This window comes from Halichoerus grypus, chromosome 11 (assembly GCF_964656455.1).
Source record: "Halichoerus grypus chromosome 11, mHalGry1.hap1.1, whole genome shotgun sequence".
Taxonomy (NCBI): Eukaryota; Metazoa; Chordata; class Mammalia; order Carnivora; family Phocidae; genus Halichoerus; species Halichoerus grypus.
The window spans coordinates 3,792,661-3,932,930 of record NC_135722.1 but is presented as its reverse complement, the minus strand read 5'-3'; the positions used below and the strand labels follow the sequence as shown (position 1 = coordinate 3,932,930).

General features: G+C 54.8%; 3 protein-coding genes and 1 long non-coding RNA gene across 6 annotated transcripts; 1 reads left to right on the top strand and 3 right to left on the bottom strand.

The window, feature by feature from the left end:
* Positions 1-41,316: 41,316 nt before the first annotated feature.
* LOC118540433 (uncharacterized) lies at positions 41,317-51,891 on the bottom strand. Its single transcript, XR_004919633.2, has 3 exons — positions 51,782-51,891; positions 42,344-42,520; positions 41,317-41,457 (listed from the first exon to the last, which is right to left on the bottom strand). It is a non-coding gene; the product is annotated as an uncharacterized LOC118540433 (long non-coding RNA).
* A 3,734-nt stretch (positions 51,892-55,625) lies between these two features.
* Positions 55,626-66,365, top strand: CCND1 (cyclin D1). The gene is made up of 5 exons (XM_036099568.2): positions 55,626-56,027; positions 57,564-57,779; positions 58,289-58,448; positions 62,546-62,694; positions 65,431-66,365. Exons 1-5 carry the CDS (start codon positions 55,830-55,832, stop codon positions 65,593-65,595), a joined length of 888 nt encoding a protein of 295 aa, XP_035955461.1. The 5' UTR covers positions 55,626-55,829; the 3' UTR covers positions 65,596-66,365.
* Positions 65,972-84,518, bottom strand: LTO1 (LTO1 maturation factor of ABCE1). Of its 3 annotated transcripts, none has more exons than XM_036099570.2 (6): positions 84,267-84,505; positions 82,876-82,981; positions 81,438-81,508; positions 78,396-78,513; positions 77,975-78,087; positions 76,338-77,473 (listed from the first exon to the last, which is right to left on the bottom strand). In XM_036099570.2, exons 1-5 carry the CDS (start codon positions 84,371-84,373, stop codon positions 78,019-78,021), a joined length of 471 nt encoding a protein of 156 aa, XP_035955463.1. In that variant the 5' UTR covers positions 84,374-84,505; the 3' UTR covers positions 76,338-77,473; positions 77,975-78,018. The 3 variants fall into 3 exon arrangements, with proteins under 3 accessions (XP_077913791.1, XP_035955463.1, XP_077913790.1); XM_078057664.1 differs by having other exon boundaries at positions 84,324-84,503; XM_078057665.1 differs by lacking the exons at positions 76,338-77,473; positions 77,975-78,087; positions 78,396-78,513 and adding an exon at positions 65,972-66,907 and having other exon boundaries at positions 84,267-84,518.
* A 12,814-nt stretch (positions 84,519-97,332) lies between these two features.
* Positions 97,333-100,959, bottom strand: FGF19 (fibroblast growth factor 19). Its single transcript, XM_036099567.2, has 3 exons — positions 100,719-100,959; positions 100,246-100,349; positions 97,333-97,649 (listed from the first exon to the last, which is right to left on the bottom strand). The coding sequence occupies exons 1-3, from the start codon at positions 100,957-100,959 to the stop codon at positions 97,335-97,337; spliced, it is 660 nt and encodes a 219-aa protein (XP_035955460.1). The 3' UTR covers positions 97,333-97,334.
* Between the last annotated feature and the right edge of the window lie 39,311 nt (positions 100,960-140,270).

Sequence of the window (140,270 nt, the reverse complement as noted above, 5' to 3'; positions counted from 1 at the left end):
TGGACCCCCTATCAGTCGGCCATTGGTGTGGGCTGCCCCCTGGGAGGGGAACATAACTTCCTAGGCAGGGTGGCATCAGCCACGTTCTCACTGAGAGTGGACTGGACCACGCCTGAGGTGGATCTGGGAGGGCTTTCCGGAGGAGGTAACAGTTCAAGGGCTTCTCGGAAAGTAGAACTCAGTCCAGTCATGAAGGGGAGCAATGGAATTCAAGAGAGAAAACAGAGGCAAGGAAGCAAGGAGGTCTCGCTTATTTAGAGACCCAGAATGTGCTGGAGGTGGAGACGGGGTGAGGCTTTGGGGTTTGAGTTTTAGCTCAAGGCCAGTAAAAACCCAGGAGCTGACGTGGGTATGTTAATTATGCAGTCTGCTCTTCAGCCTAATTGTTCTCATGGACTTGCCCGTCACCACCCCTGTGGCTTTCGTGGGTGACACAGGATGTGGGGGGAACCTCAGCTTGGGACTCTGTTTTCTTATTCTTCCCATTTTCCTGTCCCAAGGCGGGGCCCTTATGTGGCCCTTATGGGCTCTACCCTCTCGCGTACAGAGACTGATTAATTCTGAGGGAGGCAGAAAGGAGCCAGGTGCTCAATTCATTCCCTGGAGTCTCCAACCTGGAGGGACCTTTGTAACAAACCCCATGTTTTCTTCTGCTTTAGGCCGGGGAGCTGCCCCACCAGATGGCTCTGACAGCAAACAACAGCTCCAATCATGTCTGCTCTCCTCCGAATGCTCTGTCTTCGTCCGGCCACGAGCCAGCTCTCTGTCCGGAGGGCCAGACTGCCAAGTTCTGGGTCCTGACTGTGCTGACCTTTGCACTTGGAGGAAAGCTTCGGAATGCAGTGTCACCTGTCCGGGTGGGGCCTGCTGGCTGGCTGAGTTCGTGGGATGGGGCCCCCCATGGCCCTGGGGGGTGTGATTGGTGAGAGGTTCTCAGGGCACCCTGGGGAGAACATGGGCACTGGAAACAAGGCCCATGGACTTAGAGGCAACATATCTTGGAAATTCGAAGACTAGAGCTAGGAAAACATGATGGGATGCTCCCGCTGACCTCGGCTCCAGACGGCGGGCACGAGCTCATTGCCTCCTCCACCAGCTCGGGGTCTTCCTTCTCCGCTGGGGCCTTTGCTGTTGGGGGCATTGCCACGGGGTGGGCTGCCATTGTCCGTGCATTGCTCTGCGTTATCTTTACGTGACCTCAGCCAGAGGGAAAGCTGGGTGAGATCAGGGACGGAGCTTGCGTGTGTCTGTATCCCCTGGGGGGGCTGGATACATGGACAGTGGAGGTATCACCTCCAAACCCACTGCCTGGTGGGGGCCAGGGTTCGGCACTTTCTCTTCCAAAGTCCTAAGACTTCGCGCTTCTTTCGCTCTCTCCGTCTCTCTGCCTCTTTGTCTCTGTGTGTCTCCCTGTCTCTCTCCGTCTCTCTCCTTCTCCAGCCGGCTTCTGCTCCATGCTCATCCCCCTCACTGCTGGAAGGTCTCTGCGGTATGTGGGATGGACTCCAGCACCGCCCCGAGGGTTCTCAGGCCAGAGGGAGAAGGAGGGAATTTATGAGGGCGCCCTAGGCGTTAGCGGGCAGGAGATACTGACTCACGGGGGGTTAGGCTCTCAGTCCCGGGCTTCAGGCACCCAGGAGGCGGAAGAGGTCACCTGCCTTTGTACATGGCAGCGTAGTTTCACCCCAGCGGGTGGCCCCAGGCCAGTGTGGGAGGCTCTGGGGGGACAGTGACCAACCGTGAGGACGGGCTGAGCCGGCTACCTCTTCTGGACGCATCACCCTGGGCAAGTCACCCGGGAGGGACCTCGTCAGCAAAGGAAGGCCTGGGCAGAAGGGCTCCAGGGCCCCCTCCAGCTACACATGCCCTCTAGCCGGCGATAAGCTGGCTGCAGGCCGGCTCGGAGCCCCAGGGGTGGGGGGTGGGGGGGTCCTGGATTTGCTTCCGCTCTGCAGGCCGGAATGGGCAGTGTGCGTGGCCCCACGCTCCAGGCAGGTGGATGCAGGGCAAGATTCAGATGCAAGGCTGAGCAGGCCTCGGACTGGGGCCTCGGGGCAGTGCGGGGGCTGGTGGCAGTGGCCCGACTCTGTCCCCTGCCAGGCCTGGGCTGCCCACCCGGGCGGGCTGGCTGGCGTTGATGCTGAGCCCGGAGCGGCCCAGATCCAGTCTCTGCCCGCAGAGCAGAGCCCGGCCCACTCCTCCCGCTGGCTGGGACAGTTGCAGAGTCTCAGAAGACAGGGGTCACTGGGAATAAGGCTCAGAGCCGCAGGAAAGACACCGCCCTGGGTCAAGTTCGCTAAAACGTCTCTGCAGAGAGGTCCCTTCAAGGCCCCTCGATGCCAGACCTGGCTCGGAGCAGTCTGAGCACCTCTCTTAGGATTGGTCAGCCCCGCTAGAAACCCCCGTGACTCTATGATCGCACCTCGTTTTCCATCAGAGTGGGGTGCCCACCCAGCCTGGCAACCGCCTCCCCCTCAGGGCTGGCAGCCTCCTTTAGATCTGTGCTCGGAGCCTCCGCAGCCCCTCGGCCGCCCAAGGTAAGGCCGGCTCACCCCGTCGAGTCCTTGCAGAGTCTCTCCCACGGTGGGCCTCTCGCCCCCTCCCCCTCCGCAGGTCCCCTGTTCCTGACATCCTGCCTCAGTGCGCTATGGTCGTCACAACTCGGGACCCTACATCGACTCGACATCTTCACCCAGAGCCCACAGTTTACCTTCGGGTCCACCTTGCTGTCGCACGTTCTGAGGTAGGACGGGTGTATAATGCCAAGCATCCAGCACCGCAGAGTATTTTCACCGCCCCCCAAAATCCTCTGTGCTCTGCCCGTTCAACCCTCCCTGCCCCTAACCTCTGGCAGTCCCTCATCTTCCTACTGTCTCCGTAGTTTTGCCTTTTCCAGAATGTCCTACACGGTTGGAATCGCTCAATACGTAGCCCTCCAGATTGGCTTCTCTCACTTAGTAAAACACATTTAAGCTTCCCCCACGTCTTTTCGTAGCTCGAGAGCTCCTTTCTTTGTAGCACTGAGCTCTAGCCCACTGTCTGGATGGACCACAGCTTGTTTATCCATCCACCTGCTGAGGGACAGCTTGGTTGCTCCCAAGTCTGGGCAGTTACGGAGAAAGCTGCTGTGAACATCTGTGCGCAGGTTGTGGGTCAACATACATTTTCAACCCCTTTGGGGAAATATCAAGGCGCACAGTTGCTAGATGGTCTGGTCAAAGTATGTTTAGTTTTGTAAGAAAGTGCCAAACCGTCTTCCAAGGTGGCTGTCCCTCATTGCCTTCCCGCCCACGTGAGTGAGAGTTCCCAGGACGGTGTGTCCTCGTGTGTTGGCCGTGTTTGGGTTTAGGCCGTTCTAATAGGTATGCAGTGGTGTCTCGTTGTTTTAGTTTGCAATTCCCTGATAACGTGTGATGTGGAGCATCTTTTCACACGTTTACTTGCCATCCGTGTATCTTCTTCGGTGAGGTTCAATCATTGTCATTATTAACTTAGCCAAGCAGCAGAGTCTGAAGAAATACCGGAGCGAAGATCTCAGTTGCCGACCCAGGTTCTATCATTTGCTAATGCTTTGGGAAGAATCACTAAGAAGGGCAGCACGGGATTCCGGGGACACTCCTGAAAGGGAGCTGGCTCAGCTGGGAGGTGTGCTCTTCCCGCCCTCCGCCCTTCCTCTCTCTGTTGCCTGGAACTCGCATGGGATGGCTGAGCTCCCGCAGCCAGTCTGGACCCCGAGGTGTCTCTGAGGCTGGAAACTGTGTGCTAGGCTGGTAGAGCAGACGGACTAAAGAAGGAACGGGGTTTCTGGTGAAGCCCCGTAGCAGCCACGGCCTGCTTACCTCCAGGCTTCTTTTAGGAGGAAGAGAAACTTCTGTGCTGCATAAGACACTATTTTGGACTTTTTAAGACATGCAGTCAGACTACTTCTTTCCTATCTGGAGAGCCACGCGAGCAAACACAACCCCAGTCTCCGGTGACTCTCCACACCTATGGTAGCCGCCGTCCAGAGAAGGCAAGGGCGTATTCAGAACTCCCCCTGGGACTGGCCTCATGCTCTAGCCCCACGAGAGGAGTGAGAAAGTGTCCATCCTGCATTGGCGTGAATGGCCCCTTGAGTGGCCCGCGGGAGCCGTCCGCCCAGACAGGGGAGGGGGACACGCTCTGGAAAACACGGGACGAGTTGCAACAAAATAAGTCATAAGATGTGAGACTAAGAAAGAGCAATGTATTTCTGCACCAAGACATTTTATGTCACATGTAATTTTAAGTATGTGTATGTGGGACGCCTGGGTGGCTCAGTTAGTTGAGCGTCTGTCTGCCCTCGGCTCAGGTCATGATCCCAGGGTCCTGGAATCGAGCCCCGCATTGGGCTCCGCACTCAGCAGGCTCTCCAGAAGCTGGAGGAGGCAGGAAGGACCCTCACCCAGAGCCTGCAGGAAGAACATAGCCCTGCCCACACCTTGATTTCAGACTTCTCCTCTCCAGAAGTGTAAGTACATTTCTGTTGGTTTGTGTCCCAGGACACCTAGACACATGGCTAAGATGTTTTGAACAACTTGAATGTGAATCTGGGGGAGACAAGTGATACAGGGATATAGTCGAATGTCCCCTCGGAATATTTCACTGCTTCACTTAATTACACGACACTCCCTTCATTTGTTTTCCTTCCCATTAAAAACAGACATTAGGCATACTTAAATCAAGGCAGCTTACCCATGTTGGAAAGCCGTGTTTCAGATAGGCACCTACGATGAAATAACACTAAGCTTTGCTACAAAATGTCTTTCGTTTTCATAATTTTTCAACGTTTTGGGGGTATAAGTAGAGAATTTAAGATAAGCACTCCTAAAAATGGCAGGTTGTAAAAGTTGGTGGTCGTTGCAAGCGGGATTGTAGAATTCACTGTATTGAAGTTCGTTTAGACTCTGGAAAGCACCGTGGGTCTTCCTGGAAGAAGATCATGAACAGTAGCTCCGTCGTCCATCCACGGGGGACCAAGCTGGTTGCTGTAATCAGTGTTGCAGTGGTTGCAAAGCAGAGGACTAACAGTCGTGTTACCTGCTGGGAGCTGGGAGGGAAAACCTTCCCCACCAGGAATAGGACCCGGCACTCACTGTGGCAGGACTAGCTCCCTGTCCCTGGGGTCAGCCTGACAGCCGGGGTGTTGACGCTCTGCTGACTGCAGGTCGTGAATCCGTGCTAGTCCGGGTGGCATCTGGCCACATGGCCATGGTTCACAGTGAGCTGGAAAGGTGCCATTGGCAGTGTGAGGACAAGACCTCAACTGGCTTAAGCCATGCTTGGTGACGAGTAAGGATAGACGGAAATCGGGAAGGGGTCACGGTGGGTGTAGGGCATGTATTGCCGTGGACATATGTTTTCCAGCAAACAGTGGCTCCATTGCATAGTGGCTTATATTTTTAGCTAACTAAAAAAAAAAAAGGGACAACTTTCTTCTTACAAGACCAATGTAAGTTGACTCTAGAACAGTTAGAGACTAGAGAGAAAACTACATCAGTTATCATCAACTCTTGCCTGTGATTGCAGGCTTATTTCTGAGCATGCACAGACATGTTTTTAATGTTTTAAAAAGGGATCATGTTGGGGGTGTCTGGGTAGCTCAGTCGGTTGAGCTTCTGATGCTTGATCTCAACTCAGGTCTTGATCTCAGGGTCGTGAGTTCAAGCCCCACATTAGGCTCCATGCTAAAAAGGGGGGGGAGAGGGGATCATGTTGTATGTACTACTTTATTAATTGAATGTCTGTATCGTGAATTGTGATTAGTTGTAATCAATTGTGATTAAGCTTACATGTTAGTTTTTTTAACTTAATAATTTAACTAAGTTTTTGTCTAGCATCTGCTGCATGCCGCCTTTGGGTGCCCCGCCTTTGTGAGGCTCCCAGTCTGCAGGGGAGGCAGCAATCACCGTTCCATGTTACACAAACCTAGTCCCTTAAACTGCCCACCACAATGAGATGAAAGATAACTACAGACTAGATCAGGAGCGCGGATCTGGACTGGGGCACGGCGAAGCGTCAGACTAAGATGACAGGAAGAGTAGCTACACGTCTCTCTGCTGAGGGCCAGACAGACGTAAGGACCGCTGTACTGTCAGTTAGGAAATGTCTCCCTCCAAGATTCCTTAACATATGCGCCTCCACTTTCCTGTATAGCTTTCACGGTTTGGGTTTTTGTTTCTTTGTTTTCTCATTTAATTATTTTTAGTCATCTGGAACTTATTTTTGAGTAGGGGAGGAGTATGGATCTACGTTTATATTTTTCCCATATACTCCCCATTGATTTGAAACACAAACTATATTCTACCTTTTGGGGGTCCGTTGCTGAATTTTCTCTTTCATCCCATTAATTTGTACGTCTGTTCCCATTACCGTACCACATGCTATCTCTACACCCGCATTGCAATAGCCTTCATTAATGCTTCCTTCACTTTTCTCGAACATTTATGTTTCTGGATAACTTTTAGATTCTCTTTGTCAGCTTCATCCTAAAATCCTACTGGGATTTTATTTGGCTTGTGTTAAACACGTAGATTCTTTGGGCAGACACTTGACATCTGTAAAGTCATAGATAGTCTGTCCATTAATAGAAAAGTGGTCTGTTACTCCAATCTTCTACGTCCCTCAGTAAAGTTTTATAGTTCTCTTCTTTTATATAAGTGTCCTTTCTGCACATTCCTTGTTTATTACTAGAGATTTTAAAAACTGGGTTGCTGTTGTGAGTAAGGTCTGCACTTGTTATGATGGTTCCTCCTGAGCATCACTGGTCTACAAGAAAGCTATTGGTTTTTGTAGAATTAGTTTCTAACTAGCCACCTTCTGAATTCTCCTACACTCATTTCTTTGTGACTACTTCAGGATTTGTAGACAGACCATCATATTATATAAAATACATGTGTGTTGTCTTCTCCATACTGAAACTATACCTCTGTGGGGACTTTTGGAACAACATTGATGAGTAATAGCAATAATGGAGCATTCTGGCCTGTCCCAGACTTAATTATCCAGATGATCATAGATTTTTCCTCCTTTTGACCTAGTAATGTGGAGAATTACGTTAGCAGATTTTCTAATATTGAGCCCCACCCTTCTCTGAATAAACCTAACAGGTTATGCTATATGCTTTTAAAAATTTGATTGAAATTGATTTGCCATTATTTTATTCGAAATCTTTATAAATCTATATTTATAACTTAGGTATATCTGTAGCTTTGCTTTGTGCAAATAGGAAGACTGTCCATCTTTATTTTTACTGGGAAGAGTAGTCTAAATTGCATAGAGATGTGGGGTTACTGGAGGGTTTGATGGAACTCAGTCTTTCTGGAGGACATTTCTTTGATAATTTTTCAGTTTCTCCTCTGGGTGATTGACTTTTCAGGTTGTCAACCTTGTCTTCATTCAATCACTGGGTCATTTCCATTTTTCTAGGCGGCAGCCGGCATCTCACGAGCACCCAGAGAACACAAGCAACTTCTCAGTAGTGAGTCCTACACAGCCTTCGCGAGAACTGTGTGAAGGATCGTAGGCTCTGCGGCCAGCCCCCACGCCCATCCTGTCGTTTCCTCTCTGTACACCTTGATAATGAAAGCATTTAGTCTGTCTCGGAAAGCAACCTTGACCTCATCCCACAAATGTCAATATGTCTGTAATTTCAGTTTTTACTTCCGCTTTGCCCTAATTTAGAAGAGTGTTCTCATTTTTATTTTTTTTTAAAGATTTTATTTATTTATTTGACAGAGAGAGACACAACGAGAGAGGGAACACAAGCAGGGGGAGTGGGAGAGGGAGAAGCAGGCCTCCCGTCGAGCAGGGAGCCCAATGCGGGGCTCGATCCCAGGACCCTGGGATCATGACCTGAGCCGAAGGCAGACGCTTAACGACTGAGCCACCCAGGCGCCCCCTCATTTTTATTTTTTAATTCTTTTTGCGAGTAAAATTAGAAGTGTGTTTTTTAAGACCACGTGCTTGGATTATAAATTTCTGGTTGTACTGCTTTGTAATCATGGCATGTGACTTATGTAAATATGACCTGAGAGCTGGGAAATGTTCCTTCTCTATGTGTAGGATATAGAATTTGCTTGCTGGTCTGTACACTCACACATATCTAAAAAATGTTTATTAATTATAATCATATTGTATGCTCTATTTTTTGCCTATTCCATACATTTCCTTACTACGGGTCCACAAACCGTATCCACTAGTAGACAATGATTCAGAATTCAGAATGTTTTAGTTTTATGAAGGGTAACATTTGGTATTTTACATAAAACTCGCACAGAAAATTGCTCTTTTTCAGTGAAATGCACAAATATTAGCACTAAGTGACATAGTGCTAGAACACCCTCCCATCAATTCAGATCCCGTTTGGCTGCTCAGCTGATGGGCATCAGGCTGATGAAGTTTTGCCTTTCAGAGCTTTGGGTGTTCCAAATATGGGAAAGAGATGCTGGGCCTTGGTGGGTTTCTGCCCTTACATTTCTAGCAATTTTGCATTATATTTTTTAGGGCATAATTACCTATCACCAAAAGGCTCGAGTCAGTATGTCTTTATTGCAATTTGTACTATTTATCAAAATAAAATTGCTTTCTTTGTTCTGCTTGTACTTTTGCTGTTGAATTTTACTTGAGGCAATATTATTATCGTGACTCCTACTTTATTTTTGTTTGCATCTTCTTTGGATATACTCACCTATTCAGTTATTATTTTTTACCTTTTGGAAAGAAATGGCACATATTTGATATTTGAATTCTTTGTTTAATTTTAGAGTCTTCCTAATAAAAGAATCTGTTTCATTTACATTTATTATTATAGGCAAGATATTCAGTCCTGTTTGTCTCCTTGTTCTATTATTGTGTGCATGTGCCTCTTATCATTCATTGTGTCTTTGTCTTGGTGTGTAGAATCTATGCTAAGTTGAATCCTATGAAATTGCCTTTGTAAGTTTGGGACTTACAAACGTGGAAATTTATTACAGTGTTCAATCTGATAGTTGGCCATTATCTCCTGCTGCTTTGTCAATGCCGATCAGTTTCCTGACTTTTCTCCCCTCTGGATTCTGTAGTAGATCATTTTCAGAAGGCTTCATCTTCTGGATACTACTCTACTTCTCCTGTCTTGTCCCACATCGGTGAGTTTATTCTTTTTTGCTTGTTTGTTTGCTTGCTTTTTAAATCCCTGAACAAAGCAAGATTTGTTCAGGTGCCATGTTTTTAAACAGTTGGGCAAATCAGTCACGCTGGTTGGGTTTCCTTTCCAAGATCCCAACAGGAAAGCAAGTTAAGTGCTTGATTCCAATCTGATCCCCAGTTTCCTTGGGCAGAGCTTTACCTAGAATCCTACTCTCTGCCCTGCTGGGGTGCAGTTTCGTCTGTTCTTTCCCAGTTTTGATATTAGGCCACCTCTCGCTGCTTTCTGTGGTGTCATACATTTTCGTGTGTCCCTGGGGGGCATTTTACTAGAAGTGGGAAGAGAATTAGCTCTGGATGTTACCTGTACCAGTTAGCTAACTCACTCCCCACCAACTCATGCTATCACATCCCATGTAAGGTTTGGTTCTTCTGAGTCACACATTAAGCACCTTGTAATTTTAACATAAACCCAAGACGTAAAATGAAGGTGGCGAATGAGGCAAACGGGAGCCATGAACCAAAGCTTACGGCAGATGGTTTTGCCTAGACACATAGAACAACATCTGCTCAGCTTAACAGTGATAAACCTTCCCTTGCAGCAATCAGGGTGATGTACTAGCAAATACTCTGATAATCATGACAGCAGATTTTAGCCTTAAAAATCATGTTCATATGCAAAAGTCCAATGTCATGAGGCAGATGAGACCCACGGTAGTGTTCCTCGTTGACAGAAGCTGGGCTACACAGCCAACCTTTGTTATCACCGTTCGCGGGAGCCTATGGGGGCCACACATGTGTAACTAGTGTGACAATTCTGCTCTAAGCCTTCTTCATTCAGCAAACGTGTACCCCCTTGGGCTAGTCAGGGTGTCACCTTGCACCAATATCTCCACCTGTCTCAGACTTTTCCAAATGGGGTCCTAGGTGGTGAGCTATGTGCAGAACACTGGGTGCCCCCTGGCTTTTCCCTCCTGGCTGTGGTCATCACGGGCTTTCGAAATCATGAATCTAATCAAGCCTTTCTCTGCTCAATTGACTGTAATGTTTCCCACGCTGAGACGCTGAAGCCAAACTCCATATAGGCTAGCCCTGCAAGACTCTTCACAGAGCAGCCCCCAGCCTCTGCACACTCTCCCCTGAGGTCAGCTTCACTGACCCTCCTCACTGGCCTTGGATGTCGTTTGTCCTCTCGATGGCTCTGCTCTTTCCCAGAGGCTGGTCCATACCCTGGAAGTCCACCCTCTTTCTACCCCCTTCCTCCTCTTCCTGCCAAAATCCAGCTCATCCTTCGGGACCCACAGTCTTCTCTGATTGAGTCTGCTTCCCATTGTCTCACAGTCTGTCCCCCATCTTGGCAGCCGCTGATTTCTATTCTCCACAGCATCACTGTGCTCAGACTTGGGAGGACGTGCCCACGGACTGGTTGTCTTGGGAGGTGGTGTGGCGTGGAATATGGGTGTGGGCTCGACCTCTCCATGCCTGCTTTACTCATCTACAAGTTGGGGTGCCCATAGCACCTGCCTCCTCCTTCAGACCGAATGAGAGTGTCTGTAACGTGCTTTTCTGCAGAGCCAGTACCAGGAAAGGAACGCTGACTTTTGTCCTCACTGTGATTGGATTCTCACCCTTCATCCCTGTGTCCCCCAGACAATGCCTGACACAGGGTCAATGCCTGAAGCATAAAAGACTGTCTGTCACAGCGGGGGACAGAGCCATGCTCCCCTGTCCTTTTGGCTCATCACTGTGTTCCTTCCTGCTGGGACACGTGGGCTGGGACTGAAGACTGAAGGCAAAAGATGTAGCTTCCAAAGGGAGGGGTCTGTAATAGGCACGGTGGGTTTGCTTCATTTTAAAAGCTGCTTATGGTGGATCCCTTATCAGATGGCTCTCTCTCCACACCTGCCCCGTGAGGTTATCAGCCAGGAGCCGGAACCCGTCAGGATTCCTGGCCACACCCTGGGGTGAGAGTCAACAGTGAATGCCATGAAACTTCTCTTGCATCTCAACTGTGTCCCTATGGTTTTCTCCAGAATCTGTAGCACTTCAGTAAACACAACCTCATAGATAACCTGGCGGAATTCTGACATTTAAAACTTGCATATGGCTCCTTTCCCTTCTTAGAGCAATGATTCAAGCACAGACTCATGCTTCTAACCTCCTCAGGAAATGCATTTTGGTGACCAGAATTACACGTATCTGTTGGTATGTTTCCGATCAATGGGAGTTCTCCAGCTGCCGGCATGTTTGTTTTTGGGTATTTTTTTTGTTTTGTTTTCCAGCACTGTAAGAGCTTGTTGGAACTGGACACAGAAGAGTTGAGTCAAGTTCCTCAAGTTAGTTCTGAATGTTCAATCAACTAGTTCAAGTTCTCTGCATGACCCAAGGCTGACTCATCCGCACTTTGGTCACTGCCCAGTAGAGTAACCTTAGATACCAGAGACTCACTACATAATATTTATAACAAAATCCATTCACCAGGAGGACTCAGGTTGGCCTAGGATAACATATTCCATGGGATGGTTAAGGATCCCTAATATATAAAGAGCTCTTAAAAATCAATGAGAAAAGAGGGAATGCCTATGGGAAAATATAGAAAAGACATGAGCAGACAATTCACACACACACACACAAAAGACCTAATTACCAGTAAAAATATGAAAAGGCACCCAACCTTATTGTTATTTAGAGCAACAAAAATTGAAATAATATAAGGGCACGTGTTTTTGTTTTGTCTATCAAATTGGCAAGGACAAAAGAAGTTGGCAGAACCTGGCGTCACTGGTTGTTGGTGGAAACATCAACCCTTCCAGCCTTCACAGGAGAGGTGGGGTCTGTGTGGCCCTATTAATCAAACTTGAAGCTGGATCCTCTTTGATAGCAATTACGCATCGAGGAATTAAAACCTAAGAACTTTCGTTAAGTGTATAAGGACAGATATAAAAGGATTTTCGCTAGGGCATTATTTTTAAAAGCAAATTATATAAACTCCTCCACTCAAAGAAAAACACCAAACCCATATGCTCTCACAGGGAACCCTCCTCCTAAACCTTTCGTCCCAATGCCGTTTAAAACTCTGTGGAGCAAAGAACGAGAAAGAAAACTTTCAAATTGTTTTCATAAAGCCAGTGTTAACATTGATACCAAAACTTGCTGAAGGGTTAGATAAATACCTTTTATAAATATCGTGGAGAAAATCCAAAATAAAATATAAACAGAATTTAGAAGCACATTAAAGACCAAGACTGGTACAATAGTAGGAAATACATTGATACAATTGATCATATTAATTGACCTAGTGGGAGAAATCAAATGACTGTTTCCATAGTTGGAAAAACATGTGACAATATCCTGATAACCCCCTCAACAAAGTAAGAATAGATGGAAGTGTCTCTAATATGACAAAATATATCCATCCCAGCCAGCCTCATGCTCAACAGGGAAACTCTAAGGCTATCCCCTGCATTGTTCCAGAATTACTAGCAAATACAATTTTAAAGGATATGAGAAGTATGAGGATCAAAAACAAGACAAAGTCTTACTCTTTGCAGATGATATGCTTTTATTCCTAGAAAATCCATTGAGAAGCTATTCTAAGCAATAAAAAATGAGCAAGGGAGCAACTATATTTTAAAAAATAGCTTCCATATATACACACACACACACGCAAAGACAGAGAGAGAGAGAGCTACACTGGAAGAGAACACTTGATTTTCAGCTAATTTTTTTAAAAAGATAAAATAGCAGGAATAAGTATAACAAGAATTTTTTAGATCTATATGGAAAACTCATTTAAAAAAACTATTGAAGGACAGAAAACAATTGGAATTGGAAAGGCAGGCCAGGTTCTAGAAGTCACTCTCCCTAAATTGATTTATGAAGTTCTCTTGACTCCAATGCAAACATGAGCAGCTCTTTTTCTCTGACCAGAGAAGGCGATGCTAAGCTCCATGCAGAAAAATGGGTAAGACAGACAGGAGAACCATGAAAAAGAAGAGGGACAAAGAGAGCCATTATCCTGGCAGGTAGTAAAACATCACAAAGCATCAGTCTCTAAAACAGTGTGGGGCCATGAGCAGATACACAGGCTGACCAGAGACACAGTCCAGGAGGCCCAGGTGGACATGGAGCACGGACGGGTCCTCAGGTCAATGGGGAGAGCATGGCCAACAGACGGTGTTAGGAGAGCTCACCACCGCCGCCATAAACCCCTGGTGAACCGAAGGGCCAGATGAGAAAAGAAAAGAAACAAATCATGAAAGACTGGAGGAAAATGGGGAAGAGCTCTTTTATAGCCACATGAGGGGAAGGCCTTTTCAGTATGACCAAAAATATGAAAAGGATAAACAAAACCCCCCATAAAATGTACTACGTGAAAGTAAACATCTCACAAAACGATGAGTGGGGAGACACACTGTGCCTACCGTCCTGTCCTGATGTCACTTCCTGCTCTGGCAGGTCAGCACAGAGTCCCTGCCCATGTCCCCCCACCCCCTTCCTCACGCAATAACACCAGCATGTCCTTTCCTCTCTGAGATACATGTTTAATTAAACCACTGATTGTCATAAGATTGTGACATGCTCTTGGGGTTGTCGAACTAGAAGAAACACTGGTGGTCATCTGGGCTGACCCCAGCAAATACCCTGATGGCAACATTCATGGGCCGCACCGTGTCCCCCCAAAATTCGTATTTTGAGGTCCTGACTCCCCACGGCCCTCAAAATGTAGCAGTATTTAGGTCTGGAAAGAGGTGATCAAGGTATAATGAGGTCACTAGGGTGGCCCTGATCCGCGAGAGAAAGAAGACCTTCTTCCAAACCACCGTCTTGTTCCCCCGGACACTGGGAAGCAAAAGGACCTGCTTCTGGGCACCGTAACGAGCCGCATTTTCCCTGAAAAATTCTCCAAAAGCAGTCATGTTCTTCACCATCATTTTCCTCCCTTGAACCATTTTAGATTCTCGAGTATTTTCAGAGAAATTTAATCCTTATGTTCCAGATTCATTTATACTGAAATCATCAAAATGCTTTTTTGTCTGTCTAAGAGGATTTGGGTATTCTTTTTATAGATCCATTGAAGCCATTTTTGCTTTGAATCACGTTCTGGCAGCTCTAAATGAATTCAGACGATCCCCCAACCCTCCCCCCACCGCATCCCGCTCTGTTCCACTGTCAGAACACTCAGAATCCAGGCAAGTGCTAAATTTGGCTAAACGATTTCCCCTCCCAGCACACACTGAGCCTGATGGTGCCAGGGGACTGCGGGGGCCCTGCCCACTCCCACCACCCGCATGCTGGAGGGGCTCAGCGGCCTCCGTGGCCTCCCAGCGTGCCGTCCCCTCATCTAGATCAGACTGTCAAGCCAGGGACCTTGGACCCTCCTCTGAGAGCACACCCCTGCCACATTCAGCGCGCGCTGTCCGGGGTCCTGGTTTAAAAAACGCTACCTGGTGTCTGGCCCAGTGCTTCTCAAACATGGCTCCATCTTAGGACCACAGGGAAGCTTTAGATAAACCGAGAGGGATGCAGCCAGAAGAGCAATGGGTGGCCTCACATCTTCCTCCAAAGCTGCCCCTGGGATGCCTACCGGGGATCCAGGTGAGGGCTGCCCACACTCTACGGGCGATGGAAATGCGGAAGGGCGGCGCACGGATGCATGGAGCGAGGGGGGAGTCCGTGGGAAAGGCAGCAGCCTCTTCTGCCCCTGTTCTCTCCCACCCCAACCCCACCTGGGGCTCCTACGTGGGGCAGGCACAAGGCTGCCGGGAGGGCAATGGGGAGCCTCCCGCTTGCTGCTGGGGTCCCCCCCAGGGCCAATGTTCCTCCCTCAGCCCTCACAGAAGGCACCGGACACCCCCTTTAAGCTTATTCTCCTGGCTCGACTTTTAAGCCTTTGAGGATGTACCACTCCCAAAGGCAGGGACGGGGTCTCCAAGCCACTGGCCCTCCTCAGGGCCGTCCTGGGGCTGCACCAGAGGACAGTGCAGGGACGCAGTGGCCGGGGCAGTCTTAGGACACAGGGCTCTGCTGCCTCCGGACACTGCCCAAAGGCAGAGAAAGGAGGGTGACGCCAACGGCAGGTGATCATGAGGGAGCGAAGGAGGATGTGCCCAAAGCTCAGCGCAGGGCCAGGTAAACCCTGCACGTTCACCAGCGACTCTTGTCATCAAAGCCGTGCTGATTGTTCAACTACTGACATGTGTGATCGATGTCAGATCTTCTGCCATCCGCAGAAACCAAGGTCTTCCCCTTCGCTGGGTCTTTATCAACGGGACATCCCTGTCCCTGCTTCCTCGGTCCCGCCGGAGGGAGTGTTGAGATGCGGTGGCCTCCATGCCTTTGTCTTCTTCCTGCAGTGCCCCCCACCCCTCCCCCAGACTCTGTCTCCTCCTCTTCCTCCTCCGAGGCACAGGGGGTCCCTTGTCCCTGGAAGCCTCTCTGGTACACGCACACACATCCGTGCACACACACACACACACACACACACACAGTTGCCTCCTTCTGGAAGATGCCATGGCCAGGCGCTAACAGGGCCAACCTGCATCTCCCCTGGGCCATCCCTGCCACCATCTCTCTGTCCCTGCAGAAGACAGTCACCACGTGGACAATGCCCACTTGCACCCGTGAGCCCACGTCCCCCTCCGAAGCGGGAGGGCAGCGTCTCCAGGCTTGAGCTCCTGAAGGGCAGCGAGGGTCTTCCTAGGGGTCAGGCCCGTGCCCAGCACCACCTGGCCCCTCTGTCCTTGCGACGGCTCAAGTCCCAGCCACCGGGGCCACAACTGCCCCCTTCCCACCTGAAACTCAGGACCTCAGCGGTCATCCCCACGTTCTGCCACCACATGGGGCCCTGGGGACCCTGGACTCGGGTCTCAATCTGCTCCGTCAGAGATGTTGTCCTTCAGCAATGTCTGGGGCGTCCAGACCCGGGGACCCTGAGGAGGCAGACCAGGGTGCTAGGCAGGGAGCGGTCAGATGGTAACCATCCCACCCCATCCAGCGACTCCCAACTCAGGGCCACGGGGCTGCGTGACACCGTGAGGCAGCCGGGCCCTGTCCAGCTCTCTCTGCTCTGTTCTCCCGAGCGGCGAGGTGCTGGCTCTGTCCAATAGTCGGGCATTCGGGTCCTCTGCCTCTGGGCTCGCTGTAGGACGCTGAGGGTCCAGGAAGCCCTGCCAGGCCTTCCCAGTGACGATGTGACAAGGGAGGGGATGATACCTGCAGGTCTCCCACAATCACCCCAAGTTCTGTTGTTGTTTTGGATTCAGCTTTGGGCAGCCTGGCCCAGCCACAGACTTCTGCATTCGATCCCAAGCATCACCTGGTTTGCGTTTTCCTCACGTGGAAACCAAAGGCACATCGTGAGCTTGCCTGGGAAGGAGCTGGTGGGTGCTTCAGCCCCCTGCCCACCTCACAGCCTCGGTCATGGGGGCAGAGGGGTGGCCCAGGAGCACGGTCCTCTGTCCCCGGGGACAGCCTCCCTCCAAAGGGCAGCTCCAGCCTCTGAGAGATCATGGTGAAGGCTCATTCACAAGACTTATCAGTCCCACAGACGGGGCTTAAACCACAGACATTCACTGTCCCCTGGTCCTGGAGGTTGGAAGCCCGAGATGCAGGTGCGGGCAAGGCGGGGTCCCCCCAAGGCCTCTCTCCTCATGTGTGGACGGCCGTGCTCTCCCTGGGTCCTCATGGGGTCGTCCCTCTGTGTGTGTGTGTGTGTGTGTGTGTCCTAATGGGTCAGGGCCCACCTTGATGACCTCATCTTAACCTGATTGTTTGCAAAGACCAAATCTCCAAATAAGGCCACACTCACAGGTACTGGGGGCAAGGGCTCCAACATGCGGGGGACCCAATTCAAGCCATAGCATAGGATAAGAGAGAAGGATGCTGCTCGTCCTTCCCTCCAGGCCAGGAGAGGTCACACCAGGGCCCGGCTCCCTCACACACTGGACTCTGCACGCTTGGGGGGAGCAAATTACATTAAATCCGTCTTTTAGCAAGCTCCAAGCAGGATGCTAAGTTTGAGAAGCTGACAACAGCATGCCGGCCTTTTCAAAGGATTGTCATTAGGTTATTACTGTTATTACCGACGCAGCCATGGTTTTATTTAGACCAAAAAAATGGCCACGAGCTCCCATCGCCACTGAGGTCTGGTGTGAGTACGGGTGTCCCACAGGTGTGAGCACCTGACGCAGCACGCACACACTCTGAGTCCTTGCGTCATCGGGAGGAAGTGGACCTCGCCAGGAGCATGACTGGGGAGACAGAAGCGCTTCCTTCCGCGCACGTCCCGCGAGTCCCACGGCCACAACAGTTACCTTTCACTACTTACCTGGTGAGCAGTTTCAGGAAGTGGGACTGTGTCCTGAACAGCACAGCCCTCCCTGCTCCTGCGTTAGGCTGTGGGGGGAGCCCCAGCCAGTGGCCCCAACCTTGAGCCTGGGAAGCTCTAGAAGGGTCGTTCCCCCAGAGGCTGTTGGGAGCCAGCGGGGTGTTCACGGGGGACATTTGCCCCCCTGGTTCAGCCCTGCCACATGGAGGGGAGAGAAGAAACTAGAGGCCACACAGGTGGGGCTTAAGAAGACACCTGCCCCCACCTGGTTAAAGCCACGCAGATGATCAGCCGCACCAAATACAGGAAGGCGTCCAGAGAGCCATGGCAGGCAGAGCCCTTGGTTAGAAGGCTGCTGTGCTCTCCCTGAGGAGGAAAAGGACCAAGGAGCTGGTCTCCTCTTGCCTGAGGAAAGAAGCAGCCTTGGTGTGGTGGAGAGGCAGGGTGACAGCCAGCCCCCAAGATGGCCCCCATGCATCTCCTTGTCACTTGTCCTTCGCGGGTCACTCTCATGCTGCCTAGGAGTGTGGCGATGCTGGTGTGTGACTTAGGGGGCCGGATCTCCCAGAGCAGTGCTCAGGAGGAAGCTGGCCACCATGTCGTGAGGACACACAAGCAGCCCCGTGGAGAGGTCCGCAGGGTGGAGAGAGGATGCCTCGCGAGGGCGCCATCTTGGAGGGGCGTCCTCCAGACCCTGTCCAACTTCCAGGCAGCCTCGCCCCACACCTCGAGTCAGGGCCACTCACCCCGAGCTGCTCCCAGACTCCTCACCCAGTGTGATAATGGCTGTTTATGCTTGCCTGAAGGCACTAACTCTGCACGGGAATTTGCTGTGTGGTGGTGGGTAACTACCTACAGGCTACAAGTTTCCAAGCTCAGGGTCGAGGGGTGAAGTATGGAGGCAGGGAGGCCTATGGCGAGTGCAGGTGCCCAGCCGGGGTCCCAGCCACGAGCGGGCAGCAATGAGCCACCAGCTTACGTGGAGGGGTCGGGAACCAGCGCCCGACGCGGGGCTTCTGGACCAGCATGGCCAGAGCAAGGCGGGGAGCAGCGTCCGGAACGTCTGGGCTCCTCTCCGCCGTCTGCTGCTCAGGCGAGGCTGGCCATCCCGAGAAGCCCTTCACGTGGGCAGCAGGGGAGGGAACGTGGGCTGCCTGAGGGCCCGTCCCGGCAGGTAACGATGCCCAGGAAGGATGAATGGGGCAGGAGACGGCAGAGGGAGGTGACGCGGGAAGGGACCAAGGCAGCCCTCCTCACAGCTGTGTCTCTGCCGGTGGCATCCTTCTCACCAGGAGCCCTGATCCAGCACCACCCGTGGGCAGGTGGGCCGGTGGCGGGTGAATGGCGGCCACCTGGAGGTTTCAGGTCTTCACTCCTGGAACCTTAAATGTTACCTTATAAGGAAAAGGGGACTTTGTGGAGGACCTTGATGTGGGAAGATCATCCTGGGTTATGCAGACCCTAAATGCAACCACAAGGGTCCTCCTGAGAATGGATGCACAGACGAGGAAGGGGTGTATGGTCGCAAAGGCAGAGTGGGGAGTGACACGGGCGGCCCAGGAAAGCAAGAGAATGGGAAATGCAGTGTCAGAGCAGAAAAGGGTTGGAGAAGAAACAGATTCTGTGAAGCGTCCCGGGCCTCCCCGTGTAGGTGAACCAGGACGAACCAGAACTCCAGGGTGGGTGGGCGGGTGCTCCCTCCCTGCGCTCTTCACAGTTTCCAAGCCTCAGGTTCACCCTCATAAGACGGGGCTGACGCGAGGCGCTGTAAGGACCCTGGGTGTCTGCTCTCGCTCCTTGCCCCCCGTCTGTGTGGTTGTGAGCAGGTGCATTCCTCCCGCACACGAGCCGGGGGGTGGCTCCGGGCCCAGGAAGAGTGGGCCAGGCAGCCCCCAGGGTCCCCGGGGCTGGCAGCCTCACACCTCACCTGTGTGTGAGCGGACCTGGGCTGCCCTCCTCCCTGATGATGAGAGAGACGGGACAGCAAGCACAAGGAGGTGGGTAAGAAGAGGAAGGCAAGAGGGCCTGCAGTGTAGACAGCTGGCTCCACATCATTTTACCTTAAGGCCAAAGGGGCCCGATCTGGTTCTTACCTCACAGAACACAAACCAACTCCATGAGGCCTGGGCAGTGTCCTCCCAAAGCTCATAGGCTGAAATGTTAAACCCGAGGGGGCTGAATTTGGAGACGGGGCTTCAGGGCGGTGGTTACGTGAGGTCATAGGGTGGGGTCCTGATCAGCTAGGACAGAGGCCTCTCCCCCTCCCCTCCTCCTCTCTCTACTTGAGGACACAGTGAGAAGGGGTCATCTGCAAGCCAGAAAGTGGGTCCTTACCAGAAACCAAACCCCGCCAGCCTCCAGACCATCAGAACCTAAATTCTGTGGCGTTTCATGGTGGCGGCCCAAGCAGACCACGCAGGTGCCCCTGTTTTAAAAACGATCATCATTTGCACGTGCACAGGGATTCGGGTGTTCAGAAAGCCTTCCTACCCTTTCCTCTTGGTGCTTACCCTCTCCGGAAGGACGGCGCCGTCCCTCGGGGTGGACGATGGGCTGTGGTGGGGCCAGGCCCAGGACCTGGTCTTGGGGCCCCGGCCCAGTGCCATTTCTTATACACCAAAGTCACATTTCATAGCCTTTTATTACCGACACGCAGGCTCACTCCACGTGGGTCCCATTTCCCAGAGCTGAAAACTGAGAACAGAAGCAGTTCAACCAAATGCCTAGAAGCCGGGCCTGCTCGGGAGCTGCGGGGGGGCAGGGAGGGGGAGCCTCCAGGTAGTCTGGGCCGTCTCGGTTTAGTGTTGGGGCAGCCAGGTGGGTGGAGACAGAGCTCCCCAGCTATACAGGGCCACGGCAGCCTCTGCTTGGCCTCAGTTTCCCTCTCCTAGGCTCCGTGACAGAGGAACCTGGTCAGTCCGAGGCAGCTCCCACCCTGCGCCTGGTTCCAAGCGTCAGCAGAGCCTGAAGGCCGCTGACAGACCGCCAAGCACGGGATTAAAGGGCAGAGGATTTCGGGTTCCAGCTCACCTTGCACCTCCCGCAGGCTCCCGAGCGGCCTTCCAGGGTTGGGGTTGGGTGGCCGCGAGGCTGACGCTACTCGCAGCGGCGGATGTCCCCCTCGGAGCTCCCAGCCCTCCGCACACGGCCGCCCCGTGAAACTGGATCCTGCAGGACGGCTAAGCCTTCGGATGCCTGCAATTCCTTGGCTAATGCCCGGCTTAATTAAGACACAGACTTTAATGGCATTCTTACCGATTACTTTAAGAAATGGCAGGTCTGTAAGATGATATTTCCTGCTGTGCAGGGATATCATGATGAAATCTCCAAGTCATCATTTCAACACGGGAAGTTATCGGCTACCTGGGGCAGTGTTGGCCCTGCCGCACAATCGGCCCGCTGTTCCGAGCGCTACTTAAGAGGCTGAGGCATCCGTGGTCCCCAGCAGTCGGTCAGGGGGAAAAAAGGATCAATTGAGTATGTTAGCTCTGCATCTAGACCTTCTCAATGTTTGGTTTGCTTTGATGCAAACGAAAAGTAAGCTCTATACATTTGAACTTGAGGCTTTATCTTTTCCAGACTTCTGTCGTGCCTTAAAGTCAGCTAAAAAAAAAAAAAACAGCTCGGGTTAAATTAGCATTTCTCCCTTTCCTTCTTTGTCTGTCTTTATGCCCTTCGGTTTTAAAAATAAACATCATCGTTTTATAAAAATTAATAGACCAGAATGTTTGCCGTTCAGCAGTCCCTCGTGGGACACGGCCACCAAGCACCTGCTCCCCCAGGTCGAGCTCGAAGCTGAGTTCTGCCTTGGATCTAAAATGTGTCGGCCGTCCATCTGGTGGTCAGGGCCATACGGGGAAGGGAAAAGGAGAACCTATTCCTATGAGGAATTGAATACAAAGTCTCTGTAACTCTCTCTCTAAGAAAATTATCCCTTTTTATAACAGGCAGCTCTGTTTCCCAAAGGAACTGTCTGATACGAGCAAAATGTGACTACTTCCCTAAGCTGTGTGCCTTTCTGGTATCCTCCCTCCCAGACACAGAATCAAAACAGGGGCACCCCTGTTTTGGTCAGCACCCCTGGCCCATTCTCTATCCTCAGGCCCTGGACAGATTCAGTGGGATGATGAGCTGATGATTCTGGCTTCCTTCATTAACACCCTCGTTCGGCCATTTGGTGTCCCGAAGAGTTTCCCAGGCCAGTGTCCACGGTGGGGAGAGGCGCTGGTGGACAGGCCCACCACACTGCATGCACATCTTACATGAAGAGGAGATCTGTGCCGGCTTTTGGCTCAGAATCCGCCCTCCCCCAGGGCCGTGGCTGTCATCTTGCTGTCTCTTTGCTGGGCAGCAGGTTCCTCTGCAGAGAAGCTTGGATCCGTTTATTTATTCAATCCATTTTGATTTATTCATCAGATTTAAACTGCCTCTTTTTGATAAAAGCCCAAAGAATGAGGGTGGAAACAGCTCTCTGGATGCAGAGGCTGGTCCGTGGCTGGTCCACACGTGCTTTCTCTTAACCCCCTTGCAGGATCCTTGCCATGCGTCGGGCCACTGGGCAAGGGTGGCAGGGCAGAGAGACCTCGGGAGACAGTGTTGCTTCGTCCCTGGCTTCCCAGGCCAGCCGGGCCAGAGGAAAGCCTGAATTGGGGGGAGCCTGCAGCTTCCTGTTCCTGACTCAGCCGGGCAGGCAGATCTCTGTGTTTATGGAGAGGACACCAGACGCAGGATGGCTGACACAGGTCAGACGGGAACTCCCCTCCTCCAGTTCAAGTCTGTCCAGATCCACTGTATGGAGTGGGACTCTGCCACGTCAGGCCCCTGTGGTCAACCCACGAGGGCAGCCGCTCTCTCAGCCCCAAGCTCACTGTGCTTCTGGAAGCCGTGGTGCTTGCCTACTTCTCCCTATGGGCTTGGCCACCAGGAGAACCCCCAGCCTTGGATGTGGGCCGCTGAGGACTCATGGGCAAGTCCTCAACTGTCCAGAGAGCTTCTTCAACTGCATGGGAGCCTCAATATCACACAGTGGTCACCCTGGCTGGGAGAACCACAGCCCAATGTCTGATTCACCCAGGGGTACAAAAGACCCCCGTGGTGGCCCTCAAGGTGGGACCAAGTCTATGGAACACTGGACACTCCAGAGCCTCCTGAGGGATCAGGCCGAGGGCAGTCTCTGCCTAGGACCCCCATCTTGGTGAGCTTTCCCCCCTGCCCCTTCCTGCTTCTTTCACTTCCTTACTCTTGAGAGCCCTCCCTCAATAAATCATGTGGATCCCAACCCTTGCCTCAGGCTCTGTGTCCAGGAAACTTCACCCTACACCCTGCCCTTTTGTATCTACGTCCTGAGGGGAAAGACCTCCTTCTCCCATGTTATGGACTAAGTTGTGTCCCCTAAATATTCGTATGTTTAAGTTCTAACTCTCAGTACCTCAGAATGTGACCTTATTTGGAGTCCTTTACAGAGGTAATTAAGGTAAAAGGAAGTCATTAAGGGAGGCACTAATGCCGTATAACTTCTCAGAAGAGGGGATCAGGACACAGAAACACACAGAGGGACAACCCCCGTTTGGACCCAGGGAGAGCATGGCCGTCCACACACGAGGAGAGAGGCCTCGGGGGGGTGGGGGTGGGGGTGCCCTGCTGACTTCCAGCCTCCGGGCCTGGGAGACAGTGAATGTTTAAGCCCCCCATCTGTGGCACTTTGGACGGCAGCCAACGCATCCAGCCTTCCCCTCACTGATGTGGACTGTTTCCTTCATAATCCAGGTAGTCTCGGGGTCTCCGAGACAGAATGAATCATTTACCTGGAACATTCTTGTGCATCTCTCAATATATATGCCCATGATGTTGCCTTACACTAGTCACAGGCATTCCTGTCTCTCCCAGCAGAGATTTTTTTTCTCCTCCCCGGTAGATGGTGTAGATGGCGTCACACCCTGTCTGGGCACCGGGGGGAGCGTGGAGGGCTCTCAGCCCTGGCTCCGTCCATCCGAGTGGCCCTGGGGACAGAGACTGGGAACTTATATTTCTTTCCACGCAGCTCAAGGCTTCCTAAGAGGTCGCTGGCGGAACACACATCACCCAAAAGATTAGAGACAAAACTGAGCACCTGAATCCATCTGGGCTCCCCACCCCAGGGGGGTTCCTAAGCTAGGGGCTGGCTCCCCCCCACCCCAGATCCCCCCTCCGGGAGCGAGGCCGCACGTCCGCGCGTCCGCTCACCCCGAGGTCAGCGGTCCAATACGGCCGAACCAAAGCTATCTGTTTAACAGACAACGGATCTCCGTGTCAGAATCCGCAACCATCATCCAAGATGCTGGGGGTTTTCTTCCTCGTTGAAATGGATCTTTTGAGAGTCAGTCAAGAGGAAAGAATGTGAAGAGACGGAGTGCGGTGGGGTACCTCGGTGAAAGAGGCCCTTGATTATGGGGAACATTAAAAACAGAGAATTCACTCTTTTACCACACACTTCCTTCGGTTACCTATAAATCTCCCTGTCAAAGAAACTACCCATTTGTTTTCCTGAAGAAGCAGGGAGAAAACATCCAGAGCATGACATATTTACTGCAAATGCTCTCCATTGTCGGGAGCAGAGTTTTTGAAGTAATCGAACAAGCCTCTGTCCCTGCCCCCCAGCCTCCATAAGAATACGGCGAGCTGCTTTGCATAAGCTGCCTGTTGGCCAGAAGGGGAAACCAATGCAAATATCACAGGATGGATTATGATCGCACAGCCCTCGCCCGATGGACAATAGCGTTCTCACCAGACCCAACGTCAGCCACAGCCAGGTTGCATTTTTAAAAGGACTTGGGTGCCTTTTTCTCCTTCTCAGTACTTAGGAGTCCCTTCAAAGGCATCCGAAGTGTTTGGTGCAGATATTCAGAATACACGAAACCTTTTCTTCCCCCTGTGTGGTTGCCTTTGTAATAACTGTCTTCTTATGTGTTGGATACGTATGTAACTCAAGATGAAAAGACATTTTATAGCCTCGCAGTAGAATGACGGGAAATTAGCGGCATACCTGCAGTTCCTGCTCCCCCGGGAGGGAGTCCGTGTCAGGCCATGGGAAAGGGGCACTTTGCACGGCTCCTGGGGACCACCCTTGCACTTTCCAATATTTCCGTACATCGGCTTGTCCGAAAGGCGTGTAAAAAATACCTCGGGTAATCCGCCGTGATGAAAGCATGATCGCGTGGACGCCCACCGAGGGCTCGCCCAAGAACTTGTCCAGCAACTGGTTTCCAAGAAGACTTCTTTTAAATGTTTATGTCTCTCTCGGATTTGGAGACATTCAGACAAACGAGGTGAGGTGGAGTTGAACATGGGAAGGTCAGCCCCGAAGGCCCTAAGCAAGTCAGCTCCTCTTAATGGGCCTCAGATGCCCCGGCTAAGAAATGGGTCTAATTATACCCACTGCCTCGGATTGTTGTGAAGCTTAATTAATGCTTGAAAATGTTTTGAGATCCTCAGATGAAAACAGACCACAAACGCAGAGTGTTATTATGGGACCCAATCGGATGCCATCCTTTCTGCAATAAAATGCTGTGGGCGTTATCTGAACTTTGTCCCTTCCGGCCATGGCGCTTCCGACGGTGTCCCTCTCTCTGACACACCTGCTTTTGAACCCTTGCAAAGCCCTTTGATTTCCACGGGCCACTTGCCACGCTCCAAGACAATAGTCATTAGGTCTGAACACACTCCTTCACGACATCATTTCCAGGAAGGAAAACGTATCTTGGCTGTCTCCCACGGATTCGTGTTCATTTCTGCATCCCCGACAGCATCGTTCTGTGATGACTGTGGTACCCACCACACCTGGCTTAGATTGCTCAAAAACACAACGGTCTTTCTTAACGAGCAGCCAAGGCGAGGTCTTGGGGGCACCGTCTTCTATTTATTCTTCTGTACCATAATAAAGGAGAAAGACTTGACTGATTTTAAGTAAATTTGGGCTCTAATGAAGGGATTTGGGTTGCACGCAGTTTTGTTTTTGCCTTTTGATCTGCCATCTTGGAAACATGGTTTTCTTGCTCCGGTTGTGTCCACTTGGCAAGAAAAACAGACGGCGGATCATGTGTGGTCGGAAGCTCCCGGGCTCACCGGTACTCGAGGTGGTTGCGTAATCCTGCTAAGCCACTTTCTCAGGAGTATTATGTGAAGTTGAGTATTTTTTAGTTCTAAACACCGAACAGGCTGGAATGAAAGTGACCCTCATCTCCCTGGTGGGGTTTCTGCTGTCCCCCCTGCACAGGACACTTTACTCCAGAAGGTCACTTGGCTCCCACCTCTGCCTGACTCAAAGCTCCACACAGATGCCCCCAGCCCCTCCAGCTTCCCCCTCACCCTCACCCACTGTCACTCTCAATCTCTTACCCGGCATTGTTTCCTTTGCATGATGATCTGTTCTTGTACATATTATTGTCCATCTCCCACCCTAGAGCACAGTGTCCATGGGGTGCACGTGGGGGCTGTCTATCTAATTCATTGCCATATCCCTAGCCCTAAAATACTACCTTGCACATAGTAAGAACTCAAGCAATACTGGTAGAGGGTTGGCCTCAGCCATCCAGTGGCACAGGATGCTATCTCCATTTTTTTTAGCTCCAAGTCCCCAGAAAGCAGAGACTGGAAAAGAGGCTTCAGTGTGAGTCCCTTATGGAGGAGCATGATCTAGGGACAGCGAGCAAGGCTGGGAAGGAGAGAGAGCCAATACAAAGAGTACTGGGACTGCTATTGCTGTGGCCCCTGGTTGCTCAACCCAAAGCATTCCCGGCGGGGCCGTGTGAAATGCATTCCGGGACCTTCATCTGGAGAAGGGAAAGCACCCATCCCACCTTTGTGTGGCAGTTCCCACCCTCCGCTGGACAGTCAGCCCACAAAATGTTGACTTCCTAGCACTTCCAGATTGTGATGTGCGAGTGCCAAGTGCCCAAAGGCCTACAGGGGTCCTCAGAGGAGCCAGGGGGCGGGAAGCAAGGAACACGTGCCGTGTGTACCTCTAACAAGGTGCACAGGCAGATGTGATGATGAGCAGTGTCCCACTCTACTCTCCTACTCTAGCCTTTGCTCTTGAACCCATGCATGCCAACTTTGGGGGACACAGCATAGAATCGCCACTGGTCAGGTGCATTCACCGCACGGGGTAAATGGAAGGAACGAAGACAGGGTCCCGGATGCCTCTGGGTGTTGCCCCCTCAGCTGAATGTTTAACAGGACACTCCAGCACTCTCTCAGGCTGTCTGCTTCTGGCTGATGGAGGTTTATCATCAGAGCAGGAGAGCCCATGATCATGTACTCACTGTTGTATGTCTCCAGCTACAAAACAAGTACTTGGTCCAAGGCATGCCATAATACCTTGTGACAGATCTGTAAAGCTCTCTGATGCTGGGAAAGCACTGTGAGCAGAGAAGGCAAATCCATATCTAGATAGTGTCAATTCCAGAGAAGACAAACAGCCCTCCCCCTCGAGATTATAAGGGGTCCGATGTAACCCACTTGCCACTCAGTGGTTAGCTGGTGCCCTCCAGGAATGGAGACTTGTTGAAGGTTTGTCATTTGTCTGTGCTACTGAAAGGGTGGACATCCAGCATGAGTACTGGAGTGGTTGGAGAAAGACTGGCAAGTCATCCTACTCACCTGGTCATCGAGAGCCTGCTTTGTGGGACAGCCCTCTGCTGGGCACTCAAGATGCACACACATTTGTCCACTCCCATAGGTCCATCTACATGCCTTTTCTCCAGACTAGCTTGTTCATCATCTTCTAATTTTGTTCCCTCCAGGCTCCTGTCCAGTCAGCCAAGCCGTCTCCCCATGTCCAGGAGTCTATGCATGCTCTTACTTCGGACATCTCTCTCTCATGCAGAGTGGATGACAAGTGTGCCGCCTACAGATTTCTCCACCCCACTCTCTTTGAGGGCTACTCCTCAGTGCGGATGTAATATAAAAGAAGTCAGCGTACATACGAGATGAATCACTATATTATACACCTGAAACCAATATTACACTCTATGTTAACTAACTGGAATTTAAATAAAAATCTGGAAAGAAAAAAAAGTGTTTTCAGCTAGCACCAAGATACTGGGCCAACCTTCTGCGAACCTGGTCTGAGCTTTCCCCTTTTCCATCAGTTTGTTGCAGAGGACATGCTCATAAGATCATAGGTGTGTGTTGAGGGAGAAATATAAGTGCATCGGGGCAGGCAACATGGGAGTCTGCATACCTGTCTGTGTCACTTACTCATGCCTTCCAGACCTACTTACATCTATCCAATGCCTGATGCGCCATGCCTATCATGTAACGTATCGCTCATGATGGATAGCTCCAGATGCACGCTCACTTGGGATCCCATGGCCAGGTGCTTGATGGCTACTGCAGCCTAATGGCATGCCCTGAGCTGTTCTTCAAATGCAAGTCATTTCTATCGTAAAAAGCATGTCTGGTCCAGAACTCTACAGGTCCACGCAGAGACTCTCTTAGAGAGGCTTTCTGCATGCTCCACCCGTGGATACAGTCGGCACCATCTGTCTGATGAATCACATGTCCCGAGTGGCAGAGAGGCTCAAACTGCAGCCTCCACCTGCTGCAGAGCTCTCTATTGCCCGGGGTCCCACAGAATGCCTTTCGGACCACTCAAGAAACTGGTTAAAACAGAATTTTGAGGTGTGATATATAGTGCACCCTTCCCCAAATCCAAAGACATTAAGTGTTGTACTCCTTTCTTAGTAGTAAGAGATGTGAGATGGGCAACAGATTGTTCTTTGCCTTGGAGGGGCTGTCCCAGCATGCCCCCAACACTGAATCCCTAATCATTTCATTGATATGTAGGCCCTTACGTTTTCATGAGTTCATCTCCCACTTCCTGGGCATGCATGGATCTTACTGGGGCTCGTAGGGTACTCGCTGTTCGTTGCCCACCAGCTCCAGTTAGCACATGTTATCAGCCTAACAGAGTGGTATTATCTACAGAATATCAAGATGACTATGGTCCCTGCGAGGTATCTTGTTTGGAGAACAGGAGATTCATCTTCTGGATTTGGAGTAAGACAGTGAATGTGTCCTGCTGTCCTTCCCATACAATGACAAGTTGCTTTTTATGCTCCTCACTGATGGAGATGGAGAAGAACACATTCACTCTATCAGTAGAGTCATTTCATCCAACTTCCATTCCTGGCTCCAAAGGTCACTACCAGAGTAACCTTCCTGCTATAAACAACTATAAAGTTGGGGGGGGGAGGGGATATGAAACAGTTGTGTTTGGGCTTTGGACAACAGGGAGCAAAGATTCTGATCCCACCAATTTCCCTAGTCCTCTGCCGATGGGAAATTTCCTGACTGTGGTGGCTGGAGCAGAGCAGAGTATGGCAATCTTACCGAGCTGAAGTGGTTGCCAAAATAACTCGAATCTGTGGTTAGGACACCAGTGGAGGGAGCTGCGCCAAGTGGGGGCACCTCAGACATTTGTGTGGTTACCTGCAAGTCCTTGGCCAAGGGTGGGGTTGTGCAGATGCAGAGAAAGATACCCAAGAATTATATGAGACCAGCTGCCCTGGGGTTAGGAGGCCAAATGGTGTTGAGACATACTGGAGTTCCAGGCCGGCCAGAAAGGAGAGATTTCCTTTAAATTCTAGACATAAGAGACATCAGAAAAGTCATGCCTTAGGAGTAAAGACCATAATGTAGAGTGAGGTTTGGTCTAAGTCTCTAAACCAAGTCTCAACAAGGGCCTTTCATGTGGCTGGAAAGCAGAATCTGGGGGATGAGTCAAGTCAACTTAGAGGGGAAACACCAGATCCAAGTCTATGCAAGTTCATGTTATCAGCCAAGAATCCAACCACCCACTAGAATAAAAACCAGCACTACTCAGAGGCAAGTATAAGAATCCCAAATATCTACAATGTGTCATAGGCAATGCCATATACAAAATGCAGCTCCATATAACAGAAAAAAATTCTAGATATGCCAAACAACAAGAAAATGTGACTCAGACTCAAGGGCAAAAGCAGTCAATTGAAAGTGATCCTGAGATGTCCCAGGTGTTAGAATTAGGAGATACAGACTTTAAAGCAATTATTATAAACATGTTCAAGGACTTAAAGGAAAGTATGGTCCTAATGAATGAATGGCTAGGAAATCTCAGCAGAGAAATCAGAACTTGAAAAGACAACTAAAGGAAATTCTTGAACTCAAAAGCACAATAATAAATGAAAAAGTAAATGGATTTACTTAAAAGAAGATTAGAAATGACAAGGAATGATCTAAAGACAGATTAATAGAAACTACCATCCAATCTAAAAAACAGATCAAAAAAATTAAAAGAAAATTAGCAGAGTCTCAAAGACCTATGCAACAAAACCAAATGGCCTGGCCTATGTGTAATTACAGTCCCAGAAAGAAAAAGCTGGACATGAGGCAGAGAAAAATGTTTGAAGAAATCAAGTAAAAAATGTCCCAAAATTGATGATTTCCATATAATAGGGAGGAAAAAGCTACTTACAGATCCAAGAAACTCACTTTTATCCCAAACAAGATAATTACAAAACAAAACCAAAAAACACACAAACCACACCTAGGTGCATTACAGGAAAATCACTGAAAGCCAAAGATTAAGAGAAAATCTTAAAAGCAGCCACCGATAAAAAAGCACATTACACACACAGAACAAATGATGGTTGGTGTCTCATCAGAAACAGTAGAGATCAGAGGACAGCGGAAAGAGATAAAAGATACTTCAAGTGTTGAAAGAAAAGACTTGTCAATTCAGAATGTTATATCCAGCGACAATTTTTTTTTTAAATAAGAGAATTGAAATAAGGCATTTCCAGGTCAAGAACGCCTGAGAAAATTTATTACCAGCAGATCTTTGCTACCAGGATGTTCTTCAGGCTGAAGTTGCACCAGTCAGAAGGAATGAGGAGTGTCTGACCTGGTAAGTCAGGGGGGGAAATAGCCACATGCCAGCGTCAGAGAGCGGAAACCCCACATCTGGCTCAGCAGCTGCTATGGGGGTGAAGCTTACGATAGCCCCACGCGCCATGATCTACTTGGTGTTTGCAGGGGCCAGTGATGAGGCAGCACCCTGCCCCCTTAAGTTCTTTGTGGTGAACGAAATCTTTAGAATTCCTCCTGGTTGTGGTATTCCTTCCGATTTACTGTCTTCACCAGGAGGGGGCAAATTCCATTTGACTTTTCCCACCAAGAGGATCTTTTTCCACAAGCGGGGGAATCCAAGTCAGGACCCTCCGACGCAGAGGTCTAGCTAGTCCAATGACACAATAAGGGGCCACGGAAATGCCCACAGGCTGAGTCCTCGGATCCACCGTGAGATGGCCCTGGGCAGGAACCCCATCTCTCACCTGACCTCCACAAGCCCCCCCACTGTAAGTGATGGAGCTTCAGGCCTCCTGGTTTCAGACCCTACATCCAACAGTCCCAGAAAGTCCTGGCAGTGCCCTTTCCTCCGTGCGCGGGCACCCCACCAAACAGCCACATGTCACTTTGGGGAAGGGTCAGGGAAAGGATTGCTGAATAAACCAGCACTGACATTACAGTGTCCTTCCTCAAGGGACCCAACTTCCCTTTTAATCAGTTAGCTAATGAATCAATGGGGTCTGGGTCTGTGACCTGAGCTAGAACCTCTGTCCTGAATATTTTCTTGATTCCCATGAGCATCTCTTCAGCAGCTCCTGTGCTCCCCCTGCATAGGCTCCTTCCTCCCAGAGCAGGAAACGTCTCTCTCCCCTGGGACCCTGCTGAGGACCCATCCTAGATGTCAGCCTTATCAGCCTCGATGTCTGGAGGGGTGATGGCCAGGAAAAGCGTCAAGCATGGTGAGTGAGGCTTTAGGGGATCTCTTGGCAAAGGGACATCTCCCCTCTGTCGAGGGTAGTAAGGAGGTCGCTTCTGCTGGGGTGGAGGGTTCAGGGGAGTTGGGGGGTGCAGCATTCCCCAGCTCCCTCTCGTCCTGCATCCCAGAGGACCCCGCTCACCCTGCCATGATATCGACCTTGACCCAGCCAGCCTGCCAGAACACTGTGCACCTGGGTTTTTTGTGTAAGTGAGGACGAGGAATTGACATCGTCAGACAAAATGCTGCCCGTATTATAAGAACATGGAAGATCTAAGGATAGACGAGAATCCATTAGAAGTTCTGAAATGCACACTGGAGTCTCCCCGATTCCAAACCACTTGCTCTGCCCACTAGACCACACCCCAAAATTTTGTTCTGAGAATCCAGGACCACCAGCTGACACAGGCCCCAAGTACCTGAAGAATGATTTGGGTAGGGTCAGTGAGGCTCCAGGTGGTTTAAGGGAAGGTGCCCATTAAATCAGTGGATTCACGAGTCTGAAATCACACATGAGCGCATCAGAAGCCTCTGTGGCTGGGAAGGTTGCTTTCGGCAAGTGGTTGTTTTCTAGAGTGTAAATACAGCTCCACCTCCTTCTCCCTCTCCTCCTCCCTCTCCCTCCTCCCTCCCCTCCTCCTCCCTCTCCTTCTCCCTCTTTCTCCTCTTCCTCCTCCTTTTCCTTCATTCTTTGGGATTTTCCTCTTTGATGGTACAATTTGCTAAACATGAGCGTTTTGATAAGAAACATATTTAGACATCTAGGGCAGGAGGGAAGTTGTGAATTCTCTGCCCGCTGTCCTAGAAGGGAACGGAAAGAGGGGAGTTGGCTGCAACCTCCTGCTCTGGGAGCAAAATAGCTCTGTTCGGCTCTGTCAGCTCTCCCTCCTGATGCCAGTGCCCTTGGCCTTTCCCAGAGGCAGGTTCCTGGTGTGCACAGGCCACCAGCCTGGTTGGGGAGCCCTCCCAAAGAGAGGGGCTCATATCATAAACATGACGCGCCTGTCCTAAGTCCAACCCTTAAGGCTCACACACTGGGGGGTCACTGGCCTTTGGCCACTTCCATTGGTGAAGAAGTGGGGCTCAGAGAGGTGGCACCATGTGGAAGGGACAGGGCTCAAGCTCAAAGCCAGCTCTTGGGACCCCAAATCCCCTGCCTCGTTTCTGCTCCACGCTGGCCCAGCAAAAAATGCTGACCGCCAGAGGTCATGGCTGAAGGCAGAGGGAACCCCCTGGCTGAAGGGCTCATGAATGGACAAGGGTCCTCAGCCAGGCTGCTCCTAACAACCTGCCCAGGCAGGGGGCCTGGGGGGTCCTTGGGGGACTCGGGGGGCCATGGGTGCTTGGGGTCCTTGAGGGGCCTGGGGGACCACAGAAGTCTGGAGGCCTCAGGGGGTCTGGGACCCCTCAGAGGGTTTGGGGAGCCCCAGGGAGGTCTGGGGGTTCAGAGCTTGTGCCCCAGATTCTGTTCCCAGTGGGACATCCCATGCTAGCTCATAGCCACAAGGCACTTCACACTCAGACTGAAACCCTAACGGGACCGGCTCAGGAACGGTGAGCAAGGCCAGTGGGTGGGGGGCAGGCAACACCCCCAAAGAGGGGGTCGCTGGTGGTGCAGCCTGGGAAGCTAGCACTTTTACTTCTCAGTGCCTGAAGATTGGGCTGTTTCCCGTCTGTCCTGACTCCTCAGGTGCTCCTGAGCATGGGCCAGCTTTCCCCCAACCTGTCACTCGGGTGGTCCTGCAGGCTTCCAGCGGAGGGGTAAGCGCTGGGACCCCGAGCAGGATCCCCCTCTCCAGGGTTCACTGGCCAGAACAGGCCTCGAGGCTCCGGCAGAACCAGAAGTGGAGTCCGGAGAGCCCTGCCTAAGAGATCAGGGCCCTCGGCAGCGAGGTGGGTTCCCATGGCCTCCATGGGTCCAGGCAGCCTTCCTGGAGGAGGTGAGGCCCAGCAGGGCTCTGAACGATATGCGATATTTGGATCGGCAGGCGAGGGTGGGGTAGTGCTGAGGACCCCGGGTGAGCCTGTCCTGTCAGATGTATGCTGGAGACGCGACTATCCACGATTTCTCCGTGAGGGTTTTCAACGTTGTGCTCATTCTAGTGACCGTGTCCACACGACACCCGCACAGAACCATCGGGAATGCTTCTGATTTCAGGGCTCAGGTTTGCACTTCTCGCTGCTTGGGAATGAAGAGATACCTAGGGCAGGGGCTCTGAGCCTTTTCGGCAACATGGGATTTTCAGTAGGGTGTAAATGCTGCGGGAATCTCAGAATAACACTTGTAAATGCAAAACATGACATGTGTAGGGTTACAAAAAAAAAACAAACAGCGCCGAAATTGGTTAACCAAATACTTTTTAAAATTAATTTGTGATATAGAAATGGCTCTGTTTCACTGTACATAAAATAAACCCAACAGCAGGTCTAGAAATTTCCACAATTTTGAAGGATGCTGAGCAAAAAAAAAAAACAAACAAACATATGTCTCAAGACATATGCAACAGCCGTGATGTGATTTAAAAACATCTGTGATTTTTTTTTTTGAGAGAGAGAGCTCAGAGGCGGAGGGACGGGGGGGGGAGAATCTCAAGCGGACTCCCTGCTGAGCGTGGAGCCCACCATGGGGCTCGATCTCACGACCCCGAGATCATGACCTGAGCTGAAACCAAGAGTCGGACGCTCAACGGACTGCGCCATCCAGGTGCCCCCGAAAACATCCGTGATTTCTATCAGCAGAAAGCCCCTCATTCTACCATTTCCCCTGTGGTCTGCTGCCCACCTTCAAAATGCCCCACTGCAGTCAGAGCTTGTCCCCTCCAAGTTCACGGACCCCAGGTGAGGGACTCCTGGCGCAGAAGGGCTGTGCTGTTCTTCAGGAGCTGGGAGACAAGTGTCTGGCTGCTCCTGAGTCAGCAGGTGGTGGTGCCGAAAGGACCCTCATCTCGTGCCTTGGGACTCAGGATGAACTCCGCCAGCTGGGAAGACGGCCCGAGGTGGAAAGGTGCCTGCACAGGACAGAGCTCTAGTCTGGTTTAGCGTCATGAGAATGGCACTATGTGTTGGAACTTGGGATCCCTGTAATCGACAGCGGCTAACAGAGGCCAGCCTGACACACAGAGGACATTTGCTCCTAGGAAGGACACAAAATGAATGAGACGCTCCCCTTCTTTAAAAAAAAAAACAAAAAACATTTTATTTATTTGACAGAGAGATAGAGAGCGAGAGAGCACGAGGAGGGGGAGCGGCAGAGGGAGAGGCAGAAGCAGACTCCCTGCCGAGTGGGGAGCCTGATGCGGGACTTGATCCCAGGACCTGATGACCTGAGCCGAAGGCAGACGCTTAACTGCTGAGCCGCCCAGGCCCCCCGAGATGCTTCTCTTCTTAAGAAGGTTCTCATTTTACTGTTTAAGGAGTGTGATCCTCCCATGAGGATCCAGAGAGGCAGCCAACCTGGGCTGGGAGCCTGGCCTTCTCCTGCTGGGTCAGAATCCCTCCCTGCCCCCAACAGGATTTCCTGTCTTCAGCCCCATCCACCCCATAAGAAGTTCGCCCTACTCAAGAACCCTGGGCATCCCCTCAGCGTCCCTGAAATAAATCCCAGGCTCCCTGACCTGAGGCCCCACTTTCTCTGCTCTGGCCCAGCCCACTCCTGCAAGTCACGCCTCCTCCTCCAACTCCTCCACCCTCCTTGCCCTCCCCACCCTCCCCCTACCCCCGGGGACTCTTGCCCCCCTATAGCTTCCAAATGCACTCACACGACGACGGACAACGTGCCCATACCCCAAATCCAGCCTGCCCTCTCCACTGTGCACCCCCCCACCTCTCGATCATTGCCTGTTGTTTAGTGATGGTTTGTAGAGATGCTGGTGCCCACCCGGCTGGAAGCGCCAGGCAGGGGAAAGGATACCCCACCCCGCCCAGCACAGGATGCAGGAAGATGCTGAGTAGCACTTAGGTGAGTACTTGCCCCCAGGTTGTTGGCAGACTGGCACAGAGATGGCGGGAGGGGCAGGGGGCATCTGAAGGGCCCCCTGAGTAAGGCGAGAAAGGGCAGCCAGAGGGCAACCGACACACACTGGCCCCTCTGAGGTCTGCGGCCCAGCAGTAGGGGGTCCCCAAGGATGGACCTGCCATTCTCAGGCAAGCCCTCCCTCCCTCAAAACCCCCAAAGCTATGAAAGCCATAAAACAGGACAAAAAGAAGCTTGGTGCGTCTGTACTCTGCTCCCCCACCACGCTTACCCTCAGTCAATTAAAAAAAAAAGTCCTACTTGAATTTGTGGCTGCACCTCTTGCAGCGGCCTGGACCAGCCACCAGTGGAAACTTTGCCGAGGGAAACGCTGTGGTCTATTGACCAAAACAAGCCCATTTGCAAATTGGCAGGTGGAATTTGCCCTGTGAAGATAAAAAGCTTGATTCGGGACCATTTGAAAAAGTTGTTTAGATATTTTTATTGAGTGCAAAAACAGGACGGTGAGGGGGGCTGATAATTAAGTTAATAAAATTTTTTACTGAATTTAGTTAGAAACAATGGTAGCGTTTTAGAGCAATGACTTCCATTGAAGTTTTTTAAAACAGATTTTTACAAGCTGGTTTTTTTTTTCATTCCCCCGCCTTGTTTTAAATCTTGCTCCGTGAAAAGCCTTCTAAATTACTGTTAACCACATTATTTTCGGTTCCTGAACCATGATTTTGCCCTGCACCCGGGGAGGCTCCACCTCCCGAAGCACAGATGCGGAGGCCGGTTTCCCAGAGGGCGGCTCGGAGATTCTAAGATGCCTTGATGCCCATCTGCAGAAGCCACTGGATGATAATCGAATCCCCGAGGGGCCCAGGAGGCGTTGGTGGGAGACCTAAGGCTGCGTACGGCCCTCGTGTTCGCTCTGATGGCTCGGCGGTCCGTCCGCACCTCTCCCCATCCCCGACCCGGCACGGAGGCGAGAGGGTGAGGAGGAGCCTGTGGGGACCACTGAGCCATGTGAGCCCAGGTAGGTTGCTGTGGAATGAATGTTCGTGTCCCCCCAAAACCCCTGTGTTGAAACCCACCCCCACCCAGGTGCAGTATCTGGAGCCGGCTTTTGGGGAGGTGCTCAGGGTCCGATGAAGTCATGAGGGTGGGCCCCACGCCGGGCTGCGCGCCCTTGTGAGAGGCCCATGTCACTCAGAGAAAAGCCAGAGTCCCTCCAATGCTCCCAGGTCCTGCCCCACTTCACCTTTCCCACTCGTTCTGTCCTTCCCCGCTATGACTTCCTGTGGCCCTGCTGGCCTCCTGGCTGGTCCCCCAACACATGTGAGCGCACAGCAAGAAGGCGGCCGGCCAGTGGACTCTCGAACTTTACCGTCTCCCCCGACCTGATGACCAGCAGGCTCATTAAAGCCCAGCCCAGGGCTCTCTGTGGGCCCCTCCCGGCTTCCCCTCCTCTCCCGACTCCGGGTCCTTGGAACTGCCCAGCTGCTCCCCAGCCATCCTTCCTGGGCCACGTGTTCTTTCCAAATCGAATTAGGTCTAACTTTGAACCTGCAGAGGCAAGATATTCGGTCTCGAGACTAATATTCCAGGCAGGGGTCCTTCTTGAAGACACATGTAAAATATAACAGTGAAATGCCTGATGCATCAGTGCTCAGCCCATCTGTCCACCCAACAAGCAGGCAGAGAGCGGTCCCCCGAGCCAGGCACTGCTCTGGGATGCAGCGGCGGCCCAAGGTGGGTCCTGAAAAAACCCAGGTCCTGCCCCGCAGAACTCACATCCAAGCGAATACCATAAATAAGTGAATTGCAGAGCAGGTCAAAAGGCAATACATAGGGGCGCCTGGGTGGCTCAGTCGGTTAAGCATCTGCCTTCGGCTCAGGTCATGATCTCGGGGTCCTGGGATCAAGCCCCACGTCATGCTCCCAGGGAGCCTGCTTCTCCCTCTCCCTCTGCTGCTACCCCTGCTTGTGCTCTTTCTCTCTCTCTATCAAATAAATAAATAAAATCTTTTTTTTAAAAAAAGGCAATACATACTAGAAAAAAGCAAAGGGCCGGGGTGGGGGGGCTCATGCTGGGCAGAGGGGATGCACTGGGTGGGCAGGGCAGGCTGCACTGAGAGCATCGCATCTGAAGAGTTCAAGCCCGTAGGAGAGCCAGCTGATAGCTCGGGGAAGCAACCAGTGCAAAGGCCCTGAGGCAAGAGCATGTCTAGTGTGTTGGGGGACCAGCCAGGAGGCCAACAGGGCCACAGGAAGTCATAGCGGGGAAGGACAGAGCGAGTGGGAAAGGTGAAGTGGGGCAGGACCTGGGAGCATTGGAGGGACTCTGGCTTTTCTCTGAGTGACACAGGGAATTGTCTGGAGAGGCTGCAGGGGGATTGGAACCAGCCACAAATGTTCCAGCTCCGTCTCCTTCCAGGCACATGATAGGACGGCACCGTCTCCCCACCTGAAGGCCAGTGGAATGCCAGCAACCCTGCTGAGCGAACAGTTTTAAATCCAGAGCATGCTTTGCCAGGGAGGTGCCCCCTTATCCCCACCCTCATGCTCCCTCGTGACCAGCCTGGCCTGGGACGGTGGTGCCTGGGCCCCTGGGATTGCCTTGGGCCGAGCCCCTTGTTGACCCGCTCGATGAACAAACAAGAAGCCTGTGTTATCTCTGACACTGAGGCTGGAGATTTTGTTCCCACAGCAGGACGCAGCCTGACCCAGGGATGGAGGGGCCGTGCAGGAGCGCATCGCCAAGATCCATGCCAAAGACCACAGCAGCTCAGGCAGGAAAATAGCAGGGGAGGTGGGAGGGGTTGCCAGTGTCGAGACCTATTTGGACGGCAGAGCTGAAAGGCCTTGCTGACGGGCTGGACGTGGGTGTGAGTGGAAGCACGGGTCAAGGTTAACCGCAAGGTTTTTGCTTCAACTGGAGGGATAGAATCAGGACCGGCCAGGATGGGGAGGCTGCCGGTGAGGAGGTGTCAGGAGCCTGGACACGCTGGAGACATCTCGGAAATGTTAGGTCTGTAACTCAGACTAGGGGACCAGGGCAGATACCCAATGGCTGCGCCGTCCATGAACGTGGGGGTCCAGGGCCAAGTCCCAGCTGGGCAGGTCCACCTGCGGTGGTCGGATTACATGATTCTGGGGTGGGGGAGGGGCCGCTGGTCTTTGGGCCATCTGGGTCACCTGCGAGCTGCCCTCACTGGCCGTTTGAGAGGGAGCTCCCTCCTGCCGCACCAGGTGTGGACCAGAGTCTCACCCCAAACCCCCTTGTCCTTCCCCGACCCTGGCCTTCAGGTGCCATCCTGTCAGAGGCCTGCCACTTTCCTGGGTGGGCAGGGGGACAGGGCAAGGGTCGTCTCCACTCTCAGAATGCCCCCCTTTATTTTTTTTTTATTTTTTATTTTTTTAAGATTTTATTTATTTATTTGAGAGAGAGAGACTGAGAGAGAGAAAGAGCATGAGAGGAGGGAGGGTCAGGAGGGTCAGAGGGAGAAGCAGACTCCCTGCCGAGCAGGGAGCCCGATGCGGGACTCGATCCAGGGACTCCAGGATCATGACCTGAGCCGAAGGCAGTCGCTTAACCAACTGAGCCACCCAGGCACCCAGAATGCCCCCCTTTAAATAAATCCCCCGTCTTGCTGACCAGGTCCAGCCGCTGGACGCAAACCTGAGCCTCACCTGCTCTTGAGCCATTTCAACCCTTTCCTAAAACCAGAGTAAACGAGCCCCGGACTTGGGGGGCAGAGGAGCCCTGGTCTCCCTGCCTCCAGGACTCACAAGCCCTCTGGAAGGAGAGACAGGGAAGGGAAAGATGGCTCTCATTCCTAGACTCTTCTAGAAGAGCAAGAACGCAGATTATTATCACAACACCTTAACCTTCCACCTACGTTTACCCACCTGCCCGAATCAGGGAAGATCATATCCTTCCAGGAATAAGTAATTCTTCCATTCCATAAACGATTATAAAAACACATGAAAATGGGGCATGCTGTAGGGGGACCACACAACAGTTTCGGATCAAGTGTAAAGAACAATGAGAATGTGTAGACTAGCCTCATTCACAAAACAGAGACTCAGAAATCCAAACACAAGTAGGAAAACCAGCCAGAGCCCACGCAGCCTGGGGTTTAGTAAACAACAGCGTACTGATGCCAGGTCTCACCTCCGCTGAGCGCGCCGCGGTCGCATAAGACGTTAACAAGAGGGGAGCCTGCGTGAGGGGTAGACGGAAAGCCTGCACCATCAAAAGTCATTCCTAAACAAAACACTCATTTTATTTTATTTTTGTTTTTTAATTTTACCTATCTATTTATTTATTTGAGAGAGAAAGAGAGATAGAGAGCGAGCCAGCACAGAGGGAGAGGGAGAAGCAGACTCCCTGCGGAGCAGGGGACTCAACTGGGACTCGATCCCAGGACCCTGAGATCATGACCTGAGCCCAAGGCAGACGCTTAACCGACTGAGCCACCCGGGCTCTCCTATTTTATTTTATTTTATTTCTAAACTGAATCTGACATACAATAGTATTTACTTTCAGGTGCACAACAGAGTGATTGGACACTTACATGCATTACCAGCTCGCCACGGTAAGCGTGGTCACCATCTGGTGACCATATGCCGTTATCTACAATATCATAACTGTATTCCCTATGTTATATTTTACAGCCTTGTGACTTACTTGTTTTTTAACTGGAAGTTTGTACCTCTTAGTCCCCCTTCCCCTATTTTGCCCATCCCCCACCCCAAAAAATTTATTTAAAAAAATTCCAAACACAAGCAGAAATCTCAGCACTTAAAAAAAAAGAGAAGTGTCCCCAGCAAGCAAGCAGGGTTTATCTCAAGACTGAGTGTCCATAAAGCAGGAACACCATCTATCATATTAGCATGAGAAGCAGTAAAAGGTCATTTAATTATCTCAATAGATGTCAGGGGGCATTTGAAAAAAAATTCATCATTTCAAAATCCCTGTGACAGGTTTTATTCTGAACATGATGACAATTGTGAATTTCAAAACCAAAAGCCAGTATTCCTGAATTAATAATTCATTAGCCCTGAAAATCAAAATCATCCTATAGTGTGCCCCATCCAGGGACGGATCCTATTTTAATGTAAAGCCAGAAATGTTGATGAGAGCTAATAAGAAAAAGAAGGAACATTTAAATATAGGAATAGAAGGCATAATAATGTCAGTCTTGTTGGAGTCATGAGTATAAACCTAGGGAAGCCATCAGAAGGGCTAATAAATTAATTCTGGAAGATATGGTACATAAAAAAATGGGTATCAACCGTGTCTCACATAAATATCACACAACTAGAATAGACATGTAACATAAAAGAGATTTCAAGAGCAATTAAAAATCAAATAATTGAGTATCCATTTACTTGGGGAACACAAAACGCTTATTCAAAGGCCATGATAAGACCCTAATAAGAGGAAAACAGGAAAACAAAAAGCAGAACTTTACGGTGCTCCTGATGAGAAGCAGAAGCATAGTAACGGTGACGAGGGGGTCCCTGCCAACAGGTGGGAGCTGATGGCTAAAAATCCAGGAAATTCACAAGCCATTGGTGACATCATGCAGAGCTTGAGCTCAGCCCAGTGGGGGTATCTACACCACAGAGATCAGCAAAAGCCACAGATCGGGGCTTCTCTTCCCTAAAAGCCGGTTTCCCTGAACACCATCAGACTGAGTAAAGCCCAGAGCTGTTTTTACTGGTACTTTTAGGAGTATGATAAATTCACGGTGAAATTCCAAAATTGCCCTAGAAATTCTGAAATTCCTCTTGAAGCAGTCAGAAGAAAGGACTGCAGAGGGAGAAGGGTGTGTGCACGCACACGGGTGTGCTCGCTTGAAGAAATTAAAGTTCGAACGATTTGTAAACGTGTATATAAACACGAGAAAAGTCTGGAAAGAGCTACAAAAATATTACCAATGGATCTGGGTGGTGAGATTGCAGGTGGGTTTTTTTGTACCTTATTTTTTCTTATTTTTATTTTCCATTAGAAACATGTATTACTTGTATGTTGGGAAAACACACGTTTTATTTTTTCAGATTTGCTTTAACAAGCAAGAGGAAAACAGAATAGCATTTTCCCATCCATGCAAAGGAGATGAGTTCTGACCAAAGCAAAGGGGCAGGGAGCATCTCATTGGAGACAAGATGGAGAGGCTTGAATATGTAAAAAAAAAAAAAAAAAAAAAAAATTAACTTCTTACATAATCATGTGGGTGATAAAATGCAAAAAGGGCAACAGGCATGTGGAAAGTAAGTAATAAACATAAATAAAGATGGCTAACTCTCCGGGTCTATGAAGGAACGATCACTATAAAATATACGAGATCAATATCCAGCTTCAACTTAACAAGCGATCAAAGAAGAAGAAAATACAATGTCTACACCAGAAAACAAATTGGCACACGGGAAAATGCAAAGCTTCTTCGGTAGCAATTAAAGAAATAAAACACCAAACAATTAAAGAAATAAAACACCAAATATGGAAGCCTCATTATTTGGGCTCTTAATTCAGCCAAAAAGAAACCAAGTGGTGGGACCCTGTGTGGGGGGGAGTGGCGGGAAAACCGTGCCCCTCCACATGCTGGTGGTGCCTGCCATAATCTGCTTCTATCTGGCAAGTCCTCTGACTGCACTTTTCGTCCTACTGAGGAGAAAAGACAAGCTATTTATACTCTTTTATATGACTTTCAAAAATATGATCGGAGGTAGTGTTTCCCAAGTAAACTTTTTGGAACCCTGCCCCGGGATGTCAGTAGATGTGACATAAAAAGAGCGCTCTGGTCACAGGCAAGCATGGCTTTTACTGCAGGACTTCTCAGTGCCTTTACGTGCAACGTGCCCTGAGAATCTCCAAGAGCAGGTAGCCTTTACCCAGTGGATTTGGCCTCAGAATCCTTTTATGATAACTATTGACATCTCACGGAGCACAAGGCTGCTGGGAAACAGACTGAGAATAAGAAAAGTGTTTTGTATAAAGATGTTATTTATAAGAGCAAAACTTTGAAACCACCTGAATTTACCCCAGCGTAGGAAGGCTTACCCAATTCAGCTGTATTTAGTAAGAATCCTTTGAGGCTAAGTCCTCTCTCATTGGCCAGGTAGCTAAGCAGGCTTTTTCCACTTCTTCTTGAAGTCGTTCTGCAGAGTTGAACAGGAGGAGATGGAGCTGTGGTCATTCACCGGAGCCCTGTTTCCCCATTGCCATTGCGCAGGGTCCCTGTTTAATTGGGAAAACCAGAGATCTTATAAAAAATCACATGCCCCGCCGAAGTCAAACCGGAAAGTATACTTAGCATTAGATTTCCACGTATCTTTGTTAACCTTTAGGAAGGGGAAGAAGAGGAGCCTAGTTCCCCATCGATGGTGTTAGCTCAGCTAACCGACCAACCCCTGATTAGATCTGACTGTGAGTCAGGACCAGAAATTTGCACCAAATAAACTCATTCGTGTCTTTTGCAGTCTCCTGTGCTGTTGGCTTGTTTGCTTTCTGTTTCCCAGGAAGCATTCCTGCTTAAAAATTTTTGACCTCCTCCCAGCCCAAAGGAGGGCAGCAGGGAATTCACCCCACATTGGTCCCATCGCAAGGCAGGGGGGACTGAACCAGAGACTCACAGGTATAAAAACCAGAGCATCAGAGACTACACAGATGCCAACGGATGACGGACGTTCTCGAGGGCAACGGGGGTGAGTGCAGGCCCAGGGGACCCTGCAGGGACAGAGCGATGGTGGGGACCCACGGCTGGATATTGATTTCTCCACCCCACCCTCGTCCCTCTCCCTCCCCAACCATTTCCTCCCTCCTCCCAATTCCCCCTGCAACATTTCTCTCTCTCTCTTTCTCTCTCTCTCTCTCTCTCACACACACACACACACACACACACTCAGCAGCCTGACCTTGGTGATTTAGGAAGCAAGAGAAACATCCTGAAGTGGTCACTAGCCAGAAAGAGCCCATGTGTTCCCAGTGACATTCAAATGACCCTGACAGTCAGGGAGATCTCTTGGGGCAAATGCCCAACCTGGACTGGCCTCTAGCCATCACTCTCTCTTCAAGCCCCAAAACGGGTCTTTTTCACCCTCAGCTCTGCTGATTCCTTCATTCTTTGGTCCAACATACCTGTGCAAAGCCCCTACAGTGTGCAGGACCCCAGGGTAAGGTAGGGAGGGTTCCCGTCCTGCCTAGGACGCAGATAATCTCAAACACCAATGTCTAACAAAAATGAAAGTTGACAGCAGTGTGCATTTAGAATTAGGTGATACACAAGACCAGTGACTTGTATTTCCAGATTTTCAAAGTCCTCCCTGGCCATGCGTGGACTCAGGAGCAGAGCGTTTGCCCGGCCGGCCGGGATGGATGGCTGTCTGTGCGGGCTGCGCTCCACGTCTGGTCGCAGGCGGAGGTTTGCAAGTTTATCACATTAACGGTGCCTGAGCCCTCGAATCCAAATTACAGGCCGAAGCCACAAAATTGTCTCCCCATCAGAGGCCTCTTGCTGAACGCCCCCACAAACACCAGTTCCCCTTAATCAGGGTCGAGGGGATGGGCCAACGCGCTCTGCTATGGGGAGCATGCTCATTTTCCCAATTTTGCAAAGTTCCTGGGCAGTCTCCCTGTAATTTTCCTCTCCTTATTCTTTTGAGGAGGTTTTGTGCATTGAAAGCCTGAGTCTACAACAAATACCCGTGCTGACAGCGCTGGCCAGAGGCTGGCTGCCTCTGCCCCCGGCGGTCGGCGGGCACTGCGAGTGGGCTCTCCGGTGGCCCCAGTGCTCCAGTGTGGGGCCCCTTGGCAAGAGGAGCCTCTGTGCTTTCCTGACTTCCAAGAGCTGCCTTCGCAGACAGACCCCCCCAGCCCCGGCCCCGGCCCCACCCTGCAGCCCACCGCTGTGTCAGAGCTCAGAGCTGGTTTTCCAAACTCCAAAGACTCCCAAGAGAGGTCTTCCCTGGGAGGCCAGCACATGGGGTCTCTCCCGTCCACGAGCTCCTGGGAAGGCTGGGACGGTGGTGGGAGGCGACAGGGTGGTCACTCTGTAGGACATTAGTCCTACCCAAAGCAACCAGCAGAGTGAGAGGCGCCCACAGTGGGAGCTGATAGGTGTAGCTGAGCACAGAGCAGGCTTTTGGAAGAGTCTGCACGGCAGTTGCATCTTGCTTTGAAGGCCAAGGTGCGATGCACTTGGGGACAGGGGACACCACTGCACGGGGCAGCTGAAGGTCAAGGGCAGAAATAGGGTAGTGGTGGGCGTGTAACGACAGGAGTAGACGTTTTACAGGGATGAGTGGGAGGCAAGGGAGAAGCTGACTCAGGCACATGGTCTGGGAATGCCAGGCTGGTGATTGTAGGTTGTCTTCAGGAGGGCTTGAAGAGCCTTGGAGGGCACCTGAGCACGGAGTGGCATCACGAGGGAGAGTCCTCAAGTGTGTCAGGCAAGGCGGGTGGGGGAAGGGAGCAGTCACACCCAGAGCCCGGTGACCATTAGCGTAACCGGGGGCTCGGCTCTAGGATGTGGCTTTAGAGTAATCTTGACGTTGAGTGATGTCAGTCTTCCAGCTTGGTTCTCCTTCAGTATTGTGTTGGCTATTCTGGGTCCTTTGCCTCCAAACTACAGAATCCGTTTGTCAGCATCCACAAAATAACTTGCTGGGACTTGGATTGTCACTGCACCAGATCTGCAGACCACGCCGGGGAGAGCCAACGTCTAGACGCTGTGGCGTCTGCCCACGCATGGACGTGAATCTCTGTTCATTTATTTAGTTCTCTCATTTCACGCATCAGAGTTTGGGACTTTTCGCCGTGTAGATCTTACATACGTGTCTTATTAGACTTACCCCTAAGTATTTCACTTTTGGGGGCACTATGTAAGTGGGATTGTGTTTTTAATCTCAAATTCCACTTGTTCACTGCTGGGATATAGAAAAGCAACTGGCCTTTGTAGGTCAACCTCACAGCCCACAACTCTGCCACGTGCCCGTGCGTTTTAAGGCCACGACCCAGCATTGGTGGATTTAAGTAGAAAAGAAAACCTAGACAGAGAGAACAGGCAAGAATAAGGGAGATAAGACAGCCTGAAACACAACCACACCACGCCCCGCATCCTGCCTCAGGAGGCCCCTGGGCCGCTCCCACCAGACTCTGCAGCATGACTGCCATGGCCCAGACCCCGTCACCAGACCCTGTGACCTCAGACTGAAAACCCTAAACCCTAACCCTAGCCCAGTGGGACGGGACAGAAACAGACCCACACTTGCACATTCCCTTGACTTCGGACAAAGTTACTACCATCAAGCAAACACTGCATGAGGGACACGCTGACAGTCGCATTCCTTTGTTATGGAGCGGTGGATAATACACCCGTCAACAGCCTGCAGGGGGTTCCTGGGGGCGGGGGTCCTGCTCCCAGCCATCGGCCATTGCCCTGTTATAGCTCAGCGCCCAGGGGCCGGGGGGCATGTCCACCTGTCCTGCTGGAAGGCAGGCTCCTTGGGAGCAGGGATGGTGTCTGTTCTGAGCAGAAGCCCCAGGAACGGGGACACAGGCACATGGCAGGTTCGCTCTAATCCTCTACTGGCCCTGCAAGGGACCACCTTCTCCAGCTGCCCCCCTTGGCAAAAGAGGAGACTCAGGTCCCCGAGTGGGTAAGGGATGCTAGGGAGAAGGGAGGAGATTGGGCTCCTATCCCCACTGAGGTGTAAGAACATCCCTAGCTTTCCGATGTCATGGTACCAGCTCTTATTGCCTGCTCTGGGGCAGCCCAGCCCATGGCTGGGGTGGAGGACACACATCAGGGGGCCGACAGGACCAACACACCCCCAACTCCCTAACGGCAGAGGTGCGGCCCTAAGGGCTCTGTCCCAGGGCGAGTCAGCTGCCCCGCGTTCCTGCGGGGACAGAGAAGGGGACAGAGTCTGGAAGCACGGCTAAGATTATTCTCTCCCTTTACAGCCTGGCACCCTGGGTTACGTCTGGGGTGCTAAAGGTGTGGGTTGAGTCGGCAGGAGGCAGAGCCGAGGCCCCGCAGACGCCCGTGCAAGGGCCGCTGGTAATGCCCACCCTCTCCTCTGTCTTCACAGAGCATTGACCTTCGCACCGCTCCTTAGGACGGCGGTTCTGGTGTCACAGCAAAAAAAACATTCCTTATAAATGCCTGTGGTTCCAGGCTTGATGAGCTCCCTGCCGAAGGAATAGGAGGAAAGACGGAAGGACAGACAAGGGCGAGTCAGGAGGCGGGAAACGGCTGAGAGATCCTCTCTGAAAGCGTCTCCTGGGTCCCCGAAAGCTAAAGCCCCGACGTCTCCCCCGCCGCTGGAGGCTCGCTCAGGATGGGCCCGGCTACGCAGGGGACGTGGGAACGCGTCCACACGAAACCTCGCTCACCAGCGCTCACCAGCGCTCACAGCAGCGTGATTCCGAGGAATGGGAGGAGGATCGCCTGACTGCCAGTGGGCACGGGGCTTCGCTCGGCGGTGATGGAAATGGTCTACAGTTAGATCTTGGTGATGGCTGCACAGCTCTGCGAATATACTGAAAACCACCGGCTTGTCTCTAGATGGGGAAACTACGTGCTATGTAAACTATATCTCAATAAAGCTGTTTTTCACAAAGTGAAACTTGCAATCTGTAGGTGCTTTGTCATTTACCTCTTCCCCCCACGCACCCCCCCCCCAATTTTAGAGTCAGAGCCAGCAGGCATCCCAGCTCCACCGTGGCCACAGGACCCCTGCTGGCCTCGACTTCCCCATCTGTAAAATGGGGATAAAGGGACTGTCCCCAGAGTGACTGTGAAGCCCACCCTGGAGGGCTTCCCCCGTGCAGCTATGATTGTCACCTGGGAAACCACAAGGGCATTCGAGACCTGTTGCTTTTCGACCACTCCAAAAGCAAAGAGAAACAGAGGAAAAAGATCCTCACCCAGGACAGGGCAATGAAAGGAAAACCTCACATATATTTTCCCCTTTGGCTGGAAGAATATCAACCCTGCTATGGAAGCCTTTGATTTTTAAAATAAATGGGAAGGCGAGTTGGTTGGCACCTAATGAAGGTGGTGTGCTTCACCCCCACTCAAGTCCTCGGGGTGCAGGATTCAGGGTGGGTCTTTGCTAATGACGGCGGCACTCACCAGATTTAGCTCCCCCGATTTGTTTAATCTGTGTGGAGACCCTGCGAGGTCTGCACTGTCATCGTGTGCGTTTTACAGGTGAGGGAACGGAAGCTCAGAGAGGGGGAGGTCACGTGCATGGGCCATGGAGGAGCTGGGACTAGGAAGGGCTAGTGAAGCAAAGCCACTTTGCTTTCAAGCTAGTGAAACCCTGGGAGAGTTCAGACTCTTCACTACTGAGGGAAGTATAGACCCTGCACTGTCTCCCTTCAGGGTTTTCTCTTGTGCTGTCCAAACATCTAGAACATTCTCTCCTCCCTCTTTGCCTGTTCATTCTCTACCCTTCCTCATTCTTAGGTGAAGCCTTTCTCTTCACCCCAGTCAGAAAGCTAATGGCGATCAGACTGCTCGGGACTTCCACCTGTCTACCTCCGGAGAGGAGGGAGCAAGACAAGGAGGAGAGTAGCTTGCAGAAGGCACCTGCCAATTTGGCCATGAATTCCCGTGTAAAAGCAGCTTTCCATGCATTATTTCTCAGGTGTCCATGGGAAGCCCTGGAGGACAGAGACCGTAACTCAGTCATGTTTGGGGCCTGTCTCCTTGCCCCTAAATGGCTAATAAGGCCTGACTCAGACCAAACACAGGAATTTGATTGCCTATTCTAAGCTGCTACAAAGCATATCCCAAGTTTCTCCCTCTCCCTAGCCCTAGTGGGCTGAACAGTGTCCTCCAAAAAGCTGTGTCCACCTCCTAACCACGAGAGCCTGTGAATTTGACCTTATTTGGAAAAAAAGGTCCTTGCAGATGTAATCAAGTGAAGGATCTAGAGATGAAATCATCTTGGGTTATCCATGTGGGCCCTAAACCCAATAGCAAGTGTCCTTATAAGAGTCAGAAGAAGAGAGAACACAGAGAGGAGCTGCCACATGAAGACAGAGGCAGAGGTTGGAGGGGTGCGCCCACCAGCCCAGGGAAGCCCGGAGCCCCCAGCAGATGGAGGAGCCAGGGAGGATCCTCCCCCTAGCGCCTCCGGAGGGAGCACAGTCCTGCATCTCGATTTTGGACTCTGACCTACAGACTGTGACAGAACAAATATCTGTCACTTTAAGCCCCACCCCCCATGTGTGATCCTTTGTCACAGGGTCTCGTCAGGCCCGAGGAGGGGTTAAGGCTCCAGGTGGAGGGTGAGCACTCGGCTGGCCCACTCCGCTTCACCCCTTCTCTCTGGTATTGGTAAATCTTCTGTGGCCATCGGGGCTGGATATAATACCGAGTTCTTTACTTAGGACTCAGCTCGGGGTCCTAAACGCAATGCCTACCCCCCAAGGGCTTACGAGCCTGTCCTTCAGCCTCTCAGCCTCTCCAGGTCTCCCTATGGGCTCCCAAGTCATGTGGAGGCCCAGGCGCCCCCATGAGTCGGCCCCCCTGCCCCATCAGTACCCCGGGGGTAGAGACTCCACCTCCAGGCTGGCGGGTCCCAGAGCCCTCTCTCCCCACGAGGCTCCAACCGCAGCTAAACATTTAAGCCAGCCTTCCCCACCCTCCCCATCCTCCTCTCACTGCAGCAAGACCTGGAGGCCAGGCTGTGCCCCGGCCACGGGCTCCCACAGTCAGGTTCATGGCTTCCTGAGACCTGTGCCTCTCTTGCAGCCATGTCATTGACCCACACCTTTGGCCAGTTTCACCTGGGACTGCCTTCCCCCCTTCCCCTTGAGTAAAGAGTGGCTCCTTATATGTGGCGGGAAGACAGGCACAAACTCTGTTCATCCGAGAGACCTGAGCAGCGCCGTAGGGTAGCGGCCCTCTTGGACCCAGAAGAAACCCCCCACTTTTATATCTGTCCCCCCTCCTTGCATTGACACTTGTGCCCTTAATTAATGTGCTTACCTTTTTTTTTTTTTTTTTGGAGAGGGAAGGCTCATGCACGGGGATGGGGGAGGGGCAGCGGGAGAGGGAGAGAGAAAAATCTCAAGCAGACTCCATGCTCAGCATGGAGCCTGATGGGCTGCTGGATCTTACGACCCTGAGATCATGACCTGAGGCAAAATCAAGACTCTGATGCTCAACCGACTGAGCCACGCAGGTGCCCCAGTGTACTTACTTTATAAATAAACCTTTTTATTCCTTTTCCAGGGTAAGAAGGAAGAAGGGAAGCTTAATGTGGTTCAACTTTTTTTTTTTTTAATTTAAAAATGCATTCTAGGATTTAAATCTCACGTCCACAGACAGCTCAGGAGAAGTCAGCAAATAAAAGCAAGTTTATAGACTAGAAAGCCATTTTTTAAAAATCCTCTTTCTGGATAGAAACTGAAATGCTTAATCAAGTCCACATACACCGTGCATCACATGGCCTTCATTCTGCACAAGAACAAATACATGAATGAATACACTGAACCGGCCTTGACATACACGAGGCCTTCCTGCTAACTGCTTCACACATATTACCTTAATTACTCTGCTCCGTGGCCTTGGGAAGAGTGAAGTCATACCCCATTTTACAGATGAAGACAAAGATTCACCCGAGACCGCACAGCTCCTGGCAGAGGCAGGTCTGTAGGTGATACTCTTGGCAGTTTCAGAAATATGGCTGCAAACTCCCTCACATCTTGAAAAAATGGCTTGGTTTTGTAGGAATTCTTGAAAAAGTAGATTATTATCCTTATCAGCATCAAAGGGCCCTGAAATGGTTCTGACGGTGTCCATGAACACCGAGGGAGGTACAGCCTAAGGGCTTAGACGGCAGGACATCACGTTGCCAGCAGTGTGAGCCTGGATAAGGTGCCTCAGTTTCCCCACCCACCAAGTGTGTTCTTGGGGTTTGTTTTGAAGATTAAATGCATGACAGCGATGAGGCTGGGGGTGGGGTACCTTGCAGGAGAAGTGAGGAATAAGGATGGGTCCATGAGTGGAGGCTTGCTCTCCAACCCTGCAATAGCCCAGATTCTGAGCAAATGGGCATGTCTCAAGGGGGAGGGGGGAGGGCTGCTGGTACTGACGTGTTTCCAGTAGCCTTTTCCTCCCCCCTCCCCACCCATCCTTGCTTCGGAGATTGCGGGGTGAGCCCTCTGTCCACTCGAGGTTTGGGAGAGGTGGCAATATCTGGACAGCTTTTGGAATTCCTCGCACCCCTCCCAGCCTGGGGGACCTCGGCCTAGCTGGGGTCCTGTGGGCGCCACTGGGACCCAGAGGTAGAGGCAAGCATCCTGTTGGTTAAGGTCAGCTGCTCAGGATCCCGGGATGTGCTCAACTCTTTATCTTGAACTAATCTTCAGAAAAAGACCCTTGAGGACTTTACCAAAAAATAGCTGTAGCCAGTTTATTGGGTCTTTTCCTATGGGCTAAGCACTTCCCAGATTGGGCTTCCCAACTGTGCAAGGCATTGGGCTGTGCTGCCCACTGCTTTTGAATAATAAGGAAAAGTAGAAGGAAACGATCAGAAGCTGCAGCTCCTTTTCTGAGCTCTGTCACCGCTGGGAATGCATTAATGGTCACTCCTGTTCCTCAAATGGATGGTCACCCAATTACAAATAACCAACAGGGCCTGAGACTCTTCCTGTCTGCCTTTACAAATCAATGTCATTACTCCAGCAAGACAACTCTCCTTATTGCGTTTAAAAAAACAAAAAACAAAAAAACAATCTATCCATGCCTCCGCGTCCCGCACCCTGGGAGGTCCGCACGCGCTCCCGAGCGGCGGGTGCGCGCCTTCTCCAAGCCTTACGGTAAGCGCGGCGCGCAGAGCAACCACGTGGCGGCGGAACCGAGGCCGGGCGGGAATGTGCGGAATGCGCTGCGCGGCCCCGCGCGGCTCCCGAGCCAAGGCCCAGGTTCCCGCGGCGCGCGCCCTCGCCTCCCATCTCTCCTCAATCGGACCCCCCCCCCCCCCCGCCGATCGCCCGGGACTCGCAGGAGCAGGTCGAGCCCCGCGCAAGCACCCTGGCGGCGTTTGGGGACAGAGCGCGGCCCATCGGGCTCCTCGGACTCCGCACGCCCAGAACTCCCCAAAGGGTCCAATCCCGTGACCGCCGCCAGCAGCCCCGACCGCACGAGGCCAGGGGACCCAAGAGCAGGGGTGTAGGGCGTTGGGTATGCAACCCCTCTCCCTGCACCTGGAAAAGAATTTCCTTTCCTTTTTCCCTCTTGGCAAGTGTCTGGAGCCCCAGAACTCGGAGGTTCTCCATAATAAAGACCTCGGCCATTCCTCCACCCACCCCCAAGGCCAAAGCGAAGGGTGGAAACGCTTTCGCTCTCGGGCATTCCAAGGGCACAAAGAAGGAGGCACGAGGATGTGGTCACATCCCGAACACAGTCTCTGGGAAAGCGCAGGGATGGGGAGCGAGTGACCAATCCTCCAGGCGAATGAGGAGGCGTCGAGCCCTTACCGGGAGGGGGGCGGAGAACATTGCGGGAGCCCACAGGTCTTAGCATGGGTCCTCCTCCGGGAAGGTCCGGCTCCAGCGAGCAGGCCGGCTGGGTACCGAGCCCCTCCCCCTGCCCCCCCCCCCGCGAGTCTCCGCAGGGGTGCTCCGCGCGCTCGCCAGGGGCGGGGTCTGCTCCGCCTCGGGTAGGCCGCAGCCCAGCTTGGCGGAGGGAGAAGCGGGTGGGACTTGGCCTCCTAGGTCATTACCCCCGACCCCCAACCGATTTCTTTGCTTCGGTTGGAGGGGGTTACCTGCTCAGTCTGGGTGCCCACTCCGCGTCACTTGGCTAGAGACGGGCCAGGGGCCTGAGTCAAGAGGCCAGGGAATTCCTGGCGAATTTGGGGGTTTCATATTGCTCAGGGCACCAGGCGATGCTTTTTGAGGGACGAAGTTCAAGGAGTTAGATGCTCTCACCCCTAAGAGTGCACCTTCTCCCTAGGGAAACCGGAGGCGTTGTGAGCCGCCGCCCCCCCCCCCCCCGCACCACCTGTTGGGGTTTGCTTTTTAACTCCGGGCACACCTTGCTCACGGCCTTCAGAGCTGGGGGAGGAGTGTCCCGTCCCCGCATCCTGCCAGACCGACGACTGGGGCTCGGGGAGGGGGTTGGTCTGTGTGTGGCTAAAATTAATTGATCAGCGGCGGAAACAAGTCCGTGGCTTGGGACGGTGGGAGGTGCGGCTGCCCCTGTTCCCAGCGTGTGGCTGTCCCAGGTGGGTGCCGGATCCAGAGTTCGTCCCGGCGCTCCCCGCAGCTTTGGAGCGCCAAGAGTCCGCACCGTGTAGCCCTGGCGGAGCTGCTGCAGCGCGGGCACCTCTAGGAGCTTCGGAGGCGACCAGGGTGGGGGAAGGGGGGACCCCACTGCCCCGGGACCCCGCGGCCCGCATTCGGAAGCATTTTCCTGAGCGACTTAAGGGCTTAGTCCTTTCAAGTCGCCGCCAGGTATGCCGCTGCAGGTGACCCCAACTGGGTGCGCCCCCTCCGGTCCCGTGTAGGGTGGGCGGCTGCGGGAGGTCGACGCCAGAAGGAGATCTCCACGGGGCCCTGCGCCCCCTCCCCAAAGCCCCCCTCTGGGCGGCGCGCAGCCGCAGTGCGTGCAGGGGTCGGCGCCGCGGCGGGCCGGTTCCTGAATGAACGCGCTCCCTTCCCCCGCCTGAATGAAGGTTCCCACAGCCAGGGACGGTGGCAAACGCGCCTGCCGCGGAATTCGCCCTCTCGGGGCCGGAGATCCGCTCCGGCCCGCCGCGGTCTCCCCTGCGGACGGGTGGGCGGCAAGGAAAGCGGGAAGGTGATTTAAGTTACTTTTGGATTTTCTTTCCAACCAACGTAGTGCCTTCCCGATCGGGTCGCTGGTCCTTTGTCTCCGAATAGTAAGCGAGATATAAGCGCAGAGCACTTTAAATGGGCCCAGAATTCGCAGTTCCTGCCTCGTGGTGGGTTTTTAAAAGGCAGTGCAAGATTAAAACTGCAACAGAAAAGTTTTTAAGAGTTGCTATTCTCTTTGGGAAAAAAAAAATTAAAATAAAAACGCGTCCTCGGCCCTCCTAGAAGCAGCCGCCCTCAAGGGCCCAGGGCTGGCGGACCCCTCTACAGCTCCAGGGACGCGTATCTGGGCGCCCCGGGATGGGGGCTGGGCCACTGGCGCTCCCCGCCAGGCCCCAAATTCCTGCGCCTCCCCCGCGGGTTCCTGGACGGCTCTTCACGCTCGCCGGCTGGGCTTGCACTTTTGCGCCCGTCCCTGAGCGGGGAAATCAACGAAGTTCCTAGTTGAGATCTGCCCGGTCCGCCTAGTAACAGCGCCGCGCCCCCATTGGCTCATGCTAATTCCAGTTTCCTCTGTCTCTCTCCTGGGTTAGGGGGAAGCTCCCTCCCGGACCCGGAGCCCGTTTTGCCGTAGTGGGCGAGCCTCTTTATGACCCGCTGCCCCTCGCCGTCGCCGGCCTCCTCGGGCCGGGCCGGGGCGCCCGCGGGGCTCGGGCCCCTCGCCCGGCGGGGCAGCAGCCGCCCGGTGATAGCGCGCAGCCCCATAAATCATCGGGGCAGCCGCCCGGTCGGGATTTTATGAATGAAAAAGCAGCCGGGCCGCCCTCGTGCGCGGGCTGCCGCTACTGCGAGGCACTGGGGTGCTCGGGGCCAACGCGAGCGTGGGTGCCCGGGGAGGGGGACACGGCGGTGGGCGCTCCCTGCGCGGGCCACCCACCGCTTCCGAGGCGTGAGCCGGGGGTAATTACCCTCCTGGACCCGGAATATTAGTAACCCTAATTCTCGGCGGGGGAGGGGGACGCGAAGATTCAGCCCTGAGAGGGGGGTGTCTTGTCTGACTGCGCGCACCCTTGCGAAGGGGAGGGGGCTTTTCCATCCGTTTTCTTTGAGCCTTTAATGTTAGGGGATACGGCGGTTTGATGACACTAAACTATATTCAGAGAGAAGTAAATGAACAGTTTTCTTAATTGGGGGCAAGTAGTGTGAAAACTTCTCAAAAAAAACCTTAAGATTTGGCAAAATGTCCTTTTATTTTTTAAAAAAAGTCACCAAAGAGACTAAATCTGAACAAAAAATTTTTAAAAACCCACTTTTCTATATTCTTTTATATGGCTCTTGAGGTAGCGATAACATTGCGTTCCCTCTCGTATAACCACTAATATATCTAGATTTTGTTTAAAACCAGATCAATACACCCATTTCTTTAACTTAACAATTGTTCTAATTTTTGCCAGCCCCTGCCATCCCCCCCACAGGCTCACGAATGCAGCCCCGGGCTAATTGTAAAGGTGCAGAGATGTCCATACCCCCAACAAAACCAATTAGGAAGCTTCCGGTGGTCTTGTCACAGGCAAGAGAAGCGACTAATATTTCCAGCGACTTAATTTTTTTTTTAATTAAAAAATAAGTCAGGACAGAGACCACTATTTTGTAGCCTTCCATTCAGGGCGTTTTCCTAGTTCTTAAATTGCCGGGATGGGCGTGGGGGGTTGGGGGGGGATTGGGGATCCCTTAAAGGACGTATTGGCCAAGGTAGGAAGACAACCCGCAGATCCCCCAGGCGAGGAGGACAGGATGAAGGAAATGCTGGCCACCATCTTGGGCTGCTGCTGGAATTTTCGGGCATTTATTTTATTTATTTTATTTTTTGAGCGAGCACATGCTAGGCTGAAATCCCTTTATGGCTTAGGGATACCCCCTCGGGCATTTGCAACGACCCCCCTGGCGCGGGAACGAAGTCTCCACCAGGGTCGCGGACTCTGCTCCGCGTCCCTGAGTGCTAAGTGGTTCCTGAAATTTACACGTGTTAATGAAAATGAAAGAAGATGTAGACGCTGAAGTCCCTTGGCCGCCTCTCCGCCCGTGGGTGCCCTCGTGGCGTTTTCGGAAATGCGCCCATTCTCCCGGCTCGGATATAGGGTGTCGCCGAGCCCCAGAGTCCCCCCCCATGCGGTCACCCCCGGCTGCGTGTGGCCTGGCCGCCCCCCCACCCCAGCTGTCCCCCCTGCAGAACCACCTCCACCCACCCTCCAAATCCCGGGGGACCCACTCGGGGAGGGCAGTCACCCCTGCACCCCTCTTTCCCGGCGGGGAGAAAGGCAGCCTCGGGCGATTTGCATTTCTATGAAAACCAGGCTTCGGGGGCAACTCCGCCGCGGGGCAGGCGCGGCGCCTCCGGGATGGCTTTTGGGCTCTGCCCCTCTCCGCTCCCCGGCGCTCGGAGCCCGCGCCCCCTCCCCCTGCGCCCGCCAGCGGCCCCCCCCCCCCGCCCGCTCCCATTCTCTGCCCGGCTTTGATCTCTGCTTAACAACAGTAACGTCACACGGACTACAGGGGAGTTTTGTTGGAAGTTGCAAAGTCCTGGAGCCTCCAGAGGGCTGTCGGCGCAGTAGCAGCGAGCAGCAGCGTCCGCGCGCTCCGGCGAGGGGCAGACGAGCTCGAGGGAGCGCGGGGTAGCGGGAGCTAGAGCCGAGCGCGCACCGACCCGGGACCCACCGCCGTCCCCAGGCCGCCCAGTAGAGCCCCAGCCATGGCACACCAACTCTTATGCTGCGAGGTGGAGACCATCCGCCGGGCGTACCCCGATGCCAACCTCCTCAACGACCGGGTGCTGCGGGCCATGCTCAAGGCGGAGGAGACCTGCGCACCCTCCGTGTCCTACTTCAAGTGTGTGCAGAAGGAGATCCTGCCGTCCATGCGGAAGATCGTGGCCACCTGGATGCTGGAGGTGCGGGGCTTCGGGCGGCTCTCTTAGGACTTTTCCTGCAACTTGTTGCCCAAACCCACATTTCTTTGCCGCTCGTCTCCCTCCCATCTGTCCCACCCCAACTTTGAAGTTTGCCGGGGTGTTGCTAGGAATCGCATTTTCAAAATATATAGATATTGTGGGTATTTTTTCAACGAAAAGGGGGTGGGGGTGGGGTCGTTTGAAATTCCCTATCCTAGTGGGGGGGGGAGCGGTCGGGGAGGGGACCCTTCGGGGAAAGCCAGTTGCCAGGGGCACCCCAGTTGGCTCGAGGGTGCGGGCCGGCGGCCTGGGCGCCCTTTGTGGCCCCCTCCTGCGCCCGAACCCCGCTGCGCCTCCTCTCCGGCTGCACTGCTGCGAGCCGCTGCTCCAGGGGGAGGGGGCATAGATTTGATTTTTAAATTAATATCCATGGACACGTATGCAAGGGCCGCTCGTGCCAGTATTATGCGCCATCTTTGTTCTTTTATTGCAAAGCAAAAGTGTTTATTAATAATTGGGGGCAGGGTGGGGGCGGGGAGCGGCCGGCGAGGCGCTGGGGCCGCCGCGAGGGGCCGCGCGGCCGCCGGGAACCGAAGGGAGGGGCGCCGGGACGGAGCGCGGGCAGCTTGGGGGGGACCCCGCTCGGGAAGAGGGGCCCCTTTGTTCAAGCTGCAAGTCCCGGGGCGCCCCGCACGGCCAGCCTGGGCCGGAGAGCACGCCGAGCTGCAAGGTCGCGTGGCCCCCAAGACACTGGGGATTGACCCTGGTCTGCAGGGGTCTCAGCTTGGGGGACCTTTCTGGAGCGAGCCGGCGGCCCGGGGCACACGTTCAGGCCTTCAGCGGGCGCCCGGGGAGCCCGCAGATATTTTAAAATAATTTTTGAAAGTACGGCGTGGTGCCCTTGCGAGAGGGAAACGGCGCCCGCGCCCAGGGGGAAGGGGGGTGCCCCGAGTTTGAATTCCTGGGGCTCTCCCCGGAGCTTGCAACGAGCTCTCGACCCCCGACCTGGGTAAAGGGCCGCCCGAGGGTCATTTTCAGGGGTTTTTTATGTACCCAGTTATTTTTTTTATATTTTTAAATATTTTTTGAAAAGATGACGTCTGGGGAAATGCGGCGCGGCGGCCTGGGACGCCACCTTTGTGTCTCGCAGGCGCTGTGAGCGCGGCGCCCAGCCCCGCGGCCCGCCCCGCGGCCCCGCACCCCATTTGGGGCGAGCCCCGGCCCGGCGGGCCCCGGAGCACCCATGCGGGCCGGGGTCCCCGGGGCGGGCAGCCCGCGCGCGGCGCACGCTGCCAGCCGTGCCCACTCCCGCCCCCACCGTGCCAGCCTCCCGGGGACTTTCCCTTTCAGTTTCGGGGTGGGTGGGCATTGGGGACATGCGGGGGAGGGGGCGCGGCAGCGGGTGCTTCTGCCGCCCCCCACGCCCGACCCCGCCGCGCGCTCGGGACCCGCCGCCCGGGCGCGAGCGGGGGTGGGGGGCGCGGGGTCTCCGCGGAGGGGCCCGGCGGCGGCGGTCACGGCCCCGTGCCCCGGCAGGTCTGCGAGGAGCAGAAGTGCGAGGAGGAGGTCTTCCCGCTGGCCATGAACTACCTGGACCGCTTCCTGTCGCTGGAGCCCGTGAAAAAGAGCCGCCTGCAGCTGCTGGGGGCCACCTGCATGTTCGTGGCCTCGAAGATGAAGGAGACCATCCCCCTGACGGCCGAGAAGCTGTGCATCTACACTGACAACTCCATCCGGCCTGACGAGCTGCTGGTAACCTGGGACCCCCACCGCCCACCGACGCCCTTTGAGCCCCAGGACCCCGGGGGTGGGGGAGGTGCAGAGGACGGGCGGCCCCCCGCAGGCCGCTGGCACACCCTACGCCCCGAGGACCGGCGGCCACACCGGCGGGGCCCCTTTCGAGGAGCGGGCGGGACCCCCGCCGCCCCCCATCCCCAGCGCTCCCCACCACACGCTGTCGCTCGGACTCCCACCTCGTCTGCTCCCCTAGCGAGGCCGAAAAGTGGGCGGCGCGCGCCCTCTAGCGACAGCGTCGGGGCAGCCCGCGCTGCTTACAAGGACTTGCTTTCCAGGTGTGGGTCTTTTTTGTCCCGGCTTGGGAACCGTTGGCCTCTTCCACGGCACCCTCTCTTTTTGGATCTCTTTTGGGGTGGCATGCTGTCCTCCATTTCCTGGACCCCCAACATGCCCTATCCCTTCTCTTCTGGGCCGGAGGTCCCCCCCTGCACCTCACTTTATGCTGGTTCACCCCACTTCCACAGCAAATGGAGCTGCTCCTGGTGAACAAACTCAAGTGGAACCTGGCCGCGATGACCCCGCATGATTTCATCGAACACTTCCTCTCCAAGATGCCAGTGGCCGAGGAGAACAGACAGATCATCCGCAAGCACGCACAGACCTTCGTCGCCCTCTGTGCCACAGGTAGGGCGGCTGGGTCCTGCTGGTCCCCCGTCCCGGCCTCCATGGGTGCCCCTTGCCCCTGGTGGAGGAGCAGCTTGCCCTTTGCCTCGGTTTCCCCATCTGAAGAGCTGGACCCCAGGCCCCTACTGCTCTCAGAGGTGCTCCTCTTCCCTTGGACCGAGTGCTGGGGCTGGGTGGAGGGGGGTGGGGTCCCTTTCTGGGTCAGGCAGCTGAGGCTGGCCACGGCCACCATGCAGTGCCTTGGGGATGGGGGTGGGTGGTCCGCCAGGCTGTGGCCACTCTGTGCTGAAAGGGGTTTACCTTGGCTGCCCAGCCTGCCTCCCCCACTCCCGTCCTCCCCCCCGCCCCCCCATCACCAGTCCTTCCCCATGTCCTCAAGGGGCCCCCTTCTGGCCTCTCCCGGGCTGGGCCACCTGCCAGGGGCGCCTACAGGGGTGGGGAGCGACGGCCCGCAGTGCCTGCACCACGTGCTCTGGGCGGCCAGCAGCAGCCCTGGTGCGGGGGCGGCCAGCAGAGGAGCTTGGCCGCCTGAGGCCCCGCCAAGGGGTGTCTCAGGCCGGCGCAGCTCAGCTGAGTCCTGGGAGGGGCTTCAGAGCAGCCTGGGGTTGGGCTGCTGCCGTTGGCAGCAGGGGGCCAGCCCTCCCTCCCCCTGGCAGGGCTCTGATGGTCCCTGGAGGCCCCTCCCTGACACCGCCCTGGCCCCAGCCCCTAGGCAGCCAGCGTTTCAGCCCTCCTCGCAGACACCCACATACACAGGCCCCGCGTTGCCCCCCATTTCCCCCAGCCCTAACTCTGACACCCTGTGACCTCTTTGTCTCTCCCTCCGATCGCATGGGCGGGGCCCAGGAGATGTGGAGAACCCTGCCTGGGGACCCATGCCCCCATCCCAGCCAGCTCTGCAGTGGGCCACCTCTGCCCCTGGTCAGGCCTCAGCTGTCACGTGTGTTTGGGGCTCACCGCGGGCAATCGGAGGGCCACACAGCATCCAAGGGCGAAGTTGGCGTCTATCACTCCCTCCCCACAAGCGGTAGAACCCCTAGTCTGGCATCTCCTGGCACCCTCCTGATGTCAGGATGCTCCGATGGCTGCTATTTCTGGGTCGGGCGAGAGTCGGGAAGATTCTGCCGGCCCCCCCATCTTCTGCCTCCTGCTCAAGGCGTGACCCTCTCCTCCAAGCCCTTCCAAGTGAGAGGAGTAGGGGGACACCATGGGCCCGGATGGATCTGAGGGGTGGCAGCTCCGGCCCCGGGGCAGGGGCAGGGAGCCTCCCACTGGCCATCCCCTCGGCCTCCAGGGGCCAGCCCCGCAAGCAGGCAGGGAGGCGTTCTCTGGCTGGGGCGCCTCGGAAGAGAGAGGCCTCTGGAGACTTCCAGGCAGCCTTTTATGGAGCTAAAAGTGGTTCAGAGAAACGGCAGAGTTTCCTGGAGATAATGCAAGGAACGGTTCTTGCACACCCTCCCCCCCAGGATGGCGGGGGCGGCCGGGAGCTCCCCCTCCCCCAGAACCCCAGGGAAGCGGGGTGTGTAGCCGGCGTGCAGTGCCTGGCAGTGCGGGGAGCAGGCCTGGCACAGAGGCCCTAAATGGGCTTCGGCGCTGACTTCCCAGCTGCCATGGGTCGGTGTGCATGAGCGCCGGGCCTCTGTCTGAGCTGGGCCCGGCAAGCACCCCCCGGCCTGCAGGCTGCAGCCTGCGCCCAAAGGCCTGGGCCTCCCTGGAGGGAAGGTGGGGGGATGGCTGGTGGGGCCCCACAGGGAACAGGAGGAGGCCAGGAGGAGGAGAGGGTCACCCGCCCCCCCCAGGGCCCTCAGAAAGATTCTCCGGGTCCTGATCCTTGCCTGCACGGTTCGAACGTACCTAAGACGCAGCAGGGCCCTTGGTCACAAGGGGGCTTCTCACTTTTGAGTGACGTGATGGCAGCTCAGAAACAGGTTGGCAGAGACGGTAGTGAGGCGGAGGCGTGAGCAAAAACCCCAGAAGATATTTTTGTCCTCCACATAACAAGGGTCCCACTTGATGATGCTGTGGGGGGGGGGGGGGCTCTGTTCTTGCTCTGGGTCTCCCACACATGTGCACGCATCCCCCACGCTCTTCTGTGAATGTGTATGTACGTCCATGTACACTGGAGCCTTTCGGGGTGCTGCAGTGGGTTAGGTAAGCAAATGACCAGGGCTGGGGGGAAGCTGACGAATCATCGAAGCTAGTGAGTAGGTCTCAGCAAGGGTCAGCGACGCCCCCAGTGTGGGCTCCGGCCGCGGCCCCGGGCTCTCTGCACTAGGCAGAGTGGAAGCAAGTGTCGGAGCTTCGGGGATGCAGTGGGGCTTCTCCTCATCTACACGTGTAAGCCCTGCACCGCGTGCACGCGCACACAGTCATCTACACGTGTAAGCCCTGCACCACGCACACGCACACACACACTCATCTACACGTGTAAGCCCTGCACCGCGCACACACACACACTCATCTACACGTGTGAGCCCTGCACCGCATGCGCGTGCACACTCATCTACACGTGTGAGCCCTGCACCACGCACACGCACACACACACTCATCTACACGTGTGAGCCCTGCACCGCACGCGCACACACTCATCTACACGTGTGAGCCCTGCACCGCACGCGCGCGCACACTCATCTACACGTGTGAGCCCTGCACCGCGCGCACACACTCATCTACACGTGTAAGCCCTGTACCGCGCACACGCACACACACACTCATCTACACGTGTAAGCCCTGCACCGCGCACATACACACTCATCTACATGTGTAAGCCCTGCACACGCACATGCACACACACGTGCACGCACACCCTTCATGGGGAGGCGGGCTTCGGAAGCGAGCCTGCCCCCACTACACCATCCCTCTCAGTCTCAAGGTCCAGCCAAACTTGGGACGGCAGCAATTTCTGTCTGCAACCCTGATGTGCCTCAACGAAAAGCTTGTCGTTCGTGGCTCCTGGCTTAGACTGGGTGGCACTGCTCTTTCATTTAAAGAGGGAAAGAGGTGGCTGCCTCTTGAGGGACTTCTCTTTCACGGCGCCCGGCAGCAAGCTCTGTCGCTCCCCAGGGTGGCTGCCCTTCTCCCCAGCCCCCTGCCTGGCCACGCTCCTTGGGCCAGGCCTGCGGTCTGCTCCCCGGACGCAGCCTCAGCTGGGCTACCGGGGGGGCACCCCCGGGCCCACGAGGCCCCTCCCGCTCAGCTCACCCAGCCTGGTCCTGGCACTCCATGCACACAAGGGGACAGGACGAAAGGGCTGATAAAGACGGCACGTCGGTGCCCCCCCCATGGAGACGCAGAAATCAGCGGCCTCCCCCACCAAGAATTCCTCACTGGGCGCCACAGAATGGCAGCCCACAGGCTCCATGTGGCCACTTACACATCCTTCCCGCTTCCCCACCTTCTCATGACAAGTGTGGGAGGTGCTGGGACTCAGCCTAGGAACAAAGGCAGGTGTCCCCCCATCTATCTGAGCTGTGCCTCAGGGCAGAGGGGAGGGCGTGCTGGTACCTGGCAGTGAGGTGGTGAGGAAACGCTACCCCCGCTGGTCCCAGGAGGAAGATACAGTGGGGATAAGCATCCCATGCCACCACGGGGAGTGCTGTCCCGTGCGCGCTCCCGGAGGGCCGCCCTGGGGGACGGCGAGAGCCGTGTGCCCCTGCCAGAGTGCAGACCTGATGGGCCGCCCCCAGTCCCTGGGGCCCGGCCGCACGTCTTGTCCCTTGTAGTCTGTCACCTTTTTAAAATTTTGTGAATAAGCAACACGCTCCCAAGGTTCAAGTACAGTGATGTCCCTTGTCCCTTCCCCAGAGGCCTTTGTGGTTTGTTTCTGCCAATGGCGGTTTCCTCAGTTTGCTTTTTTTGTTTTCAAGTGAACGTCACGAGCTCGAGTCGGGTGAATCCCAGGCCTGGCTCCTGCTGTCCAGCGCTGGGTGGTGCCGGGAGCCGGAGCTCCTCCTGACCCGCCCTCAGAATCCACAGCCCAGGCCAGCCGTTGGTGGGGACGCGCCCTGACGCGGAGCTGGTGCTTGGGATTGCCGGGACCACGGGTCCCGTGGAGGGTCCCCAGCTCATGGCCCCCTTGCCTCTCTCCTCTGCTGTAGATGTGAAGTTCATTTCCAACCCGCCCTCCATGGTGGCAGCTGGCAGTGTGGTGGCCGCCGTGCAAGGCCTGCACCTGGGGAGTTCCAACAGCTTCCTGTCCTACCACCGCCTCACTCGGTTCCTCTCCAAAGTGATTAAGTGTGATGCGGTAAGTGATCGAGGGCACTGCCCCCGCGCTAGCTTGGCTTTTATCCTTCTCTTCTGCTAGAAGCTTCTAGTACCTGGGGGCCCAAAGCTGCAAATTCACTGATGAGAAATGCCGTGGCTCGTGCCAAGGCCCCCAGAGATGATGGGGGGGACCATGTGTGGGACGGGACAGGTGCCGCGTTCAGAGGCATGGGACCAGGGCCCAGGCTCATAGGGTGCGAGCCTCACCCCACTCTCCTGGGGCTCCTCTGGAAGGAGAAGCATCTCCCAGAACTTGTGGGTGGGCCAGGAGGGTCCTCAGGCTCTGGCGCCCCCGGGGCTCCCAGGAGCAGGCGGGAGCCATACAGCCCTCCCGGGGAGCCGTCCAGGAAGAGGGGCCACAAGGCAGGCCCGTCAATGATCCGTGCCCTAATGGCATGTGGAGTTGGGGCCCAGTTGGGCTTTGTCTGGGCCACAATGCGGATGGCTCGTAAATGGGGGCTTGAAAAGGCTTCTGTGAGGTCTGCAGACACGACAATGGCCCGTGGAGACAACCTCGTGTTTTACGGCCCCTTTGAGAGGCTGCGGCCTTCGGGGCCCCGAGCCGGGGCCGCTTGTGTCTTCCTTCTTCAAAACGCCATTGTTGGATTCCCGATTCCTTTCTTGTCTTAGAGGAAGAATGGAAATCACAGTTACGGGGGTTTGTGGCCTTTACCAGATTAGACCAGCGAGGTGGGCGGGTCAGCCCTCGGCCTCCGCTGGTGTGCCGAGTGGGAGCGAGTGACCGCCCTGACCCCGGTCCAGCTCGGGCTCGGGCTCGGGCTGCCTTCTGGTGGTCCGCCCTCGAGGCCCCCGGAGGCCCTGTGGGCCCTAGCAGCTGCTGCCTCACGGCACCATGGAGGGAAGGAAAGCCGGGCTGTGGGCAGAAGCCTGCCCGTCCCCTGCCTGTCCCCTGCCCAGCGCTGCCGGCTGCCTGGAGGGGACCACATTTTTGCTTCTCTCCCTGCTGGGAGCAGGCTGTTCCTGGAGGGGGGGGGTCCCCTCTCAGTCTCCGTGCTTACTGGGCCTCCTAGAGGGATGGGTGTCCTGGCCAGCGTCACCCTGCGGCTCACCTCGGCGAGGGAGACACACCACAGACACTCTGGGCACAGACAGCTGTAGATCGGAACCAAGATCGCAGCTGAGGGACGGGGGAGAAATCAGTTGAGACTGAAATTCGTTAGTCTGGTTACCCGGCGACCAACGCAGCAGAGCCCAGACACAGAAAAGCCTGGGCCCCGGAGCCCTACGTGTCCTCGGGCCGCAAGCTGCGTCCGCCCTTCCCCAGAGCCGCCCCGGTCACCACTGTGGCTCTTCCCGGGCTAAGGCTGCAGGCCTCAGTGGCCATAAGGAAGAAGTTAGGGCCATGAGGCCGGGGGGAGTCCCTTCCTGCACCCCTCTGCCACACAGCCCCCCATCCCGAGTCCCCAGGGGCGAGAAAACCGTCGCCCCCTAAGAGCTGCCTGCCGAGAGCCACTGCAGGTGGGCGGGCGCCGCCGGGCCTCGGGGGTGGGATGGGGGGCTGTGCTGGGGGTTGGGGAAGCTATCAGGAGTCCTTCATTCCACACCAGGCCTTCTGGGCCTCAGTTTCCTCATCTGTAAAACTGGCTGTTTGCACCTATCCTGCCTTGGTTACTTGCCATGACAAATAACGGAAGGGGTGGGGTAGGAAGGCCCTCCGTGTAAAAACGTAGAGCTCTGCAAACATGGCCGAGCCCCAGGGACTCACTCGGAAGACTTGCTGGCCTGGATCCACTCCTTTTAGGCAGTGAACACCCATTTCATGCCCCACCTGGTTGGGAGCTCAGCGGCACCTTCCCCAGGTGCGTCCATGGTTCCCTGTTCCTATGGGAAAGGCGCAGGTCTGTTTTCCAGGCTGGCCTGGAGACTCTACCTGGTTCTAGAATAGAAGCCCAGTGTGGCATCCCAGGAGTTAGGACGGGCCACCGGACACCAGCACCTCCGAGCTGCCGGGAGATTTGCTCCCGTGAGACCAGGAGAGGCCCCTGGACTCCCAAGATTCCTCTTGGGCGTTGAGACCTCGGGGAGGGCGCCGGGCCAGGCCAGTGCGTTCTCCCAGGGTGCAGGCCAATCGGGCGAGGACAGAGGGGGACAAAGGGTCCGGGCCCCCCCCACCCAGGCCACCCAACGTTCATTCTCAGTCATGCACAGCCTAACGCTTTTGACGGCCATTCATCACGGAAGGCTGGGTTCACCGCGAGGGCTGACACGGCAGAGGTTAAGTCCGAAAAGCAGGGCTCAGGGGGCCTCTCTGGCCTGGATCAAATGGCACCGAATCCGCTGAGGGCAGCGGCGGGGCCGGTGGGAACAGCGAGCTGGGATCAGAGGCTGGCAGAGGAATTCTAGTGGGGGACTCGGGCCCCGGGGGCCTCAGGGCAGGCCAGGGAGACACCGGACGGGAGGCCGAGGGCGTCCTCGTGCACGGAAGATGGCCTGCATGGGGCCTTTGGTCCTGAGTAGGTGTGTGTGCTCCTCCGGCAGGGGTGGGGGGTGGGGGGGCAGTAGGTGGCCAAGCGGGGGGCCCATGCTGGTCGGTCCTGGGGTTTGGGCATTGGCTCCATGTTGTCCTTCACCCGATCTGGGGGAAGCAGTGCTTTAGATGAGCCTCGCTTTCCCTAAAACAGACCAAGTGCTGGTGTTTGGGGGAGGGCCCAGCCGGCAGGCTCCATCTGAGGACCCCCGTCTCCCCTCTGGCCAGGACTGTCTCCGGGCATGCCAGGAGCAGATCGAAGCCCTGCTGGAGTCCAGCCTGCGCCAGGCCCAGCAGCAGAGCCTGGACCCCAAGGCGGCGGAGGAGGAGGAGGAGGAGGAGGAGGCCGACCTGGCCTGCACACCCACCGACGTGCGAGACGTGAACATTTGAGGGGGCGCTCGCGCGCGTGCGCGGGAGGGGCCGGCCCCGGGTGCTCCCCTGACAGGACCGTGCTCCTCGCCAGGACCGGTCACCACCAGAAGGGAAAGCTTTCCTTCTCCTTTACTGTGGGTTTGTTTCCTTTGCTCTTTTCTCCCTTCCGTCTCTGACTTAAGCAAAAGAAGAAAAACTGTCTTTAAAAAAAAAAAAAAAAAAAAAGGAGAGAAAAAAGAAATAGTATTTGCATAACCCTGAGCTGGGGGGTGGGGGGAGGTTTGCTACAAAAATAGAGGATCTTATACCCCATAATCAACTAGATTTTATATGGATGTGTTTGTGTCTCTGTGTTGTTAAGGATAGGCATTAACACAAGGAACGAGTCTGCAGGGGAGGATTAGATTTGATTCTTTATGTGTTTAAAACAAAACGGAAAAAAAAAGCATAAAAACATTTTAAAAACTAGAAAAAAGCCAACCAACCATTTTTGGAGTAGACAGGATTTTAGGTAGCAAACGCACTCGCGTGCCGTCCCCGAGGAGCGCGGCTTTAAGGCGGTCCTAGGTACCCTGCATCTCGCTTGCTCGTGCATGTAGTCACTTTATCAGTCCTTCGCGCGTGTTTTATTTTATTCCATAGATAGGCGTGTAACCTCTTCACCTGTCCGTGGCTGATGTAACCTCAGTTAGCGTAGCGTAGAGCTCAGCGTGGTCGCGTGCTGGCCCTCTTTCCGCCCGCGGCCCGACCCGGAGCAGGTGGCCGGGGCCCCGGCTGGCGGCACAGCGGACACGGAAAACCAGCTCCGACTCCCGGCCCGCGCTGCTGGTAAAGAGAACCCGCCATAGCGACGTAATATATTCTATTTTTATAATCTTCCTATTTTTGTAGTTGCCTGTTGATGAGATGCTGGTTTTTCACCCCCACAGACCTGCAGCCTGCTCACATCCAGGTGAAATCCACAGCTCCTTTTTTTTTCTTTTTTCCTTCTCAATATTCTAGAACCATTCCATTTCAAAGCACTTTCAATCCAGTGGTTATAGGGAATCTCTCTTGCTTCTGTTGTGTGTGGAGGGCGGGTGGGGGGGCAGTTTCTTAATGGAATGGTTTGGGAATATTCCCGTCTTTGTGTGCAGACAGGATGACGAGGCAAGTGCATGTCACTTAAGGAGTTAGCGGAAGGGGACGTTCTTGAAGGCGAGCTTCCGGTCAAGAAGTGCATTCTTACATTGCCAGGATGATGCATTCCTTTCTCTGTAGAGCAGTGGAAGTTCGGGAGTCCTTGGTGCCAACTGGTGTTTGAAAGCATAGGGGGCCTTTAAAGGTTGACCTAGAGAACACGTAGTTTAAGGGTTAGGAAGGTTTTTAAACACTAAAATATATAATTTATAGTTAAGGCTAAAAAGAATATTTATTGCAGAGGATTGCAGAGGATGTTCATAAGGCCAGTATGATTTATAAAGTAATGCAATCTCCCCTTGATTTACACCCACCCACACACCCACACACACACACACACTTTTTTGCCTTTGATGTTGCAGGTTTCATAGTTTGTCAAAGTTAGGTCTTTTTTCATAGGAGAGAGAAAAAGATCCTGAGGAACAACACAGAGAGCATGGATTTGGCTGATTCGGCCCATCTTGGCGGTTTCCCAAATGGGAACCCCATCTGAGAGGCCTCGGAGTTCCACAGAAAGTTAGGGTACCCAAAAACAAGTTCAGCCCCAACATATTCTTGTCCCCTGTCCCCTCCTTTTGAAAAAATTTTAGCAACCAATAGACAATTTGCACATCTTGGCTATGTACCTTTTTGTAATGACTATGTAGGGAGAGTCGAAGGCGGCGAGAGCACAGGGCTGGTGCTTGGTGGGGACGCAGAGGGGCGTGCGGGCGTGCAGAGGGCCGACAGCGAGACCACGTGGCGGGCAGGCTGCGGCTCAGTTTCCCGATTCGCTGCTACCGATGACTTCCCAGCACAGTTTGGAAACCGATTCACATCGCTTTTCTGTATCTCTTTCACATTGTTTTGCTGCTATTGGAAGATCAGTTTTTTTGTTTTTGTTTTACAATGTCATATACTGCCATGTTCTAGTTTTAATTTTCTCATAGAAAAATGTATTAAGGATGCCTTTTTTTTTTTTGTAGATTTTTTTTTTTTTTTATGTGATCAATTTTGACTTAATGTGATTTACTGCTCTATTCCAAAAAGGTTCCTGTTTCACGATACCTCATGCTTCTCTTAGCCATGTGTAGACCAGGCGGTCAGGCTCCTGACCCGCGGCCTCCTGCTCCCGAGGACACGCGGACCGGGATCACGAAATGGGCCTGGTGGGGTGGGCTCCGGGCCGCGAGCGAGCACGCAGCCTGGCGTCCCTGGGGCCGCGACCGCTTCCTTCTCCCTGCGCCTGTAACCCTGGGCTGTCCACCCGACTGGGACGTGCCACCGTCCTAGTTCTTACAGCCGTATTGTTCTTTACGTGTAGCTATGAAAGTTGCATTATTATATTATTATTATTGTAACAAGTGTGTCGTCACGTGCCGCGGCAGTGCTGCAGGACTCAGGCACTCGGGATGAGCGGAATCACTTCTGGACTTGGTGGAAGTTCCGGGTGTTGCATCTGTCGTTATGTACTAGTGTTCTGTTTGTTCTCTTCATTGCAGCATAATGCTAATTTAAAAAAGACTCCAGATCTCAGTGAAGCCAGCTAACAGTGCTGTGTGCCCGAGTCGCCTAGCACGCTGCCGAACCAAAAGGATTTGCACCACGGGCGGCCCCTGCCCCCAGCCGGGTCAGCCTGGGTGCTCCCTGGCCATTGGCAGGCCCTGGCCCCGCCCCGCCCCGCCCCTGCAGGAACACTGCTTCTGCTTACCTCATCCGTCTGGCTGCGGCATCTCTGTCTGAACCAAACGGGGTCCTTGAGGGACGGTCTGTCCTCGGGGGGGGTGGGGGGCTGAACATTGTGTGTGCTCAAAGGCCAAAGGCCGGTGGCAGGTCTGGGGAGCACGGCGGAGCCTGTGCTGTGACCAGCAAGTCTGCGAGGGTCTCTGGTGGGTGGGCGCTTTTGGTCTGTGTGTGTTGGTCGCGCACTGCGGCACAGACATGTGACTGGCACGTTTCCAGCAGAAAACAAGACAAACGTGAGAAGTCTAGAAATAAAATTGGTAAAACCCCAGTACGGTGCCTGCCTGTTTCCTGGGGCGCGGGGCGGAGGAGCAGGGCCCGAGCTGCTGGGTCCTGGGCTGGGGGGATGGCAGGCAGCCACGGATGCCCGCCTTGGCACTGCCGACGTTTGGGGCCAGGTCCTTCTCCGTCGCGGGGAGCTGTCCTGTGTGCTGTGAGGCGTTGAGCCGCACCCCTGGCCTCCGTTCACCAGATGACAGGACGGTCTCTGGTTGTTTCACTGTCACTGAAAATGACTCCTGACATTGCCAGAGGTCCCCTGGGATCCAGAGGGAGTATGTGATGCTCTCGGCTTCGAGGAAATGGGGGAAGGGCTGGGAAGAGGTCAGGACGCCTTGCAGAGGCGGCTCCTACCACCTGAGTGGCGAGATCAGGATCAGCTCCCAGCCCACGTCTCCCCAGCACCACCCCCCCCAGGCTATTTGCAGATAGGAAAATAAACAAGCCAGCTTTCCCTAACCCTCTGGCGCAAACTTGCTGTTTGCTCTTGGTGAATCACGGTCCCGGTCCCCGAGGCACCCCCAGCTTGGGGAGGACAGCAGAGCGCATGTTTGGGCTTCAGTCCGGTGGCCTTTCACACGGACCCAGTGACCTGGGAGACCTAGCGGACACCTGTGACGTCCGCCTCGGCTTCAGATGCACGTGGCCGGCCTCGTTTCCAGCCCAAGGTGGGGAGTGGACAGGGAAGGCAGCAGCAGGCCTCAGGGCCAGCTCCACGGGGCCTGGGCCTCTTCCCAGAGTCTGGGGTCCCCAGCGTGTCTTCAACGACCCCCCCCCCCCGGGCTGTCGGGTGGTGAGTGCCCACAAGGGAAGCCGGGTCATATGCCAAGGATATCGCTCCTTGTCAGGTCAATTTGCTGGGGCCGTTATGAGGCTCCTGCTGTATACAGCCCTGCTCCACAGGGTGCCCCTCCTCCCAGCGGGAAGCCTCCACGTGGGCCACGCACCGGAGCGCCTGGGAGCAGCGTGGGCGCGCTGGGACTGGGATTGCTTCTTCCCCCACAGCAGCCCCACGCCGGGCAGGTACACCGAAGGGGCCTCTGACACAGCAGACCGAGGGGCGGTCAGAGCCAGGGGAGGCACCCAGCCCCAGGGGCAAGCCAGGGGTATCCTGAGGAGCGGTTTCAGGGGAGCAGAGGTAACAATCTCACTGCATCAGGTTCAAGCAGAAATCGGGGTGAGCAAGTGGGGGAGCCAGGCCTGCAGAACTGGTCCGCGGGTTCAGTGGAAAGGCAGAGAGGCATGGTTGGGGGGAGAGCCGGAGCCCCCGTGCAGTGCAGAGGGCAGTGGGGAGGAGGGCTCTGGAGTCCCCCAAACCCCGCCTCGGGTCTTTCTGGAAGATCCCAGGAAAGGACTCTGTAGGCCTGACCTGGCAAAGCACCCACCCTGTCCCCTGGTGGGAGGTCTGGCTGCCCCAAGCATCTGAGAGAGAAAACAAATGGCCTTTGAGGGACTTCTGGGATGAAGTCACCCCTGCTGCCCCTCTCCCAAGCCCGAAAGCCTGTCCTCGCTGGGCCCCACCGCCTCCCCTGGGGCCTGCCCTACCTCCCAACCACCTGTGCCCAAACCCTCAGGGGCCTCTGGCTCCTTCCAGCTCCATCCAAGGTCCTGACACCCGAGCCAGCTCTCCCCTTCAGCCCTGTCCACCCCCACCCATCTTCCCCCCACCGCTCCCCTCCCCTCACCTCTCCCCCCTCGCTCGTGCTCCCCCAGCCTCAGGCTCTGCAGCCCCGAGTCTGCACCCACGGGAGTACAGGCACACCAAACTACTTCCTGCCTCCAGTTCTGTGCCTGAAGTGCCCCCCTCCCCTCGGGGGCCCCCTGCAGGCGTTCCCACCCCTGGCCCTGGCAGGTGGCTCTGGGAGGTCCAGGAATCACGATAGCTGGGTGCTCCCCACTCTGGGCTACGAGCCCTGGAGGACAGGTGCCTTGCTGTTCCTTCTCTGTGGCCCTGTTCCCAGCCTGGCAAATGGTAGGTGTTCAGAAGTGGGAACGGGACCAGAATGGAAAGGGCAGCATCCCTGGGCCCACGAGCCAGGCCCAGCTTGCTTTGTGAGCTGCAGAGGGGCAGCCCTGCCTGACCCAGGGTGCGGTGGGCAGACCCCCGCGTCATGAGGACACGGCGCTGAGCTGAAGGTGGGTCAGATCGGCAGAGGTGGGCACTGCCGGGCTCCGGGCGCGGGCCACAGCCACCATGTCAGGCTCCCAGAACTCATCTGAGCCTGTGGCCCCCGGGGCCTCCTGGAAGCCTCGCTGCCCGCACACCTTGGCTCTGCGTTTGGCTGGGGACAGTCACCCCACAGGCCACTCCCAGCGGCGGGCACCGCAGCATGGGCTCGAGAGGGACACATGTGCCCAGCGGGCTGGCGGCGTGGGGTGTGCGCCCGCGCGCTGGACAGGCCTCCGCAGCACACAAGGCTCTGTCATCCCAGGAATGCCTTTGATCAGGAGTTTGTGCAGAGGGGGCCGCAGCCCAGGGCTTCTAATCCGTTCCCACAGCCCCCTGGCCCGCCGGCCCCCAGCCCTGAGCCACACTGAGGCCCGGGGCAGACAATAGCCAGCGGACGGTGGGCGGGCAGCTCCGGCCTGGGCCTTGGGGCCCACATCCGGGGCATTGTCACGGCCACTCACAGGGGCACGCAAGGAGGGTGGGGGAGAGGAATACGGAGCCCTCCTGAGGGCGCTTCAGTCGGCCTTGAGCCTCTCAGAGAAGGCTGGGGCCACCCATCCTTTTCCTTTTCGGCTACAGGCGGTGGAGACAGGCGGCTGTCTCCACATGGCCTCCCTCTGAGCTGAGCGTCCCAGTCCCCGGCCCCTGGAGCTCTTGCCCTCATCCAGCTCAGGAGAGTCACAGCCCCCGCTCACCGAGCACGAACGGTGGACCAGGCATTGTGCTCAGGGCCCAACACACAGTCTCCCCCTAAATCCTGAAACCACCTGGTGAGTGGGCCCTGGGTTCTCAGGCTGCAATCTCCGCCTTCTAGGCCAAGGGCGGGCAGATTCTACAGAAAGGGTTAGAGCGGGGGACCGAGGCTCTGCTGGCCACAGGGTCTCCGTCCTGCTCAACTGTGCCCTGGAACAAAAGCAGCCCCGGATGACAGTAAACGAATGAGCGCAGCCGCGTGCCAGTCGGGCCTTGTGTGCCCAAATGGGCAGTGGGCCGCAGGGGGGCTGAGGGTGGCAGTTTCAGCCTCCTGTGGTAGATGAGGAAACCAGGGCCCAGAGAGGGGACAGTAACTGGGCCAGGATCACACAGCCAGGAAACTGCTGGGGCCGGGCCCAGGGCCAGATTTGTGTCTGGAGCCTGTCCTCCTATCCATCGGCGTGGCTGCTTGTCCCTCTGCCCCTCACCCTCCCCCCACCCCGGCTCGTGCTCTGTTTTGTCTTTCAAATAAATAAATAAAATCTTTAAAAAACATTTTTTTAATTCAATAAATAAATAAATAAATAAGTAAGTAAGTAAGTAAGTAAGTAAGTAAGTAAGTAAGTAAGTAAAATGGACGAAGCCTTCATGTGGCTCTTTTCACCCAAAGGCAAGTGCATGCACTTGGGGCCCAGCTTTGCCAGAAGGCCCAGGGGGCGAGGTCAGGTCCACCAATGTCCAAGGCTTCAAGTCAGCAGTCCCTGAAGTCAGGCCAGTGTCTTGGTCAGTGGGCCTGGAGAAGGACAGCCAGGCCCACTGGCAGCGGATGTGTGAGGTGACCGACTGTCATGTAGAAAGCAAGCTCACACACACATACGTGCACGCAGCACACATACGTGTTTTGGAGGAAAAGACCCAGGGGTTGGATCTCGGCCCCGCCACCTTCCAGCTGTGTGTCTTTACCTCTCTGCGCTTCGATTTTCTCATCTGAAAAATGGGGATAATTGTGTCTACGAGAACGGAGGCTCGGAGGAGGGCAGGGCGTTGTCTGATGCTCGGACTCTCTGACCTGACCCAGCCCAGAACAGGGGCTCAATAACCTCAGTTCAGTGAGCGCTTTTTGGGGTGAGGGCTACACGGCCCGAGTGTGTGCGTTACTTAGCACGGCGCCCGACACAGTCACTCCTCAATAAAGGCCAGCATCACCCCATGCGTCATCCAGGTGTGGAAGGAGAGGCTCTCCGGGTGGCAGGGGCAAGGCCATACTTCCTTCCCTCTTTGGGCTCATGAAGCAGACAGTTCTTGTTCTTCGTGCCAGCCCCAATCCCCTGCCTGGTGCTGACCGTTCTGCTCTGTGGCTTGCTTGGGTGGGAATGACCCCATCCCCAGCTCCAGGACATGCGCTGACAGGCTCAAACCCAACAGCACATCCGCCCCCCACCCCGGGTGGCAGGGTTCAAGGGTGGCAGGCTCAAGGGTGAATGTGAAATCTAACAGAGCCAACGAGACAGGGAGAGACATTTTCTGAGGCTTCTGAAAAAAGAGAGCCTTCCCCTCTCTTCCTCAGGACTCCGGGGACCGGTGTGGCTCTTCCACCACCCTGACGGGGCTGCTGTGGGCCACAGGGTGGACTCTGAGCTTGAGGCCAGTCCTGCGGCAGAGCAGAAAGAAGGTACCAGCTCTCTGGACAAGCTGCTGGATCAAGCCTCTCCTGAAGGGAGATCCCCCCTTTTGTTCCAGGAGACAATTACTGTCCTCCTGTTTAAGTCCATTGATATGGGCTTCCTGTCGTTTGGTGCTCAAAGATTCTTAACTATAACAACGTACATGTGTTTTCTACCTTTTCCAGATTTAACGATATAATCCCCAATATAAACGATGGGGCTGAGTTCTGGAGGCTGGAAGTCTGAAATCAAGGTGTGGGCAGGGCCACGCTCTCCCAGCCTCCAGGGGCTGCTGGCTTAGAGCTGCATCACTCCCATCTCAGCCCTGCCTGCGCCTCTGCCTTCGCATGGCATCCCCTCCCTGTATGTGTCTCCTCTCCTTACGAGGACAGTCACGCTCCCCCACGCAAGTACGACCCATCTTAACTTACGCCTAAATCACATCGACAAAGACCCTACTTCTGAATGAGGTCGCATTCACAGGTACCAGGGGCTAGCTCTGCAACATGGCTTTTTTTTGGGGGGGGGACAATTCAACCTGAAACAGGTGAAATTTCAGGGGGTTCAGTGAGCACCCCGCCATTCCAGGGGCACTCCCCCACAGGGAACAGCAGGTGCTCAGTGAATCCTGTATAAAAGATGGAACCAACCCATCACTAAGGCTTCAGTGAGCGAGCGTTTCCAGGGCACTTGCGCTCCCCAGCACATCACTCTCGAGCAGCGGAAACAGGGTCATGCTTGGGTACCACCCAAGACAGAACCTCTAGCCCCGCCACCCAAGGCCCAGCTGATCTGCTACAGGGCCCTAGAGAGACGTGGCCAAAGTGCTGTCTCCGCAGGGCCCCCAAGGGACAGACCAGCAAGGACCTTGATGCCAAGGAAGGACGATTTTAATCAGAAAGGAGAAGTCCCCGAAGAGTTAGGAGTGACTTTCCTTCTCGGACAAGGAGTCTGCAAAGCCCCAGCTGGGCCACTTAATCACGTGGACTTGGACAAGCCATCCAGCCTTCCGTGGCAGGGCCCTCAACTACAGGACTCCGATCCTGTAGGAATTGGGACACTGTGCCCACTTGTCTCTGGTCAACCATCCCTGCTTGGTGACTTCAGTTTCCTGAGTCAAAGACCAGCTCCCCACTTCATTCATTCAGGACTGGGATTACTGTAGGAATTAGGAGGACCTCACAGGGTAATTACAGTTTTCGATCTCTCCAAATTACACTGCTGTTCTCAGATAGGATGGGAAATGGTCTGTGGGGCTGAGGTCACATGAGAGCTCACAAAGCAGTAGGGTGAAGGGTACCTCCTCTAGGAAGCCCTCCCTGCCCACCTTCCCCTTCCCTCATTCTGAACACACCACTTACAGGCTCCCCAAGTGCCTCCAAATCCTTTTCTCACCCTGGCTGGAGAAAAAGCATGGTGCATATGAAATAAAAAGTAAACCGTGGCCCTCTCCTAGGACAGTTTGGCCTGTACACAGACTGCCCTTGGTCCCGATGACTCACATTCCAGAATTCGATGAAGCAGCTCCAGGTGAAATGTTTTCTCCTCTCCTAAGTCCTAGGTCAACATTCTTTCCCAGCAGCCGCTCAGGGTGGCTACGGGCTGTGTCCCCAAAATTCCAATGTCGAAATCCTGACCCCCAGCACCTCATAACGTCACCGTATCTGGAGATGGGGGTCTTTAAAGAGGTGATCAAGGTAACATGAGGTCACCAGAGTGGGCCCTGATCCAGTGTGACTGGGGTCCTTACAGGACACAGACCCACACGGTGGGACAACCCCGTGAGGACACAGGGAGAGCATGGCCGTCCACACACGAGGAGAGAGGCCTCGGGAGGACCCTGCCCCGCCCGCGCCTGGACCTCGGGCTTTGGCCTCCAGGACCAGGAGAGGGTCCTTGTCTGCTGAGTGAGCCTCATCTGTCGTGTCTGTTATGGTGGCCTGAGTGGACCAACAGTGGCACAGAATATGCTGGGAGTTTCCAGCAGGAAGGAGAGAGCAGGCCAAAGCTCTGGGAAACCAATGTTTTTGTTCCATCAGAAAGGAACAAAACCCACACCAGAGAGCTCCCAAACTCAAGGCCAACCTGGACAAAGGTCAACATCCAAGAGAAGTAGGTACACAGGACAGGATCGGATGGGATAGGGGAGAGCAAGCAGGATACCTTGCCTGTGAACGACAGAAACCCCCCCCAAACAGCCTTGAACTAGAGTAAGACATTCATCAGCTCGTGTAACATGAAGTCCAAAAGCAAAGCAGCTCAGGGGCTGGCTGTCAGCTGCTCAAGGTCACCAGGGCCAGGTTCTCTCCAGCGCTCTGCTACACGTGCCCAGGTGTGGCTTCATCCAGAGCCAGGGCTCAGCTGCCTATAGTAAGCCCAGGTGTCACCTCCATGGGACAAGTAATTCCATGGGACAACTTCCAAAATAGGTAAGATCTCTCTCCAGAGTGACCTAACCTTTCCCAGAGGCCCTCAGGAGACTTCCACTACCATCTCTTCGGCCAAGAAGAGCCATGCTCACACCTGACCCCTCAATGCAGATGGCATCACCGGGACAGAGCAAAGGAAGCGTTAAGGTGCCCTGTTTGTGCCGTAATCGGGGTCTGTCGGGGCGACCAGAGGTTCCTGGAAACCGAATCCAGGCAGGAACAGGTCAAGCCTGGTGTCCGGAGAGACCTGAAGGAGATCAGGAGGCAGCTCCACCTCCCGTGGCTGCCTGCGGCTCACACGAAACCCCGGAACGGGAGGCCGAGACTGTGGGGGACAGAGAGGGAGTCTGGGCAGGAGGGATCAGTTACAACTGCTGACAGGTGGCTGAGCCAGGGTCCTTGAGGAGGAATGAACCCCTCCTCTACCGTTCATCACGGGGCACCATTCTCTCGCAGGAACTGTGTCTACAACATGTTTTAATGAGACGCGTGGACAGAAACGTAACAGGAAGCAGCGGTCTGGCCCACTCAATGCACGCCTGCCCTCGGACCTGGATCCCAGATACCCTGGAGTAAGGAATGAATTTGCTGGATATCACATTATAAATGCTCCCACAGACAGCCTTTTGCTTTAAAACTGGCTATTTATTTTTCTCTCCACTTGTAGAAGTAATTACCACAATAGAGAACTTAGAAAACACAACAATCCACGAAGGAAAACCACCACAGTCGCCCCCTCCCCACCCCCTGGCCCATCCCACCGGCGAGGGAGGTCGGCTGCTGGCCTCGGTGGCCACGGGATCGGGCCGTGGGCAGGCGCTGGCTACGGCCGTGAGCACGCCAGCTCCCGGGAGCTCGGGCGGCCGAGGCCAGGGCCGTGCTCGGGGACTCACACGCCAGCAGCGGCATGGCAGGGTCAAGCCCCGGTCTCTCCCTCAGCACACTGGCCCAGGGAACCGGACGAGAGGGAAGCAAACACCCGCACCCACTCCTGCGGGGCCCCCAGCCCTGAGTCTCCTGGTGGGCTCTCAGGACCACCCGGCGGGCTCTCAGGACCACCAGCTTGGGCAGCATGGCAACAACCGCTAAGACGATCCAGGATGATGTTAAAAACTGGAACAGATTCCCGGTTACCCCTTTATTCGTCTCACGCATGACTTTCAGACACGCTGCCTCGGACGGGAGCAGGCGGGACCTGCCAGAGATGCTGGGGGCGCCCCCCTGGAGGGTGCACAAGGGGACGGGCAGAGAGATGCTCAAGAACCACTGACGGAACCTCCTACAGCCCCCAGTACCTCCCCGTGGATACAGATGCCTGCGAAGTACGGGCAGAAGACAAGAGACGTCGTGTTACAGGAAATACACAGTGTCCTCAACGCACGGCTCCCAAACTCTGCAGAGATGGCAGCAGCCCAACATTCAGTCTTTAGCCTAAAGTATTTCCCGCCTTAACCATTTTAATGCTGCAAAGCCCCACCCCCATCTGGAAACACTGCAAAGAGTATGTCCAGGCTCCCTCTGAAGCCCCTCTCAGCCAGATGCCGTGTCACCTGGCCACAGTGATTCCCCGTGGCTCCACGGAGCACAGTGGGGACCCGCGCACCCTGGGCCTGAGAGCAGCGACCCACTCCGTGGCCATGACTGCGCGTTCCAGGGTAGGCAGCACAAGATGGCGGTGACAGGCAGGCACAGGATCGGAGTCCGAGCTCTGCTGCTGATCCCTTGGACTGGGCAGTCCCCGCGGGCCTCGGTTTCCTCATCTGTAAAGTGGGAACACTGAAGGGATTACACAGAACAGGGAAGCCCAGCGCCCAGCACCGGCACATCCTCAGGGTCAGTGAATGTCAGCCCTGGCACACCGCCTCCAACTCACGTCACATCAACCCTGGTGCTCTCAGTTCCTAAAAAACTGCTCTTCTGAGTGCCAAGTCCAAGCTCGGGGGGTAATCCTAGCCAGAGCCACCCCCGGTCTAGAACCGGCCAGGCCTGCCCAGCTGGAGGGGACCACAGGCCAGCAACCCTGGACCAGGAGCGAGTGGCCTCACGAGGGCTCTGGCAGGGACTCACTCAGACTGCAGAGCAGACAGGGCCCAACAAAGGCTGAGCCTGTGTGGAGGGGCCACAGGGGGCACCCAGGCGACACAGGCAGCCCCCAGGGAGAAGGAAGCCCTTTCACCGGCCAAACTGGAACCCTCCCCACAGAACAATGAATACTCCATCATTGTTTTGCCTTGAATCACATTTTTAAACACTTAACATACGGACATCTGTTCCTTGATGTTTCGTCTTTGTTCATCTGTCATCCTCAAAATGAAAGTCCAGAACCTTCCGCACTAATTTTAAAGTCCGGCTGAACATTTAGTAATGAACAAAGCTGAAAACACAGAAGAAAAAAGATGTATTTTTTTTAAATCTTATATATTTCTACTCACAAATTAGAACAAAACTTTCTCTCTACCTGCAGCTTTTCGTGTCTACACAACCCCTGAAGTTCTAACGACTGTTCATTCTCTAGACCGACTTCAGTTTTCTCATATAGAAACACAAACACGATGTGCTTCTGTGGACCGCGCACAGGGCACAAGCAGCCCCGAGACCACGAGCGACGTGAGCACCCGGGACCGCACAGGGCTGGCTCGGAGAAAGGCACTCCTATCAAAGAGAGACATGCAGTGGACAAACCTGTTTAAATTTCCCTCTAATTTTGTCTAAGTCCTCGTGAAGTTTATCATAAGTAGGGTCATCGTAAGGGAACTTCTCAATCATTCCAATCAACGATTCTAAGGCCTTCATCTTTTTGCTGTAAAGCACAGAAATAAAAACTTTTAGTCCTTTGTACACAGTGGGCTCTGCTTTGTGACGACGACACTGATCACTTACTTGAAAGCAATGGGCGTGCTCAGCATGCCTGAGTCCAGAAGCCGGATGAATAATTTTCTCACTACACTCAATATTTATTTACCTAGCAACGTGCCCTTGCCCACACCCTGCACTCAACATCAAGTGCATATCAAGCTTATGGATATACCTGTATCCCAGCCAGGGAGCAAGCGACTGAGGCAACCCGCCGACCTCCCCTAGGTCACAGACGTGGGAACAGACAAAACCAGGCAAGAAAAGAGCGCTGGGACACAATCTAGCCTGTTGTAGGCCTGGGATTTTCTGGGACCCAGAAATGTCACGCTCACAGCCTTGGGGAGTTCAGCGGCAGGTAGACCAGCAAGCCCCTCCCTCCAAAGGGCAAGAATCAGTGTCTGGTATCTGGGTCCAGTTCCCTCTCCCAGGAAGGCAAAGCTCTGCTGGGAGGCGAGGTGGCTCCCAGGCCCTCGGGTATTTAACTTCTCTGTAACATGCACATTTAACAGTCACCTCACAGCTTTCAAGAGAAGTAACCTCCGTAAAGCCCAAAACCTAGCACAGGGTAGGTGTTCAGTAAGCGTGAAGTCTCCTGGCTTCCATGGGACCCTGGATACCAGGGCTCACACCTGGGGGTGGGGGAGACCATTCCCAGATGTGCACATCTGGGAAATGCACAGTGATCCTGACAAGCACCCTCCCCTAGACCACACTGGGTCATCTGAGTGTCAGAGGATGCTAGGTATTTGATTAATGGGAATTCAACAGAACTCTTCCCCAGGATGAGTCAAAAGCAACCAACATCTCCTAAGTACCTGCTCATAACTGCTGTTTTTAGGTACACGAGGAAGTCCGCCGATGGCAAGTCGGTTTATGAGAACGAGATGGCTACCTAATACAAACTGTAAAAGGTCAAAAGGAAGTAAATTAAAGCAACAAAGCACTCGGTTTCCAGGGCGATGGAAGGCCAATGCCAACATGTGGGAAACGGCTGTATTCCAGCGTGATAAGAATGCCAGCCACTTTTAACTAGGCAAGTAGCAACTTACTCTTCTCTGGTCAGTGAAGCTACTCGAAACACACCCAGCCCGTCACACCGTCAAAGTCGGTGCGTGTCAGGGGGGTGTGCCCGCTCCCGGCTGATCCAACAACACAGCAGAGCTCGAGCTCAGCCCTGGCCAAACGCTGGCCTGCACACGGCCCCACCAGGCTGCTGGGCGGGGGGCACCTCCGAGTCCATCAGGAAGCCACGGTCGTCTGATATAAAGCCCCATCCTTCAGTCTGAGATACCGCCTTCCGTGGTTTCTCTGGCGTTAAAAGCCCCTTATTTTACTGAATGATAACGCAGATAGGGCTTTTCCCTTACTTGGAACGTAAAGAAACAGAAGATCCTCTATCAGCCTTCCACCATTATTTAAAAACTGTACTAACATAAGAATGCAAAAAACCGTGATCCACAGCCCTAGGAGACAGGCTTCTAGGTTGCGTTTCAAGGAGGCCCTCGAGCTGCGCTGGTGGGGAAGGGGCGGCAGCGAGGCGCGCTGGACGGCTTCTGCCAGCCCCCAGCCGACCAGCTGAGACAGACAGGGTGCGTGGCTTTAAGAAATTAGGGGGCCCCTGCTCGGGGGGCCGGGGCGGCAGCCCCTGGGTGTGCGACCCTCCGCGCAGGGTACGGCACTCCTCCAGGAGCCGGCACATGTCGGAGTCACGGAGAAGGGAAGGCTGAGGGAGAGCTCCAAGGACGGCCTTGCTCGTCCTCTGGCGGACTGGAGCGCAGAGCGGAGCGGAGAGGAGCGGAGAAGAGAGCCAAGCTCAGCTTTGACTGCCACCCAGTGGCGCCCCAAGTCGCCAAGCGCCATCCCAACCGCTCTCGCAGTCCTCAGAGGACCATCCCCACCCCGGGTGCGCCTCGGCTCCCGTATACATCTGGTCCACTGCCAGCAACTCGTGCCGCCAGAGCGGCCCAGGGACTCCATCGGGGTAGGGCAGGCCATCTCAGCATCACCCACAGTCAGCTGTGAGCACCCTTGTCCTCATATTCGAATAGAGAGGCGCCCAAATTTTAGAAATTCAAAATATTTCAAGTAAGACGAGTCACGCAGACAGGGGACTGCCACCTTCCCTGCTGTCATCCACTCTCCTTGGGCCCCTCCCAGGCCAGGCGAAGGCAGCAGACATCAGGAGGCAGGGCACCAGCCGAAGCGGACTCTGGGCTCCCAGGAGCAGCGGGACAGCCAGGCCACCCGTGCCTTTCACCTCAGGGTTCGTTCCCAGGTTAAGAATGAAGACAGATGTGCAACAGGGTCCCGGGGGCTTCAGCGGGTAGCACATGGCGAGAACAGTTTAAAAAGACTACAAATGATCCGAAAAATAGCTAGCATTTACTCAGTGCCTCCAAGAACCAAACACGTGTTAAACACACCACCTTATCTCACTAGCACACCTCGTTGGCTGCACTAAAAACCTAGTGACAACAGAGTCACCATTTTCAACCCTACTCATACCAAGGTTACCGTACTGCGTTTATTAGAAGCTCTGAGGAAAGATAAACAAGAAGACAGAATCCACTTCAACATTATTTTACTGGCAGGGGATCTAAAATCCACTTGGTGCTCTGATGCTTGCAGGGAAAAGGCAGAGGACTCCAAGAAGGCTCGACAAGTAAAAACGCGTGTTCACCAGACACCGAAAATGAGCTCTGCGCTAGTTACGATTTCCTGTGAATATGTGACAACATTCAAGTTTGGTCTATTTTCTCCACGTGACAGATGAGGAAAACTGAGGCACGAATTGCCCCAAGTCAGAGTAAGCTATGGAACCACACTCCTGCTCCACACAATGAAAAAGAAAGAAGTCTTAAACTTTACCTGTCTTTCTCAGTGGTACAACTGTGCAGGAGACATCTCCAAGCGAAAGCAAAGCCTTGATAGCACCCAATCTGTGAATTCACAAAACAGTTAAGCGTGAAATTAATAAGCAACAAGCTACACTGTATCTAATTATCAAGCTCTCGAAACTAAAGGTGGGGAGGAAGGGCAGTGGTGCTTCTTACGCTGCGGTTCTGGAAGCACCTGCTGGGCACGAGACCACAGAAGTCAGGTGGCCGAGCCTTCAGTGGGGCGGCAGCCTCCCAGAAGGTGCCGCTGGCCCCGCCCCTGGGTCTGCATGTCCTGTGTGGTCCCCCCTGACTGCAGCGGGGTGGCCCCGTGCATGGCTTCTGAATTTAGGCATAGCAGACGACGTCACTCCTGCCTTCCTGTCTTGCATCACTGACCCAAGCGTCATGAGGCCACTCCACCAGCCCTATGGAGAGGTCCACGCGGCAAGAGCAGCTGTGTGAGTAAGCCATCTCAGAAGTGGCCCTCCCAGCCCCAGGCGAGCCTTCCCATGGCTGCAGGCAGGACTCCAGCACCGTGCGGCCCGGAGCCAGAACCAGCCAGCCCAGCGTGTTGTCGGAGGCCCACACAGTTTGTGGTGATCCTGACTGCCACAGGCGGTCATTCAGAGCCGGTCCTCCATAGCGAGGGCCCAGCGAGGGCAAAGGGCAGAAGAGAAGACGACTATGGATTTCAGAGGACTTCAATGGGAAGGGGTGACACAGGGTAAGGATTCAGGTGGCGGAAGCACCATGATACGCTGGTGTAAACTGAGGTGGCCGAGGACCGGCTTTCTCATTCCCCAGACCGTACCACTTCCTCCTCCTTACGCAGGCACACCTCAGAGAGACACGGGTTCGGTTCCGGACCACCGCGACAGTGAACTGCTTGGTTTCCCAGCGCATAGGAAAGTTATGTTTACACCACACTCTACTCTACCACGGGTGCAACAGCAATATGTCTACAAAATAATGTACACACCTTCAGTAAAAAATACTTTATTGCTAAAAAACACTAACCCTCATCAGACTCTCAGCGAGTCATAATCACTGATTACTGATCACCGAAGCGAATATAATAATGAAAAGGTTTGAAATGCAAGAATTACCGAAGTGTGACACAGACACAAGAAGTGAGCAAATACTGCTGGAAAAAATGGTGCTGACAGGCCTGCCTGGCACGGGAGTGCACAGACCTTCCATCTGTAAAAATCACAGTATCTGTGGAGCGCAGAGACGAGGCGTGCTCGCGCAGCAACATGCTCTGTCCTTCTGGATGAAGAATGTTGCTCCATCCACATTCTCTAGTCCACCGCCGTTTAAAGAGGCCTCCAGTTCTGGCTCTACCATACTGATCATCACAGTAAACTATAAACTATGAGTGAAAAGGATTCATTTCTAAAAACAAGGGCGGGGGGGGTCCCACTCACCTCAGATCCAATTTTGGCTCCATGTAACGTGCCATACTGTCTTCCTTCGATTATACCCAAACTGTTGCCTTCTTCATAGCCTTCCTGATATCCTTCCCCGTGAAACCTGCGATGGAGAAGCAAGCTTGATCAAAGAAATAGGAGAAAAGAGTGTATTTCCTGGAAGAAAATTTTTCCAGGAATTTTCTCTCCCATATTACCCAGACTCAGCAAGACAAGACACAGTATAGCAGAAAGAGTATCGAATTTAAGTCATAGGCCACGATCCCAGCTCTACCCCCTCAGTCTCTGCCAGCAAGTCACCACACCTCACGAAGCCCAATCTGCCTCTGGCCAAATTCGTGAATCCCAAACCTGGTAAGATACCAGAAACACAGAGGAAAGTTTTAAAGACACAAATCCAAGGGTCTCGCCCCCGATACTACTCAGTGAGTCTGGAGGAAGGCCCAGGAATCTAGTTTTTGAAACCCCCCAGGTGACTCCAGTGTGCAGCCAGGTTAGCGAGCCAAAGTTCTGTGCGTCTAAGCCACACGCTACGTCAAGTGCTTCAAAACTCTCTGCCGCATACACAGGGCTTTCCATCACAACTCAGTACACCAGAAGGGAGAAATGCCATCAGATCACCACAAAATACACGAAGGCAGCGTGCCCAGCGTAGAGGAACGGCTGGGACTTTGAGGGCTCAACAGTGGAAGTGGGACCATCTTAATCCGCAATCACCAAAAACAGACGTTTGCGGAGTCCCCAGTGAGGCAGTGTATGCTCCCACTTATTGGCTATGTGACCCTGGGGAGTGATCTTGCCTCCTCATCTGTAAAACACGGTGAAGAATAGGATTTAATCCACAAAGAGGCTAAAATAGTCAACGGGGAGACAACACTGAGCTCACTGTTGGGTTCGCACAAAGCTCTAAATAAATGTCAGCGGCTGATGGTTAAATGTTCACTCTCTTTCAGGACTGACGTCTACTGATGTCTCAAGTGGGCCGGGCACTGGAAGATGGCCACAAAGCAACTCGTGGGTCCCCACCGTCACAGCGCTGGGCACCCCCCAGGGGCTCCGGAGGGAGAGGGACGACGTCTGACACATTTATCAGCATGCCCATGAATGCTGCCGTATGTCCCACCACTAAGGAACAAGGAAGAGGGGCAGCGCCCAGATGGCAAAGGTCCGTCCCACCCAAGTACCGGGCGTCCCCAGAGGAAGGCAGTCATCAGGCCCAGCAGATGCTCGGGGCCGCCCGGACCGGGAGGCGGGTCTGGGGGAGCAGCTGGGCACGTGGCGCGCCGCCGAGAAGTAAAGCAGCGGCCACAGCACCTCGGCCCCACACGCGTCCGCGGCCGTCGCTGGCCCAGGACGCCCCCCACCCGACGCCCGCGCCCGCGGCTCACCAGGCCCGCGCTGCCTCCGCAGCCGAGGGAAGACGCTGGCCCGGCCCCACCACCCACCTCTCGTCCGCCATCACGATGGCGTCGAACATGTCTTGACTCCCGGCCATGGCGGCTCCCCGCCCGGCCCGGCTCGCCCTGCCCTTCGGGCTCCGCCGCCCCGCACGGCCACCGCCACCCGCGAGGCTCGAGCGCTCACTCACCGCGTCTGCGGAGGCGAGGCCACTTCCGGGGGCGGCGGCGCGGGGCAGGCCGGGTAAGGACGGCGCGCGCGAGGGCCCAGCCGGCGCCGCGGGGGCCCGGACGCATGCGCGCCGGGGGCGGGGCCGGCGAAGTCGAGACTTAATCTTTGCCAAAAAAAGGCCTAAAAGGCTACGTGGGACATCCAGGTGAGCGTGCGGATGCAGTTTTTCCACAAGAAGAGCCTGGAGGAAATCTCGAAGGGAAAACCAATGTATTTTACTACGTGAAAATGCAAACTCGCGCATGCCCAAAGTGGTGATAACATTAAAAGCCAAGGAGCAATCTGGAGGTGTGTTTGTCCTAAATACTACAACTAAGGGAATCATGTGTCTGGTTTATAAAGAACTTACCAAATAGGATAAGCAATGAGTGCATCCTAACAGGGGCGAAGAGATGGGCCAAAGGCTTGAGTGCGGGATTCACCGGTCAGGCAGGCAGAGTGGAGAAGGGGGTGTCTGTGCCCGTGACCTTGGAACTTCACCTCCAGGACTTACTCTGATGTTCGCTGCAGCACGGTCTGCACGTGCACCCCGAGGACTCCAGCAGCCGCCAAAAATCATGTTTGAGGCGAAAATAAGATCATGGAAAATGCTCCTGATGTTCAAGGAAAAAAAGTCTACGCGTCCTCCAAGCCCAACTACATTAAACGATTACGCTTGTAAAAAGAATAAAAATACACCAAAATGTCCACAGTGACTAGATCTAGATTTTGGAATTACATTAATTTTTAAATGTCCTCTTTTATATTTTTTTCTGAGTAGTAGTAGTCCATGTTTGCACAATGAACTTTAGTTAGGAGCATAAAAAAGCCCCATAAAACTTTTTTTTTTTAGAAGATGAAATTAAATAGACTTTGTATATTTTGTTCATTAAATATCTTTTCATTTTTAGGTGGGTTTTTTTTCATCAGCAGATAAAATCACAAAACTTTTGGGATGTAGGAAAAAGAGCAAAACAAGCAAACAAATCTGCTTTCCCACCACTCTGGCCACCAACTAATTTTTTTTTAAAGATCAGGTATATTTCTTTAAAAAATGTATGTATTTATTAGAGAGAGAGTGTGTGTGAGAGAGCACATGCGTGCAGGGGTGGGGCAGAGGGAGAGGGAGAGAGAATCCCAAACCCACTTAGTGCTCAGCACAGAGCAGATGAGGGGCTCCATCCCAGGACCCCAAGACCATGACATGAACTGAAACAAAGAAGAGCCTGATGCTTAACCAACTGCACCACCCAGGAGCCCTGCCACCAATTAATTTTTGCTAATTTTGTTACATTTTTCCCTTTGAATTTTCACATAAAAATAATAATATATGTACAATGTTATACCCTTATCCCCACCTATTTTTTTTTTTTAAAGATTTTATTTATTTATTTATGAGAGAGAGCAAGAGAGGCAGAGGGAGAAGCAGGCTCCCCAAGGAGCAGGGAGCCCGATGCGGGACCCGATCCCAGGATCCCGGGATCATGACCTGAGCCGAAGGCAGATGCTTAACCATCTGAGCCACCCAGGTGCCCCCCCTTATCCCCACCTATTAATGAGTTAATGAAAGTTAACATTGTATTACAAAAATGTCCCAAATAAGGGAATGGTTCTCTCATTATTACATATATAAAATAGATTTTTTAGACATAAACCTCATCAGCTGAAAGAAAATGAAACAAGCTACATCTTTTGGCATGGGAAAAGAGTATGTGGTGGAGAAACAGACCAGTATAGGATAAAACCCATGGATATAAAGACATATACAGGGGTGTCTGGGTGGCTCAGTCAGTTAAGTGTCTGCCTTCAGCTCAGGTCATGATCCCCGGGTCCTGGGATGAGCCCTGCATCGTCCTCTGGCTCCCTGCTCAGCGGGGAGTCTGCTCCTCCCTCCCACTTGTGCTCTCACTGTCTCAAATAAATAAATAAAATCTTTAAAAAAAAATAAAAATAAAGATGTATATAAGAGAGTATGAGTTTTAATTTCAAACTTTCAATAATTGTGCAAAATTTTGAAAGATTACATGTGTAACAAAAATCAACACTATTCATTCAAACTATTGTTTTGAAAATAAAGCTTTGGAGAGATCTTTCCCCCATATGTTCCATGGTTATGTTCCTAAAATACTGTCTTGAAACCAGATTGTTTTAACATTAAAGGATAAAAGATTGGTTGTGTTACCTTGGATCTGTAATACTTGTTCACAAATTGCTTCATTTTCAAATAGGGAATCAGACTTTAAAAAGAGAGCCTCCAGGGTAGAGAAAGGGAATTTGAACATACAAATATAATTTATTTCAAAATCCTTAAATAAGTTTCAAATTCAGTGTCCTTTTTAGCAACTGAATTCATTAAAAAGTAGGTAGAAAAACTCTGAATTAGTATTTCTCCTTGTTATCTTAGTTTTTTGAGAAAACATTCTGATATTTGCTTATGCAGAGATCTTAGGAACTGAAATTTCTGCATTTAATTGAATGGAATAAGAAATGATAAATTTGGGGGCACCTGGGTGGCTCAGTTGTTAAGCGTCTGCCTTCGGCTCAGTCATGATCCAGGTCCTGGGATGGAGCCCCACGTCGGGCTCTGCTCAGCGGGAAGCATGCTTCTCTGTCTCCCACTCCCCCTGCTTGTGTTCCCTCTCTTTCTGTCAAAATAAATAAATAAATAAAATCTTAAAAAAAAAAAGAAATGATAAATTTGGATAGGTACAACGAAAACTAAAAAGGTTTTCAAAGATATAGAGCTTCCATATTTAGGATCTCTGAAAGCTGCCTTGATTGTATTTATTCTAATGACTTCAATAGACTATTATTAAATACTTAATTTATAACAAAAGGTATAAAGGGGATGATATAATCAACTCCTAGGAATCTACCATATGAAATAGAATACACTTCGAAAAATTGTAATGTTTCACATATTCTTGTTCAAGTTCAAAGAGAACCAAATCGATATCACTAAAGTGAAAAATGAAATTCCTCAAAGTTCATTGGAAAGTATTCATTTACTGGAATTGATCTTTTTTTACATTCTACATGTACCTGCCACAAAATACTCGGCAGCCTGCAAAACTAACCAAACCAAACCTGAACATGTAGATCTATACTGCTAATCCGGAATCACATCCATTGTATTAGTGAGTTAAAAACAAAATGTGTCGGGGCGCCTGGGTGGCTCAGTCATTAAGCGTCTGCCTTTGGCTCAGGTCATGATCCCAGGGTCCTGGAATCAAGCCCCGCATCGGGCTCCCTGCTCAGTGGGAAGCCTGCTTCTCCCTCTCCCGCTCCCCCTGCTTGTGTTTCCTCTCTCGCTATTTCTCTGTGTCAAATAAATAAACAAAATCTTAAAAAAAAAAAAAAAGTGTCATTTGTTCCCATGGTGGTTAAAGAAGAAAACTGCGGGTCTCTCAACCAGTTTTGATATATGTTTAAAAATAATCTGCAAGGGTAGGAGCCCTATCCTGTTGCAGATTAATTCTGTCCTTAGCTACGGAGCTGGAGTGCTCATTTCTGGCTAATGGACTGATGAGATTATAAGTAATCTTTCTCTTCTCCTGTAGGTGTTTCTGTGTTTGATTTTTCTTTTAGTCATGGAGCAAAAGTGCCTTTTGTAATCAGAAGAAAAAAAAAGAAGTGATTTCAAATTCTTTTTTTTTTAAGATTTTATTTATTTATTTGAGAGAGAGAGATAGTGACAGAGATAGCGAGAGAGCACAAGCCGGGAGGAGAGGGAGAAGCAGGCTCCCCTGCTTGAGCAGGGAGCCCGATGTGGGGCTCCATCAGGACCCTGGGATCATGACCTGAGCCGAAGGCAGACACTTAACCAACTGAGCCACCCAGGCGCCCTGCAAATGGCAAGATTTCATTCTTTCCGAAGGCTGAGGAATATTCCATTGTGTATATATACCACCTCTTCTTTATCCATTCATCAATCAATGGACACTTGGGCTGCTTCCATAATTTGGCTATTGTAGATAATGCTGCTATAAACATCGGGGTGCATGTATCCCTTTGAATTGGTGTTTTTGTATTTTGGGGGTAAACACCCAGTAGTGTGATTACTAGATAACAAGGTAGCTGTATTTGTAACTTTTTGAGGAGGAACCTCCATCCTGTTGTCCACGGTGGCTGGACCAGTGTGCCTTCCTAGGAGGGTCATTTTCTACCTGCCTGCTCAGGAATCTCTTGCAGCCAAACGGTAGGAGACCTGCGGGGGGACTGAGGGTCTGGTGCTGTGACCGGTGACCACGAGGCTTCTTGGAGCACTCACACCCACATAAGGGCCCCAGCCAGCAGGGGTCAACCTCCACCCCTGGGACAAGCTCTGAGATTTGGGCCAGAGCCTGTGACCCCAGCGCCCCCAAGCTCCTAATCACTCCATGGTCCTGACTGCCCTGGGACCCACAGGGACCTAATCAGTGCTTCCAAATGCAAGAAGGAGAAAAGGTGAGTCTGGGCAAGTAGGCCCCACCAGAGTTCTGTAGTGCTCGGTTGGTCTCAGGGGAGTCATATGCTTATGGAGAAGCAGAGACTATTTGGGGGAGAGTAGCACAAAGATCTGTTTTTGGCCCTTTCACTGAGAGGGCGCCAACTTCTCCCATGCACCCTTGCGTTTGCTTAGGCTTGGCTGTGCCGCAGTCCCAAACACACACCTTGACATCTCCGTGGTTTCTGCCAGGAAGGGCTCATTCCTGCTTACACAGACTCCAGTATGGGCTGGGCGGAGGTGTCTCCAAAACTGTGATTTTCAAAGTAAATACAGTTCTAAAAGAACATATGAATGTTTGAATATTAGCAGATGCCAAACTTGCGAAGCTTCCTTTGCAAAGGGTCTTTGACAGAGTGGATGCTCTGCAGATGGTGTTAAGTGAGTAAGTGAAAGAACTCAGCTGGCAGGTGGCTGGGAAGGCCCCCCTGGGCCAGGGGAGGGAGGAGGGGCCAGAGGCCAGCAGGGCTGTTTGCCTGGCATGTTTGACCATGGAGTGCAGGGTCATCCCCGTAGAGGGTGGCCTTCCACCGCGGCCCCTCAGAGAGGGGCCTGTTGAGGCTGCATGGGGCTGTGAAGGCAGGACCCAGCCCTGCTCCCCAGCCCCAACCTGCTGTTCCTGGAGAGGAGGCGTGAGGGCTCACAAACCCCTAGTGGAGGCTGTAGAGGGTCTCTGCGTTGTGACACCCTTCCTTTCTTCAGAGGGCCTCAGCTCTGGTCCTCCAGTGTCTGACTTCCCAGGGCTGTGACCCCTTCTGGCCCCAGCACCCCTCTCTGGGCTTTCCCTCCCTGCTGCCCCTCCTGGCTTCCCCCATCCCTCCCCCGCCTGGGAGAGCTCCCTCCTTTCCTGCCTCTGTGGAACAGGCATTCCTGCTTGGGCTCTGTCCACAGCCCGGATTGCTGTGGGGCCAGCTTTGCCACTTCCTTCTCCTGGCCTGACTATCCCCCTCCCAACAGGGCGGTGACATCGGAAGGCAAGGCTGGGGGTCCCTGTAAGCCTTGGGGGGTGGGGGGAGACACCCAGTATGGGAACCCCTTTTTCCACTTCCTCCTCTGCTCAGTGTGTAGTGCTATTCCAGGAAACCAGCTTTTCTGGGGATCTTAAGTGCAGTCTCACAGCTGGGCATTAGGGGAATTCACCTCCCCCCGGGGCCTCAGTTTGCTCAGCTGTAAAATGGGAGGAATACAGCAGTACCCTCTTGCAGGGTTGATAAGAGAATGAGTGTCTGGCATGCAGGACATGCAATAAATATATTAATGACTCTTAGCAACATGGTAACTTCCTGGTGTATATCTGATGTTGGGGCGCAGAAGGGAAGGAGCCTTCCTCTCCCTTCGCAGCACTCCTGGGGTCCAGCGTCCGAGGTTCGTCTCCACCGCGCAAGCCCGCGGGAGGGCTGAGACCGTGCCGGGGCACCCGCCACTGGGGGGCGCCGTTGCGCTTCCGGCCGCTCCTCCCAGCGCGGCTCTGGCCACCTGCCGCCCGGGCTCGGAAATCCCTCTCCGCGGCCCTTCGACCGGGCTGGAACGTTCTTATCCCGAACTTCCATTTCCCCAGCCAGGCTGCAATAACGATGGTAAGGACCCACTTATCTGTGTGTCAGACCCTTTCTTAGGTTATCATTTGTAATTCTTAAAAACGTGCCTTGAAGAGGGATTTTATCAGAGTTACTCGTGGTGGACACTGAGGCTGGGCCAGGGTGGGGGGCGTTGGGGGGGCGCTACTTGGCTTCTAAGGGGCAGACCACATGGCCCTCCATCACCACCTGCCCCAGCCTCTACCTACCCAGCCCCCATTAGAGCAGGTCCTGGCCCACCGCCCGTGTCCAGCTCTGAGCCCTCGGATCACATATAGAGGATGCACGCTCGGGCCAACTGACATTACCCAGCTCTGATGGAGGAACATGATCGTGGAGACTTCGTCCCAGGTCTCCCAGGAAGAGCACAGAGGCTCTGGAGCTTTCCCCCATCAGCCTGCTTTGGTCTGGGCCCCGCTGCCCAGCTCCCGAGGGCTGCTGTTGAATCCAGGCTTCACCTGGGCCTGGGCTCCCCCCCACTACCTGGGCAGCAGGCACTCCACCTGGGGCCCAGGAACCACAGGGCAAGGCAGCTGACAAGGAAGGAGCCTTGGGGCTCTCCCGAGCCCAGCTGCCAGGGCCCTAGCAGACCCCGGCTGGTGTCAGTGGAGGGTGAAACCCCTGACCTGGCACCCTCCCCATCAGCTCTCAGTCTTCCCTACGGGTAAATTCAGTTGAGGTGGTTGTGAGGACTGACTGTGCCCTAGTGTGCATTAAAGTTGCCTCTGGATAAATTGACTGTGTAATCCGGCAGCCTCTGGAAAGATTTGTAACGTGCAGACCCTTTCCAAGAAAGTAACACCACTCATGTCTTTCCATCTGTCATGGGTCGAATGATGGCCCCAAGAAGATGTGTCCAAGTCTTAACCCCTAGAACTAGAGAATGTGACCTTAGTTGGGAAAAGTAGCTTTGCAGAAGTAAGGCTTTTGTGACGAGATCATCCCGGATTACCTGCCTGGGCCCTACATCCAGTGACAGGTGTCATGTTATAACACAGAAAAGCAGACACACAGAGGGGTCACATGAAGACAGAGGCAGATGCTGGAGGGGTGCAGCCATAGCCCAGGGATGCCTGCCCCCCCCCCCAGAAGTTGGAGGAGGCAGGAAGGATCCTCCCCTAATGGCTCCAGAGGGAGCGAGGCCCTACCTACACCTTGATTTTGGACTTCCGGACTCCAGACAGAGAGAATTAATTTTTCTTGTTTTAAGCTTCCTGGTTCTTTGTAATTTGTGATGGGAGCTCTAGGAAATGAACACAGGATGTTTGGGGAGCGCTGCTGGGAAGAGGCGACAGAGCGGCAACCCAGGACCTCGGACAGGACAGGCCTGTGGATGGGATCCTCTGTGGATGGGATCCTGTGCCAGGCCAGGCGGGCTAGCTTAGCTGGTGTGGCTGGGAAAGACTGGATCAAAGAGACAGACAGGATGGGTCCAGGCTGTGGAGACTAAAGAGCCCACGGTGAGTGGTCAGCGCGGAGAAGCCGTGAAGAGGCCAGAGAGTGGAGTGGAAGCCGGAAGGTAGACGGGGAGGCAGGGGTGAGGGCAGCAAGGGCAGAGGGGTGCAGAGGGGCGTATGCGGCGCCTGGAACCACAGAGGCTCTCAAGTATGTGGCAACACACACGCAGCCGATGGGGATGGGGACGGGGACAGGGTAGACTAGGAGGGACTTCATCTCTTGTGGCTTTTTCACAAGGAGAATAACTCTCACATTGGCATTAGTGTGATTAAATACACACCCCTTTAAAAGGAAACTCACACAGAATCCAAGGACCCCCTCCCCATTCAACAGGCTGGAAGGTGGAGGCCCCCAAAAGGGCAAGGGGTCCTGCCTCTGGTGTGAGAGTTGCGGCCGGCGAGGACTCCTCCCAGGCTCCCCCTTTCCCCCATTCTGTGCTACACCCTGCGGCAGGTGGAGCTTCCCAGGGACCTGCAGCCCAGTGCTGAGTAACCCCCGTGGCCCCCCGTGGCCCTCGGAATGAGGTGCACCTTCTCTGTCTGGCCACTAACAGACCATCCGGAGACAGACAGGAGTTTGCTGAGCGCGCCGTGCCAAAATCCCAACACTTATCTGTCGTCTCAGGTCTGCAGGCTGGAAGTCTGCTGTTTGGCTGCTCCGGAGGGAGGCTTCCCTCCTTGGCTTGCAGAAGATGGGTCTTCTCCCTGTGCGTCCCGGTCCTTCCTCCCTTCTTATGAGGACACCCGTCATGGTGACCTCATGTTACCTTAATCACCCCTTTAAAGGCCCCATCTCCAAAGACGGTCACGTTCTGGGGCGCTGGGGGATGAAGGAAGGGAAGGGGAGGAAGAAAGTGGTTGAGTTCTGTCTCCCTCCGCAGACCAGACGAGCAGGAAGGATGGAGAAATACAGCCATTCTCGGGCCGAGGGAGCGCGAGGAGAACGTGTTGCCAAAAGCCACCCTGCCTCTCAAGAGTGGCAAAAGGAAGTTCTCTGAAGACAAAGAAATTGTAACAGAAAAGGGCTTGGAACTTCAGGAAGGAACAGAGCATCGGACTGGGAAAACCGGGAGTAAACCTTTAGATGATCCTTGAGCGTTTTAAAATCATATTTGACAGTTGAGGCAAAAATTGTAACAATATGTGATGGGGTGCTTAATATATCTCTTGTCTGTCTGTCTGTCTGTCTTTCTCCCTCTGCTCCTAGTTGCAAAAGATACCCCTTCTCTCCTCTCCCCATCCCCTAATTGAGATTCCCTTCTCATGACCTTGATAGTGCCCTGAACCCAAGGCAGGGGCTGCTGTTCTCCTGCCCTCTCTAACTGGATGACCAATTTCTGGGTCCAGGGAGGCCTTATGCCCACCGCCCCCTTACACTTCTCTGTCTTTTGGATCATTTCTAGGTGGTGTTTCCTGATCCAGAAGATGGAAGCTCACCCAATTTAGCGCGCTGGATGGTGAATCAACAAATGTAGGCATTTTGGGAGAATTCTGTCCCCTCTGGGGTTTTCCTCTGGGGAAGCACCCCGCTCTCAATCCCTGAGCTGTCCCAGGCTGACCCCTCCCAGCATGGAGGGGGTGACCCAGGCCTGGCCAATCAGAGCATTCCGGCCCCCCCCCGGCTGCCGGAATCGCGTGGGGAATTAACATGGGACAGAAGAAGGGTTCTGGGACCCTTGTAGGAGCCTTTGGTGGGAAAGGACCGTCTGTCACCCCTGCTGAGGCTGCAGGAGGATGGAAGAGAAGCTGCAGCTGCTGGACCACCTGTCATTTCGAGGGGAGAAGATGCAAAGAGACAGAGAGACGCTGGTGCTGTCCAGCCACCCCCATTCCCACAGCATGCCCGAAGCCAGGCACGCCCGGCCTTTCAGGAAGGTGCACCACCCCCCAGGATAACAGCCTTGAGGCAGGGTAAGGATTCTCACATCACAGGTGGAGAAACAGCCCAAAGAAAGAATTCTTTTGCATTCTGCTTCTGGGATCTCACCACTGGACAGGCTTATCCAATTGAGCCACTTTCTGCCCCTGGTACTTACTTTCTCGTTATTTGACCCCACGTCAGTTCTGTGGATCTAAAGGTAGGGCTGCCAGACAAAATACAGGACACCTGGTTAAGTTTGAATTTCAGATGAACAATGAATAATTTCTGAGCATAAGTATGTCTCATATTGCATGGGACAGACTTCTACTAAAAAGTGTGTTACTTATCCGAAATTCAAATTTAACTGGGCATGCCGTGTTTTTATTTGCTAGACTTGACAACTCTCTAGGGCAGGGAAGGGAGGTGCCACAAGAGGGCAAGGCCACCTTCCTATGAGGAGCAGAGGCAGGTCAGGGGGGTGAATGCAAGGTGCAGCCTTGAAGAATAATCTTCCCCCTCTCCTGCCAGAGCGCCCACGTCAGCCAGAGAAACGGTCATCACAGCTTTTTGGCTGCCAGGTCAAGTGAAAACGTGACCCAGAGTGAAAATGTATTAACCATCAACACTCTAGTATGAATTAGTTCACAAAGATGTACATTTACTCATTATTGTCGGCTGTGCTGTGGGGAGGACACTCCACTTCATTTTCCCTGACGTGTTTGTCTCCAGGACACAGAAGATCACATGTAAACGGTTTTCCTGTGGCTGTCAACCTGGGTTCCACATTTGAATCACCGGGGATCTTCACAAAATCTTAAATGTCCAGGCCATACCCATTCCAATTAGACCTGATCTCTGGGGACGTGGCCTAGCGACTGGATTTTTCCCTAGGTGATTCCACCGGGCAACCGAATTTAAGAACCAGTGGAAATAACTGTTCTGGGCCACGAGTTCTAGTCCCGGTGAGGGCTGCTGTCTGGCAGCCCGCTCTGTACCAGGCATCTCGCAGACAGAATTCCACGCGATTCTCCCAACAGTCCTGCAATGCACACCTTGTTCATCTCACCGTCCACACGAGGACGCAGAATCATGGGGTGACTTGACTCACTCAAGGTGACACAGTTAACAGGCGTGGGGGGGTGGATTCGTGGCCTGACCCCACAGCCCTTCCGCCATGCTGCTTCCGGGCTATGCAGCTTTGGGCTCGTGCCTTCCCTCTGTGGTCCTGTACTCCCTCACCTGTAGAACAAGGGGTAGAGGATGTGGTCAGCAGGTGTCACCCACTCGGCTTTGCCACCTGGGGCGGTGGGGGGGAGGCATTCGAGTGAAGCAGCGTCATGAGCAGCAAGCGGTGGAGGGTCAGCTCTGGGCTTGTCCGCAGTGTGGGGTGCATGCCAGTTTGGAGCGGGGAGCACTTGCAGGGGGCACAGGAGGCGCCCCAAGAAATGGCCTCGGGAGACTTTAACTTTGATCTTCGGTGGACCACCTGCCGACACGAGTGCCCAGTAACTCCCCGCTGATGGAGTCTGTGCCAGGCATGGGATGGCAGCTCCACTCCTCGTTGCTCTCTCCATCCTTGTCCCCGTTTTACAGGTGAGGACACAGGGGCTCAGAGAAGTGGATGATTTGGTCCAGAATGAACAGCTGGTTGGAGAATTTTGCCCTAAGACATGCAGCAACTTCTTTCTCAATTTTTAGTAGCCGTAATGACTGGTTACCACCGGCATCTAGCCGGAGGAGAGGCCGGGGTCGCTGTTCATCATCCCAGCTCACTCGGGAACACCTGCCCCCAGCAAAGAGCTATGTCAATATGCAGAGGGGGACACTACTAGTTGGAGTCTGTTTCCTGCACGGACACACACCCACGCCGTGGCTGCCCTCACCACACAGACTCCTTCCTAGCAGGGGTGGTAGGAGGAGGCCGGCACCCAGGCCCAAGCAGCCTCCACCACTGGGTTAACCTCATCTAGTATTCGACCCATCTGAGCCTCAGCTTAGGGGCTGGTTGCAACAACCAGGAGCTTCCAGGAGCTTCGGTAGAAAGTTCAATTTTAAATGCAGCAAACACCTGAAGCATCTCCTCTGCGCTCAGCGCCGGGGTCTACCTCCCTTCCCGCTCCCCCTCACAGGCATCCAGCTGGGTAACGAAACGCCACTTTTGGTACAAATTGTGCTTTAATGTAGAAAACAAAACTCACGTACATCATAAATACAACTTGGGGGGGGGTATAAATAAAGTAAGAAAATAGAGAGATGTACATATCCAACAAAATAAATTACGCATAAATACCACGTTGGCAACTAAGTGCTGGGAAGGGCTCCTCTCCCCGCTGCTTCTGCAAGTTACTGGCAAGACCGGGGGCTTCCCAATCTAACCTCTCCTGGCTTTTGAACGCGATGAGCAGGTCTACCTAAGGCGAGAGGCTGCCAAGTCCCGCTGCCCCGCAAAGGGCTGGGAACATGGAAACAGCCCCAGAAGGCATGTCTGCTCCTCTCTGGTCCGTATCCACGGCGCTGGAGAAAGGAGGGAGCGCGCCAGAGCCGCAGCGCTGTGCGGGAGACCCGGAAGGGGGGGCCCGCGGGGTTCTGTCCAGAGGGGCACTCAAGTGTGAAACCCACATGCCCAGAGCAGATGGGATCCCGGGGAAGGAGGGCTACTGAGGCTGTCCTCACGTCCAGTCCCCCCCAAGCAGGTGGTCGTTCACTTAGGGGAACCAGTGAGCCCTGGTAAGTGTTGGCTATGTACAGGGCGCTGGAGGTCAAGGGGAGGGGCAAGTGAATTCCCGATGGACCCTGGGCAGACTGCCAAGTAGTCCGGTGAAGGTCATCTGTCCCAGAAGCAGCCGTAGCGGGGAGTTCTTAAGGTTTACCCAGGCTGGAGGAGGCCTCTGGGCTCTCCCTGTTCCCAAAGCCTGGTGGGCCATGCCTGTGCCCGATCAGTTCTGTCCTGGAGGGGCTGGGGGAGAACCAACGATCCTCTTTGGAGTGGAGACCTCGATCAATTCTCATGTGGTAGAGTCAAATTTACCTAAGGTTTCACAAAGCTGATCACCTGTACGTGAGTTTAAAATGACCGCTTTTCTTCTGGCTGCCCCTACTGGAAATGACGGGAGAGAGAACTGCAGAACGTTTCAGCTTGGCCTAAGAACTTCCCCAAAGGTAGTGAGTTCCCGGTCAGTGGAGGTATTCAAGCGGAATCAGGGCAGCACAGCAAGTTGTCCAGCAATGGCAAAGGTGCGGGGTGGAGGGCTTACGATTTCAAGATCATACATGTCTATCCGCTAGGGACTGGCACAGCCAATGTACAACTCTGTATATGTACAAGTTCTAGATGTTTCTTCCTAAAGCTACCCGGAGCACGAGCCCAGGATTGTACTTGTAGAAGCATAGCCAGAACCCACTTTGCAAGCACCACAGGTCGGGGGTCCTGGCCTCTAAGGGCGGTGGAGGGGAGGCCACAGCCCCACTTATTTTTGGAAGCTGGGACTCTTCACTAGTCCCATTTTGGTGGCGATCCCAAAAGGGTCCATGCTGTCTGTTTCTAGGGGGGCAGAAAACCCATCAGACTCCACGTGGTCCTGGAGGTCCCCTGGCTCTGCTGGGCTCCCGGGCAGCATGGGCAGGAAGTGGGACAGGGGCAGAAAGCCTCTGTCCTTGTACAGCTGCCTCTGTTTGGCACTGCTCAGGGAGACGGGGAGACGGTGCTTCTTAGACCGGTACACATTGTAGCCGTCGGGGCGGATCTCCTCCTCGAAAGCACAGTCTCCGGCAGAGTACTGAGGCTAGGGAGAAAAGGGGTGGCCGTAAGCACCAGTGGGAGCCCCCTGGGGTGACGCCACCAGGTGAGCATTTGAGCTACATACTCCCACTTGGGTCCACATGATTGGTCCTATGTATCCGTGTGTAGTTACATATAAAGTACGTGCTTATCCGTGTAAATTCATACTTACATAAAGTATGCGTTACATTAATATACACATCGAGCATATACTCATATATAAATATGATAAATTATAACACTAAACGTTAAGTATGACACATTATACGTACTTTAACATAAATTTATACATATATGTGCTTATATACATTCATAACCTTTACATACACATATACTTCACATAATATTTCATGTATGGTTTACGTATGTACTCAATACCTATATATACTGATATCTGTGTATCTTTTATATCTCTCCCTAAATCATGTCACTTCTTAAATTTAGTCTTGTTCTGAGCAATAGAGCATAAAATCAGAAGTGAAAACATGCGTGTCTGCACCCCTCACCCTTACGGGAAACACAGGACTATTGACTTGAAAAAGCTCCTGGTGGCCACACTTGGGGAGACACGGCTAAACTAGGTGTGCTCTCCTAATCCAGTCTGGAGCCCAGATTAAAGCATCTATTCCCCATTTAGACCTGAGTAACGGCGGGCCATTCTGAGGCCTTTTTGTCTGGTGCCCTTGTAGGAAACCTCAGCCCCCCGCAAGCTCCTTCCTTCGGTGGCCAGAGAGCCTTCCAGGCAGCCTGCCAGGATTACCAAGATAAAGACGGCCCCCTCCCCCCAGGCCCAGGACGGAGGCTGCACCCAGCGGGGTGGCGGGAAATGCAAGCCAAAGGGCAGAGAGCAGCCCCTGGGGTCCCAGAACGCTGGTAGCCAGAGAGGTATACCAGGGGGCCAGGTCCTGTGCCAAACTGGGGAAGGTCATTACCCGGTGAGGACACAGAGGGCGGGGAGCCAAGGAGTGCTGGGCAGTAAACAACCCCGGGAGGCACCCAGTCCCGTTTGTGCGCAAGCCTACAAAGGTCGCTGAACTGCAGGTGGGTGAGCGCTGTGCTGATAAGGCGCTGATAAGGCTCAAGTCTAAGGAGGCAACAACATGCCCAGCTCCCTGCACTGAGACAGAGCCACCAGACAGCGGGGGAAATGCAAACTGATAAATAAACAAGGGAAGGAAAAGCAAATGGTGGCACTATTTTACTCTCCCGGTTCTTTGGGAGAAACCAGCACCCCATTCTCTTCTCCAAACAGAAACGGAAAAGATTTCGAGTTGTTTGGAGAAAGTGGAATTTATTAAAAAAAAAAAAAAAAAAAAATCCTCGTCTTGGCTAAGCCACACACGGGATCAAGAGGCAGAACAGGATTTTAGGGGAAGGGACAGCCCCCACCCCAAAATTTGGACTAGAATGGTGGTTTAGACCCATCTGCGCCAGCGGGTCCTCCAGCCCTACTCCCCCGCCCCAAGTAAATGTCACAACAAAAGTTGCAACTGCGGGTTTGGAGCGGCTTTGGGTGTCAGCTTTCAGCAAGCCGACCACCTCCTTTCTTTCCCTCCGTTCTGGTCCTTTCACGCAGGACTCCGCGGTAAAACCTGAAACAGGCCCTCTGGAAAAATGGGATAAACTGGCCTCCGAGGCACAAAACAACTGGGACACTAAAAAGATTCGCGCTGCGGGGGAGGCCCGGCATCTGCATCTTTTCTGGGGGGTGGGGGATCCCAGGAGGCGCGGTCTCCCCGCCCCCCCTCGCCCAGCTCCTCCCGCCGCGCCCCCGGCCCAGCAGGGCTGCATTGAGGCCCTGCGCGGGGCCGGGACCTCACACAGCCTCCTCTGTGAGCCCGGGGGCGCGGGAGGGGCGCGGGCTCCCTTTGAACTCCCAGCCTTTTGTTCCCAGAGACCGAGACCCGGCTTCCACACACTTCCTGCCCCGAGACCTCAATGGTTACCTGGGCCTTCCCAGCCCGTCCCCCCCCCCCAGCACCCTCCCCCAAAAGCATCTGCAGTACAGGTGAGCGCGACACGAGGACAAACGCCACTGGAATATTCTTCTAACGTGTCACCAAAAACCACCCTTTTCTGGTGGATAAAAATTAAGAAAAAAAATCTCCCCCATCCCAAATGTAATTTTTTCTGACTTATTTGAAGATTGGCTTTTTAAAAAAAGATCCAAGTTGTGAATATACTTTCTCGTGCCTTCCTTTTATTTCCTACCGCAGGGAGGGAAACGGAGGCGAGGACCACACACGCGCAGGCCGAGACTGAAAAGGCCCGAGGTGGGTTTCACTGTTTAATGTCAAAGAAAGCCGAATACTACGTTTCCTCCGTCCCACTGGGCCGGCCTTCGGCGCAATTGAAAATGCAAAGGCAGCTCTCACCCTCTGGCTACTAGCCGGGACCCATAAACTTCCGTAGAAAAAAATTCTCACTTCAGCTTAATCTGGCCCTTCGCCGTCTTCCCTTCCGAGCTCCATGCCGGACCCGGGCAGGAAGCGAGGAGAGCCTGGATTCGATCCTGCGCGCCCTGCTCTCCTGCGGGGCCCCGCCTGGGGACAGGCGTAGGTCCCGCGCCCTAGCGCGTATTCCCCGGTGGAGGTACCTACCAGCCCTTGCATCCTGCCGTCGGCGCCCATGCAGAGGTACCGGACGCTGTGCACGCCCTTGATGGCCACGGTCCGCAGAGCGACTGCCCTGATCTCCACCAGACCTGGGCGCGAGAGAAGCAGAAGACTGCAGCGGGGACCCGCGGGGCCCACAGCACGTGGATGCGGTGGGTGCACAGGCCCAGGCCCTCCCCCACTCCCCCACCTCCTTGTGCTGTCTAGGACTCTGGGGAGGGAATGGGCCGCCCAAGCGCCAAGATCTGGGGTTCCTGGGAGTGGGGGGTCCGCGGGAAGGGAAGGGGGCAAGTGAAGGATAACGCGTGGGTGCGGTGGGTCCACGTGCCGGCGCCCCCCCTCCCTCAGCTCCTCGCGCTGTCAGGGGCCGCGGGCCGGGAGCAGAACGCAGAGGTGCCAAAACGTGGGGTTCCCGAAGGAGGTAAAGGGAAGGGGCACCGGGGCGAGTGGGCACTCACTGTGCGCGCTCTGGCCCCGCGCGCAGTCAACCCCGCCGTCGGCGCGGATGCGCAGGAAGCAGCTGGAGAGGCCGTGGGGGCCGGCGGTGTACAGGTGCCGCAGGCGGATGGGCTCCCCCCAGCCGTAGTGCACGTGCGGCCCCGCGTCCGAGAAGGCTAGGGGGCGCCCGGCTGCGGCCAGCCAGAGGCCGGCTAGGACCAGGGCGCGGGCTACCGCGCACCGGCTCAGCGCGCTCCGCATGGCACCTCCCTCGGGCTCCGCACGCAGTTCTGGCGGCGAGGGTGCGGGAGGCTGGGTGGCAGCAGAGCTGTGCGTGCCGAGGCGGGGTGCGTCCCTCGAGCCAGCGGTGCGCTCTGGGCGCTCAGCGCTGCTGCTCCGACGGCAGGCGGCTCGAGGCCAGCGGCCTTATATAGTGCGTCTTACCCTCCCGGCGGGTGGGTGCCCGCGACACCCGAGCATTTCTTATCGGGATTGCATCAGCCCTCCGCCCCCCGCACACACCCACTCACACCCCGCCTCCTGCCCCAGCCCCTCCCCGGACCCCGCCCGGGTGACCCCGCCCAGGCCTCCCGGATCTGGGGGAGGAGGCCCCGTTTCACCGGAGGGTTCGGGGAGCTCCTCCCCGCAGCGCAGGGGCCGGGGGCCAGGTCTCTCTTGGCTGGGAGAGTTTGATTTTATAAAGCAATAAAGGAGACAACCGGTCCCCGCCCCCACACCACCGGCTCCCCCAGGGAATGCGCTCGTGGCGGGGCGCTAGCAGGAGCTGGGAGCAGGAACCCCGTGACCAGAGACTGGGGCACTGACCTTTGCATCCCTCACCCCCTGTCCGGAGAAGCTTCGCCTTGGCTTTGGGGCTCTCTCTTCTTAAAAGCCCACATCCACTCCCTCCCACGACGGTCCTAACCGTCATATCTCCAGATGCAAAGCCGTCCATTAGAATTTCCCCCTGCCGCTCGGACTAGCTCACGTTTTCCTGGTCTTATGTTCTCGCGATCCCGGCCCCCCTCCCGCCCCTTTTACCCCGGTAAATTGCCCCCCGACGGGGGGCCGGGCTCGAGTCCTGGGAGGAACAATGGGGGAGTGGCGCGCGGCGAGCGCTAGATGGCGCTTCCGCCCGGGTTTCGGCCTCTGCGCCGGCTTGAGCGCGCGGCGGTGCCCGGAGCTGGAGCCTGGATGGGCGGTCGTCCTGAAGGCGCCTTTCGCGGGGGCAAGGTGGGCTTGCTTCTGCAGACGGGGAAACTCTGGCTTCCCAGCTCGGGCCAGGCGCAGCGCAGGGAGGCCCCTCTGTGTTTGAGTGCCTTTTGTCGTTGGTCCGGTCCCTGGGTCCCTGAGCTCTTCTCCCGGGCCAGGGCGCGATGTCTTGGGGGACTGGGGGAGGAGAGGTCGGGGAGGGGCAGAGCGGCAGTGAGGGGCGCTGCTGGGCTGGGGGCGGGCGCCAGGCCGGGAAATTGGGGCCACTTGGTGAAGTCGCTCCTGCAAATCAGACTTTTCTCTAGTGATGCCCAGAAAAGGGAAAAAGCATCCAGAGAATGCCCTGGCGGGAAGGAAAGGGTCCTCCTAGGGATCTTCGGCTCAACACTGATTCTCATTTCTTCTCCAATTCCCCAGGTGTGGGGTGTGGGGGCCCCCAGGAGGCCAGTTTTGGGGGGAAAGCCATGCTGTCTCAGCGCAAAGGCGATGGGCGGGCAAGCAGTCGGATCCAGGGAGAGAAATCAGTGCCAGGCCTAATGAATTTCAATGAGTAAAGGCCATGTTCATACCCCAGTCAGTGACTGGCGTTAATGACCGAGCGTGCAGAAAATGTCACCAGGAAAGGCTTTACAAAAAGACATCATCTCAAAGGCTTTATAGACCAGGACCCCCACGCTGCGTGTCTTGGTTCAGAAAGCCACTGCTTCTGTTAAATCTAATTACTTCCCCCCTGTGGCTTTAAATCGACAGCGGCTCCTATTAAACTTAATTACCCTCCCCTGCAGCTTTCGTTTTAAAGATCCTGGATAAATGTGGGGCACTGAGGCGGATGGCAGAAGCTGCCTTGGGGGATGCACCCCGAATGGGGTCTGGGGGCGGGGAACCCCCGCCTCTGGCCCCACCCCTGCTCTTTTGCTGCCCCTCCCATGACCACAGTGGCAGGAGAGAGTCCACTGTGATCACGGAGCTCGGGAAGGTGGTAAAGGCTGCAGCTTCCTATGCCCAGGCCCTGTTCTAAGCACATTATGGATATTCTCAGCTTAAACCCCTATAAGAACCTCCATGGTATTCTGTCCCCACCTCCTTGAACACATAGGAAACGAGGGCCCCAGCACAGTGGGACCCAGCCTGCAAGTGGTGGACGTGGAATCGGAACCTAGGCCATCAAGTTGTAAATCCAGGCCGTGCCTCCTCTCTGAGACATGGTGTGGCCTCCAGGCAGGGGCGAGGGCTCCCTGGTCAGATTCTCTCCGCCACAGATCTATGCCTGGCCACTCCCTGGGCAGGTCATAGACCTGCTGGGCCTGTTGCCTCCTTATGCCTGCTTTGAGTCTTGTGCTGGGGTCACATGGGAGAGTGGACATAAGGTACCAGATACAGTTCATGAAGAGCGACGGCCATCCTAAGGGTCGACTAAGGGTCGTACGCACTTCATAGTCACAGGGTGCTCTGAAAGTCTGGGTGATTAATCCATGCTGCAGATCAGGAAACTGAGGCATGCAGAGCTGTCCAGATAGGCAGCAAGTGTTTGCACCCAGCTCGCCTGAGCTAGGGGCCTGGCAGGTCTGCTGATACCCCTGGTCTGTGTGTTGGAGACTAGAGGGGCAGAGGAAAGGCGGTGCTGGCCGGCAGGGGGCGCTGCGGCTAACGCTCCAGGTGAGCGATGCCCAGGAGGAACCCAATGCAGTGTCCCACCACTGCAGCCAGCGATATGCTGGGATGGGATGATCTGGATTCTTCTGGTGATGGCTGAACCAGGTGACTTACCCGGTGAGATTTCATTCACTGAGTGGAAGGGCAATTGGAGCAAGAGTCCAAGTCACCCCCAATGCCCCGCTCAGCCCCCGCAGGGCCTCAGGGGTCTCAGGCCCAGGTGCTTTGCTCTGGATTTGATATCAGCTGGGATCTTTGGAGCTGCCCTAAACCCTTTTCCCGGGGTCACCCTCTCTCAACCCAAGCTTGTCTGAGTTGGTCCTGATGGTGGCAAATGAGATCCACACTAAGGGATTTTCGTTGTTTCTAAACCCACATCCCAGCAGCTACGAAAATCTTGTTCCGCTTCGCTTCCAGTCTTTGCATTATGAAAATAGTTGTTTTTCTTTTCACTTTATGGCTAGAAATTTACGTTACAATATCAAACATGCCTTCTTAAGTACATAAGCACCTCCTCATGCCCATCCCAAATCTCCCGCCCCCGCCCCACAGTTGAGAAGTTCTTTGTAATTACAGAAACTTCTGGGCGGTGGTAAAAATATTCATCAAAAAGTAAGAACTGCAAAACAAGCCTGGAACAGAAAGGACTATGAATACTTGGGTTGGGGGAAGCTGCTGGTATCCGGCCAAGCCAAGAATGGAACTCAGGGATGCCTGAGTCAGTCCAATACTTTGGCTAGAATCTGCTAGAACATGCATCATTTCCCCCAAAGCATTCCGTGTCCTCAAAATCCATTTTTCCCCTCCTAGGATCATTATCCTAAAAAAGCGGCACCCCACTAGCCCAGAAATTGGCAGAGTCCGTGGCGGGGGCGGGGGGGGGGGGAGGGAAGACTTTTCTGAGCCTCCTTATTTGTAAGACAGCAAAAGGAATGCTTTTAACCTCCAGATGAGTTAATGTGAGAATTAGCAAAGATCTTTCTATCAATGGGGAGATAAATACTTATATAGAGATCGCATGGCATATGTGGGTGCATAATAGAAGGGGTAGCTATTGTTATTTATTTAAAGACTACTCTGGCTATCTTTGCCATGTTTAGTTCTTATTTTAAAATGCAGTAGCAACCCTTAAAAAAGGAGACAAATCTAGTCTATAGGGACAAAAAGCTCATCAGTAGTTGCCTGAGGCGGGAGATGGGGGTGGGGATTGACCAGAAAGGGGCAAGAGGAGCTTTCTGGGATGAGGGGAATGTCCTTTTCCATGATTGAGGTGATGGGTAACAGGCAGTGACATTTGTCAAAACTCATTGAATGGTGCCCTTAAAATTAGGGTGCATTTTAAGTTATGCCTCAGTGAAGTGGAGCTTGAACATTTTCTTTTAAAGATTTTATTTATTTGTTTATTTGAGAGAGAGAGAGAATGAGAGAGAGCACGTGAGAGGGGGTTGGGTCAGAGGGAGAAGCAGAATCCCTGCTGAGCAGGGAGCCCGGTGGGACTCGATCCCGAGACTCCAGGATCATGACCTGAGCCAAAGGCAGTCGCTTAACCAACTGAGCCACCCAGGGACCCTTGAACATTTTCACTGCGAAAGCTATTCTTGTTGGTGGATGGAAATTTGGAAAATACAGAAAACCACAACAGGGACAAGTCTAAAACCTGGACTATTATGATTGCATTATGAGCTACTGTTTCTATTTAGGTGAATTTCTTTCTTAGACTTTTAAAAAATATATATGTACCTTAAAAAAAAAAAAAAAAGCAACAACCAGCATTTGGATTGTATTCTCCTTTCCCCCACTTACTGTGAACATCTCCCAGGACATCAAACCCATTTTACAGCCCCCTTGGACGCTGGCAGATCTGCATGGGCTACCATGAGTTACGGTCTGTTCCTTGCTGCTGGACATTTAGGTTGTTTCCAGTCTCCTCTCCCATATCATATAGGGGAGGAAATCCGTGGAGAAACATCTCACACCTATCCACTTTCAGAAGGGGAATTGCCGGGCCCCATGGCCTCTCTTCCCAGGTAGGTCCCAGTCCACGTACAAACACTGGATTAAGGTGGGGTGCGGCAGCTTTCCCTTGGAATTTGGGAAACTACCCTTCTCTAGCCACACTAAAGGAGGCTTAACTTCCTCCAGACTTCCTTAGGTGGGTCTGAGACTATGTTTAAGTCAAGTCACCAGCAGCCAACCAAGTGGCACAGAAAGCTGATTTCCATACATGAATTCTACTCATCAAGGCAGACCTGTGTTTCAATGGAAAATATTTGGACCTGTTGGTGTATCAATATCCAAGAATGCAGGAACATGGTAAATGTCACCTAAAGAAAAAAATAGCTGAATGAGAAAACTCGAACTGTGCTCATAGTGATGTCTCTCAAAGCCATAACATTAAAATATTGATCTTGGATGGGGCGCCTGGGTGGCTCAGTCGGGGAAGCGTCCGCCTTCATCTCGGATCATGATCCCAGGGTCCTGGGATGGAGCCCTGCGTCGGGCTCCCTGCTCAGCAGGGAGTCTGCTTCTCGCTCTCCCTCTGCTGCTCCCCCTGCTTGTGCTCTCTCTCTCTCTCTCTAATAAATAAATAAAATCTTAAAAAAAAACAACTTTAAAATATTGACAGGGGAAAGTCCCTTGTGCCTCGGTGGCCCCTTGCCCAGCGAGACAGCAAGAGGGCTCCCCCTTGGAGTGCCGCGGGGGCTCGGTTGGCTCCGCTCCCGACACAGTTAGGTGTTTCTCGGTGCGGTCACGGCCATCTGTCTCCTCCCCGGACACGTTTCCGTGGAGGTGGCAAATGCATCTGCTCGGTTTGCAGCCATGTCCTCAGTGCCTTGAGCACAACCTGACACGTAGCCGTGGGTCGAGAGATAGTGTACGAAGCATTGAAAGGAAACCGGGAGGTGTCGATGTGGCTGTGAATGCACTGGACTCTTCTGTTTGTCTATCCTTTCCTTGCACACTCTGTCCATCCTTCCGTCCACCTTTCCCTGGCTTCCGTGGCTGGATATATTCATTGTTCACTGATCTGCCAACCCTTTTGGAGCACTTCTGATGGGTCAGATCTCATGCATCGGACCTTTTGTTGCCCTAGGGCACCCCAGAGGCAGGGCTCCCGACCCAACCAGAGGGGTGTGCTTAGGGCACCCAGTGATGCAAGCAGGGCGGGTTAAGCTCAACATTTCTGTTGCAGGATCACTGGGGCCAGCGGAAGTAGCACAAACAAGAACTCTCTCCAGAAGTCCCCAGCAGTGCACCCACCCCCGAGGACTGCCCCCTGCACCATAAGCATATTTTGGAGCACTTCCAGAGGCAGCCATACCCAGTCTCATTTTCACCATGACGCTGGGAATGCTGGAATTCCTCTTGGAGAGGAGTCCGTGGGAGAGGGAAACCCACCGGCGCTGGAGGAAGAAGGGCAGCAACTTTCACCCTGGACCAGAGCCAATCCACCTGCATCGCTCACCTCTAAGACTTCACCTCTGGAGAAGGGTCTGCTTAGCAAAGCCATTTCTCACAGAGTTCCCGCGGCAGCGCTGGGCGCCAGCTATTGACCCATTTGGCAGAAGAGACACCAAGGCACAAAGCCAGGCTGGCAGTAAGGAGCTGATGGGGAAGGTAAAGGAGCCATGAGCAGGCTCCGAGGAAGAAGCTGGGTGAGATCCCCCAGGGACAGCACTCCTGCCACTTCGCCCCGCTGCCCGCCAGGCCTGGGTGGAGACCGCCAGGCAGGACAGACAGTCCCAGAGGCTAAGCTTACGTGGGCATTGACTAGTGATTCCAAGTCATTTTACTCATTCTAGGGTTGGACAGGACCTTGAAGATGCTTTCTTGGAAGCCCCGAATCAGCAAATGAACACAATAAGAACCAGAGAGGGGGAAAGATTTGCCCAAAGACCTTCATCCTGTGGGCAGCAGAGAGGGGACCAGAACACCACAGAGTCCGGCGTAACATCTGATTTGTTATAAAGTCTTTTAAAAAAGAAAAACTCCACATGCTGATGATTCCTTATTAAAAACAGCTGCTTGAGCAGATTGGCTATTTCAGGGGTCTGGGGAAGGGGGTGGCTGGGGACTGACCAAATCGGCTGATGGGTAAGGACTGTCCTTTTAGGGTGGCTGTGAAGGCATTAAGTGCTGAATTTTAAGCTTTAAAATGGCTGACGTGGGGGCGCCTCGCTGGCGCACTTGGTGGAGTGCAACTCTTGATCTCGGGGTAGTGAGTTCGAGCCCCGCGTTGGGTGTAGAGATTACTTAAAAATAAAAAAAAAGTGGGGGGGCGCCTGAGTGGCTCAGTCAGTTAAGTGTCCGACTCTTGATTTCAGCTCAGGTCATGATCTCAGGGTCAGGAGATCAAGCCCCTGGTGGGCTCCACAGTCAGCAGGAGTCTGCTTGAGATTCTCTCTCCCTCTTCCTCTGCCCCTCCCTGACCCCATGCTCTCTCTCTCTCAAGTAAATAAATAAATCTTTTTTTAAAAATAAAAATAAATAATTAAAATTTTAAAAAATCTTTAAGTAAATAAAATGGGTAACACTATGTTATGTGAATTTCACCTCAATTTTTAGAACAGTAACAAGGAAGTAAACTGCTCCAAAGGACATCGCTGAGACCCTTGGGGACATTTGAAGATAGACTATCATTGGTCAGTTAACAGGTGGTGTGGCTACGTTTCCCGGGCTGGATGCTCGCGTCATGGTCACATAGCGTGTCCTTGCGATGCGAGCCGCACGCCCCAGTCACATGGTCATATGCACAACTGATTTTCAAATGGTTCAGAAAAATAAGTGTGTGTGTACGAGACAGGGAGAATGCCAAGGTGGCATTGGGGTGGTGGTGCAGGTGAAGGGGAAACAGGCGTTCTTTACAGTATTCCAGAAACTTCTCGGGAGGTGTGGACTTTTTCAAAAGTGAAAATATTGGAGGGGGGAAGCCTGACCCACCTGCCTGACAGGAGTCTGTGGCTCTCAGTTGATAGCAGGCACGTGGTTCGCAGCCCACAAACCGGGTTCGCAGCCACGGTCCTGGGGAAGCTCCATGAGAATGCCGTGAATGGGTGCTGTCGCTGTCATCGATCCCAGTTTCCAGAGCAGGAAACCAAGGCTTGGGAGGCTACGTGGCCCACCCACAGCGGCAGCACCAAGTAGGGTGTGGAGAAGAAGTCTGGCTATTTTGGGTCTCTGGGGGCGTGTCTCCTAGATAAACGGGAGTCCTGTTGCATCCCTGATGTCACAGGCAGAGGACATATTTTCTGAGGCAGCCATTCCCTGGAGAATGACCCCAAAGTCTTGTCATTCCCTCCGGAACGCTCCCCACCCCCCATCTTACTCTGTGCAAGTAGATAGTGACTCAGTCTTTTGTCAGTTGGTAGCTTCCTTTGGGGTATAAGAAATGGCTTTTTTTTTTTTTTTAATGGGAAATGATTTTTACAAACTCAGTAGTTGGGTCTTATTCTGCATTGGGAATTCAGCACCGTGTTTGAAGTGCTTGCTCTTGTGTGGGACCTAAGAGCAGAACTGCACCCAGGTCACAGGGAACAGCCCTTTTAGGAACAAAGAGATCTCGAGAAGTCCAGCTCCAGCCCAACGTGCCAGAACATTCTGCACTGTGTTATTACCGATGATGGTCACAACTTGGCTGAATGTGCCTGCTCTGGGCCAGACCCCGTGTGCGTGTGCGTGTGCGTGTGCGTGCGTGCACCCATGAGCGTGCGGGGGTGCGTGTGCATGCGAGTAAACCCTCATAAGCGTGTGCATGAGTTTAAGCATGTGCTCGAGTGTATGCGTGTGGATGAGTGTGTGCATGCCTGTGAGTGTGCATTTGTGCATGTGTGCATGCGTGTGTGACCTGTGGGTCTCACAGCAGCCGTCCTGAGGGTTCTATCTCCATTGCACAGACGAGTGAATGACCCTTGTCCCTCGGCAGCACTTAGTATGACTGTCATAGAAAGATGTATGCAGTCCGCTCAGTATTTCCCTCCGCCCGGTGTCTGTACGCTCCGTGGCGGGGGTGGGGGCGGGGGGTGGAGGTCTCGGTCCCTACTGTTGCCGCTCAGGCCCAGCACAGGCGTGGCAGGTAACTGCACGATTCACATGGGTTAAGGAAGGAGGAAAGAAGGAAGGGCAGAAGGACAGGAGGGCGGTAGCTTCAGCCTTCCCGGCTTCCAGCCCTGCCTTCTAGCAGGTCAGCAGAGACCAGAGGTATTTCTGTTTTGAGGCATTTAGACAGATGCTCGGGGCTCAGTTCCGGCTAGGGTTTCTGGCCGCACATACCACAGACTGAGGGGGTTGGAGATTCCTTCCAAAGGCTCCTGCTGTGGGCCTTGGGACTAGCACTTGACCCGGCTTCCCCATCTAGGAAATGGGACGAGACTCCACAGAGGGCTGCCTGAGGAGGGAGAAGCTCGGGGAGCGCCCCAGGCTCCCGAGGCCCGAGGTGGGCCAGGCCAGCAGGGGCTGGACTCAGCACCCAGCACCTCTGGAGGGTGGGTCCCTTAGCCCCAATCCAGACCTCTCGTGCTTAAGCTGTGACAAGAAGGGACGTCTTCCCAAAGCCCTGTCCGGGGCTGGTCCAGACTCCGACGCTGCCAGCCAGCCCGTCTTGCCTCTAGGTCCCTGCCCCCCACCCCCAGGGTTGTTGTAGCCTTGCCCTCCATTCTGGGATGACCCATCATTTCTCAGGTGACGCTCCTCCCCCCGCCCCCTTATTCCTGGGCTGATTCCTGTTTCCCCCACTGTCTACAGGAGGCAGCATGTGTGCAGGGGCCTGACCTAGGCTGTGTGCCACTTCTCCCCAGCCCCATTCTACAGACATGGAGACTGAGGCCTGGGGACAGTCAGCCATCTGGTCCTCACCAGTAGAGGTTGGTGGGGTGGGGGGGCTCCCAACCCATGCTCCTCCTCCTACTCTACCCCCTTCCTCTCCTTCTCTTCAACCCTCCCATGCCCCCTTTTGTCCATGAACCTGCTCCCATTCTTGCCCTTTCCCACAAATATCCGCCCACAGGCCCCATTCAAGTCTCGACGTTACCCGCGTATTAATTCAGATCCGTGAACTCCTGATATCTCATGTCAAGGTTTCTGGGCCCTAGAGACAGTTCTCAACATATTCTCCGGGATGCTCATGACCCTGGGAGGCCAGGAGTCAGCCCTGTGGATGGACTGGCTTCTCTGAGCCTGAGCCCGGCAGGCATTGTGCCCCCACGCACAGGCCTCTCCTCACTGTGCGCAGCTCATCGCCAGCCTTGCTCTGTGCTCGGTGGTCCTTGGACAGGATTTCTAGCAGCCGACCCTGGTGGCAGCCACTCCAGGGGTCCAGCAAGGTGGCTGCACCTTGAGCTGCCAGGACAGCCATGGGCTCACTCTCCAAGGTCAATGGCTAGGGCAGAAGTGAACTTGATTTCTGTCCTCCCCTAGGTTGACTGTGGCTCAGCTAGCCAGGCCGGGCTGCTTCCCTGGGGGTGTCGGTAATGGGTGGGTGGGGTGTGCACTTCAGAGACGCTGGCCAGGCGAGAATGGGGACACGTCGCCAGTGTAGAAAACCTGGCCTCTCGTGGGCGGAGTTTCCTCTCCCCTCATTAGTGTCTGATTCCCATGATTTTGTTTGTTTTAAGGGTTCCTTCTAGAAGCTTCCTCACGAGACAGTTGGAGTCTCGGTAGCCGTCTTGCTTGCACTTGGGACCAATGACCCGGAATGTGTTTATGTGATGGCCCTGGTGAAACATGGCCAGCCCGTCTGGCCCTTCTGCCCCTTTCTGGTATGGAGTGTGCTGCCAGGTGGGTGGGAGGGGGGCACAGCTGAGGCCCCAGAGACCACCCGTCCCCCAGGCATCACTACCGCCTGCCTCCCACCAGCTCACACGGGACTTTTTCAAGGGATAGGGACATGACATTCTGTGCTCTTTGCCTCGAAGTGGCCCCAGCCCACTGACGGTCAGCATCTGCGAGAACAGCAGTGGCCATTTCCTGGGCACCTACTACGTGCCAGGCTCTATGTGACCTGGGGTCCTCCCACCTACCGAGAGGGCGTGGCTCTTCCCGCCCGAGGCTGGCCAGCCCGCAAGCATCAGGGCTGGGATTCGAAGTCAGGACCCTCGGACCCTGTGTCAGTGTCCTGGGGCCGCTCTAACAGAGAACCACTCACTGGGCAGCTCAAGCAACAGAAACCAATCCTGTCTTCGTTCTGGAGGCTGGACGTCCCAGATGAGGATGTGAGCAGGGCTGGTTCCTTCCAGATACTCTGAGGGACCGTCCTCCCCACTCCTCCAGCTGCTGGGAGCTCCCGGCTCCCTTGGGCTCGCGGCTGCGCCCCTGCAGCCTCCACACGGTCCCTCCTCTTCCGGTCTCTGTCTCAGATCTCCCTCCCCTGGCTCTTACAAGGACACTTGTCAATGGATTTAGCACCCCCTCCAGGATAATCCAGGATGATCTCATCTTGAGATCTTCACTTAATTACACACGCAAAGACCTTTTTTCCAAATAAGGTCACATCACAGGGTCCAGGTGGACATACCTCTTGGGGACACATTGCCGTCTCCATCAACAGAGATAGCTCCTTCTTTGTCCAGAGATGGGGTAGTGAGAGGTTGGTGCTAGAGAGTCCTCCCGAAGAGACAGGAGAGCACACTCACAGGTAGGAGGGTGGAGGAGTAATGGGAGTCCTCTGGGCAGAAGCAGCCTGGAGAGAGCTAGCAGGCCCAGATGCCCCTGAGGCTGGCCTTGGATGGTCATCCCAGCAGAGGGCCAGGAATTCTTCCCGACTGTTGGTTCTCTAAGGCACCCCCTCCAGGCACCCTGGGGCCAAACGGGGCTCTTTGGCCTGGTTTCCCACCAGCCTGGCAGGATTGCCAAGTGCCCTCCCCAGGCCACTCCAACCTCGGCCCTGGCACACTGCTGGTACGTTCCCACAGGAAAGACCCCCTGTTAGGAAGTTGGGCCTTGGCTTCCCACAGCGGACGAGGCTTAGGGAGAGAATCCATAAGTCTGAAACAGATTGAAAAGGCACATGATCAATGACAAGGAACGAACGGGTCAAATGAGGGGGGGTCCAGCCAAGCACTTGCGCCCCCACCTCAAATTGTCACCATATAAGGCTGAGTGAAAAAAAAAAAAACAACAGGGCACCAAGCTAAATACACAGTAAAATTTGATTGTGTAAAAGCAAAAAAAAAAAAAAAAAAGAAAGAAAGAGAAAAAAAAAACAACACAAAAACATGCACAGAGGTACATTTTTAAAAAGTGAGAGCATTGGGGCGCCTGGGTGGCTCAGTCGTTAAGCGTCTGCCTTCTGCTCAGGTCATGATCTCAGGGTCCTGGGACCGAGCCCCGCATTGGGCTCCCTGCTCAGCGGGAAGCCTGCTTCTCCCTCTCCCACTCCCCCTGCTTGTGTTCCCTCTCTCGCTGTGCCTCTCTCTGTCAAATAAATAAATAAAATCTTTAAAAAATAAAAAATAAAAAAATAAAAAGTGAGAGCATTCACCTATTTTATTTCTTCTTTTTATAGTTCTCTGCTTTTCCCTACATTTTCTCCACTGGAAATGGATCCCTCTTATAATCACAACACAGAAGTTAGTAAATCGGTCAACAATATTGTTTAGACATCCCCCCGGGGCCTGCAGACAAAGGATGCCCGAGGCATGGTTGGGTGACCCCACTCTGTCGCTGAAACGCCGCGTCGACAGTGAGTGACCACATACGGGGATGTCTGTGAGGCTCCAGTGGTCAAAGGTGCGCAGATGGCACCGTCTTACAGGTCCTCGAGTGTCACCTTCCTCCCGAACAACCCCCGGAGTCCTGCACAGTGGCCTTCCACTCAGGCTTCTCCAGCCAGAACCTTCCCCGAGTTCCCCGAGAGGGTCAGAGGAGCTGGCCTCTGGGGTGGCGTCGGCGCTTGGCCGCCCTGCTGCCCGAGGCTGTGACCCCCTCGCCAAGCCGGACTCGCTGGGCCACTTTGTGCGGGCCAAGAAGGCTTTTAACTTTTTCAAATGCTTTCGCAGCTCACAACGGTGCCTTCTCCAAAGGGCTCCCTGAAATTCTCAGAGACCCGTCAAACCCAGCGAGTCTGTGAGCGCTTTGATTTACAGGACAGATGTTTGCCAGCTGACACTTGAAGGGACCCAGGGAGGCGGGGTGGAATTAAATAAGAATAGGGGTGTCAGCTCCCAAAAGGTGGCATATCTCTGCTCTAATTCCTTGACGCCCAGTATGGTTCAGAGGTCGGGGCTGTTAATGGGCAGGGAACAAATTGGGGGCTGCCACCTGTGGTCCTTCCAATAGGAGGGAGGGGGGCCTCTTGCAGATCAGGGCCAGGCCCGCTCGGTGTGCTCCCGGCTCTGACATTGACCTGCTTTGTGATGCTCCCTGGACCCCGAGCCTCAGTTTCCTCTACTGTAAAACAGGGCTGCTCCCAAGAGTAATTGAGCACCCTGCGCCGTGCTTTGCACACAGTAGGCCCCCCCTGAATACCAGTTTCTCCACCTCCTAACACCACACTCTGCACCTCTGTCGTCGCTTCTCAGTAAATATTTTCTGCATAAATCAAGTCAGGGGCCCGGTGGGGAGTGACGCCGGAGAAAGAGAAACTTGGCCAAGGTCCAGGTAGCCCGAGGTTCCCGGAGGAGGAGCGGTGGGTAGACGGCCTTTACTGTGTGTGCCCCCCTCTAGCTCTCCCACCTGTGCTGGAGTAAGGCAGGCAGGTGGGAGTGGGGGAAGCAAGGGGTGACAGGCGTGGCTCGGGCGCCGGACATGATGCGCCGCTGACCCGTCTCTAACCGGGAGGAAAGGGGTGAGATGGTTGCCCTGTTTTACAGAACCCCTCTGTGCCTGGGTTCTGAGCAGCCGAGGGAAGTCCGCAGGACCCAAAACGTGGACCCCCAATGCAGAAGTGTTGGGGGGGGCTTCCAGCTCAGTGCGAGCATGAACCCGGCGTGGCAGGGAAGCAGAGGAGGGCACTGGGGAGCAGGGGGTGGATCACAGGTGGCAGTGGGAAGAGGGGGGCTCGCAGGGGCTCTGCCAGCCTTCTTCTTCTGCCTTTTCTTCCTACTTCCTAAATTATCTCCAAAGACCTTGCACTAGTTTTATAACGGTGGGGTTTTTTTAAGATTTTATTTATTTATTTCAGACAGAGAGGGAGAGAGTACAAGCAGGGGGAGCGGCAGGCAGAGGGAGAGGCAGACTCCCGGCTGAGCAGGGAGCCCGATGCGGGGCTCGGTCCCAGAACCCTGAGATCGTGACCTGAGCCGAAGGCAGACGCTTAACTACTGAGCCACCCAGGTGGTTTTTAAAAAACCCAGCTGGAAGGAATGATCACCTAAGCATGTAAACATGTATACATGGGCAACTTTGTCATAGTCCCGCTTATGCTCGTGAACGACGGAAACCCCCCTCCATGTTCAAACTGTCCCCGGGGACAGTCTAGCACCCAAGCCACGGGCAGCAGTGCCAGGGACCTGTGGCGAGGCTCTTTGCAGAAGTTCTCCGCACTCAGTAAAACCAGGCTTCAGAACGACACCTGCGTAGGAGCCCACTCCCATTCCACACCGAACGAGAGAGGAAGGTATAAAATGAAAAGTGAAAAGTAGCGCCTCACTTCCCAGCGGTCCCCCTGCTGACAGATTGGGGCGTACGCCATCTCCTTTCTGAGATGTTCTCTGCACACGTAAGCATTTACAGGAAAGCCTTCTGGTGTTAACGTCTGTGTGGGCCCAGAGCGACCCTCCTCTGGCTTTCAAAGAGCCACACACAGATGCCGTGCACAGTGCTGGCTTAGACCCGCTCGGCATCATTTGGTAAAGTGGAAACTCTCGGTGAGCTGCACCCTCCGATTCCACCGCCGGCCGCGATCTCCCTCACGACCCATCCATCCGAGCGGCCACGTTCCTACAGCCGCCACCCAAAACAGTCCAGAAGTCTCCCTCCGGGGGGCACGGATGCGCGAACCTCAGAGCATTCACACCGTGGAATATTATACAGCAGAGCAAAGGGGGTGGACCACAGGCTCCTGCGCCGTGTGAATACGTCTCCAGAAGACAGGGGGAACCGGACTTTCTTTAAGAGGCTTGTCCACATCAAAGCAAAGAAAATTTTTGCAAAAGTCAGGAAAGTCAAGGACAGGGGGCTGGGCTGGGGCCGGGTGGGGGGCAGGAGGGAGGGCTCTGGGCACCAAGCCGTCTGCCTCTTGCCTGGCTGTTGGTTCGGTGGGTCTTCGCTCTGCGGGTCTTCCTGAAGCGGTACTGTGTCTTTCATGCCCTTTTCAGTCTGCGTGCTATTTCCCGCCATGGAAAGAGGCGGCGACATCGGGGGTCATTCCCACTTCCGTGCCGATAAACTCGTGACCACTCATCGAGTGCTTGACATCTGTCAACTAATTTAATCCTTACAACAATTTTGAAGAGTAGCTTTTATTACTCGCTTTCCACACCTAAGGAGCCTGAAGCACAGAGAGGTTTTGAGGGTGTTAACCTGGAGGGGTGGGGTTCACGCGCCTCTCCTTCTGAGGAGCTGAGCGCTCGGGGGGTTTTACTTCAAGAACGACCATAGGTGACTTCTGTCAACCCCCCCCCCAGAAAGCAGTGTAGACGGGCTCAGGGGTCCAGGTGGCAGGACCTAGCCTTCCCTGCCTGCCTCCACCCTGGGTGCCAAATGGCAGGGCCACCGGGGGCTTGAGGCTGTCCTGGGGGGCAACTCCCTTCCTCGGTTCGACAAGCAGGTTGTAAAGCACTTTGGGAGCCCGTTTACACCCGGGCAGGGAATTGCACCCTCGAGGTGGTTCGTGACCCCGTAAATTGCCCTGAGGTGGGAGGCAGCTGGGAGGCCCCAGGAACGATGCTGGCCAGTTCATGGGGGGCTATTACCCTCCAGAGGTGCAACATTCCACAGGGCTGCGGCCCCGGGGCTTCCCCGGGAGAGGACCTGCCCAGGGGAGTGGGGGGCCCCCAAGGGCTGCAGGACTCTGAGGGGGTGTGTGGACGGGGAGCCGCTCGCCAGGCCCCCAGCAAAGGGGATTTAGCTCTCAGAGCACACACATCAGACGGGCCACATCAAGCGCCTACACCTTCCAGGTGTCCATAAGCCAACGGGGAGCATTGGCGCTGGGCACGGGCCTTGTGAATGTCTGAGGCTGAGGTAACCAAGCGGGTACCAGCTCCCACCTGCTCGGCCTGCCTCTTGAGCGAACCGATTCTCCAGCAGCATCCCGATGCCGTAGGCCGCCGCAGTAACCAAGCTCGTGCTACAGGGCCCCTACTGTGTGCCCTGGCGGTCCTGGCATTTAAGAAATGGAGGGGACTCCGAAATGTGTGTTTCCAAGGGGGAAACCGAGGCCCAGAGAGCAAGCCTGGCTCCCCCCGAGGCTGTATCCCTGTTGCTGCCAAACAGGACTTGGGACCCAAAGCCCCCTCCGCTCACCACGGCTAGCTGGCCCCGAGCCTAGAAGGCATCTTCGCACCACTGAAGAAAGTTCCCCTAGCTCTGGGCAGATGCAGCCCTGCACCCTGGCACACAGCTTGGCGGGCAGGCTAGACGTCAGCCGGGAGGAGCCCTTGTGCAGGACACAACCTGCACAACCGTACAAGGCAGACCTGCCTGGACCGGTGCACAAGATGTGCCCTCAGAACGTGTGTGTGCACTCCTCTGGGCAGCCTGCTATCACTTTCGTCAGATCCTCAAAGGGGTCTTGACTTCCTCAAGGGAGGAGGAGGCCAGAACAGTGGGGTCCGTGTGTGGGGCTGGCCTGGGGGCTGGGGAGACACCGCAGTGCAGAACCCCAGAGCAGGGATCCTCTCCTCCCCGCCCACAGTCCTGTGTCACAGAACCCTCAGGGAGGCACAACAGGATCACAGATACTGGGGTCTCCCGCAGTCGGGGGCAGGGTTTGCACACTGGCCAGGTCCAACGGCAGGTGGGAGACGGGTGGAATCCAGCAGTGGCACCTGCCTCCTACCAGCTGAGCCTCGCAGCCGGGAGGCCACGTGGTCCTGGCTGGACCGGGGCCACACGGGTCGCTGGACGCCGGGAGCCAACAAGGAAATGGTGGCCAGGAGAACGCTGGCCCCAGCGGGACGTTCTGGAAGCTCCAGGCACGTGAGGCCCTCCCTCTGCACGCTGCTGGGCAGCTCCTGAGGGCCTCGGCTCTGAATCGCCAGGGTCAGGTTTGAGAGCTGAAGGTCAGAGGCTGCCCAGGCACCCATGCCAAGGCAGAGGGCTGACCTTTAGGTGACCAAGTCAAAGGATCCGGGGACCCCTAGGAGGGGCTTCAGACCTCTGGCTGCCATCTGAAATGCTGCTTGGGGGCTGATCCTAATCGCCCCTAATTTAGGGGCCAAATGGCCAATTAAGAGGCCGTTTGAGAGTCAGAGAAGCAGAAGAGGAATAGAGGAGACAGATGAGACCGTCACTCTGGTCACTCTGGTCACAGGGCTCAGCAGGGGGAGGGCGGGGTCTCCTCTCCTGGCATGGGGAGCCTGGAGGCCTGTTATGCCCCTACCTGCGGCTGCAGAGGGCAACTGTGGGCCCCCAGGGCTGCCGCCCCCCATGACAACATTCCCTGGGGCTCACGGCGCCCCGAATGCCTGCAGGTGCTTTCTTCCCGTGTCTCTGTAGGGCCGCGTCATCTGAACACTCACAAGGGCCCTCGCGATGCTCCAGCCGGCCTGGGGCTCCCCTCGCTCGCAGGGAACAAGGCAGAGCCCGCCCTAGCGTAGCTTCAACTCTAGCGTGAGCCTGTGTGTGAGGGCGCAGGGGTGTGGGTGTGCGCACGCGAGTGCAAGTCCACGCCCCTGTGCACGTGTGGGACACGGTGTGTGAAGTGTGTGAGTGTGAGGATGGCTGTGGGTAAGAGTGTGTCTGAGCGTGAATGTGTGCACCCACGCACGCGTGGTGGGTCCAGAAGAAACAAACAATACACAAATAAGTGCAACCCACGGACGGTGCCACGCCCCACACTTAGTGGCTTCAAACAACCATATTGTCGCTGGACATCCCATGCCCGGGAATCGGGGGGGACGCGGCCAGCGGGGGCTTGCGTGGCCGCTGGGCTCCCCAAGGTGGCTCCCATGCACAGGCTGGCCCCTCCCCCCAGCGAGGCCTCCTCCACCAGGGCCGGGGGGGCCTCACCTCCGGAGGGCACCGTGTGGGCATCTGGGAAATAATCCACCCAAGGGAGTTGTTCCACCTACACTGGGGTCCTGGGGGCCCCCAGCAAGGAAACATGGGGCAGAAAGCTGGAGAAAAGGAGGGATGTGCCCTGGGGCCCTCGTGGAGTGGGTTCCAGGGAAGCCCAAAAGTCCAGGGTGGGAAGGAGCGTGGGAGAGAAGAGGTGGGGGAGGAGGGCTGGCAGGGTGCAGTGGGGGGAGGGCAGGCCTCATGGGGTCTTGGAGGCCTCCACAGAGAAAACATAGAAAGGATGTTGGCTTTTGCTCTGAGGTTGGAGGTCCCCAGAGGGTTAAGCCCAAGAGGCAGCAGGGGGCGAGAGAGGGGATCCACAGGGAGAGGCGCGGGTACGTGGACTGACAGACACTGAGGCTCTGGTGCTGGGACGGACGGGGGGATCTCTCCAGCTGAGGGCTGAGAAGGAGGAGCGCACGGGCTCGGGGTTCGGGGAGGCGCGTGCCTGGGCACGGTGGGTCCACGGAGACCCCAGCCTGGTGGGGGTGCTTCAAAGGAGCAGCTGGAGGACTGAGGTCAGGGGCTGGCTGGTGTCTGACGCGGGAACCTCAGAGCACGTCTGCCACCCACGGGGCTAGACCAGGAGAGCGGGGCAGGACCCCAGAACGTCCTGCAGCCCACGGTGGGGGAGGACGGGATGGCGAGAGGTGGGGCTGTCCCTGGGGAGCGCAGGGACAGTTTCAGGGCCAAGGGCCTGGTGGATGGGGCACATGGTGGGCGAGCACTGGGTGCTTCCTGACCGGATGACCGGATGAACGGGAGAGGGAGGTAGGCTCGGGGGCAGAGGAAGGAGGACAAGCCCCAGCTCTGCCGCTCTGCAACCACGTCACTTCGTCTCGGTGACCGACCATCGGGAGGGAGCTGAGGGGGTCCCCGGGACATGGGACTTCCATGCTGACACCAGGATGAGTCGGTCAGCCTCTCTACGCCCTAACCAGTGAGCCTGGGCGCTCTCTGGCTGTAAAACAAGGATCAAAGCACCTGCCGCCCAGGGATGTGTGTGTGAACTTCCTGAAAAACACTGTGCCCGCAGAGAGAGCCCCCCGTTCGTCTCCACGCACAGAGAGGATGCCCCAGGCAGGGCTTACAAGATGACTGGCCCGGAGATGCCACGGGCACCCCCACACTCATGCGCACGCGCACACACCCTTGAGCCCCAGAGGAAGGCGCCTCTCTTCCGTTGGAGTATGACAGGGTCCCCCCAACCCACCTTGCTGCCGGGGGGCGGTGGGGGGGAGTCTCAAGGCAAATGCAGCCTGGCCGCTGGGTGAGGGCAGGGGACCCAGGGCCCACCCCACCTCTGCCTGTGATCAGTCCACATCCCAAAGACTTGGGGACCAGCCAGGGTCCCCCCATCCCCGCCTTTTCCCTGAGCCTTTAGTGGCTTTGTGGCCTTGAACTCTTATCAGGTGCTCTGTGATTGAAAGTAATTTGTTTTCCCAGTTAAATTTGATTATATCCTGCGGGGGCTTCCTACCTGCCCCCCCACCCCAGGCTGCTCACCCATTACCACAATTACCATAAAGACTCTTCAAAGGGCAGGACCCTCCCCCAAGACCAACCCATTAGGGCAGAGCTGAGCCCCTGGGGCTACAATAAACTTTCCAACGTTAAGTGGTGGCTGAAGTGTCAGACGCAGGCCATGGGGAGCCTGGGGAGCCTCTGTGGCTTACGGGGCAGGGCGCCTACAAATGGGGAGCCCCGGGTCTCTGCGGGGTTTTCCACCCAGCCACTGCCACCAGACCCTGGAGGCACCACCCAGGATTGGCAGATCACTGACCACTGCTCCCTGGTACTGGGTCCCCGAAGCGGGCAAGCCCTTTGAAACAGGCTCCTGAATTTTCTCAACAACACACCAGACAGGGGTAAGCTGTGCCCACTTCACAGATCAGGAAGCTGAGGCTCAGAGAGGTGGGACGACCCGGAGAGGAAGTGCAAGACGGTTTTAGGGCTGGGTGGGGCAGCTCCTGGGGGGGGAGTCCGGCGTCCGGCTCCCCGGCCGGATCTGACAGTCTGGGCTCCAAGGGAACTGGGGAGCAGAGCGTGAGAAGAGTCTCTGAAGCCACTGGGCCTCTTCATTGACCAGACATCTCGGGAGCGGCCAGGGTCACCAGGAGGACAGCCACACCGGGCACAGCCGGGGCGGGCATCCGGGCACTGGGAGAAGCCGTGACTTTGCTCTGCCAGCCAGTCCCGACTCTCTCCAGGGCTCAGTGGCTTTGATGACACCCCTGTGAGTGCTCCTACTCCTCCTTGGCGGGGGGGCGGGGGCGGCAGCGGATCTTCTGAGATGTTCTGCCAAAATCTGCCACCCTGGCCTCGGGTGCCCGATTAACTGCTCAAACATCAGAAATCCATCAGGAAACGGGGAGGAAAGGCAAGCTGGACCCCTTCCTCCACCCTGCACCACAGCGGGACTGTTTGGGTGGTGCCAAGAGAAGAATAAGGACCTTTCAGAGGGCTGCTGGAGGGTGCAAGTGAAGGAATGCAGACCAGTGACCTTTTGCAGAAGAAATTCTCCCTTCTAGGCCCGCCCCAGGCCCTGCTGGCCTCTCCCGCGGCCTTTCCAGGGCTTCCCTTGAAACCACTTCCTTTTCCTCCAAATGCACTGTCGGCGAGGGAAAGGCCTCTGTCCGGGGACCCCCGGGGACCCTCTCAGGAGTCCCCGCTTGAAGATGAGCGACACCAGCATCCCACATCAGCTTCTTGCCTGAAGGGGGAGGTTTCCTCTATCCAATGAGGACCTGGTTCTGCTGCTCACGCCTGTACCCGCCACAAGGAGAGTCTACAGGGAGGGGCCGGATGTACTTGGCAATGGGATGGGGAGGGGCCGGATGTACTCAGTGGTGGTGTCTGAGGCAGGACAAAGTCACAGTCACGGTCTCTTTGATTTCTTAACCAAACTTTTGGGGGTATTTATGGGACGGCTGGTGTTTCTGCGATCTTACTCTGTGACAAATCATCCCACGGCCCACCGGGTACTTGTTCCTCCTGGTGCGGTCTGCTCATTTCGCTCAGCGGGCACAGCTCATTTCCACTTCGCCTGGGCCACTCCCGGGGGGTGCCTCTCACGAGGAGCTCCGCTGGGGCTGGAATATTCGGGGTGGCTTCACCTACACGGCAGGTGCCTCCCCGCTGGGCTGGCTGAGCAGGCTGGGGCCTGCCTGGGCGCCTCTCTCTTGCTGCACGATCCTCCCAGCTGGGCAGCTGGGTCTCTCGACGTGGTGGCCCGAGAGAAGGGTAGTGGAAGCTGGCAGGCTCCAAAGGCCTAGGCCTGGAACTGGCCCCGGGTCACTTCCACCACATTCTCTTGGTCTAAGCAAGTCCAGGCCAGCCCAGGTTCAAGGGAGGGGGAGCTGGGTTCCAGCTCTTGATGAGATACCCGGCAGATAATCTGTGGTTTGGGACTTGTTTCCAAGAACCTTTCATTCTCATGGCTGATGGTTTATGCTTTTGGCAGGCTTCCCACCTTGCCAACAGTGCAGCCCCCTGCCTCCTACTCCTGGACGCTGGCGAGGCCCCACGGGGCATGTCCCCCATTGCAAAGGGGTTAGCAGGAGGCTTACATGGAGGAGCCTGCTACTGTTGGTTCCTGCCCCAGCTTGAAGGTCCAGAGGCCAGAAGAAAGTGGGGCTTAGGAGAACGAAGCGAGCTTAGGAGCCGAGGAGAGGGCAGGCAGGTGGGGGTGGGGCCCATCCCAGTATCACCCATTCTCTGAAAGAGGGGTTGGGTCCCTGTCTCAGGCTCTGCAGTGACTGGCCTTCAGTTCAGTTCTGTTTTTCAAAAGTCTCCAAAATAAGCAAGACTTACGTCAGAAGTTTGTTTCTGTCTCACGGAAGTGTCTGTCGGGGGGACGGCGGCTCAGCCCTGAAGGACCCCCAGAGGCCTGGCTCCTTCTACCTTGCTGCCCACCCCCATCCCCAGACATTTCGTCCTCACCTGTGCATGACAAGATGGTGAGGCCACACAACCACACGTCAAGCAGCAGGATGCACAAATGGGAGCCAGCTCGCGCCCAGGACACCTGCTTCTCCTCAGGATACAACGTGCAGGTTCTCTCTGCTCTCGCTGTGGCCGCGTGGCTCCCTGGGAGGCTGGGGCGGGAGGTGGGGTGGGGCGTCCTAACCCGGGGGCCGCGCGCCCAACTCAAGGTTGAGAATTCAAGTCCTGTGCAGCAGAGCAGGTCAACCTGTTTTGAACCAGGACGCCTTCTCTGAATAACAGCATTAAGTGTTTAGAGTAGCCTACGTAGGCTGACGGTGGTCACCAATTATACTAAAACGCAGTTATCAAAATATATCTGAAAAATGGATTTGTGATTTAGGAAAACCCATGCTTCTTCATGGATACGCTAAAAAGCAAGACGGTTGGCAGGTCTAATAACCACCATCAGAAGTGATGATGAAGAAAATCGGCCTTCTGAGATGACACAACCTCACGATGATGCAAACATCCCTGCAGGTCCTCAGGGCGACAGGGCCAGTGGTGTTTTTGATGCATTATGGGTCAGAAATGAAGGAAGTGGTGAATTTAATGGATGTGTCACGTCATTCTCTTCCTAGTTCATAAGCTCCGTGAATTCCATCCGGGGATCCCCAAGGGGAGATCGGATATTGGAGGATGACTCACAGTCTCTTCGGATGGTTTTTTCCCAGAGGGATATTATGAATGAGGACCCATCAACCCCGCTCAGCTCTGGGGCCACAGAGTCCCAGACCTTCATATATGCCACCGAATTTGGGTCCTGGGGTAGCTGTAACAAGTGACCGCAAACTAGGTGACTTAAAATAATGGAAATATATTCTCTCACGGTCCTGGAGGCCAGAAGTTCAAAGTCAAGGTGTTAGCTGGGCCATGCTCTCTCTGAAGGCTGTAGGGGGGACCTTCCTGCCTCTCCCAGCTTCTGATGGTTGCTGGCAATCCTAGGCATTCCTTAGCTTGTAGATGTGTCCCCCAATCTCCTTCCCTGTCTTCATGTGTGTCTGTGTGTCTCTGTGTCTCTGTTTTCTCTTATAAAGACACCGGTCATTGGGCTAGGCACCCCCCTTCCCGATCCAGTGTGACCTCATCTTAACGTACCAGTTACATCAACAAAGACCTTGTTTCCGAATAAGGTCAAATTCAAGGTACAGGGTTAGGACTTGAGTGTACCTTTTTGGGGGGCGTAATTCAATCTGCAACCCCTGCCTTGGACAATCACAGGGATCAGAGGAGTCAGGGCCTCTAGAGAGATGCCTCATCTCATGGGAGGAAGCTGAGCTAAGAGTGTGGGGGGGCGGGGGCAGGAAGGAGCTTAAAAACTCATTGAACTGCACTGTCTATGAGGATGGAAATCTTGCCCAGTTCGCTGCGCTGTCCCAGCATCCAGCACGTGCCGGGCACTTAACCAGCACTCAGGCTACTGGTTGAGCGAACAGATGAAATGAACAGAAGCCAGGGCCCTGGCACTGAGGCCGGTGTGCTTACCCTGCCCTGTGGTTGCTGGCCTCATGTTCGAACTGCTGTGTCCTCATCCTTGCAATGCCAGTTTCTGGAACAGACTATCACATTTCAGTGGTTTAACATAATAAAAGTTGATTTCTTGCTCACCTGACTGTCTAATGTGGATGCTCCCTCGGGGGAATGTCACACGATGGCTCGGGGCTCCAAGTACCTTCAGCGCTGGGCTCCACCATCTCCTAGGAGAGGGATTTGCAAACTTTTTCTGTAAAGAGACAGATAGCACATGTTTTGGGCTAAATGAGCCACACTGTCCCCGTCCAACTATTCACACCCACACGGCAGCCAGGAAGCAGCCATAGACCATACATAAACAAATAGGCGGGGCCAGCTGTGACCCATGGCAGGTGTAACCCACGGCAGACCAACGCTGGCCCATGGGGCCATAGTACACCAGCCCCTGTCCTCCCGCCGTGGAGTGCTTCACTTTCAGCTGGAAGACAGGGAAGCGGGGGTGGGGGGCCAAGGCACCCCTGTTTCTGCATCACTGTGGCTCTCTCAAGCACATTCTGTCAGCAAGAAGTAGTGGCAGGGCTCCCCTGGGATCCAGGGGAGGCGGGGGAGCATCCTCCTGGGTGGATGGTGGCTCACTGGCTCAAGCCCTCCCCTGTGGATGATGCACCCGTCAGGAACATCTGGGTTGTGCTCAGTAACAATCATCCCCCAATGCTCAGTAGCTTGAAACAACAAACTTTATCTTTCCAGCCCTGCGTCCACCTAGGTTTGCAAGGGGTGCTCAGGGACCCAGGCTGAGGGAGAGCTCACCTCACCACGTGCTCCCACAACGGCAGCCGGGCCCCCAAGGCAGGGGCTCTGTGAACCTCTCACTGGTTTTTAAAGCTTCTGCCCAGAGCGGCCATTTCACTGGCCAAGCGAGTCACACGGCCATGCCTGGGTTCTAATGTTACCACATTCTCAGAACGAGAGAAGTGAGAGTGGGTGGACGGCTTAGCAATGACCACAGCAGGAGACGGAATCTCGGTGGGCAGTGGGCTACCTCTAACACTGAGCCCAGGGGCCAGGCCGTGTGCCCCTGGGGCGGAAGAGCCCAGCCCCTCTGGTCCTTGTCATCAGAGGTCTAGCCCCTCATAAGTGACTGGGTTCCCAGTGTGGGAGAGGCCACCACAGAGGAGGTCGCTGGGGCCCAAAAGCCCCAAATGTGGATGGCTGGAAGATCCACCCTGTGCAAATTTTACTTCCTCCTGGAAGGCAGGGATGGCAGCTGGGTAGAGATACGATTGCTTTTACAAGGCACACGGGCCTGGTGGTCAACGTGAATTAGCCAGAACCCTTTCAGCCATAGGTGAAGGAAAACTCAACCCAAACCGTTTAGGGCAAAAGTGGAGGGGAGATTTATTGACTCATGCAAAGAAAAAGTAGGCAGGGAGAGCTCACATCAGGTCTGGTTTGTTCCAGGAGTTCAACGGGTATCACTGGGACGTACTTTCTCCCTCTGCTGGCCTCCCCGCTCTACCCCTCCAGGCAGGCTCCAGGCTCCAGGCCCCGACAATTCCCCTACAGGCCGCCCGAGGGTGCACTCGTCAGTGGGCGGGGAGAGAGCGCCTTCCCAAGCCCTGGGATGAGCCTTGGATGAGCCTTGGGTCACGTGCCATCTCTGAACCAATCACTGCAGCCAGGGGAACGGAATGCGCTGGTTGGCCAGGTCCCAGTCACATAATTTACATGGACATGACAGTGGGGGAGGGGTAGTTTCCTCAGCAATAAAACCTTAAAATTTCACATTTGAAGTTACAGCTGCAGCTCTCTGTGAGTTACACACGGAGTCCCGATCTTCTTCCGGGCGTTAGTTGTCTTTCCAGCATAGTACCATTGGGTGCGAGGCATGTTTTTCAAACTTACTCTTTGTCTTCCCCACCAGGATGTCAGCTCCAGGCGAGGCAGGGACTGCAGTCTGTCTTGGTCACTGCCGTGTCCCCACATAGTAGGAGCTCGGTGAATGACTGGTGAATGAATGAGTGAGTGCATGAGTGAATGAATGAGTGAGTGAATGAAGAGGACCTGCACTTACCGCGAGGGTGATAACGGGGACCCTTCCCGGGCACAGACTGGGAGCCGGGAGCTGGGCTGAATGCTACCCACCCACTGTCCGGCTGAAGGCCCAGCAGCCCCTCTCCCTTTTCCGACGAGGCTCAGAGAGTAGACGTCCCCTGCTCAAAAACACACAAGTGGGAGTCAGGGCTGCCTCCATCGCAGCCTGCGTGCTCTCCCATCACTTGCTGCTTCCGTGGGAGTTCAACAGGCAAACAGCAGGTGGGGGGTAGGATTTACCCCCTCCCAAGTATTAGCCCCCCAAGAGGGCCTTAAAATCGTATGCCCTATGGACGCTTGGAGACAGCTGTGGGGGCATCACTGTTTGGGAAAAACAACGTGGCATTATGTGCTGCAGGGGAAGGTGTGCGTCCCCCTGCAGCTGGTGGTTCTATCCCTAGGTACAGATGCTCTGGAAGAACCTGTGCGTTGGAGACAGGGTTGTTGGGAACAGCAGCTGAAGGAAGAAGAGGAAATGTTCTGAGCGTCGGCTGCAGGAGAATGGCGGCGCGGTTTCTGCGGCCGTCATGTGACGGATCATGGGTCGCAAGGGTGAAAAGATGACCTTCCAGCCATCAGCAGGCATGAACCCCACCCACGTAAGATCGAGTGAGAAAAGCAAGTGTACGAGTTCCAGACAGTGGTTACCTCTGGGAGAGAGGGCACACGGTGTCCCCAACCACTGGTGCTATTTTACTTGTTAGTTTGGTGGTGGGAGGGGCGCCTGGGGGGCTCAGTCGGTTAAGCGTCAGCCTTGGGCTCAGGTCATGATCTCAGGGTCCTGGGATCGAGCCACGCGTGGGGCTCCTTGCTCAGCGGGGAGTCTGCTTCTCCCCCTGCGCGGGTTGTCCAGCCGGCAGGTGGTAGAGTCAGGCTTCTTGCCCCCCGGAGTCTGACACCACGGCCATGCAGGTGCGTTCGGGCGGCCTCCGCCCTCCCGGTCCACGTTGTGGCCAGACCGGGGTCCCGGCCGTCCCTGGAGCTGTTCACGCGGCAGGTGGCTGCGGGTGGGCCTCTCCAGGTGGGCTCCAAGGCCATCAGAACCTGGTAATGATCAGGAGCTCCCCTTGCAGCGTTGCCTAATGGTCCATTAAAGGCAAGTTGGGACCTAATGATTACAGGGAAAGTTCAACTGGCTTCCCCTTTGAAATACACAAAGGCTGCTCAGGTAATGGGCTTGAGCCCGAGCGTTTGAAGTGGCGGTCCTCCCGGGGAACATCTGGTGGGCTGCGCCACCCCAACTACAAACACGCTGGGCACAGCTGGCCCTCAAAGGCTGCCTGGGCCACACATCAGGGCCACGTTCTGCTTTTTTCTTTGGTTTTGACTCGCCCAAACTCTGGGATGCTCACTTGTGCCTGTCTTTGGTGGGTGGGTGGGTGAGGGGAGGGGGGTCTTTCTTTTAATTTTTTTTTTCTGAGCCGAACTTCAGAGAATATTAACACCAAAGAACCAGTGCTGCCTCACTAATTCAGGATTAGTGCTGAGCCAAGCAATTACTGTGGATTCTCACAATGGTTAAAAAAAGTATGTACAGTCGAGACCAGAGAGCTGCCCCGATCAGAGCCCCGTTGCAGGAGTCTGGGCAGTATTTTGGGGATCAGCAAACCCCCATTTTTTCTAGTCACCCATGTCAAGCACCTACTATGTTCCAGGTCATGGGTAACAGCAAGAGCAAAGGCCCTGGGATAGAAAGAGCTTGGAGCATCGAATGTGCCTGAAAGGGCAGTAGGGCTGGAGAGTGGTGAGCAGGGGGAGCAGGTGAGACAGAGAGTCGGAGAATCCAGCAAGGCCCAATCCCACAGGGTGTGTGGACCTCGTGTTGGGCACCTCTGGAGTTTTGGGGCAGGGGAATGACATAGATTTTAAAGGTATCATCTGTGAATACCTAGTTTCTCAGATGGCTTTCCTGGAAAACACCATCAGACAGAGGCCCATCCGGGCCGGTGTCTGAATCTTGTCTGCAACCCCAGCACCTGGCCCCAGGCCCCGCACACAACGGGCCTCATCACTTGTCAGTTTACCAGATTAAAGTCAGGTCCACTGCAAGGGAGCAAGGCACCAAGGGCGCTTGGGGTCTCCAAGGTTGTTCAGGGGACAGGATAGGGCTGCTTTGGGGAACAGAGGCCCTCCCTGGGAGAGCACTCTGGGCTCCCCTCCGCATCCTCTCTCAGCCCAGGCGGGTGGTTCAGCGCTCTGCTGCCTCCGAGGACACCCAACGCTGCAGGGAAGTCAGGGCTGGCGCAAGGGCTGAGGCTGGCCTGCCATCCTCCCTCCTATCCCTGCATCCTTCCTGCCTCCCCCAGCCTCCCGAGCCTACACACAGCCCGTACGGGGCCAGCAGAGGCGTGGATGCATGCATGCTCTACCGCTGGTCCTCAGAGAAAAGTCGTTGGTCTTCCCTGGGATGCCTTCCCCCGCTTTCCAAAGGGGCCCTCCTCCGCTTCTGGGCCCCTGGGCAGGAAGGGACTGTGGCTGGGAGACGTGTAGGCCACTTAGACGGGAGAGGGGCCTCCCTACCGCCCACGGGGCCTGGAAAGAGCGGGGGATGCTGAGTGCCTGCACCTCTGTTCCCCAGAGAAGGGCTGGCAGGACCTTAGAGAGATCTAGAAACTTTCTCCTCTGTCTGTATCCGAAAAGTTTTCTGGTTACAAAAGTTGGCTGTGGACATTTTAGAAATAATCAAGAATGAATGTGCGCACACACACACACACACACGCCCCTTCTAGAATACCATCACTGAGAGATAATCAGCACGAGAAGTTTGGTGAGGATCCTTCCAGAACTCTCACAAATAATCACACACATTTAAATTTTTCCAGCACTTTGTATTCAAACCCTTGCCAACCTGCTTTTCTGCATTATGTTTCATATCACAGAATGTAAACTGTTATTTAACGGTCCCCTCCAGTGGGCGCTGTGGGGAGGTCTCCTTTTTTAAGTGTGACGGTTCCTGTTGTGGGAAATACCCGTAACGTAAGAAGTACCATTTTAACCACTTTAACGTGCACGGTGCAGTAGAGTTAGCGTGTTCCATGTCGCGCAGACACCACCATCGTCTAATTCCAGAACACGTTCATCCCCCCAAAGGGATCAACAGCCCTGCCCCATCCACAGTGGCCCCCAAGCCCCTGGCTCTCTGTCCGTGTGGACTGACCTAGTCTGGACGTGTCATACGAACGGAGTCACGCGGTATGTGGCCTTCTGTGTGGCTCCTTTCACTCCATGGATGTCTTCAGGGTTCATCCACGTTGTAGCAGGTATCGGGGCTCTGTTCTTGTTTAGGGCTGAACGATAGTCCATTGTGTGGATGGACCTTGTGGACCCCATGTTGCTCATCCGCTCATCGCTTGGGCATTTGGGTTGTGTGTGTCTTCCGACTGCTGTGAATCGTGCTGCTCTGAACATTCAAGTACAGGTTTCTGCGAGGACATAGGTCTCCAGCCTTGTGGGCATGTCTCCGGAGTGGGATTGCTGGGCTCTGCGGAAACCCCATTTCACCTCCTGAGGGGCCCCCTGTCTCCTCAGTGGCCGCAGGTGCATCTTCCCACCAGCGCGGGCGAAAGGCCAGGAGGCCGAGCGTGGGGTTGGGGTGAGGCGCAAGCACGGCCACATGGCTCTCCGCAGAGGTTGCTCGGTGCCCGCTGGGCCCTCTTCGGGGTGAGGAGGGCACTCTGGGTGCCTGGGCACATCCTGCCCCTCTCGGGGACCTGGTTTCAGCCTCTGGGGTGGGGTCTGGCACTGGCGGGTCCGGAGGCTGCCTCCAGAGTCAGCGCTTTGGGGAGAACTTGGTGGCTCGGGGGCGCAGGCCTGAGGGCTGGAGGCCGGGAGGCTGGCCTCAGCAGGGCCCCCCCAAGATGCCCTGGCTCAGCCCCAGGGGCTGTGGGGTCGCAGCCCGGCCCCAGAGCAGGCCGGGTGGGCGGTAGGGGCCAGAGGACCTTGGCCCCTTCCTTCCTCCGGCTCGCACAGCTCTGTGCTCGCGCTTGGGCCAAGAGGGTTACTGGAAGACGCTTTGTACTTCAGCAGGAAGCTTTCATCTGCAGCCCTCGGACGCCTCCGCCAGCGCGGCTTAATTAAGGCTCCCAGCCTCCTAAGTGCTGTTTTGCAGCTGGACGGCGTACAGAACAGAGGGATTAAGTGATTTGTCCAAGATTGCACAGCAGAGCTGGGCAGACCCCCTCCCCGAGAGTCAGGGGCGCTCCGGGCCTCCGCCATCTGCCTTCTCTCTCTTCCTCTTGGGTCTTGTCCTGCTGGGCCCCGAGTGCTCAGCTGATGGCCTGAGGTCCCTGGGGATCCATGCTGGGCCCTGCTTGCCAGAGCCAGCCCACGGTCGAGCCGGGCAGGGGACCTTTCCGGGATGTGGTGGCTGAAGGCGAGGGTGGATCTTTGGGCCTGGAATCTGCTCCCACAGGGCCTGTGGGGCCCCGCAGGGTTGCTGCTGGTTTAGGACCTCTGGGCGCTGGGCCCCGGCAGGGGTGAGAGGGCCGGGCAGGGGTGCCTGGCTGTGGGGAGGGGGGTGAGATTGGCACCCGTCCTGCTGGGAAATTCCTTACGTTCTTTCTTTGGGTCTGTGAGCTCATGAGCAAGGGTGGTGGGTGCATTTTATAAACCGGAAAATAAGTCATTCATTGAAAAGGAGAAAAACAAACGGGTTTCCAATCTGAAGGCTCAGTGGTCATCAAAGTCAAGGACAGGGAGGCGGCCTGGCTGTCCCCATGAGCTGGCACAGCATGGTGTTTGCAGAGAACTGGTCCCCCACTCTGCCCGCCCACTTCTCCCGCCTCCCTGCTCTCCTCCGGTCCCAAGCACCAGCCTGCTGCTGGGTGATTTCAGGAGCCCCCGCTGGCTTCTGCTTCTTGTCCCATAGCAGCCCGTCCTCAGCCCAACAGCCAGGGTGACCTTCTGCCCGTGCAAGCCGCCTCAGGTTCCTCCTGCTTCCACTGACCCATGGCTCCCACCACCTTCCCAAGAAAAGCCCGTGCCTGCCTCGGCCGTCTGCTGTCTCACCTGCCGCTGTAGCCTCTGGCCTCCGTCCCCCCGTGCCCTCTGCCTGGCACCCACCCTAGGTCCACCTGCTGGCGTCCGCCCCACACCAATGCTGGAAGGCCGCTCTCTTTCTCGGCAAGGGCCTTCCTGCATTAGAATTGCAGCCCCCCATCCTAGCCGCACAGCAGCATTGCCTGCAGCCCTACTAGGATGCCATGTCATCTTGTTTGTGTTGCGTACTGCCTGTCCCCCAAACCAGCACGTGCGCCCCGCGGGGCCAGGGCCTTCGCTCCTTCACCAGAATAGCGCCTGGCATAGCGTGGCACCAAGACATGTTCGCTCAATCTTGAGTGCCCCACAGCCCCTCCGGGCCGAGAGCTGAGTGGGCACCTGAATGAAGACTGGGGGGGACGGGGGGGTCGGTCCTCAATGTATCACGTCTCCAGAGTCTGCTTTGGAACAGTTTGCTCGGAATCACGAACCAGCGACGTCCCCAGGGAAGAAACCTAGAGCCAGGGTTTGATCCAGACCCCGAACACACCCCAGGGCAGACAGGATAGGGCAGAACCTTGTCCTCAGGGCAAAGGTGGGTCATGGGTTGACCTGCCCCCTCCCCGCCGCTGGACTGGAAGGTGGTGGCCCAGCCAGAAAGACGAAGATCCCAGAAGACGAGGGGGAGAGGGGCAGGAGTCCGCAGGGCTTTTGAGCAAAGGTGCCCTATGGCCGTGCCTGGGGTGTCCCGGGGAAAGGGGGTAGAGAGATGGAGGCCAGCCCCCAAGAACAGCTCCGCTGTTCCCACAGCACCAGACGTCTGTGATCCCAGGGGATCCCAGGGGACTCACAGTGCGGCGTTTCGAGAAACGTGAGTTTTTCTCATGTTACAGTGAGCAGTAAAACAGTTTATGCACAGCCCCTGGGTCAGGACCCCCCAGAAATGGGACTCCAACAGGTAGGCTGAACCCAAAAACCCAAAGCCTGCCTGGGCCTCACCCTCCTGTCCTGGTCTTCTTTTTTTTTTGCAGTGCAGTTGACATTACATGTATAACTTCCCATCCCAGTCTTGAGGGTCACGATCCTTCCCCAAGACCTGTCTCGGGTGTGGGAGAGTCCCCAAGGCTCCAGGAAGAAGAGCTGGGAATTAAGCGTTGCCAGATGTAGCAAGTAAAAACAGGACGCCCAGTTAAATTTGAATACCGAACTATTTAATATAAGTATATCCCAAGTTCAGTAAGCTGTGCAGTCTTTGGGATATACTTACACTAAAAAGGTATTTGTTGTTTATTTGAAACTCAAATTTAACTGGACATCCTGGATTGTATCTGATAACTCTTGAGGGTTTGGTACCTGAGCCTCCGGGCGACACCCATGTGTGTCCCCGGGGAGGACCTATTACAGCCCAAGCCATGGGCAGAACATCAAGCTATACTCTGTCTCATGAATGCAGTCCATCTGGTGTCAGGAGCGAGCAGCCCATCACTGGGAGTATTCAAGGTGTGGACCAAGGTCTAGTGTGACCCGGAGTAGAGGCTGGGGCTGCAGCACTCTGGGGACCTGGTGGCCTTGTCCCCCACACCCCGCTGGGTGAGAGCCCCATGGGAGAGGGGCAATGACCCAAGACCCACGAGCCTGGCTTCTTGCCTCTCTCTCTTCCTCAGTGGCTTTAGGTCCCTCTGTCCCTTGCTGCTCTCTCGGACCCTTGCTTGTCAAGCCCAGCACGGGAGACCGGTGTTTGCACATGAATAGGTGGAGATTTCCTGAGGCCATCTTGCTCACAAAAATGCACATTTCTCACCAAAAGGCTCCAAGTCGGGCACCACAGACTCCAGCAAGCAGCCAGGATGATCCTGTCTACCAGGTGTGAAGGCAGCTGGGCCCTCGCAGGGGTCCCCCCAGCTCTGACCTGGCTGGACCAAGCCATCCCGGGGCCTGCTGGGAGCCAGGACCGGAATGTCCCCGAGGTCTCCAGAGCCCGCATAGCAGACAGGAGGCAACTCGGAGTGTGGAGCCACTATCCAGGACTAGAGTTGCCTGCAAGCAGATCTTCAGGGATGTGGGAGACCTCTCTACGCTCACTCCTTCATTCAACAAACATTGTCCCCTGCCGCGTGCTAGATGTTCTTCCAGACACTGGGATGCGGCGGTGAAGGAGAGACATGAGGTGGGCAGGGACCTGCTCTCATGGGGCTCAAGTCTGGGGGAGACCCACAGTAGACATCGATTCGACGGTTTGGGTTGCTGATAGGGCCTGGGAAGGTGCTAAGGCAGGGGCTGTGGGAAGGGCTTTAGCTGGGGTCAGGGAGGAGGGTTTTGGATGCAGAGGAGTCCACCTGTGAAGATCTGGGGCAAGAACACTCCAGGTCGAGTGAGCAAGTGCAAAGGCCCTGGGGCCAGTTGGTACAGCCTGTTGTAAGGCAAGGACAGGCAGGGTGGGAAATGGGGCTGGGAACGCAGTAGGGACCTCGCCGGCTGGGTGATAAGAGCTGTGGTTCTGGCTCCCGCGCCCCCCCCCCCGGCCCCCGCCCCGACCGGCTTACGTCTCTGTTCTAATCGCACACAGCGCATGCCCGGGCTTGCTCCTCTGTCTGCTGTGTCTGGGCCATGGCATTGGATGGGACCAGCCAGCAGCTCTCCCCCTCTTCCATCTGGAGCCCAGGAGGCTGGCTGAGGTGGAGATGGGCTTGCTCCTCCTGTCTGTGCCCCACAAGAGATGTGTCCAAGTTCTAACCCCCACAAGGTACCTGTGTGTGTGAACTTACTTGGAAAAACGGTCTGTGCAGATGTACTTAAGGTAAGGATCTTAAAATGAGATCATCTTGGATTTAGAGTGGGCCCCAAATCTAATAGCAGGTGTCCTCAGAAGAGAATCAGAGACGGAACAGAGAAGGCCAGAGAAGATGCAGGCAGAGGGAGGCAGAGGCGGGAGGGGCATGGCCACCCCCAGAAGCTGGAGGAGCAGGAAGGACCCTCCCCCAGAGCCTCGGGAGGGAGCACAGCCCTGCCCACACCTTGATCTCAGACTTCTGGCCTCCAGATGGGGAGACAATCGCCTTCTATTGTTTTAGAGCGTGTGGTCATTTGTCACAGCTGCCCCAGGACACTTGCACAACACCCTTTGACTTCTTTGACTTGCTCAGTGGAGAGGAGACCCAGACACCTGTGAATCTCCTTATCTTTCCAGCCTGGAGAGTCTCTTATGCCTCTCAGTGGGGAGAAGGGGTTTAGGGAGAACTGAGGGTCAAAGAAATTTGGGGGCCAAATGTGCCCCTCCCCACACTGGCCCGCCAAACTCTGGCCTTTAACCTGACTTTCCTCACCTGTGAAACGAGGCGACCACCTCATGGGGCTTTAGGGCCTCTCCATAAGACCCAAGAGCAAGGATCTCAGCAAAGTGGGGGCCCCAGGCCTAGCCCAGGCTCTGCCCAGAGTATCCCCAGAGGCGTCCAGAGCTCCATAGAGCCCTCCAGAGCCTCCTAGAGCTCTCTAGAGCCCCTCAGAACCCCCTACACCCTCCAGAGCCCTCCAGAGCTTCCTAGAGCCCTCCAGAGCCTCCTAGAGCCCCCCAGAACTTCCTACACCCCCCAGAGCCCTCCAGAGCTCCCTAGAGCCCCCCAGAGCCCTCCAGAGCCCTCCAGAGCTCCCTAGTGCCTCCTAGAACTCCCTAAAGCCCTCCAGAGCCCTCCAGAGCTTCCTAGAGCCCCCCAGAGCCTCCTACAGTCCTTTAGAGCACCCAGAGCCTCCTAGAACTCCCTGGAGCCCCCCCAGAGTCCCCTAGAGCCCCCCAGAGCCCTCCAGAGCTTCCTAGAGCACCCCCCAGAGCCTCCTACAGCCCTTCAGAGCCCCAGAGCCCCCTAGAGCACCCTAGAGCACTTCAGGGCCCCCTAGAGCTCCCTAGAGCCCCACAGAGTCCCCCAGAGCCTCCCTAGAGCCTCCTAGAGCTCTCTAGAGCCCCTCAGAGCCTCCTAGAGCCCCCCAGAGCCTCCTAGAGTCCTTCAGAGCCCCCAGAGACCTCTAGAGCCCTCCAGAGCCCCCAGGACCCCCCCAGAGCTCTGGAGACACTGGGCTCCAGCCCTATGGGGCAGCCCCCCAGGAAGGTGACTGGGGGCTGTTTGAATCCATTAACATATTCTGGTGACAATCTCATCTCTAATCACATTAGCTCTGAAGTACAAATCAGGCCAGCCCTGGGGCCAGTTTCAAAGGGTCAGGGGGCTTGGCAGTCCCTGGGCTTTTCTCCAGGCACTGTTTGCCTCCCCCACCAAACCCACAACTCCTGGGCTGGTGTCAAGGAGCTGGGAAGAGGCCAGGGGCCTCCCTGGGAAGTGTGAGTGCGTCTGGGGAGGCGCGGATCGCAGGCCTCTACCCGAGCCAGGCCGGTCCAGGCCTCCGCGCCTGCCATCCGCACACCTTGCTCTGGGCTTCTGCCCTCCGTACAGATTCCTGGGCCTTCCTCCTCCCCCCGGGGCCTGCGACTGCCTTCGTGATGGTGGTCGGAGGTGGCCTTGCTCGCGGGCCGGCTGTGGGGACAGGGGCAGGGATGACAGGCCAGCCCGGGCTCCTTTGGGTGAGGGTCACAGGGGTCCCCTTGCCTGCACTTGCTTGCTTCCCCACTGACCTCAAGAGGCCAGATTCAAGCAGGGGGAAGCTGGATTCCTGCCCTCCACGGGAGAGCCCACGGTGCCCAAGTGCTTGGGGAGGTGCCGGGGCAGGAACAGGAAGGGCCTGGGGCTAGCTTAGCTACCAGCAGTGTTTTTTTTTTATTTTCAAAAGGTAGAAATTCAAAAATTCATCTCAGTATTGCTCACTTATCGCCTTATTACACCATAATTTTCTTGAGGGGGTGCTTACTAAGCTTTCTGCTTAGCCAGGTATGTGATCCAGCCCTGAGAACATTCCATGGAAGCAGGACCATCTGTTACAGCCTGTGTTCAGAGCACGGCGGGTTCTTGGTGTCCAGGCCTTTATGTCTTTGCTGAGTTTGTGGTTCTATTTCAGCATTTCCCAAAGTGTGGGCCCCGGACACCTGCCGGTTTCGGAAACGGTTGCAGGCTGGAGTTCCCTCCCGGCACAAGGAAAGCCTGGATTCTGCCCAAAGCCTCCGAGAGAAGCAAGCCCTGCTCTCCACCAGGGGTCCGTGTTCCCCTCCCAACACCGAGGAAGCACATGCCCAGATGGCTGGCGTGCCCCACACGGCCCGTGGCCCCTGGGAGCGAGTGGGCTGCAGAGAGAGCTGGGAGTATGACTCACTGCATCTGCCCCCCTCACAGCCGCTCCCCATATCCCCTGCCGTATAACCGACTCCCCTGAAACTTCGTGCAGAAGGCAACAACCATTTTCCTGGGCTAACCGATTCTGTTGTTGGACGGGACTTGGACAGGACACAACAGGGTAGCTCGTCTCTGCTGCAAGCTATCCGGAGTCTCAGCTTAGAAGAAGACAAGCAGCTGGAGGTTTCTTTCCTTGTCCTGGGCCTGGGCTGAGACGGTGTGACCTCCAGGCACAGCAAGGACTGTCCCTGAACGGCAGGGAGAACACAGGCCTCTGCATGCAGCCTGGGCTTCCTCCCAACATGGCGGCCGCGGGGCACGGGGCTGTGACACGGTGGATCCAGGCTGCAGGCACCAGGGGTTCTGTGACCAAGACGGAGGCTGGGCTGCCTCTCATGACCCAGCCTCAGAAGGCACACAGGTCACTTGTGCTGGGGGGGGGGACAGTCAGAAGGGGAGGGGACACTCAATGGAAAGAGAGTCGAAGAAGCCAAGGCCATTCTTAAACCTCCACAGAGCTGCATCTACCATCTTCTACTTTATCCAGCAGTCTGGCCACTTGCACCGCAGGCCAGCAGGACGCTCTGGGGTTTGGCTCCCTGTCCACCCAGAGACTCCATCTTTGCCCCTTTGTGTGTATTAAGGGGGTATGATCCAAGGGCAGAGCGTCCTGCCGACCCCCAGCAGGGGAACTGATTTTAGGTGGGACGTGAGTGGCATTAAATCACAGGGCATGTCACAGTGAGATCGTCCCTTTAGGCCATGCTCATTAAGAGGAGAAAGTTTCTGTTTGGTGATAGTGAGTCCTTAACACATCTCTAACACTTGCAAATCTCCCTTTGGAACAAAAAAAGAGCGAGCCCCAGGCTCAGAGCCTCCAGCAGGTAGCTGCATCTTGCATTTTGTGTGTTTTCCTGGGTGACCCCCAGCGCCTGGCAAGAGACAGCACGCATCCCAGCGGACATTTCAGTCTGTCCCCGTCTACAGGAAAACCCAGCTCACTATCCAATGCACAGACTGCAGAGAAACAGAAGCTTGGACGTGAGCAAACTACCTGCCATATAAGAAACAAGAGTCTTATTCAGCACCGTGTACAGAAATAAATTCAGAATGGGTCAAAGACTTCAATGTAAGTCGTAAAACTATAAAGCTCTTGCAGGAGAACATAGGGTAGAAGCTTCATGACGTTGGATTCGGCAAGGATTTCTTGAATACGACACCAAAGGCACAGACCATGAAAGAAAAGAATAGACAAACTGAACGTCATGAAAAGTTTAAAATTCCGTGCATGAAAAGACTGTCCACAGAGTGAAAAGTCACCCACACAATGGGAGAAAATGTTTGCACATCATATATCTAATAAGAGATCAATACCCAGAACATGCAGAGAACTAAAACCCAACAACAAGCTCATTAAAAACCAGGCAAAGGACCTGAATAGACACTTCTCCAAAGAAGACATACAATTAAAAGGCCAATAAGCAAATGAAAAGGTGCTCCACATCACTAATCCTCAGGGAAATGCGAATCAACACCACAATGAGATACCACATCACACCCATCAGGACAGCTGCGATCAATAAAACAGAAAAACCTAGTGTTGGCGAGGATGTGGGGAAGTTGGAGCCCTCGTGCACTGTTGGTGGGAATGTAAAATGGAGCCGCCCGGGTGGAAAACACTAGGGCAGTTCCTCAAAAAGTGAAAACTAGGATTACCCTAGGATCCAGTAACTCTGCTTCTGGGCATATCCCCAGAAGGATTAAAAGCAGGATCCCGAAGAGATATGTGCACACCCGTGTTCACAGCAGCCTTATTCACAATCGCTAGAAGGTAGAAGCAACCCAAGTGTCCACCGATGTTTGAATGTATAAGCAAAATGTGGTCCATCCACGCAACGGAATATTTTCCAGCCTTAAGAAGGAAGGCAATTGTGATGACACCCGCTATAACATGGATGGACCTGAGGACGTTACGCTGAGTGAAATAAGCCAGACGAACACAAAGGGACAAATCCTGTGTGATTCCACTTACACGAGGTCCCTAGAGCTGTCAGGTTCATAGAGACAGAAAGTAGGGCGGTGGGCGCCAGGGGCTGGGGGAGGGGGAGGGGGACCTCGTGGTTAACAGGGAGGGAGCTTCAGTTTAAAAGATGAAAAAGTGGTGCAGATGGATGGTGGTGATGGTTGCACAATAGCGTGAAAGTCTTAATACCACCGAACTATTCCGCTTAAAAATAGTGGGGTGCTTGGGCAGCTCAGTCGGTTAAGCCTCCGCCTTCGGCTCAGGTCATGATCTCGGGGTCCTGGGATCGAGCCCGTGTTGGGCTCCCTGTCAGTGGGGAGCCTGCTTCTCCCTCTCCCTCTGCCTGCCACTTCCCCTGCACGTATGCTCTCAGTGTCAAATAAATAAATAAAATCTTTTTAAAAATTAAAAAAAAAAATAGTCAAGATGGTAGATTTTTAAAAAAGATTTTATTTATTTATTTGAGAGAGAGCACAAGCACGGGGATGGGGGAGGCTTGGGGGTAGGCAGAGGGAGAGGGAGAAGCAGACTCCCCGACGTGGGGCTCAATCTCAGGACCCTGAGATCATGACCTGAGCAGAAGTAGAGGCTCAACCGACCGAGTCACCCCAAGATGGTAGACTTATGTTTTATTTTATCACAATAAAAATAAACGGGAAGGGCATGGGGCAAATAGGTGAGTGGGGAAGCTAGTTTGGAATACAGTCTTTTTTTTTTTTTTTTTTTTTAATCTAATTGGCTTTATTAAGCGATCCATGGATCGGGCAGCATCCCATCTAGCGAGCAGAGGGGCGCTCCCTGGGTGCAGCCTAAGCCAGCGGGCCCTGACACCAGGCAGTTCTCCTTCGGTGAGCCCCCCTGTGAGCTCCTTGACCAGCGGCTCCTGGTCTCCCAGTCAGCAGGGGCTGGTGGTGTGTGACCTTGACCCTTGGTGGAGAACACACACTGAACTCCCACACACAGCGATGGCAGGAAAGGCTCCTCAGGTGTGCCTGGGTGAGCACCTGGTAGGTGCCCAGGTTGGTGCTGGGTGCTGGGGACACGGGAATGGTGTGCAAAGCCTGGCCCCGTCCCTGCCGCCGAAGATCCCAGTCGTGGGGAGAGAAGGAAAACAGGCTCCAGCAAGGAATGATGTAACTCATTACTTCGTGGAGAACCCTGGAGAGTTACGAAGAACTGCTGGGTGTGGTGGATGCTGGTGGTCCCCACTCAGACCCCTTTTCCAGGGGCCTTCATCCCCCAGCTGCTAATGGCCAAGCCCCCCTGCTCCTGGAAAGGAGCCACCTTGCCTGAATGTGCCTGGAAGGATCTGCTTTCCCCTCGGGGCAGCCTGTAGGCAGGGACTGGCTGATAGGGGGTACAAAAGCAGGGACCCCATGCTTTCAGGTGGGACAGCTCTAGCGTCCTGCTTACACCCCAGACTCTACTGCAATCACGTCTTTGTTCCCCTTTTTCCTGGTCCTGCTCTGCTTCCCTCATTTTTTTTTTTATAGGCTTTCCCCCCAAAAGCTCTTTCCTTGATAACCTCTTGCTTCGGAATCCCCATCTCAGGCAGGAGGAGGGCGGGTGGGCGGATTTGGATATTCTAGGGTGTGGACACGTGGAGGCTGAGGTGCTCTTGCAGCCCCGAGTGGAACGGGTCTGAGGTTCCCAGAGGGGAGGGGGCATCACAGTCCAGCAAGGGTGTCTGAGGCCCTGGGACTCTGGTGGCCTGTCAGCTCCTCCCT

Coding starts and splice junctions, on each gene's coding strand:
- LTO1 (XM_036099570.2), bottom strand. CDS start 84,373: ATGGCCGGGAGTCAAGACATGTTCGACGCCATCGTGATGGCGGACGAG. Junction 82,982..84,266: donor GCGGAGGCAGCGCGGGCCTG/GTGAGCCGCGGG, acceptor TCTCCATCGCAG/GTTTCACGGGGAAGGATATC. Junction 78,088..78,395: donor TTAGAGGGAAATTTAAACAG/GTTTGTCCACTG, acceptor CTGTGTTTTCAG/CTTTGTTCATTACTAAATGT.
- FGF19 (XM_036099567.2), bottom strand. CDS start 100,959: ATGCGGAGCGCGCTGAGCCGGTGCGCGGTAGCCCGCGCCCTGGTCCTA. Junction 100,350..100,718: donor GCGGGGCCAGAGCGCGCACA/GTGAGTGCCCAC, acceptor TCTCGCGCCCAG/GTCTGGTGGAGATCAGGGCA. Junction 97,650..100,245: donor ACGGCAGGATGCAAGGGCTG/GTAGGTACCTCC, acceptor TTTTCTCCCTAG/CCTCAGTACTCTGCCGGAGA.
- CCND1 (XM_036099568.2), top strand. CDS start 55,830: ATGGCACACCAACTCTTATGCTGCGAGGTGGAGACCATCCGCCGGGCG. Junction 57,780..58,288: donor TCCGGCCTGACGAGCTGCTG/GTAACCTGGGAC, acceptor CCACTTCCACAG/CAAATGGAGCTGCTCCTGGT. Junction 58,449..62,545: donor CGTCGCCCTCTGTGCCACAG/GTAGGGCGGCTG, acceptor CCTCTGCTGTAG/ATGTGAAGTTCATTTCCAAC.